Raw genomic sequence first — 134,416 nt, 5'->3', positions numbered from 1 at the left:
CAGCCTTGATCAATAGAACATATTTTCCTCTTTTCTTTTTTTTTCTTTTTTTTTTTTGGCCTTCTTGCCTTTACATCTCAGTGTCCAGTCCACCTACTCAGAAGACAGTTCCTCTGCTCTCTAAATGCACCGAGGACCAGTGACTCCCCAGGCATTCTCTAGGTTTTTAGTGCCAGCCTGGGACTGCTGAGGCATCCCTAGCGATGAGTAGCTACCAGGGACTCAATGTGAAGACAGTCACTGTTAGACTACCCAGACTGTACCCTGGAAGCCAAGCTAAGAAATGCCTCTTTAGTATGTACATACATGCTATCAGTTCTATTCCCCTAGAGAACCCCCACTAACAAGTATGAGAAGTGAGGCCATCCAAAGCTCATTGTTCCTAACGGATGCCTATGAGTCAAGTAGCACTTGGGACTGCGAAACAGACATGAGAGAAAAGTCTGATATCCCTCATTTCTGACGAGAAGGCTACCTGGGTCTGGTGAGTCTTCATTGGTAAGAAGGTGGCTTTCAGGAATGAGACATAGTGCTTCTTAGATGCTGACTTGGTATCTTCCGCCTCAGAGTGTAGAAGGAGCAGCAGGTTGCATCCTGCCACCTGGCTAGCTTTACCTGAAATAATTACACGGAAACTGTATTCATTTAAACACTGCTTGGCCCATTATATCCAGCCTCTTCTTGGCTAACTCTTATATCTTGCTTAACCCATTTCTAATAATCTGTATGGCACCATGAGGTGGTGGCTTACAGGGAAAGATTCAGCATGTCTAACCTGGCGGCTGGCTCCATGGCGTCTGACCAACTATGCTTTCTTTGTCCCAGCATTCTGTTCTGTCTACTCCACCTATCTAAATCCTGCCCTATCAAAAAGCCAAGGCAGTTTCTTTATTAACCAATGAGAGTAACACATAGATAGATGACCCTCCTCCATCATTTCCTCTTTTTCTGTTTAAACAAAAAGAAAGGCTTTCACTTTAACATAGTAAAATTACATATAACAAAACAGTTATCATGCAAGAATTACAGATACAATATTTATATCTATTTTATCTTTTATCATAACTAAGGAAAACTATAACTAACCATTCTTCAACTCCATCAAAGACTCCAGAAGGATATAATATTACTTAAGCAAACAAGAAATAAGCAACTTCCAAAACTCTAGAAATGACAGAGACATCTTGCTGCCTGGACAGTCACCCAAAGTTCCTCTGTACCGTTGGGGCATCCATCTTCAGCCTAGAGGCCCATAGTATCCAGCAGACATTTCCATGAAGCAGGAGATTCCAAAGACAGTTTAGTCACTATCTGCTGTGTCCTACAAATTGTCTTGCAGACTCTTTCATGAAGCAGGAACCCTGAAAGATCATCTCACCTTTAGGCAAGTTCAGCAGTCCTCTCTCTGCGGGTTCTTTGTGTACAGTTCATGCAACAGTCCAGGCAAGAGCAGTTTCTTGCCCAAATGGCTAACCAACTCCATAAAAAGCCTCTTTGATGCCCATCTTCTTCTTCTTCTTCTTCTTCTTTTTTTTGTTTGTTTGTTTGTTTTTCGAGACATGGTTTCTCTGTGGCTTTGGAGCCTGTCCTGGAACTAGCTCTGTAGACCAGGCTGGACTTGAACTCACAGAGATCCGCCTGCCTCTGCCTCCTGAGTGCTGGGATTAAAGGCATGCGCCACCATCGCCCAGCAAGCCCATCTTCTTCTTGAGGTAGATTGGTATTGTCAGTAGCAGACATGTCTCATTGTCATGAAAAGCCCTAAGTTATTAAAACATTTAAAATGCCATATTCTGTAGTCTTTGAAAGATATGAAGAATGCCTATCTTGTAGTCATGTTAGTTAGGTTTTCTAGATGTATAGTGATATAGGTATTCTTCAAATCTTTCACAGACCTTCAGAATATAGCATTTAAAATGTTTTAATAACTTAGGACTTTTCATGGCAATGAGACATGTCAGCTTCTGGCAGCACCAATTACTTTGAGAGGAAGATGGGCATCGAAGAGGCTCCTTAGCCATTTGGGCAAGAAACTGCTCTTGCCTGGACTGATTCACTAGACATGCAGTACCCACAGAGAGATAACTGCTGAACTTGTCTAAAGGTGAGATGATCCTTTGGGGTTCCTGCTTCATGAAAGGGTCCATGGTGGGGAGTATAGCAGAAGGTGAGAGCTCAGATCTTGAGACAATAACCACCAAGCAGCAAGAACTAACTGGGAATGGTATGGGCTTTTGAAACCTCAAAGACCATTCCCAGTGGCACACCTCTGCCATGCCATCTAATCCTTCCCAAACAGTTAAATATATAAGCCTATGAGGGCCGTTCTCATTTAAACCACCATATACAGCATTTTTCCAGTCAGACACAGTACTTGGGAGAAATCTGTTCATGAGATCTGTACCATCTAATATAGTTACCACTAGCCACCCATGACTGTTTAAATTGAAATTAATTCATATGAATGTAATTTTAAAATGTAGTTCTCACACTAGCCACATTTCAAGGTTCAATTGTGATGTGCAGCTACGAGTTATGGTATTGTACAGCACAGGCAGAGAACCTGTACATAATTTCAGCAATTCCTACCAGAGGGTGTCAGGCTAGATAGTAATATGCCTTCAAACAGTTTTGTTTATGCACACAGGTGTGAGTGAGTGGGTGTCCCTTGGGTGCAGGGGCTCTAGGAAACCAGGATATTGGGTCACATCCCCTAGAGCTGAAGGTAACATAGTTGTGGGCCACAGATAAAGGTAATGGCAACTGACCTTGGATTCCCTGCAAGAGCAGCAAACCCTCTCAACTGCTGAGCCATCTCTTTAGCCCCAGAAACATGGTCCTTGAGGAGATAAACCTTTGTCAAGGACACACTTCAACATGATTAATTAATCCTTTCAGGAAATAAGACAAGAGGAAGTTAAGTCTCTGACATCACGGAACTCGCCATTCGGTACTTTTCCCTTTCATGATTATGTCCTAACTAACTTCAGTAGATCTGCTGGAAGGGGGTGTTTGTTACATCTGAAGATCATCTACCACAGTGAAAGGTAAGAAAACCCCAGAAATGTCTTCACCACTATTCTCCAGGAAGTGGTCACACTCTTATTCTTGACATGAAATGAAAGTAGAGTTCACATTCTCACTGTACCTGTGAAGGTCATGGTTATTGTGCACACATGCTGACCCCAGTGCGAAGAGACAGAACAGTACCACACTTTACACCACACTTTACAATGAGAAAAAAAACCCAACTGTTAACTTGAGCCTTTTTTAGAATTTAGTACATAGTTTAGTATCTGACCATGTTACAGATTCCAGTGCAATCACGATTAAATCAAACTAAGTTACCTTTTACTGTTTGGAAATTTCCGCATAGCATTTTACGCTTAACCATCAGATCCATAGACTCTGGATCTCATGAAAATCAAGGAAGAAACAACTTTGCAATGACATATGGCAAAACCTCCTCAAGCGTCCAATTAAATGGCAAGAGACTGAGGGTCACCTTACACCTCACAGAGTGTGTTTATACAAGCATTCAAGATGATCATGTTAAATTTCAGAACAGACATAAGGATTGTCCTGCAGACAAAAGTAAAAATATAAGACTGTCAAAATCAAGTGAAACCATTTAGGATGAAAAATAACTTTCACGGTGTAGTGAATCCAGAGGTAGGTGTACTTATAGAATACTTCAAGCTTTTTCAATGTCATATTTGGTTTTGGTTATGTACAAGGTCTGCATCTAAACTTTCCTGCTGGCACCAGCAAGACTAAAAGACCTGGCTGCCATGCTTCACAGTCTAAGCAGAAAGGAGAGAAAGTTCTCTGATCTTTACATGCATGCTATGGAATGTGTATGTGTTTTTAAAAAAATAAATATCCCTAGTGGTTGCCAGGACATAATTATCTGCTATCATATTCAAGAATGACTGACTTAAGATGACTTCTTTTCCTTAAAATTTAGAAAACATGTCATATAAAGGAAGTCCAGGAGCCCTGGATGAAAGTGCACACCTGTAATCCCAGCACTCGGGAGCCTGAAGCAGGAGGATCAGGAGTTTAACACTAGTCTGGAGTCTATAACAAGACCCTGTGAGTGAGGGCAGGGAGAGAGAAAATGACAGAGAGAGAGAGAGAATGAATGAACCTCAGTGTACTTATGCTTGTATTAAATGCTGTTTTTAGACTGGTGAGATTCGTCTGTGGATAAACTCCTTGAGACCTGGACTTGGCCCTTCATAGCCCACATAAAGATAATTTAGAAACATGCATCTATAATTTCACATGTTCTCTTTGGCTGGGAGACAGAGACAAGAGAGTCCTGGGAATCTCAGGGGCCAGCTACCTGATGCATGAGTGAACAGCAAGACGGAGTCTGTCTCAAGGTAGAAGGTGAAGACTGACACCCAAGCTTGTCATTTGGCCTCCAGGGGTATGCTGTGTCATGTGTACGCCATCCCTGAACACAAACACAGCATAACACACAAAGAATATATAAACAGGATGCGGTTTCCACTTGGCCTTGTGATTTCCCACAAGCATTGTTCTACATTGCCTTTTTACTTTCCTAATTTCCATTGAGAATTTTATGAGCTTACCAAATATCTGGCTTATTTCATTAATTATACTCATATCATTATCTATTTGTGAGGCTACCAGTTTGGAAGTATTAAAATATAAGGCTTAAAGAAAACAGAAATCCTTTTATTTCTTTTGGTTATAACCAATTCAAAAGTCAATGTTCTAGGCTAGTTGTGTAGCTCAATGGTAAATGGTAGACTGCTTGTTGAACATAGACAAGGCCCTAGGTGTTATTTTTTTTTAAGATAAGGTGTGGGGAAGGCGGGTCCCACAAGGGGCCATGGTAGGTCACTGGAAACTTTGGTAGGGCTGTGGCAGGTAACCCAAGTAGTGGTGGGTCACTTTAGGCCTCCGGGGGTCAGCTGGTGGGAGACCACAGCCCATCAGAGACAGACAGATATGCCATGCAGAGAGAGCAAGAGAGTTTGGGTATAGAGTTTATTTAGTGGGTTATGGAAGGGAAAGGGAAGGGGAAGGGGAGAAGGAGAAGAGGGAGAGAGGCAGAGGGGGAGTGGGTATAGAGAGAGAAGGGGAGAGAGAAAGGCAGCAGCCACCTCTTCAGAAGAGGGAGGGAGGGAGGGAGGGAGGGAGGGAGGGAGGGAGGGAGGGAGGGAGGGAAGGAGGGCACTGGCAGGCTGGAGGAGGCTGGAAGATCCACTTATCCACTTGCCTAGGCAGAAAGGGAGGGTTGGAAGTAGGTGTGGCTTGTCTCTTAAAGGAACAGCGTACCCAGGTGATAGGCTGCCAGACCATAACATTCCCATCTCTTATAATAAAAAGGAGGAAAGTTAGGAACAACAGATTAAAGGAATTGGGATGGCGGTTTCTCAAGACTGCTTTCTGCTTATTTGTGGGCATTGACCTGGGGGCGGGACCTGAGAAAGCTTGGTGCTGGTCACATCCTGGGGTAGCTGGTCTCTTTACTCCTGTCCAGGGTTTGTGGTATGGAACTGTCCGGTGTCACTTGGACCTGGTAAGGTGGTGGCAGAACAGAGGACAAAGTTAAGTTTAGGAAGAAAAAATTTTTAGGGACCAGGGTATTGAGAAGGGTGTATCTGACCTGTTTAAGGTGGATCCTTCAATTCAGCTACCTGGAGCTCACAAGAATTCTTTGGGTTTGTGAAATCATAAGCTTGAAACAGCAGCATGTTTATATCAGAATGATTGTGACAGATATTTTTGCATAATGAAAAGCATGTTTAAGACTATGAAAGGCAGAGTGAGAGAGAAATTTGATAACTTGTATTTATCCTCACACCTTTATAACTTGCAGGCACACACCTTAATAACTTGTATTTGTATTTTACTGAAATTCATTCGGTGAAGATGTCCTTTTAAACTGACAAAACCTCAGCTGTCAAACTGTATCAGAGATCTTTGAGAAGGATAAAATTTTACTTGAGTTATTGGTTAAAAAACAACAAGGAACTTACTTGGTTGGCTATCTAGAGTCATTCTTTAGAGTTGGTTGGCTATCTAAAGTCATTCTTTAGAGTTGGTTGGCTATCTAGAGTCATTCTTTAGAGTTGGTTGGCTACCTAGAGCCACTCCTCAGGATCCTTCGTGATCGCTGAGGGTTGTATTTGCCTTTTGCTGTTTAGTGCAGGGCCTGACAGACTCCAGAAGATCCTGTGTCTAAGAAATCTGTAGGAAGACAAGCCTACCTTAACCTGAGCAGCTAGGCTGTTGATTCCAGCGATTCTGTTCATTGTCTGAAGATCTTCAGTTTAGACAAAAGACAGTTTTGCCAGTGGTCAGTGCTTGGCAGTTGATGAGGCTAATTGCGAATGGACGTTGTTCTGTGCCAATCTGTCTTCTGTCTTCTTTGGAGGAAGTAGAGTGTTGCTAGGAGCCAACCTGTCTCTGTTATGAAAAGTCTTTTAATAATTAAACATTTAAATGCCAAATTCCCCAATCTCTGAGCAGTTGTGGGCTGTTTATCGGGTCTTGACAAGTTATAACTACAGTATAGAATCTGCCTGGAGAGCTGGGTCATACGTAGGTGACAGAGCCCACACATGTGCACATAGGGCTTACATAGCTGCGTCATATGTAGGTGACATGACCATGTTGCACGTAGGTCACATAGGGCCTGAGAACCCTAGGTTGCTCTGTAATTTGCCTGAGCGTTTGTCAGTGCATGTGGGGCCCTGGAACACAGAAGTGCTGGCCACAGCGCTGTGTGACAAGAACTAGAACACTAGGTTCTATCCCCAGAACTGCAAAATTAAAAAAAAAAAAATCCAAAATTCTAACATACACCTCACCTCATCTTTTTTATACTTAGTAGAGTTTAAAAATAATTTTGACAACACGAGATTTTAAAATTTGACTAGTTCTAAATATACAGAATATTATTTTCTAAAGCCTCTTTAAGATTTTCAGATGAAGGAAATTTCTATAAATTTTGTTACTGAGCAAAATAAAAGTTGCCTGGCCATTAGTAAGGTCAAATAATAAGTTAGTATTTAATTTTCCTAATGTATTAATTCAGTGGAATTCCCTCTTTTAAGAGTTTCGGCAGAAATTGACTTTTTCCTGTGGGTCTCAGGGCATCCTGGCCACACATATGGGGCCCAGGCCACACAGCTGCCATGGCAGGTTTGATAGGCTAAAAAATAGGCCTGAATTTCTAGGTTTACTGATGACAGGCAGCCACTGGTTCCAGGAAAAGTGTTTAACAGACACCACCAAGGAGGGCCAGCATCTAAAGAGGAGTGCCTGACATTCCAACCATCAGATAAGATTAGATAAGATCACCAGATGTCCCTGAGCCCAGGACTCCCCTACTCCCCTTTTGCTAAGATACCACTAGACAAATGTCAGCCCAAACTCCTACCCTGCCTGGGCTGGGCACTCTCTGTTCTCAGCAGCTGAGTTGGGCAGACAGAGAGTCCAAGCTCAAGCTTGACTAAAGGCTCTTCTCATTTTTATGTATGGGATTTTGTCTCTGTGGTTGTCTTTTGGGGATCCCCATGACCTGGGCATACCATCCAATTTATTTGTGCACTTGTGCACATGTGAATGTGGAGTCCAGGGCAATCCAGGTATCATTCCTTAGGCATAGTTCATCTTTTGAAATTTGCTTTTGAGCAGGGTTTCTCACAGGCCTGCAGCTCACCATCTAGGCTAGGCTGGCTGGCTAGTGAGACCCAGGATCTGCCTCTTTCTCTTTTTTAAAATTTGTTTTTGTTATTTCCAGCACTGAGATTACAAGTATTCACCAGTTTGATAGTCTGAATGTAACTGGCACCATAAGCCCAGAGAGAATGGCACTTTTGGGAGGTGTGGCTTTGCTGGCATAGGTTTGGATTTGTTAAAGAAAGTGTGTTACTGTGGAGGCAGGCTTTGAGGTTTCATTTATGCTCAAGTCACACCTGGTGCCTCAGTTCACTTCCTGTTGCCTGCAAGATGTACAATTCTCAGCTACTTCTCTAGCACCACGTCAGCCTGCACACTGCCATGTCTCACCAAGATAATAATGGACTGAACCTTGCTACCCCATTAAATGTTTTCCTTTGAAAGAGTTGTGGTCATGGTGTCTCTGCACAGCAATAGAAACCCTAAGACAAGTACCATACATTTATTTTTTTCATGTGGTTTCTGGGGATCAAATTCAGGTCCTTGTTCTTGCAAGGCAAACCTTCTACCAACTGAGCTATTTCCTTGGCTCCTGTCAAGGTATTTTATAATGCAAACAAATGCCTGATAAATGAAATTCTTAGCTTGTTAGCAACACATCCAAGGCATAGTGTAAATAATAAGAGTGGAAGAGAAGAAATTATAGCTGCATACATTCCTCAGCACAGTAGCAGGGACGTCAACAATATTTAGGTAGGTTCTATGCCCTGAAATATGTGTGACTGCCTTGTTGATCAACAAACTGCATGGAAACACACATTCATTTTAAAATTTAAAAAAAAGTGTAATTAAAGCAGGGATTTTTTTTTTGCCTTTGTTCCTAGAATTAATGAACATGGTACTGATTTGTGAGGAAACTGAGGATGGGGAGCAGATGGGATTCTTGGCAGCCATTAGGCAAGCCTGACTGTTGGCAGTGGGAGCTACCTAGTGCTTTAGCCTACGGTGCTCAAAATACCTCAAGCAATTAAGAAAGTGTCACCTGGAGTCTGCCAGTGAGGAGACATCTTAACTACCTCCTCGGAAGCCAAGAATAGCTCTTTTATAACCTGTGAGGCCAGCCAGCCAGTTTGGGATTCACTTTCTGATTTGCTGATGTCAGTTTACAATGAATTTACAAGTTCCTCCTACAAACATTGCTCTTGTGAGCACAGTGCTGTTGCCTATGGTAGTGTGCAGACCAAAGAGCACATTCATAATTTGTTCATTCATTCACAAATTGTACTGAATGCAGATGCTGAGTACTTTAGCATGTGTATCACAAATTTTGTTTTGAAAGCAAGTTAGCATAGGGCTCTTTGTGAAAGCCCACAGCACTTCTTCCTGCCTTTCTCCTTTTATCATTTTCCTTTTATATTCTAGCCATTCTTACAATGGCCTAAAAGCCAATATATATGAATCCCTCTAAGTATCTGATATGACCTCTCCTCTCTTCTCTCTCCCACCACCTTCTGCCTTGACTACAGAGGTGAAGTGTAAAAGTCCCTTGTCTGGGAACAAAGTCCTTCAGAGAAAACCTAGAACACAGCCATTGTGTCAGAGCAGACCTAAAAGGATTCCCCAATACCTTTCTGAGACTCAACAACACACATGGCAATATGAGAATGATACTAGGGCATATGGAACTTTTTTAAATTCTTATTTGGCTCTTTGAGACAGTCGCATTATGTAACCCAGACTGGTCTTTATAATTATCACTACACCTTAAAGTTATAGTAATATAGTTTGAATTAATAACTTCAACCACAAATAATCTTATTTCTGTATACCTCTGCACTTAAATGTTTTGCTTCACTGCATATACATTGAGATGGCCTTATAATTACTTTAAAATTCTTTCTCTCATTTACAAATGAACTACATAATTATGACACTACCAGTTCTATATTTACCTGTACACTTACCTGTATTGAGTTCAGTATTTTAATCTGGTTTTGTATTGCTGTTTTAAGAACTCTTCTGAACTCTGTTGAGCATTCCTTGGAGGATAGGTTTAGTAGTGATACACTTTTACTTTTATCTGGGTAAATTTGAATTTCAACTTCATTTTTGAAGAGTTTTTCATTAAGAAATCAGATGATTATTTAATAGTACGTGCCTTGTACATAATGATGCGGTTTTTGTTGTTGTTGTTGTGTTTTGTGTTTTTTTGAGTCAGGGTTTCTCTGTGTGACCTTGGCTATCCTGGAATTCTATAGACCAGCAGGCCTTAAATTCAGAGATCTTCCTTTAGCTGCCTCCCCAGTGCTGAGATTAAGGGTATTCACCACCATGCCTGGCTACAATGGTTTAGTTTTCTCCTCATTATTTCGGTGACAGAATGTTATGTAACCCAGGCTGGACTCCCTATATTCTATGTAACAGAGAACGACTTTGAACTCCTCATCCTCATGTGTCCCCATGCTTTGTGAGGTCTAGGGATTGAGCATTCTGCCAACTAATTTGATAATCTCTTTGTAATTCTTTATTATGGCATGTCTTCTTGTTGGTGTTTTTCTTTTTTTTAGTTGGAGTTATTTGAACTTCCTATGTTTGCATATACACTCTTATCCTAAGAGATTATGGGGAGGTAGTCAACACTATTGAGTCACTGGGTTATTCAATTAAACAAAATCTGTTAGATGGATATCAAACGTGAACACTTCTGACTTTTCTATTCTCTAGCTTGTTATGATTTTAGCCAACCAGCATGGCTGGCACTTCCAGATTCCAGGGCCACGCATGTGCAGACAAGCCCTCAGGCAAAAATACCTAGCTGCCCCAGGGACCTTAAAAGGTCATGTGTGACCCATGTGCAGCATGGTTGCATCACCTACGTATGATGCAGCTACTAGGCCCTTGCTCCCATGCATGAGCACCGTCATCTGCATATGACATAGCTATGTTATCCCCCTGTGCGCATGTGTTAGGCACACATGAAGATGGACATGCCATCTTCAGCCCTTTTTGCACACTGACTTCCCCAGGCCTGTACACATCTTGCATGTTGCGTGCTTCCTTCTCACTCGCGCCAGGTAATTTCATTGGTGCTGTGAGACTCGAAGGCTTTTCTGCCCCTCTCCTGGGGTAGGGATCCGGAACCGGGTATTTTTTCCACAACAATGTGTTCCATCTGCCTGAATGCGACCTGTACACATACCACCGACTTCAATTGGTGAGTTTCCCTATTCTGGTCAGCTTAACTGTTTCTCCAAACCCAAGGAATTGACCATTGAGCTCCTGGCAATCTTCTGATGTTCTTAGAAATGGGGGGAAAGCCCCCAACCACAGCCATCACAGCTACGGCTGAGCCCTTCACTGACATCCATGCCTGGTTGCTTTTCATAACTAAAAACGTGGTCAGACAACCCAGGGTACTCTATTGTGCTAGCACTGCACATGCTGAGGAGTGTGTTTGCCTTGGGGCCCAGGGTCCCTCAGATTTTTCTTTTTCTTTTCTTTTGGGCCACTCATTAAGTGGTCCCTGCCATGAGAGACCTCTCTGGCTTCTGAGTCACCAGGACCAGAGCCAGTCAGGACACAACAGCCCTGTAGAGAAGAGATGTCTTCCTTCTTATAGGCTTTGCAGTGTTGCCATTTCACACCCTGCCGAAAGGAGATATCCTCCTATACGCCTTGTGGTGTCATTCTTGCGGGTTTTCACGGTTTCAGCTAAGGAAAACAAGACATTGAAGACTGTCAATCCACCCCACCATGCTCTTTAAAGGCCCCAAACCCCCAGAAATTGACCTACTTACAGATTCCCACACTTGTCCATCTTTGCTTGAAAAAACAGCCTCATTACCATTTAGATAACAATTTAAAGTGACTGCCTAATGGCGCCTTTGATCCCAATATTCTATGGGAGCTTTCTAACTACTGTCAGCACACAGGCAGATGGAGGGAATTTTTTTACATCCCAGCCTTTTACTAGCTAAGCTCTAAGTCTAAGCCCTCTGTCCTTGCAAATTGTTTACCTGCTCACATGTTCCTGGCTATGCCATCTGAGACGGAAGAACACTCCACTTCCACTCTGGACCCAGCCAACAAACCCCCACCTTTCTGCCCTCAGTAGGCAGCTACTTCTGCTTCTTCAGCGTCTGCTCTGGACCCCGCTAAGGAACCCACACCTTTTCAACCTCAACAGACAGATACTTCCACTTCTTCACTTCCCACTGGTTCGCTGCTTGCCTCACCACCTCTCTCCATTAGCACCTGCGTTGCTGCAGGCTCCACTGCCCTCTTCAGCTCTCTCTTTCTCCCCACTAACTACTCCATCAGCCCCACTGGATAATTCCCCCTTTTCAGTGCCAGGCTACAGCAGCTGCCTGGCTCTGGCACCCACCTTTACCCCTCCTTTCACATGCTCTCATGCTGCTATAGAACCCAACCCTGACTAAGCCAAGCCAGCTGCAGTTCTTCCGTTGTGACAGGTGGCCAGTATTGATGGGTTGGTTAGGATACACGTCCCTTCTCCCTTTCAAAACTCTCCCATACAGAACAAAAACTGGGGTCCTATACGTCTAATTCTAGCTCTTTCATAAAACAATTACAATATATTACCCAGTCTTGTAATCTCATCTTTCATGATATTTATATGATCCTATCTAATAACCTACTTCCTGAAGAGCACAGACTGGTTTGGGAGCAGGCTGACTACATGCAGATGAGGTTCACCAAACTCATGCAACACTCCCCCTCTCCCCCAGGGAGCAGAGGGACCAGTTTTTGACTTGCCTTCTGGCAGGTCTCCATAAGGCTGCCCTCAAGCTAGTAAACTATAATAAGCTCTCAGATGTCGTTCAGGACACGAAGGAAAATCCTTCTGCATTTTTGGAATTTAGTGCAATTTTCTGCACTAAAGCTCTGTTACAATATACTAATTTAGATCCAGAAACCATGGAAGGCAGACAGCTACTCATGACTCATTTTCTTCCCAGTGCTACCCCGACTTTAAGCCTAAACTTAAGATGTTTGGAGAAAGGCCCTTGACCCCACAGGCAGAAGTCTTAGAGTTGACTTTTAAGGTGTACCATACAAGGAATGACAAAGCCCACAATCACTGTCACATGCTAATCATGGCCCCCCAACTGGCTGAGGTGACAGACGGCCCCATCTATGCTGTCTGTGCTACTCCCTTGCCCCCCAGGGCTCAAGAACTGCCAGGCCCATATTTCAAATGTGGTAAAACTGGTCACTGGGCCTGAGCATGCCCTAATTCTCATCTTGGTCCTGTGAGACCTTGTCTAAAACGCCATAGAGAAGAACACTGGGTAGTCGATTGTCCTCGTGCACATCGTGGCATAGAGACATCAAACCCAGAAAATTCCCAAGTTGGCCTTCCAGTTCTAGCCATGGACAAGTGAGGCTTCCCGGACTCCTTTGACCCGACCACAACTGTCATCTATAATGGGAGCCACGGGTAAACTTCACAGTATCAGAGCGGCCCATCTCCTTTCTCTCGGACACAAGAGCCACATACTTGGTACTAAGGGAATTCTGGGGGCCTACCTCTCCTAGTTTCCCTATTGTCGGGAAACAATAAAGCCTTATCTACCTCAGCAGACCCCACCACTTGACTGTATTTTTAAGGGTATTTATCTCACTCATTCATTTTTAGTCATGCCAACCTGCCTGGTACCTCTTATGGGAAGAGATTTTTTTTTTTAGCAAAAGTAGGAGCTTCCATCTCATTTGTTCCTTCTCTTCACCTTACCCCAGATTTGCCTTCAGCTCCCCTCTTCCTCCTTCTACCCTCCCAACCTCCCAGCTCCAATGTGTCTTTTCCTCTACCAGCCTCTCAGGTAGACCCCCAAGTCTGGGACACCCCAAACCCCTCTGTGGCTAAACACTATTCCCCCATCATTATCCAATTACAAGATCCTACTAAGTACATTACCCAAGCTCAGTACCTCCTCTCTCTCCAGAGCCTTGGGGGACTTAAGCCTATTATCTCTGACCTTCTAAGAAAAAAGCTACTTCGCCCCACCTCTTCTCCCTTTAACACCCCTATACTTGCTCTTAAAAAACTTAACGGAACCAACTGCCTGGTTCAAAACCTCCGGCTCATTAACTCCACTGTGGTTCCTCTTCATTCTGTAGTGCCTAACCCTTACACACTTCTTTCCACTATCCCTCCAGGAATCTTCCACTTCTCAGTTCTAGATCTCAGGGATGCTTTTATTCTCTATTTCTCGAAGCTCTCAATCTCAAAATATCTTTGCCTTCACCTGGACTGACCCTGACACTCACCTCTCCATATAGCTCACCTGGCCTGTCCTCCCCCAGGGATTCCAGGACAGCCCGCATCTATTTGGTCAGGCTTTAGTTTCTGATCTACTCTCACTGTCTCTCTCTAAGTCTAAACTCATACAGTATGTGAATGATATCTTACTTTGCAGCCCATCCTTGGAGATTAGCAAAACTGGTACCTCCGCCTTTTTAAATTTCCTGTCCAAAAAGGGCTATAGAATCTCACCTTCTAAGATCCAACTATCTACCTCCCAGGCCATTTACTTGGGATTAACTATTACCCCAATCCAAAAAGCTATTACTCTAGATAGAAAAAAGCTAATTCAGTCCCTTGCAGCTCCTTCTACAAAAGAAGAGGTTTTATCGTTCCTAGGAATAGTTGGCTTCCTGCATTCCTGGATCCCCTCTTTCTCTCTCCTCCCGTACCTCTTATACAAGGCAGCTCTCAGCTCTCTGCATGAGCTCCTTCCCTATCCCATTACTAAACCCTTCCAGAGAATCCAGCAGGCCCTTATACAGGCTCCAGCTCTTCATCTCCCAGATTTAACTTGTCCTTTCTCCATGTAACAGAGGAGGGATATGCCCTTGGGGGTCCTAGGACATCATCTGGGACCTTCCTTTGCATCTGTAGCATACATGTCAAAGAAGTTGGATCTCACCACTCAGGGCTGGGTACCTTGCACACATGCTTTAGCAGCTGCTGAGCTTCTTATTAGTGAATCAAAGACACTAACTTTTGGGTTGCCCACCACTGTCTTCTCCACCACAATCAGTCCCATCTCTTAACTTACAAAGGCTTACAAACCTTACTCCCTTCCTGAGTTCTTTCCCTCCAGGTGGCACTAGTAGAAGATGCCACACTCACTTTTCAATGCTGCCCACCCCTTAATATCTCAAATCTCCTACCTCAACCTAACATTATTCCCCATCCCACTCCTGCACAGAGACCTTAAAGGATCTACTGCCCCACTCCTCACATATACAGGAGGGCAAACTGTCCCAGGCCACTTATAGCTGGTACACAGATGGCAGCTCCTTCTTATATGAGGGGACCCATAGAGCAGGCTATGCCATAGTGTCAGATACTGGGGTGGTGGAGGCAAGGCACTCCCTGCCCATACAACTAATCAGCAGGCTGAATTAATAGCCCTTACCCATATCTTCCAGTTAATCAAAGGGACAATGCCCCCATGTTGGGCGCCAAATGTTGCAGGGGGGCCCACTTGTTCGCCTCAGCCACCTAGCTAGCTTAGCCCTGAAATAATCCCACAGGAACTGTATTAATTAAATCACCTCTTGGCCTGTTAGCTCTACATTCTTACTGGCTAACTCTTACATATTAATTTAACTCATTTCTATTAATCTGTATATTGCCACATGGCAGTGGCTTACTGGGTAAATTCCCAGCGTCTGTCTTTGGTGGATTCACGGCATCTCCTTACTCTGCTTTCTTCCTCCCAGAATTCAGTTCTGTCTTCTCTACCTACCTAAATTCTGCCCTATCAGGCCAAGGCAGTTTCTTTATTCATTAACCAGTACAAGCAACACACAAAAAGGACTCCCACAACAATCTTTAAATGTTTACATTTAAATATGTAATATATGCCTTCCATATCCTCCTGTCCCATGCAGCTATCTGGAAGGAGTGTGGGCTTCTTACAACAATGAAAGGATCCATAACTAACTCAGGTTTCATTATGAACTTGTTAAAGGCCTCCCATCTCCCAAAAGCTATAGGAATTATTCACTGTTGGTCTCATCAGACCAACAGTTACATTATTTCCAAGTGAAATAATGGGGCTGACCAAGCAGCTAAAACAGCAGCATCCCAGGGCCCAAACCTACCTCATCACCTCAGGGGGTTAATATAGTACAGCCCAAATTCTTGCAGGCACCCCTGACACCCAGCAAATTTTGTCCTACCCACATCACCTTTTTCATCCTTTATAGCAAAGCTCTGCTTCATTTTATCAAGGTTCATCTCCAACCCACCCCCGAGGACTTAAGAGTTCTTAAAAGCTATCACTGCCTCTTGTAAAATCTGTCAAAAGTCAGATCCCAAGACCAAATACCATAGCTTCCCTTTTCCCACTCACCAGGCCAGGGGCTCCCTTCCAGGAACTGAATGGCAGCTTGATTTTACTCATATGCCCACAGTCAGACGAGTTAAATATCTCCTGCTCTTGCTGGACACCATGTCTGAGTGGATTGAAGCGTTCTGCACCACTAACAAGAGGGCCCAGATATTTTCCGATGTTGTTCTCTGAGAAATTATCCCATGGTTTGGAATCCCAACCTCTCTTCAGTCGGATAATGGCCCAGAGTTTACTCCCCAAATTTCTCAAACTTTGTCTAAGGCTCTTAACATTCCCCGGCATTTTCATATCCCATACCACCCTCAGTCTTCAGGAAAGGTAGGACGAACTACCCGTTCCTTAAAATATGTTTTTGTTAAGATGTCACAGGAATTTCACCTTGACTGGGTAAAACTTTTACCTCTGGCCCTTCTTAGGCTTAGGGCTCTCCCCAAAAGCCCCCTTTCCATCTTGTCCTTTGAATTCATGTATGGGCAGGCGGTTTTAACCCCCGGCCTCTCACCTAAAACCTCTTCCTTCTTGATCACCTGCTTACTCCATTGTTATCCCATCTTTGCTCCCTATTATGGGATTTTACCAACTACTCATTACCTCAACCATGTGCCAATCCATGCCACTGCCGATTAGAATAGGAGAGCAAGTACTATTTGCCCTCCAGACCAACATGCCTTAACCCTTTCCCCTAAATGACAAGGCCCCTTTAAAGTAATTCTTGTAACTCCCACAGCTGCCAAGGTTGAGGAACTCTCTCATTGGATCCACCTGTCTCATCTTAAAATTTTCACTCTTCCAGCTCAAGATACTCCCTGTATATGATAAGTTAAACAGGGTCCTGCTCCCTTAAGTTCCAGAGGACACCAAGGTTGGCCACTTTTTCGTCAGTTCCAGAAGAATAAGTCTCATCACCATACTCAATTCTCCTGCGCCCAAAACTCCATATATTCTCCCTCTTCCTCTTCTATCTGCTTTACCAACTTCTCTGTATCTCCAATGTCATAACTTAAATTTCCAGTTAACCGCTCATCTGTTATCACAGGGACCATCATTAAACATAGAGTCGGAGGTACAAGGACTGCTAAGAGCCCAGGTGGTAAGAAATAATAACGAGTTTGGGGACATTCGCAGCCCCAGACTTCAAAAACTCATAAAACAGACTTTAACGTAACAGGTTTATCACTGACTGTAGCGATGTCTCTTGGATGTTAAGGTAATGCCAAGATTTGCTTTAGGTAAAACATTGAGGGGCCTAATAATTCCCCTTTCTAATAATTTCCCCTTCTCTTCTTCCCTCCTCCCCATTGTCTTCTATTCCAACACTATACTATTATTACCATAAGCTTTTAATATGTCTAAAATTTCTTTTCAAACATTTTTTCATAAGCTCCAGGGAGCCAATTGGACCTATCTCAATGGACCAGACTTGCCCAGAATAAGTATCACTTAATTCTTCCCTTATCATTCCTGGTCTAGGGAACCCCTGGGAAATTCCCTCCTCCACCCCAACCTCCTGCCCCCATCTTCTATCTTAGGACTCTCCTCCCTCAATCTCTAAGATTTAATTTTTTTCCAGAAATAAATTTCTGCCTTTCTAGCATCTTGCGAGGTCCAAGCTGCAAGTCAGCCAGTTCCACAGAGCCCGAAAAACAAAAAGTAATCAGCCACCCCAGGATGTGGCCAAGCACTTCAACTATCCAATGTCCACAAAATCAGCAGGAAGCAGTCACAAGAGACCCTTACAATGCCCAATTCCCACCCACTAAAGAACCCCAAATTCCCCAAATATTGAGAATAAACCAAAGGATGGAATGTTATGATTTTAGTCAACCAGCATAGCTGGCACTTCCAGATTCCAGGGCCACGCATGTGCAGACAAGCCCTCAGGCAAAAATACCTAGCTGCCCCAGGGACCTTAAAAGGTCTTGTGTGACCCATGTGCGGCATGGTTGCATCACCTACATATGATGTAGCTATGTCATCCCCCTGTGTGCATGAGCTAGGCAGCCTTTAAAAGCTGGACATGCCATCTTCAGCCTTTCTGCACACTGACTTCCCCAGATCTGTACAGGTTTCCTCTAATAAACTCCTAAGTGGGCTTGTTGTGTGCTTCCTTCTCACTTGGGCCAGGTAATTTTATAGCTGATACTACTCATAAAGTTTGTTGGCACATCTGTAATTCTAGCTCAGCAACTTAAGACAGGAGCACTGCCATGAATTCAAGACCAGTCTGGGCACCGTACTGAGTTCTAGAATAACCTGGGTTAAAGAGAGTCCTTCTCTCAAAAACAAAAAAAGTTATTTATATTCAATCATTTCTATTCTTTCCTGAACACATAAACTTTAAAGTATCAATGGCTGGGCATGGTAGGATATGCCTGTACTGCCAGCACTTGGGAGGCTGAGACAGGACTGCAATGAGTTCCACATTAGACATGGCTTCACCGATAGTTTGAAATAACTAAAATAAATAGCTAATATAATTTCTTCTTAAATGGTTTTTAAGTGATGCAATTATCAGTGTCAACATTTTATAGAGGTATAATTTAAGGGAGTTTGAAAAAAACCTACCTCTAAGTTAAGCAACAGTATCAAAAGGAACTGATTGTCTATACTCTCATAGGATAACCAAAAGTGCAGGTATGCCAAAACTGACATTTCTAAGATACAAAATAGGCAAAATTCTTAAGAGTTTCATTTAAAAAAAAAAAGTTGTCTCTATTCCTCCTCTTTTCTGCTCCACAACCTAGACATTTTCTCAAGGTAGTTAATTTAGGGATAATTATAGGCCATCCACTCTCTACCCCTTCCCTTAGCACCACCATTCTCCACTGTCTATCTAGCCTATGTTCAGTAGTGTAAAAGTCAGTATTTTATATTTTGCCTAATTTTAGCTATTTTCAGAAGGATGAATCAGTCATGACCAGAAAATGAAATATCAAAAACTTACCGTGAAACACGGAAAAAAACCAAAACAACCAAAAGCAGGAACAAAGAGGAATTATGGTTAAAGCAGTGCAGTTTGGTATCCTCAGACTGTAAGCATCAGCAGCTCCTGAGATCTCACTAGAGATGTACATTCCTGGGCCCTGTGCAGGTGACTCAGACAGATGGCATAGGAGAGATGCTGGCATAAAATATTAAGATTCATGCAGGTTTTACATGACACATAAAAACAGGTACTACATAAGTAATTTATGGAACACGGACAGGTATTCACTACAAACTTTACAACTTTTGTGGATGCTCAGAAGTCCTGTACATACAGGTACTTGATACATGTTAAAAGTTTACATTGCAGATTGTAAGAAAAGTAGGTTTGGGGCTGGAGAGATGGTTTGGAGGTTATGAGAACTGACTACTCTTCCATGGGGCCTGGGTTCAATTCCCAGCATTTACATGGTGACTCACAATCATCTCTAACTATAGTTCTGTCTCAGTGGTCACTGCACACATGTGATACACAGGCATATATGCAGTCAAGACACCCATACACATAAATGTTTTAAAAACTAGTCTTATATAGTTGATTCAGAGAGACTATGTAGATGGATCTGCTTTTAAACACAACAGTCAGTGATAAATACAAGAGGAACTAAGGATCTATATGGTAAAGAAAAATTTATACCATTAACAAAAGTAAATATGGAAGAGCTTTGTGACTTGGGCATGAAGATTTTATTAAGAATAATGAAGCATAAATGAAGTTTCATCATATGCATGTTAAATCTTTAAAACCAAAAAAAAAACAAAACCCCAAGATAGTATCAACAATGGTGACTATATTGTGGACTGGGCACTGTTTGTAATATAAGAATATAGTAAGAAATTCAGGCACTGAGGTACAAACCCACAATTCCAACACTAGGAAATCTGTGGCAGTACTGAGAGCTCTAGCTGTATACTGAGTTTGAAGATTCCTGGGCTATATAGCAGAACTCTGTCTCAAGTACTCCTATGACAAAATTTAAGAAATTCATATTTAAAACCTGTAAGAAACTCCTGCAATTTTGTCTTTAAAACTTCAGAGAGGGAGAAAAAAAGTCAAAAAGGCCAAAAAGAGTAAGAAATTTCCAAAATGCTAAATCTTAATAGGCACCATGATGGGCAAAATCCCTACTGCCAACTTGGCTGGATTTAGAATGACCCCTAGGTGTGTCTTTGAGGATTCCAGAAGAGTTTAACTAGGGAGGGAAGATACAGTCCTGGGGGTGGGGCACCAGCCCACAGGGGAGGGTTCTGTATGGAATAGAAAGTATAAAGTAAGCGGAATGCCAGCATTCTGGAGTGCAGCAGCAATGTGACAGCCGGCCGCCTCAAATTCCAGCTGAGAATTTCTGCCAGGAGAGACTGGAATGCACCTCAACTGCAGAGCCAAAATAAGCCCTTAAGTGTTACAACCAGGAGAAGTAACTAATTAGGCATGCTCCAGAAGCAGAGGAACCGAGTTTAACAAACACAATACGATGTGTACGTGTTCATGTATGCAATGTGCACGCACTAGTTGTGGGTGGAGGCTGGTACTGGGTATCTTCTCAACAGCACTTCACCTTACATTTTTCATTTTTTGAGACAGGGTCTTTCACTGAACCCGAAGTTGAGATTCTGCTCCACTGGTTGGTCAGGTCTGTCTCCTCAGTGCTGGAATTATAGGCACGTGCTGCCACACTTGGGCTTTTTATGTGGGTCCTAGAGATCCAATCCTAGGCTTTCCTGTTTGTGTGGAAAGCACCTTCCAGACCGAGTATCCCCTAAGTCACTCACTGGCCATCCTGACTGGTACAATTGTCTACTAACTGGGCACCACATTTAAACAGTTACTACAAACAAGATGGCTCTGGTTTTGAAAACCTGTTGCACAGTAGTGGTAAGTTTTGAGTGTGGCCATTACTACAATTTAGTAAACAACAGAAACTAAAAGCGGTTTCTGTGTTTCTTCAAAAGATACGGATTATTATTCAAACTCTGTAATTCTGTTATACTAACAAAATTCTCACAAAGAGTAATTTTAAGCCCCACAAACCCCCAATATTCTGCAAGAAAACTTTGCATATTAGTTTAAGGACAAAATTTCACTATTTAATTTTTTTTTTTTTACTTTTACTCTATATCATACGCTATCCCAAACTTTGGCAACAAACTTTCTTATCCAATTTTCAAGAATACTCCAAAATTAACCAGGCGGTGGTGGCACACACCTTTAATCTCAGCATTCAGGAGGCAGAGGCAGGCAGATCTCTGTGAGTTCGAGGACAGCCTGGTTTACAGAGCTAGTTCCAGGACAGGCTCCAAAGCTACAGAGAAACCCTGTCTCGAAAAACCAAAATAAATAAATAAATACTCCAAAATGAAAAGGAACTACAGCTCAATAAAATGACAGCATATATAACATCTGTTGTACTCATAATAGTTCAACAGGAATATGCAGACTAATCAGTATAGAAGCCCTGATTCTGGGAAGCCTAATTTCCTTTGCAAAATTATAATCAACAATTCTGGTTTAAGGTAAGGCCACTAAGAACTGTGCAATTATATCTGTTTTACTTATTTCTAATTAAAAGTGGCTGTTAAAATGTGAAGTCAAGAAAGGGAGAGTGTGACTATCTTACAATGCCGCCATGAAGTAAGAACAAAGGGAACACCGAGACTTATATTAAAGAAGCGGTTTGTCATTCTTTGTTTTAGAGATTACAACACATACAAGTGAATTTTATCAAAATACAGCACATTTCTTCTACTATATTCATAAAAATCAATTCCTATGTAAATAGTACTGAAAAATCAACTAAAATGAGTTAAAATTTACAAAGAGTTGTTAAAGGGTTTCAATCAAAATTATGAAAACTATACAATACCCAATTGATAACAGCCTGAAAGAAGTGCAATCTCTGAGTTCAAATGTTTTAAAAGTGCTGACTCTTCTTAGTAGAATGGAAATGCTTCAACTCGCTCTGTAAAAATAATGCAGGTGCTGTTTTAGCTAGTCCGAGATTCTCAGCTAAGTCAAGGTTGAAGAAAAAAGCATATCACATTAAAAATACCCAAATTATGCATATCAGAAATTTAAAAATGAATTTGAGAAATGAATATTGCTCTAATAAAAGTTTTCAGACTAGCCTCAACTAAAAACAGTTGCTGGTCTCCTATGGCACTTTACTCTGGTCCAAATAACCATGCATGGCATTTGAATTTTATTTGATTACATAAAACAAAAGCAAATAAAATTAATGGATTGGATAAACAAAATTAATAACCTCTACCATCAAATATTTGTTACAGTAACTAGGAACAAAGGCAGTTGGTGGTAAAACACTATTACACTGTACACTTAGAAACCCTTTAAAGACTCTTAAGTGTGGAGTTCACATTTAACGTGATCTGGAGGAACAGCCCTTGACTTGAACTCTTCTACACTGGTAGGCCCCAGGGACCATCCCTTGCTCTACGGCTCTCCACAGCACTTCTCTATCACTGCGCAGTCTCACAGACTTGCTTTGGTTTCCTAGCTCCATGCGCACTCACTCCACAGTTCCTTTCACTTTACCAAGGCAACACCAGGCCAAACAAAATCAAGAGGCTTTCCTAAACCTTCTGACACTTCATATTACAGGCAACAGACACAATCTTAAAACTGGCCTTTTAGTTTAATTTGCTTCTTAAAACAAAAATTATAAATTAATTATGGAGTACTAATTATAAAAATTAGATTGCAAGTACCACCATTTGCTAAATAAAAAAAATATCAGAGAACTTCGTAGTATGGGAAATGTGTGGACATGCATCTACATTAGAGTTAAAAACTTCAGTAACTAAAAAAATTAAAAATTGAATCACCAGTAGCAAATGTATAATCAACAGCTATGACAAGAATCCATCTTGTAGAGCTCTTAAAATGCAATTATTGTCTTTTAAAAAGACATTATGTATTTTATTGCATTATTCTATTAATAAAAATACATTATCAGATAACTTTTTTTTTCACTGTTAGCCTCAGATTTTTATAGGAAATAATGTTTTATTCTGGCCTCGGAAAGTGAACCCACCAGCACCAACTTCATCTAGTCACTCTTCAGTATGCACATAGCAAAAGCCAACACTTCAAATCTCTTACCCACATGGAAAAAAGTAGTTCGGCAGAAAAAAACATTAATACCAGTTGGATAAAAATAAGGGCACAAAAGCTATGAGATAGATAGCTCTGCCATCTGTCTCTGGGCTACAATCAAGGCTAACTATTGCCTTGCATACAGTCAGTCATGTGTATGAAATCCAAAAATAAACCTACATTCTATACAAAAACAACATAATTTTGTTTTTGTAGCCTTGATTTGCTAAGTTTAAAAACCTAACAACAAATTTCATATGACATGAATTCAACAGTCTCTTTTTATCTTCTGTACAGTGGTTCTCTCCCTCTAACCACAAGCTCCATTATTATTTCAGTAATGTACAAGTTCCAAGCCAACTGTCTGAGTTCTTCTTTATATATAAAAATAAGCAAAATAGTCATTTCCCCTCCAAGTGTCTTCCAATAAATCTTGCTATCTTCCCCATTTGTTTTTTTTTCTTTTTCCTTTTTTCCTTCTTCTTCTTTTTTTTTTTTTTTTTTTGTCTATAGTACTTATGAAGAAACTTCTCGTACAATGATGAGTTCTACTGTGTTCTGGAAAGTTTTTAACAAGGACACTGCTTGTCCATGTTCAATGTTGATAAAACTGTAGCCATTAGCCTAGAAGAAAGAGGAAAAACAACTTTTAGAAAAAAAATCTCAGAAAAATATTTGTACTTCTAGTTGTAAATTTCTGACAGCCAGTTCATAACCTATTAGAAAAAAGAACCAGTCCAGCACTTTAAAACACACTAGCTGACGGGACAATTCCATCTGACTCCACGCTGGAAGCCATCGGCGCAGAAGGAGAAAACTGACCCCTACACTCATGAAGTGCAGCACAAGTGTGCTGTACACACATACACACAATTAAAGACACATACAGACTAACAATCCCTACATTCCACACTTAGCAGAAATAAAATCTCTATAGAAATAACCCAGGAACTTGTATTTTGTTCAGGTTATCAGATGCTTCTTTTAAAACAAATTTTATTTTATTAAGTTAGGTGTATGGATGTTTGCCTGCATGTGTGTCTGTGCCTGGTATTCAAGAAGGCCAGAAGAGGGTATTAGATGCCTTGGACTGGAGTTACAGATTGTTGTTTCCAGGAACCCACCTGGGTCCTCTGGAAGAACAGCAAGTACTCTTAACCACTGAGCCATCTCTTCAGACCGTCATATAATTCTAATACACTGTTCCAATGTTGGGAAGTACTTGTCAAGACAAGATCAGACAGGGTGTTTTATGTATGTGTTAAGGTAGATCCAGGCTTACCAAACTTCAAGGGTAACGGAAGGCAGTGTCTAGACTTATTATTCATTGGAGCCATTGGTTCAAGATCAGCAAACAGATTATATAAAAGATAGCTAGCATTTACTGAATTCTCACTCTGGACCAGACAGACATACATTTGAAATGTTTCATATGAATTAAATCCTTTCATTCTTAAAAAGAACACTATGGATTAAAAGTAATACTATAGACTCATCTTATTTCAGAAGACTGAAAACCCAGGAATGTCTGAACAGAAATAATAATTTCCTGCCATAAAACTGAAAGCATGGATTCCAATGTTATTCAGAAAAGTATATGTGTGAATATTTGTGTGGGGGTATTTATAGAGGAAAAATAATACTGTGGAATATTTGTTTGACTAGGCAAAGATGTTGTTACATTTGTTTATAACGCATTTGATCAACTATGTAAATGCGTGTTACATTTGTTTACGCTGTATTTGTTTAATTATGTATAGATGTATTGCTGTTTCACCTTGTCTGCTTAAAGCACCTGATTGGTCTAATAAAAGCTGAACAGTCAATAGCTAGGGAGTAGAGGGATAGGCAGGGCTAGCAGGCAGAGAGAATAAGTAGGAGGAGGAATCGAGGCTCCAGGGAGGAGAGAGAGAGAGAACAATGGAAAAAGAGGGAGACGCCCAGGACCAGCCATACAGAATGAAAGAAAGGTAAAAAGTCCCAAGACAAAACATGGATGAAGAGAAACAGGTTAGAATAAGTTATAAGAACTAGCAAGAAACAAATGTAAACTAAGGCTGATCATTCTTAACTAATCAATCTCTGTGTCATGATTTGAAGAGTTGGTTGGTGGCCCAAAAGAAAGCCTGTTACAAAATAAGAAAAAATGGATTACTAAAGATAGTGCGGCAAAGCATGATCACTTTTGTTACACAGTTCCTGTGAGTTTTCTGAGTTTGAAATTATTTAAAAGTCAAAACCATTAAAAATTTTATCATCATGAATTTGCATGTAATCCTTTAATCACTCCAATTTTAGTGTATGTGTTGCTGAAGTAGGCACTGAGCTAACATTATAAAGGGCTGGGCAGGAATTTGTTCTGACGTGGTATTTACTTTCAACTACTAAACTCTATAATGTCTCTATCATTTTTGGTTTGAAGGCTTCTTCGTATTATTATCTGAACTAACAGTAGTTCACGTATGAAGGAGGAAGCGGAGTATGCTTGCGAACTAAGAGACTGTCATACTGCGTGTACTTAGGTAAAATGAAGTTACTGAAGTAATAGAGAGAAGGAATGGAAATACCAAAATGTTTCTCAGATTTTAAAATTTTACTATCTGATATAATGACAACTAGCATTCAAGTAGATCCTCTTAAATTAGTAAAAACATTTCTAAACTTAAAATGATTTATCAATATATAAACATGACTTTCAAAAAGTAAAAATATTTTAAACCCTAAAACATTAGAAAGTACTGTAAAATATAATTATTGCAAAATGAAAGGAAATAAAAAAGGTTGACTTGATTACCTGAATAATTTTATCACCTGGCTGTAGTATTTTTGATGCTGGTCCTTCAGGCTGTACCCTTGTTACAAATATACCCTTTAATGAATAACCACAAAAAAATATTATTTAAGGCCAAACCACAAACTGAAAGCATGACTCAGGAGCAAGGGAAAACCTTTTCAATACCATGCAAATACTTGAACATGGTGGAAGCTGTCTCCTGACTTTTCAGAGGATACTCTGACAGGTCAACATAATTTCTCCCTCTAGTAATCCTGACTTTAGCAAAGAAATGAAATCACTTCTATGGACTTTTGCAGAAGCAGTACCAAAACTAAAAATCACTTGGTAATATCAACATTCATATTTCAGGTCAAATTCTTTACTTCTAACAACATGAAATAAGCAAATTTCAAAAAACAAAGATAATAAAGAAAAGAGATGAGAGATCCAGAAAATTTACATTAGATTTTTACTCAGTAAGTATGAGATTAATAAATGAGACACTATGAATGTTCAAGGTATTTTTTTTTTAAGAAAAAACTTACATCATCATCAGGTCTGAAAGGGTTTCCTCTACCCCCAACACCTCCTGATATGCTAAATCCAAGTTCTGGATCCTTTTCTACTTTTACTCGAATCTGATTTAATATGAAAATAAAGGAAATATCACTATACAAGAAAAATATACAATAATATTCATATTTAAATACTGGTGAATTAAGTTCAAGCAGATGAGGTGACACAACAACACAGAACACCATTATTCATGTTAATGAGTTAGTGAGGGAAAGGCACAGCGGAATTACAAAGTGTGGCTCCTAACATTACTTATGACTTCAGTCAATCAACTGACATTGGCTCTATTTTACTTTTTAGCCAGCCTGAATTTTTAACATCTACAGAACACATATGCACATTCCCAACAGTCTTCACTTACAGATTACTTAAATTATATGCTTACTGTCTTGTGCCATAAGGTACTTAACATTGAGAACTGGCTTTAGAACTCAACCCTTCATTCCCTATGTTTATAAGGTTCAGGGGAATTAGGACTGTAAGATCAGACTGACTAACAGCAGTTTTAATAAACTATTGTAAAATAAAAGGTATAGAAATGTTTTCTTTTCTTGAGACAGGCTCACTCTGGCTGTCCTGGAACCTGCTGTGTAGAACAGGTGGGCTTGAACTCACAGAGATCCTCCTGCCTCTGGGTCCTAAATGCTGGCTTGTTTTGTTACCACAGGGTCTCCTAACAGCCTAGGCTAGCCTGGATTGTCTGATGCATCCAAGCGAACCTTGAACACACTACTTTCCAGCCTCAGGCTTCAAGGTGCTGGTATAGCAGGTTATAGAAGCTAAAGTTCTGTTAAAGGATACTCCTGTTTACCACAGACTTGCTCAAAACAAAATGTGATCAATACCAAGGGTTTCAAGGTTATTACTTCATGAATAAACCATTAAGGTATAAGAAATTATGACCTATATGTTTTGAAGATCAAAACCTCAACATGGTCTGGAGACTATAGCTGAATTTTCTAATCTAAAAGCTCAGACTCTGCTATAGAATAGGACCACTCCAGTTTACTGGCCTACTATTTATAGTCTCAGAAGAAAATCTACCGGAGCACCATCAATCCATTTTGGACAAGCAGTTGCCTTAGAATTTAAAAAAACAAAAACAAACACACCTCCAACACTAAATCCTATGTTACATGATCATAAAGTCAAGCTAAAAACTACAAAGTCTAACACTTTAGAAAACTAAACTTTATAAACTTAAAATGTTAAGAACTACTGTTAAAATTCTATATGTATATTTTGCTATTAACCTATAGGAATATATGGAAAGTTTAATTTCATATTTCAAACAGTATTGATAATTCTTACCTCTTGCTTTGCCAGCTCATGGCCTTGTCTAGGAGAACAATGGGGATGTGTATATGGAGGCTGGTGGGCCACTTTCAGCATCAAATAATCAATGAGTTGTTCTCTAGAGGGATGCCTTGCCACAGATGCCTGAGGGGGATGATGTATTTGACTATAATTTGCCTGAGGCCTGAGAGGCTGGCCCATCTGTCCATTACTCAAAGGCATCTAAGAAAAACATGAATTATCTTTAAAATGACCAGTAATAATGTCTTATTACAAGTATTTGGACATTCTTCTTGGAGCAATACAAAAGCACTAGAGTTTTAATATTGTATACCATTAAATACTGAGTTACTCTCATTCTTCTAATTTCAAAACTTCCAAAAGAAAGTTATTAATATCTAGATATTAAACTTTCTTGAATATTTACTGATCGAATCTATCAGCAAACTTCTAAAAGAAGGCCTCGACCTATATTTTAAATTGCTTTTGTTATATATAAACCTACTGTTACACTTACCAATGTTAACGTAGGAAACAAGTATACTGGAAAACTTTAACTACTGATATACATAAAACAAATTTTTTATATACTAAAAAATTAAACTTAAGTTATCCTATTAGAAGGTTATCCTTTTCTCATACCAAATCATAACATACATACACAAAAGGTGAGTGTAGTTATGTTTTTCCTCAAGAAAAAAAAACTAATTGAGTGTAATTTTTTCTTAATTTGAATATATTTTAACTTTATTTCTTACTTTTCAGAAATAAAAGTTCAGCTATCTCTACAGAAATTAAGTGATTTATTCTTTATGCGTGCATGTATTATCAGTAATTTTCAAGCTCTCTAAATATTAATTCTATGGAATACTTAAAAACACAAGAGTTAAAACACTGATATTCTACCTTATTTACAACAAAATAAACCCACCACAAATTTTGTGAGATTATTAGTTTGCTAATAAACTAACTACCTTTAATAACCCCCATGTATTAGGAAACTGAACCTGAATTTTAGACTTAGGATTACATTTGTAGTGAATAGCTTATTTTATTCTACAAAGAATCTAGCTAAAGAAAGCCTGTTTCTGTTATTCATCATTTAAATTTCCCTGTAGGTAACTGAAAAGAATTTCTGTCCAAAGGACATTAGAAGAAAACTAAAATTTCCCTGAAAATTATCCAAACATAGAAGTTTGACAAAAGTTTCAGAATTGTATGCTGTGAACTTCTATCTTGTTAAAGACACAAAAAGGCTTGTTGTTTAGAAAGAATACATATATATATAGTATAGTTTCTTCTGACTATAGTCAGTACATGCATGCCATGGCATATGCGAAGGTCAGACTACTTTCAGGGGTCTGTTCTCTTTCCACCCTGGAGTTTCCAGAGATTGACTTCATGCTGTCAGACTCAAGACAGCTGCTGCCTTTATTCACTGAGCCATCTTTCTTGCTTCAACCTCCCTGACCTTGTAGCCCATGCTGGCCTCAAACTCTTGACTTTCCAGCCGTGGGTTTCAAGTGCTAGAACACAGACACTGCTATTAAATTGAGCCTCTCCTATTCTTAAAAGCTGCTGACACCTAGATATTCAGTTTTGTCTAAATCAGTATTAAACATAAGAAATATATTAAGCTATGTTTACTTAATTCCTCATGAAATAAAAAAAAGTGTTAAGAACTGAGCTGTAAGGTGCATGTTAAAAAAAATTGAATGACAGCTTTGAATAAAAGGAAAGGGATAAAATAAGTAAGCATGTATGAGCTTATATATCAGATGGCTGAATGCCTATTCTCCACAGCAACTTAAGAGTTGTAGATAATAAACGTGAGCCATAATTATTATATCAGTTACACTGGAGGCATGCAATTGGGTAAAACAAAAATAGCTGAGAGAGAACAAGAATGATCTCTGGCACTGCTACAAATAATTTATCTGTAAGGTTTTTCCTACAAAACACTAAAAAAGACAAAATGATCACCTCTTCTACTATATACAAGGTCTTTCAAGATGATTTCTAATTCTATCTAAAGATTTTCAAATGTTTTTAATTAACAGTAAAATATTCTAGAATGCACAGTTTAAGACAAAGTCATTGTCTAACTCTCCAAGTAGGTTTATTGTCAAGAATGCCAAAAAGTTCTTGATTCAAATGCTAAAATAAGCAGGTGGAACTATAGCAAAAAATGTAACTATAAATCGATTCTCTAGTGTGAAAAATCACGGAATAAACCAAGAAACAGCAGAGTCAAATTCTCTTGTATTTACGAATCATTTAAAATAATCTTACATAATGAAAGCAAGCCTTAATTTTCAAAGTACATATGAGATGTCAAACTAAAACACTGAAGACAGTAAGCTACAGACACTGCTTTGTTTACTGCTGTGAGCACCTACTTTCATCAAGCTGTCTGGAAGGTCTTTGTGACCAAGTGCACCTGACGAGTAGCTCTGCTCTCCTGAAATCAATCTATCATCTTGGCAAGAATCTCCTGGACTGGATGTCTGAGGATGCTTCAAATGAGGGAGGAAAAAGTAAACAAATAATATACTTTAAGATGTGAAACAAAACAATGAGATGCATGAAAGAAGCTTAAGAAACGCTGCTAGACTGGAGACACAGAAGACTCAACTCAGATACTATCATCATCACTGCCATCAGGTCTTTTAGCTTCCTTCAAAGGTACATGGCAAAACATTTGTTCCTGTAATGTGTAAAAAAATTTATAAGACAGACATTTTAAATCTTTGTAATATATATATATACCATTTTATGTTTTTTCCTTTTACTTTCATTTATACTTATAACTTAATATCTTTACTCAATAAGCATAGTGATTAAAGCTAGCTAATTCTCTCCAATTTTAGGAGCAACTAATAAATTATTGTAAAGCACTAACGAAGTGTTTTTCATTAAAAGAAAATGAACTGGTATTGCTTTGATCTCATGATACCACCAAGAACCCCCCTTGATTACAATGATGTGCAGTGCCCATAAATCCACCGTATAAAACTTGCTGGGCTGTAATTCTGTCATATTAACATTGGCTCAATACTTTAAAGGCACTGTTTTAAAGAAATGCTTTAACATTAACTAATTCATACCTACATATGCTAAATTATAGTTTAACTTAATGATAACCTTAAAGAAAAAAAGCTAAATGTCATTATCCCTGATTGTTTTTATAAATATGATGAGAATAAAACATCTCTATTCACCTTAAGTTAATTCTAAGCACACCTAATGTGGAAAATAAAGCACAGTATGTTTCACCATTGCTTTCACTCTATCAAAGCATGCCTAGCAGCAAAAAAAATTAAATTTTATATTGAAAAATAACTCAAAATACAATCCATTATAATGTACCATGGAACACATACAGTTTTAAGAATTTGTAATTTAATCTTAAAAAGTAATAGTTGCAACTGACATATCATGTCCAGTTAGTTGCCAGTTCAAAGCATGGCTTAGCATTTTCTGGTGTGAATTGATTTAATTTTGTCTACTAACAGTATGTATTTCAGTTTTCTTCTCTTTTTGTGATATACATTTAGAATATATAATCAACACAGCTCAAAGCTAGAAACTTATACTCAAGCCTGAATAGACAACTACACTTATGCATCATATGCAAAAGCATACTGTGAATGAAAAACTAAAATTCAAAGTCTGTATAGACTTTAAATCTAAGGAAAATAAGGACAAAATATTTTTGTAAAACAAATTTAGAAAGAACAGCTGTCTAGGTGACTATGAATGGCGAAGATTGCCGAGTTAACAAATCCACTCCGGGTATGCTGGAGTAAAAGGCTGACTCAGCAGTCATCAGCCTGTTTGTTCTTCTAAACTAAGAAGCTTGATGACCGCTGTTGGCTCACAGCAAAGACACCAAGTAAAGGCAGATGGCGGAGCACAGGGCAAGACCAGCTCAGAGCAGCCACAACAAACTGAATCCAGAAAACTGTTTCTGCTCTAGAACATAACAGACAACAGCCAGGGATGAAGGTGGAAGGGGTCTGGGGAACAAGTAAAGCACAGTATGTTTCACCATTGCTTTCACTCTATCAAAGCATGCCTAGCAGCAAAAAAAATTGTTTTCCAGAGCCTGGAACAATCAAGGAGTCAAAATGGAAATAAACTATGAGAAGGAATAAAAGAAGGTTGTAGAGAAGAAAGGTCATTCGGGGCAGAAGGGGAGATTTATTTAGAGGCTGTGAGTCCTTACCAAGCCGTGACACCCTTGTTTTTGTTCATTCTTGGCAGTCCTTATAACTGACTCTTAAACAATCACTAGATAATAATCTTTCTCCACTAATGACCATGATGAAATGTGTTCAATTAAGAGTTGGATTTTTCCTTTCTGCTATACTCTCACAACTTCTTCGGTCTCATGTTTAGTCATATTCAGTGAAATGGGATTAAACTCTGGTGCATATAGTGCTTTTTATTAGCTGATTCTTAGTTACTACGTTTACATAACACCTGGCTAAAATCATTAACTTATGACCAAAGAAATTAAAGACAGAAGTTGTAGATCTAAGCCATAAAAAACCCAGAAAATATAAAAGATTTCTAACTTTTAGAGAACCTTTTCCCCCAGAAATGTCAAAACACTTAAGATCTGAATGTTCTTGTGTGTGCAAAAAGTACTAGCCTACTATCGGTACTCACTCGAAAAATGTGCCCACCAGAACCTCTTCCGTCTGCAACACTCAGGGCAAGGCTGCCCTGGCTGCCATGCAGATCCCTAGAGCTGCCATAGTGAGAGCTGCTTACAGCAGCGAGAGTGGAATTAAAGGACCTTGACAGCATACTCTGAATAAAGAAAGGGTAGATTTACAGAAGATTAGTGTAGCATGCAAATTCCACAAGACGTGTTATGTACACAGATTTATTTACAAGTAACCCCACCCATACCACGAACAAGTATCATGCAACACTGAATTCAGAGCCAGAAAGAAACTGATACATACAGCTACATAACACATACATACATAAAAAACAGGTATAATCATGTTTAATCACATGCTTAAGAATCAAAGAAGTACAAACATATAGTTGCTTTTGTTTATTAGACACTACCATTTCCTTTATGTCTATTAGTATGTCTGAAACAGAAACTGAGCACACACCCAGGTATGTGTTTATTTATATAAAGTGAGCAAATTTTTCAACAGCAGATGAATTTACCAGCAACCAGTAATTCTAAGTCAAAGAAGTTTCTAAAGGATCTATTTAATTCTATGGGAATTCTACTATTAAATAATATCAACATTTAAACATATATGCTACAGCAAAATGTCATTGTGATAACCACCTGGTTACCAGTCATTTTCATTCTTTCAAAAACTTATTTTCCACATTTTGAAAAATATTTTAAATTGTACAATGTAACTTTTGAAAATATTTTATTATTTTTATTTATGTACATGTGTCTGTGCACACATGTATGTATGTCCAGTATATGAGTGCCCATGGAGACCAGAAGAGAGTTATCAGGTCACCTGGAGTTGGGGTTACAAAAGCTTGTGAGCCACCTTACATTAGGCGCTGGAAACAAAGGGGAGTCCTCTGTAGAGTGTCTGTCATTCTATAATCATCAAAACAATCCTAGAAAAGCTTTATGTTGACAAACATTTCCCATTCAAATAGATGGTTATTGCATTTTGGAGTTAGTGGTGGCTTAATAATAGTATCCTTCTATAGTTTGGGTTTTCATGAAGACCCTTGTATTTGACCCAAGAATTAAAGATGCACCTTAATAAATACACTTCTGATTTTCATCATTCCTAGACTTTCAATGTGGATGGGGCTTGATGGCTAAGATAGGGAAACCACATTTTAGGCAAAACCCGTTACTAAAATAGAGAAATGAAATAGCAAGCATTTACATATTACTCTTCAGAAATATATTCTCTTGGGCTGGAGAGATGGCTCAGAGGTTAAGAACACTGGCTGCTCTTCCAGAGGTCCTGAGTTCAATTCCCAGCAACCACATAGTGATTCACAACCATCTATAATGGGATCTGGTGCCCTCTTCTGGCAGAACACTGTATACTTAATAAATAAAATCTTTTTTTAAAAAAAAAGAAATATATTCTCTTGATTTTGAAGTTGGTAACTAATACCACAAAATAACAGACTTCCAAAAGAAAAAAAGATCTCTAAAGTTACTACTCCTTAGGTACTAGGCACTGTTGTTATCATGTAGAGAAGAAACAGGGCTGAGTACAAACCTCCGTGTTAGCCATGCCCTGGAAGAGTGCTGTTCAACCTTCCTAATGCTGCAACCATTTAGGATAGTTCCTCATGTTGTGGTGACTCCCAGCCATAAAAATATTTTCACTGCTACTTCGTAACTGTAATTTTGCTATTATAAATCATAATGTAAATATCTGATATGTAATCTCCTAGGGGTTGTAACCACAGGTTATCAGTGCCTATTATCTAACAATAACAAGTAAATGAGACAATGGCCACTTTGTATTAATATGGTTTAGAGTACTTTATATCTGATTTTTTATACAGGTAGGGATATCAGCAAATACTAGTATTAGTGATAATTCAACTCTGAAAGGAAATGGTTTGACTAGCCTTGGACTCACAGAGATCTACCTGCTTCTGCCTCCAGAGTCCTGGGGTTAAAGGTGTACCATCACCACCCAGCTTAATTCCTTTTCAAATTTTCTTTGTTAATTTACTTAAGTCAGTGGTAAGATCTTCAAAGTAAAATCTATTTTATGTGTTTGAATTCTTAGTACAGTTATTTTATGGATAAAGGAGAGGGTTATAACTAAAAGGTCATCAATGCATATGCTTCAATAAATTACTATGCAAAGCAAAAAATTCGAGTACCTCAAAAGGTAAGGGAAGCATTTTCCCATGCTGCCTCCTCCACCACCGTCAATTATGCATGTATGCATGTCCACATGCACAGTGCCAAGGAAGGAACGGGGTCCTTTAATATCTACCAATATCTTGAAGCAATTCTTTGAGTTTACAGTTTAAATCTTGCTGCTATTAAAGTAGCTAATTAGTAGCATCATTATGAAGTACTTGTATTGCCTATGCATGCTACCATTTCACACCTAATGAAAAACTGCCAGACTAAAGCATAAAGTAGTTTCTACAGTTAAAAATGTCAACTTTCAGAATCTTATATAGTACTTTTGGAACATTTCTGAACACAAGAAAATAAATTAAGTCTCTGTACTATAATAAAGGTTAGAAGTAATTTTATGCCCTATTATCACATCAAATTCAATTAACTCAAAACCAAGTAAGTTATATCTTGCCAAATCTCCACAGTGTCACAATGCTTTAAAAACTCCATTCTCAAATTTTTTAGAATTAAAAAACCACAAAGTTATGATCAAGTAAAGTTTTTAATTTTCTTTCTTTCACTCAGGACTAAAATATATTTTAGGTTAGTGAGGATAGGGTACCACCAAGCATTACCCCTGGGATCCCTGCAAGTTTTCCTCTGACTACCGTATCTGTGTGTTTGAATTCCTAGAACAGTTTTTATGGATAAATGTGTACACACACACACACACACACACACACACACACACACACACACACACACACACACACAATGTAACTTAAATGTTTTTTAAAATGACATTAAAGTATATTTCAAGTTGATTTCTACAGAATCCATAATCTTGGATACTGTATGAATCATCAATTCATGCTGAAGACACGTGCTTGGGAAACCCTAAAATGCCTCTTTCATCATTATCAATCGTCAGATCACAACCAAAAAAAAGGTTTCCTGTGATATTCACACAGAAAATTTCCTCCTGAATTTTTTAAAATTATTCTGTTTCTGCAATATAATATAGATTATCCTGGGCCAATTACTTAGCTGTTTTGACCCTCAATTTCCTTCATAAAATGTGGTGATATGAAGGAAGAAAGAAGGGGGTTGGGAGGTGGTCTTCCCCAGGGAAGAGCACACCAACTGGCTGTCCAGCACCAACAGTCCCGAAAACATACCTACAAGTAACATTATTATGAACTAAGAAGGTTCTGTTTATGAATAAACATGTGCATACATTATATGCATGCAATAATAAAATTAAAAAGAGGACTTGAATTTGAAAGAGGAATATATGGGAAGGTTTGAAGGGAGGAGCTGGAATGAAAAAATTATATATATACACACACACACATACATACACTTTTTTTTTATTTTGTTTATTTTTTGAGACAGGATTTCTCTGTAGCTTTTGAAGCCAGTCCTGGAACTAGCTCTGTAAACCAGGCTGGCCTCGAACTCATAGAGGTCCCGCCTGCCTTGGCCTCCAGAGTGCTGGGGTTAAAGGCCTGTGCCACCACCACCTAGCAATCTCAAAAAAAATGTGGTGATAAGAGTATCTTAAGGTTCTGTTTAAGTTTAGAACTATTTTACACTATGCTATCTTATGTAAAATTAACTGTTAGAATATTCTGTTTCTCCTAACTCAACCTACACACTATCAAATTATTTCAAAAATAAATAAATCCTTAATTTAGCCAAGGTGAATTGTCTCTCCCTATTCTCGGTATTCTTACCAGAGAAATACTGTTTGTTTCTGAGACAGGGTACCACGTAGTTCCAGGCAGACCTTGAATTACTATCTCTAAGGCACCTAGTGCTAAGATTACAGAGGTGCATAGCTGAGGAGAAAACTTTTCCTCTCTCCTTCTCCCTCCCTCCAATCAGCAATGAATTTGCATCCTGCCTTTAAATTTTCTTTCTTACAAGTGTTCTATTTCATAAATCCACTGATTAAATTGACTTTCAGAATACAACTATAAAACCACTGTCATATATTTTCTAAGAAACTGTGTATCAAATTTAAAAATACATAATTTATGCAATGGAAAGAAAAAAACGACAATGCACATTCAACAATGAGCGAAACGGTGCTTGCTTCCTATTTACTGAAGTCCAGATACTTCTCTATCAAACAGAATAGTGGGAGAATAAGCCACTTATGATGTAAACTATACCAAATAAAAACCTTCATCTGTACCAGCAATCCCTCCTTTATCTCTGATAATCCGGAATTCCCAATAGTCACCTATGCAAAGCACAAACTCTCAAGTTTTGTCCCTTATCCACAGTAACTAAGTACAGGAGTATTCAACTACAATCAAACTTTGAGGTCTCTTGAAATTCATTCCTGTATCTCCGTCCCATTAATAAACACTTCATTTGCTCTCATTTGCTCTGAAACAGCCTCTTTGACAACAACCTTTTCTTCTTCTTCTTCTTTTTTTTTGGGGGGGGGTTTTTTGAGACAGGGCTTCTCTGTAGTTTTGGAGCCTGTCCTGGAACTAGCTCTTGTAGACCAGGTTGGTCTCGAACTCACAGAGATCCGCCTGCCTCTGCCTCCTGAGTGCTGGGATTAAAGGCGTGTGCCACCACCGCCTGGCCAACAACCTTTTCTTCTAAAATCTACTTCTACATGTGCAACACAAGTTTATTATAAGCTGGAGCGATGTTCCTCATCTCAGCTGAAGAAATTTTCAAATTCCCAACAAAATGAACACAAATTCAAACAGCCTCAACAGTGTGTTAGAGTTATAGCAAACAGAAAAGATGAAGATGAAGTTAGCTACAGCTGACAGATGTTAGCTAAAAAATAAATTTAATACAATTGGCTATAAAGAAATATAATCATACTTTGCATCTTTCCAATAAATTAAGGAATTTATAAAGCAACAGACTACATATGTTCAGCTGTATTTAAAATATATTATAGCTTTAATAAATAGAGAAACAATAATTTTTAAAAGAAAACCTAGAGAGATATATAAAGCTGAGTCTTAATAACAAAAAATCTTTGGCTGGGAGTCGGAAGGGGAAATAAGATCTCTCTTTGTAGCCCAGGCTGGCTTCAAAACTCCTCCTGCAGACGGCTAAGTACTGCAGTTACAGGCCTATGATACCATGCCTGGCTTAAGGATTGTATTTTATATTTTTGGGCCACATAACAATGTATCCTTTCAAAAGACACAGATTTATAAATAAGGTTATGAGATGAACACAAGCATTAGTTATTATACCAACTTTTTACTCAACAACACTCAACTGAGTTGTTCAAGAACAACAGAATTGTAATCCAGCAAAGTAAAAAATAAATGCCATGCTGCCAGTCATCTATGTCAGTGAGGTTAGTTCATTTAATATAGACTGCAGAAAAGATTTGCATTTACAAATATATTCTTATTATCTTAGTAATTATACAGTAAACCGGTATTTTTCTTACAATATTTATACAATCATCATTGGTAGTAATCAGTTCAGAAAATGCTGAGCATGGCTGTGTATATATATTGTATCCAGTTTATGATACAAGCTAAAAGAGACACACAAGCATAAGGAGACTGCATGGCCATCAGAGACTTTGAGGAGTAAAAAAGCAGTTTGTACAATCACCTCACTTGTCCTGGCTTAAGTTTAAATATAGAACTCTGGTTCTAGCAACAGGAAAAAACACTTACATTGTAAGTAGATAGTAATTTGGACTGTGTTATTTCACTGATTAAAAACCATTTCTAAGGAAAATAAATAAATTCATAAAGAATTTAAAAAAAAACTCACGTTCAATTACCTTTTCTAACTTTTTGGCCTCAATATGTCGAAGTACTTGTTCTCGCCAGTCATGAGGAACTTTACTTTTTCCTGGAGGATCTAATAAAGAATGTTCAGAACCAACCCTTGCATTTGGTCTTTTTGAAGGACTAGTCCGTGAGTAATTGAAATCACTAACTGACATAGTTCTCTCTGGTATCTCATTAATAGAGGGACGGGCACTCTGAGGCCTTGAAGTATTTGGGCCATCAATGCTGTATGCTCGCGCAGAAAGCGGTCTCTGTGATCCTGACATCACTGGCGTCCTTCCCACTGAATGTAAGTCTCTGTATGACAAATAATCTCCTTCAGAAATTTGAGCACGCCTTGTAAGACCAGGATCACCAAGATTCATAGAAGCTGTTGAAGACACACTACTCTGTCGCTGAACTGCAGTCCGAGCTCCTGTTGCAATTAGCCGGTCATTTGGGGAGACAGCCCACATTTCTCCATGTCTGGCTGGAGCAAGTCTCTGGTGTAAATGGTATGCAGTATTGGCTCTGACATTGTTATGGTTAGAAAAATTCATATTGGCAGAATGCTTTGTGTAACTATGATTTTCGGCACTCTCTGATCTAGGAAGGCGCCGAGGAGGAAAACTGACAGGATCTAGTTGTGAATTTTGTTTAGGGTGCCACAAGGTGTCTTTGACTGCAGCACTGCCACTGTACTGGACGTTATACTGCGGAGGACCATACAGTTGAGGCGTAGACTGTGGGCCAGTTACTATGGGGCCTCTTATTATATTTGGATCTTCAGGGTTATGATTTGAATCAAATTTGAAAACCGCCTTTGTACCTGACATTAAATCAGAAGAGGAGGAAGAAGCAGTGAAGACCTGCAGTGGCTGGTCATACAGCAGTGTAGCAGACTTGCTCCTGACTATGTTCTTCCCATCCACGGAGGATGTCATTTTAACTGCTGCACTTGGTGGCTGAGGATCATCATCACTAAGAATGTCATAGATCTTTAAGCCTCCAGTCTCCATGTTAGTTATACTATGCGACTTCATGACAGACCCGACTGGACCGCTTCTTTGAGGAGAGAGATCTTCAGTGCTTTTAGAAACACCCATGTCAGCAGAAGAAGTAGAATTCTGGGGTTCTATCCTACCAGAAGACTGTGGGACTTCCTCAGGAAGACCATTTATTTTATTTATGGATTCCAAATTCGGATACTTATTTCCATTTTCTGTATGTTGAGCTTCACTTTTAGGATGAACACTTAAAAAGCTTGTTCCGAGCACTACATCTTGTGCCTTTGATCTTTCCGTGATTTCTGGCTGGCGTGTATCATTTGTCACAAGTTTATTAAGATTCATGTTGATACGGTCTAACTGGTGAGATTCATCAGATGTGGATTTTGAGTCATCTTTTTCAATCAGAACTAATCGTTCTTCAATATTCAAATCATACTCAGGCAACTTAAAATCCTTTTTATCATTAACTTTGAATTTTTCTTCTGGTGAATTGTTTAAAATATCTCCATTTTGTAAAAGACTATTAAAATTTTCATCTTCTTGCCTAAAATAAAAGAATTTTATGAGAAAGTAATAAAGACAAGTTTTCTTGGTAACAGAGTCATTAATAACTACTTGATCTGTAGATAACACACATTAAAAGAATTGATGGAGCTCCAGATAAAGACTTTAATTATAATATACAAGTATCAAAACATCACTATAACCTACTGATATGTACAAATTTTAAGTTTTTATATCAGTTAACATTAAAGTTAAATAAAAAATGTCAAGTAGTGGAGATTTTTATTAAGTGAGAGAAAAGTAAAACAGTTAAAAATCATCAATAATATCAAGATTAATACTGTGGAATAATCCTTTTGTGTACCATAAAGATTTGTCACTCAAATTGGTTTAATAAAAAGCTGACTGGCTGGTAGCCAAGCAGGAAATGCAGGCAGGACAACCAAACTAAAGATGCTGGGATGAAGTGGAGTCAGGGAAGATGCCAGCAGATGCAGATGAAGTAGGATGTGGCAGGATGTGCAGAAAATGAGGTAACAAGCCATGAGCCTCAAGACAGAGAATAAGGTAAGAAATATGGGTTAATTTAAAATGTAAGAGTTAGCTAGTAACAAGCCTGAGCAATTGGCCAAGCATTTATAATTAGTATTAAATCTATGTGTTAGTTATCTGGGAAGCAACTGCTGGGACACAGGAAAACTCCGCTTACAGATTAATTTTAATCAACATGTTCAATTTAACTTATTACAAAATAGATTACCAGGGCTAAGTCAAGAACAAGAATAGAATGGTATCTTCTGTCATTTCACAAATGTGCTAAAACTTTAAATGCTTCAAAGTGGGAAAGCTACATTGAGAGTCAGACAGTAACTTGAGTGATTAAGTAAATGGCATAGGACTATTTTACAAGTAAATTCTGAAGCTTTACATTAACGTCATTAATAATAAGTGGTTATTAAATCCAAATATATAAACAATTAAGTTAAATAAATAACCGTATAAACACCTAAGTTCAAAAAGGGATCAAAAGAGAAACTATATAACCATTACTCTGTAATATAATGTATTTGGCAAATATTTCATAAATGTGCCATTCTAAAACTATAGTCACTACTTTAAAACTACAGTTCATTATTAAAAAAGCATGTAAAAGGTACTGCTTTACTCCTTGCTTACCACCCTTACTTTGTTAGATATTTCTTACAATATTGAGGACAATATAAAACATCAAACAAGAGTATCTGAATGAACCCTTCAATGGCACCTCACTAGTATGATCCACATTTCCATGGTGGTCTGAATGAGAAATGCCTCACACAGGCTCATGTGTAGGGACACTTGGGTCTCTAGTTGATGATGCTGTGTGGGGGAACTTTTTAGAGCATGGGGCCTTGCTGAAAAAAGCAACACATTGCTAGGGACCAGCTTTAAGAACCTCATTTCCAATTTGCTCTCTCTTTCTAGCTATGGTTGGAGATGTGATTGATGTGGAATTTCCTTCTGTATAGGTATTGCTTTTACTGGTTAACGAAAAAAGCTCCTTTGACCTATGGCAGGGTAGAATATAGCCAGGCTGGAAGAGATACAGAGAGAAGGTTGAGTCAAGGAGACACCTCATAGCTGTTGAAAGAGGAAGACATTGCGACCGCGAGAACTTTTCCAGTAAGCCACAGCCTCATGGTGATACACAGATTAAAAGAAATGGATTAATTTAAGAAATAAGAGCCAGGTAGAAATACACCTAAGCTACTGGCCAACCAGTGTTGTAATTAATAAGAGTTTCTGTGTGATTATTCGGGTTTGGTCAGCCTGGAACAAAGGAGCAGTCTCTGTCTAAATGTGATCTCTCAGCTGCCTGCTGCCATGACTCTCCCACCATTAAAAACTCTCCTTTAGGAACCATAAACACAAACTCTTTTCCCCATACATCATGTTTGGTCAAGAAAAAGAAGCTAAAACAGAAGTTGGCACCAGGGAATGGGTTGTTGCTGTAAAGAATCTGACCAGGTTGTTTCTGGAGGAATGTGGAGGACTGTTGAAGGTCGTACTAAAAATTAAGCCGAGTTTACATTACAGTAGAAACCTGGAGACAGTAGCACTGAGAGTACTGAAGATGGGAGAGGTCCTGCTCAAGAGGTTTGAGGGAAGCAATAACTGTCTTAGCAATTGTGCTATAGGCCATTTGTTGATATGTTGGCAAAAAATTTGGCTGCCTTCTCTTTCCTAAGAACTTGCCTGATGCTTAAATAATAATAGCCAGCTGTGGCTATCTACTCCTTTTATTCCAGTACATGAAAGGCTGAGACAGGAGCATCTCTGTGAGTTCAAGGCTAGTCAGGGTTATGTGGTGAGACTCTGTCTAAAAACAAAACAAAAAGTAATGAACTAATTTCTTTGGGGCATGAAATTTCAATACAGTATAATGTAGAGTTTGGCATAGTTACTATCGATTACTCTTTATACAAGTCTATAATGAAAAACAGCAAGTAGAACAAAAGAAATGAAAAATGTAGTTTGGAGAGAATAAAACACTAGAAAACTTAATACTACAGCCAATGCAAGTGCTAGAAAAGGGATATGTTCTAGAGATATCACCATTAAGGACAGTGCCCTGCTCTGCACTAAAACAATGACAAGGGTGTCTTCAGTTTACAAAAGATGCTACTAATGTAGGGAGAATATCAAGGGCCCACTTGAGCTGTCAGTTTAACTTGTCAATGACATTTATGGGAAAATGTAAGAGTAAGGTGGATTCCTCCTATGTGGTTTCAGAGCCACTGAGGACAGGCAAAGTCCAGCAAGGAGGTTTTTTTTTTTTTTTTTTTTTGGTAGGAGTTGCTGAGAAAGGGCCATGAGAGGTTTAAAGGTTGGGAGGTCACAGTTAAAAGACTGTATTGAGTCTCAGAAGAGACTTCAAACTTTTGAACGGTGTTAAGACTTAAAAACCATGGCAACTTTTAATACAGACTTAAATGCATTGTACCTTATGATATGGCCATGATGGAACCTTGCTGGAGGGAGTAAATCACTTAGAGTGGACTTGAGGATTTACAGTCTCACCCCACTTCCAGTTTGCCCTCTTTACTTTCTTCATGTGGTTAGAGGTATATCTCTTAGCTTCCTACGTTAGCTGCCTGCTGCCATTTCTTCCTCACCATTATAAACTCTCCCTCTGGAACTGCAAGCCAAAATAAACTATCTCTTCCATAAGTTGCTTTGGTCATGGCATTTTATCATAGTAAGAGAAAGTAATTAACATGATTTATAAAGATAAAAATAACTTTCAATATAAATTTCTTTAAAGTGGCTGTTTATATATTCTAGCATCTAGAAATATTTGTTTGTTCATTTTACCTAGAAATTAAAAATCCACTATATTTTGTTGTTTCTTTCTCAACTAAAAAAAAAGCTATTCTAAAACAGAACTGTGCTAGGCAGTGGTGGTGCATACCTTTAATCCCAGCACTTGGGAGGCAGAGGCAGGTGGATCTCTGTGAGTTCCAGGACAGTCAGACTGTTACACAGAGAAACCTTGTCTACAAAAAAATCAAAACCAAAAAATCAGAATTGTAAGTAACTAATAATCAACAAGTTTCAAAATGGAAAGAAATATATTGCCTAAGCAATTTGTATAATATTTCTGAAAATGCTTATGTTTAGTCCTGTATTTATTTGTATTACTATTTCTATTTATTATACAAGTAAATAATATTATTAAAATGTTCACATACCTTATTTTGGAGTTACTACCAGTAGGAATTTGTTTCACTGGAGAACAGAGTGAGTTGTCTTGACTACTGTCAGTATTAAGAGAAACTGAGTCAGACATCCGAGATGGAGAAGAACAGTTGCTGTTATTCTGATTGCTATTGTGTGTGACTTCATCTGACAAAGAATCTGTATCCTTTGCATCATCTAAAACAACAACAAAATATTTAAGAGCAATAATAAATTCACTAAGAATTTATGGAAAGCTTTTGTATTGATTCCATGTACAAGGTGGTAAGCAGATAAGATAATCAGAGGCATTTCTGAAAATTAAATCCTAAATATATACAGAAATTCAAGAACTTTAAAGTTGTGGTATCATTTTATAATGCAATTAAATTTAAAGGTACTCAAGATTTGATTTAGCTTACTGATAAAATGATGGGTAGTTTTCAAAGCCTACCCATTCATTTTGGTGAATATTTTTCATTTTAAGAACTCATATATAATAAAACATACTTAATCATTTACAACCTTCCTACAGTTTATCTGGGTAAGAAATTATGTCCTATGCACATGGAATTTTTTCAATTTATTTTTATAATAAAATTGAGCAATGTAGTCAATACATAAACAAAATTAATGATTTTCAAAGGTCATCTCCCTCACTTTTTATGAATGTTTAAAGACTTATTTTTAATATGTATGTTTATATATGTATGTGCATTTGGGTGAAATGTCTACTGAAGTCAGAGGTATCACTTCCTCTGGAGTTGAGGTTACAAGTGAGCCACCCATTGTGAGTGCTGGGAACCAACATGGGTCTTCTGTATTTCTCCAACTTCAAAGAACTGCTTATAAAGTGGTAATCTCTTAATATGTGATGTGCCTGTTTATCTAACAATGAAAAAACAAGCAAACAAGTCAGTATTTACATTCCACTAAGGCAGAAGTGTAAAAAGCAGTTTTGAAAACAGTCCATAAAAAAAGCTCTTTTTGAAAAGCTCAATTCTAGGCAAATCAAGGAACTAGTATGCCCAGACGTAACTATAGTGCAGCATATGAATTAAAGGTATGTTTGTTGTTCTTATAAGCATGGCTCAAATGGTCTAGAAATCCCAACCTCAAGTTACTTGAGTCTTGGTTTCTTCATTTATAAAAACACCATTAGATTGCCTTTGAAGTTCTTTTTATAGGGCGATTATGACAACCAACTATTTAGCAAAGTAGTACCTAAGCAACTGGTAAACAAAGTACTCAATAGTTTCTAAGTATCATTATAAACCACCATGTAGTATCATTAGTACAGTGAAGGCAAAGGTCTGGACAGATATTTGGTAGAGATAATGCAAAGTTAATCAGGCACTAGTAGTAAAAGTTGTGTGACAAGATAGGTGTTTGCTACAACTTCATTTCTAAGAGTTTATTATTTTCTTACATAAGAATTAATACCATTCTGGAACAGATCAGACTAAAGTAATGTGAGCACCTAGCATATATCAGGTACTAGGCTATGTATTTTATGCATAATCTTTAACAGGCCTCATTGCAATTCAAATTTTTCATGTATTTATGAATAAAATTAAGCACACAAGGATAATGTATTTAGAACATAAGCAACAGAAATGGAATTGTAATCTGTAACTATATCCCTCTAATGCCCATGACCTTACAAACAAAGTCTGTGTGGGGGTAGGGAGGACCCACTAATATCTTCCTGTGAAAAGGAAATAACATTTTGGAACAGCAGTTTTTAAAATGTTTCAATAATTTGTCATTCAATAAAATTTACTCCCACATTTAGGTAATTTCTAGTCTTAATGCTTTACCCTTCAACATCTAACCTTTTTTGTTATTACTAAGTGCTACAACTTTGGGCTGGTTAATCGAGGTTTCAATTAATGGGGGCCGCATCTCCGCCATTTTCATTTCTTCATCAGAAGAAAGGTCTTCAGATTCCTAGTTTAAAAAAATGGGGGGGGGGATATAAAAATTTAATTTTGGACTTGAGTAAATACACCAGAAAAACATCACAGGGAAGACAAAGTATATAACTAAGAACATGTACAAAACAGCTTTTTAATGGCAATAGTTAATAAAAATCTGCATGACTTAATCTTTTCAAGTACAATAATAAAACTGCAGCAGTTATTAACAACATATTAAAATATTTACTCTATCATTTTGGAGCTATATTAATAGTTATTACATGCCAGAGCTATGTGAGGTTACAGGTAAATAAAAATGACGAAAACACAGTACTAGCTTTGAAAGATTCAATTTATAGAGAGTCCCTCAACAGAGTCTCTCCATAATTGTCAAGTCTAGTCTCTTCAGTATGTTTAGCTTCTAAGATATCTTCTAGGATAGACTGCTATCAATGTGAACTTAGAAATTCTCATTTATTTTGAAAATGTGATTGTCCATGTTTATTACAACCAAATACCACAGTTGTTCCAGATTACCTACTACTGAATAGTGTCAGCAAAGAAAATGACTTGCCAACAACTATTAACAGAGAGTTTAATATCATATAGTATATATGAAAACAGAATTCTTGCTGGCTAATTCATTCCTAGGCAGAAAAATGAAACTAAAGCAAATTCTTTACAAAACTTGTTCCCCTGAAAAAGAAAAAAAATACTTTATTTCTTCCTAAGTGCTATAAGAAAGGTGTGAATAGTGGAGATGGCTCAGCAAATAAGAGCTCTTGTTGTTCTTGCAAAGAACAAAGGTTTATTTTCCAACACCCACATAGAAGCTCCAGTTTTTGGCACACAAAAATGCTGTAATTTTAATGAAATAGCTTGCTAACCTCTATTAATATCTTTAAAGATGTGTTTATTTTTATTGTGTATGTATGAGTGTTTTGCCTGTTTGTATGTCTGTGTACCATGTGTGTACAATACCCACGGAGGCCAGAAGAGGGTGTTGGAGCCTCTGGGACTGGAGTTAAAAGATAACCAAAACCACCATGGAGTTCCAGAGCTAGGCATGGTAGTTCACACCTATAGACCTAGCATGAAAGAGGCTAATATAGGAAGAATACCACAAGTTATACCAACATGGGCTACACAGTGAGGTCTAGACCATCTGGGGCCACAAACTGAGATGTATGTAGTTCCAAAAAGGTTAGAGTTCCATATGTTTAGCAATCTCATCTACACCTAAGACATATATATATATATATATATATATATATATATATATATATATATATATATTCATTCAATAGAATACTATTCAGCAATTAGGAATAAGATGCAGTACTGAGAGATATCACAAAATGAAATTCAAGACAATTATGGTAAGTGAAAGAAAATATAAAAGACCAGTGAGATGGCTCAGTGGGCAGTAGGCAGTATTAAACAAAAACACAAAACAAAACATATTAAGTGTATGATTTTGTTTATACAAAATAGGCAAATCTATACAGGCAAAGTAGGTTTAACTGCTTAGAGTTGAGGGGGAAGCAAAGGTACAAAACATGAGATTTCTTTTTCTTTTGTGGTTGTCAAAAATATTCTGCAAGTAATTGTGGAATGCCTTTACAACATTGTAAACTGTTTAAGCTGCTGAATTATATACTTTGAAGTATTAAACTGCGTAGTTTTGAGATACCTCTCAATAAAGTCTTTTTAAAAGATCTATAGCTTTTACTTATTTAATATGAGAAATTATACATTCTTAGACACTAAACAATTCAATGATGAAAATTTACATAATGATTGAGTATAGCCATAACAGCCATTTTCTGTTCTGTTCTGTTTTTCCAGTGTTAGGGACGGAATCCAGTGCTGTGCGCAAGCTAGAACATTGCTCTACTACTGATCTACATCTTTAGCTTTTCATTTTGACACTACAGAAATAAAAGCAAGGTCTGGGGATGGAGTAAGATATCATGGACCTGTTATGGACAATGAACTTCAGTTTGATACTCATTACCACAAAAATAAATAAAAGCACTTGTAATTATTAATTTTATGTAACATATCATAATCTAATTTACCAACTAGTCATTTAATAACAAAAACAAAATTTTAAGCTTAAAGTGATGAGTGGTATTTTAGCAGTGTGAAATTTTTTAAGGATTGCAATATTTTCTGAATCATATTATGCTTCTAATGTTAACATCAATGAAATATTAAACTGGAAACTCTGATTATGCCAGAATGAAGTCATACCTCAAAAACATCATCATGGTTAATATGCTTCAGGTTCCCAGACACTTTCATATTTGCAGTCACTGGTAAATTTCCAGGACTGGTCTCAGCTTCAGGTTCACTCATCTTCTGTACAGAATTTATATACTTTTCTCTTTCATCAAGTTTGCTTTTCATTGTAGTACTTTCTGAAGTCTACATAAAAGATAAAGACCTCAGATTATATGTTTTGTGTTTATTTTTTTATTAAGTGTTATATAAAATTTAAGCAGTCAATCAACCTCCAATTCTAAATTAGTCCTAAAGAAACTGTTGCCATACAGTGATGCCACACATCTTTAATCCCTATAGTGTTATATTATTTGTGTTTTAATAAATAAAGTTTGCCTGAGATCAGAGGGCAAAGTAGCTAAACTAGTTAGCCGTACAGGTCAGGGAGCAAGGAGTACACACCTTTAATCCCAAGACTTGGGAGACAGAGGCAGACTGATTTCTCTGAGTTCAAGGCCACCCTGGGCTGCACTAGACCAAATCTGTCTAAAAGAGAAACAGAGCTCACACAAAGATTCCCGGCATTTAGGATCAATCTCAGCACTAGGGGAGGTGGAGACAAGAGCAATATGGCTGTGCAGAGGGAGGAATATAAAGGGGAGAAGACAGTAACTCAGTGGATTGGAGTCTGAGGTTGATGGAGAACATTGCAGGATCGTCCCTTTGTTTGTCTGAGCGTTGGTAGAGGTAAGAGCTCTCCAGTGGTTGACTGCTTTGCTTTTTTGATCTTCAGCTTGAACCCCAATATCTGTCTCTGGGTTTTATTATTTGTGCTACAAATGCCAGTACTCTGGAGGCAGAGTCAGGCAAACATCTGTGATTCTGAGGCCAGCCTGGTCTACAGAGTGAGTTCCAGGACAGTCAGGACTACACAAAGAAACCCTGTCTCAAAAAACAAAAACAAAACAAAACAACAACAACAACAAAAAAAAACCCCAAAAACCGAGGACATGTAAATTAAGACCTGAAGATAAAATGTCCATTTGGAAGGCAGATGGCCCAGGGTCATAAATCTTTTTGTCTGCTATGGAATGCACAGTGACTCTAATGACATGACAGATCTTTGATTTGCAGGTGGGTGGCACTGAGGAAAGTTCTGAAGCATTCCAAGGAAACGTCAATGTCTGCAATAACAACTGACTGAAAATCAGAATAAAGTGGATCAGGATCATCGAAGTAGGAGGCAAGAGTATTTCCAGAATGACTCTCTGACAATCATTATATCTTATTAAGTGTTCAGGTAACAACTTTTTAAAGGCTATCTTGACACTATCCTGATAAACTAGACATTCTGTAGCCAGAGAACTAGAAGACAAGCAACTGGGAAATTCAAAGGTTTACTTTAGGCATCTAAGAACAAAACTGTAAGTTAAGTAGTATAAAATTAAGATCAATTCTCTCAATTTTTAGGTAACTTCCAACACTTGACATCATTTCTTGGAGCTGAGTTTCTAACCTTCACACCCATATCCTTATTTACAACTTGCTGATCTTCATGTTTCATATCTCTCCCAGACTCCTCATTAGTCTCTTCATCTTTTAATCTATGTACAATGGTTTGAACAGTCTTGACCATATTCTTAAGCTCGTCTGGGTATGGTGTTGGATATCTCTTTAAGTTTCCCTCCTAGAAAAGTAAGAGAAATATGAAGTATTAGTATTTCTAACATCAATCTCAACTTATTATGTAAGAATCCACCAGAACTTCTGGACATCTGACTCATAGAATAGTGCAGACAGATAACAGAGTCACAAAATTCTGTTTTCTCTTTATATATATTATATTTATATCTAAATATAAAATATATATTTCTCTCTATCTATATATAAATATAATATATATATTTCAAATTCAGTTGTGTTTTTTTTTTCCTCTTTCTTTCTCCCAGTGCTGGGGATTAAACTCTGGGCTTTTACATGACAAGAACTCCACCAATGAGTTATATCTCTCCTCAAAATGTACTTTTAATGGAAATTTTGTACTGTTCTCAAATTTTTTCATAGGTGAAATATTTTGGTTTAGTAAGTGCTTTGAGGGTACGCAATGAATCCAATACTTGGAGGCAGAAATAGCATCATACAGGTACACAGCACATCTGAAGTAATGGCTGACAGACTTACCCTGGGGGGTGCCTCTCTTTCATCTTTGTCTTCATCACATTCAAATGCCACTTGGGCCCGTTGTTTCCTCTGTTCTTCCCACAGTGCAGGATTAAAACTTTCATTATCTGATATGAACATAACTATAGCAAAGTAGAAGAAAAATTTCTGTATTTTACAATAAACACAGAAACTATTACTTAGTCATAATCTGCATTATAAAAACAAGTCTGTGGCAGTTAAAACTGGTCCAGGATAAACAGTAACAAATTCCAGGGTTAAGAAACAGGCACTGGGCCGGGCGGTGGTGGCTCACGCCTTTAATCCCAGCACTCGGGAGGCAGAGGCAGGCGGATCTCTGTGAGTTCGAGACCAGCCTGGTCTACAAGAGCTAGTTCCAGGACAGGCTCCAAAACCACAGAGAAACCCTGTCTCAAAAAACCAAAAGAAACAGGCACTGGTTTTAAGATTTCTTTACCATAACCAATGCAACTTTAGTTACCCAGAAGCTGATCAGGCTTTTGTTACTAGAAGGAGTCATGACATAGCTTTTGTGTAGGACCCTAAAAATTTGTAGACATTAAAGCTACCACATCTTCCAATTCTGGAATTCTTTTTAACATTAACAGTCCAATAAGCATGGGAAGGTTAGTCCAATGGCAAAATAAAATATCTTGTTAAAAAATTAAAAAATTACTTCAGTGATGATTATTTCCTTGTATTAAACATTATATGCAATATAGATTTTACATTAAGTAATGTAAATATTTACATTAAGTAAATAAAATACGGTTTCTACACAAAAATGTAAAAAAATTTTAAATTTAATGTAAATCAAATCATTTTTACCCAATCAGATATAATATTAAATCTTCAAAGACTTATGTAAGTTTTCTGGAATGGCTTAAAATAATTAATTAAGTTAATTAGTTAATTAAAAGAATCAAGCTGGGTGTGGTACGTGCACCTTAAATCCCAGTACTTGGGAGGCAAAGGCAGGCAGATCTCTGGTCTACAAAGTAAGTTCCAGGACAGCCAGGGCTGTTACACTGAGAAACTCAACCAACCAACCAAAAAAATTCATTCAACAATTATGTAAAATGAGAAAAGATTGTTTTGAAAAATAAATTTAATAAAAAATACAAAAAACAATTAGACAAAAGTTATACATATAAAATGAAGTCAAGATTTTTGCCCATAAAAAAGGATTTGTATTCAGAACAAAAGAAATTATAGAATGGGGGAGTAAAAGCAAATATATGCCAACACACACACCACCCCAGCACAAACCACCAAAAACCAAAGAACTAACCCTGAAGAGTCTCAAGCACCCTAGTATGGCCATCTTAAATATGTGTGTTGAAACAACAGTAATACCAAAAATTCCAAATTATGACTTATTTAGATTTTCTTTTCCTTTGTGAATTACCTGTCCACACTAAAAATAAACAGGAACAATAGGAATGACATTGTGTGTGTGTGTGTGTGTGTGTGTAGTTTTATTTCTTGTTATGTGTTCCTACACAGGGCCTCCAGTTCCTTATGTAGCTGAGGAAGATCTTGACTTTCTGATTCTCCCATCTCCACTCCCCAAGTGCTGAGATTACAGGCTGAGGGCTTAATGCAGGGTTTCTTGTATGCTAGACAAGTATTCTACCACTGAGTTCCAATTCCAGACCACTGTGTGCTAGTTTTAAAACAGGATCTCATGATACAGCCTGTGCTGACCTCTCTAACTCTGAATCCCCTGCTCTGGTTTTCTGAGTGTTGAAATTATACATATGCTTTTATTCTCATGCCTTAGTTTGAGATTTTTATTTTAACTATTTTGGTGAGTTGTTTAGTATTTACTTAACAGACTATTTCTGATAAACTAATGTGGAATATGGTTCAAACTGTTGAAATCTCCATGGTATCATAAAAAGGTAAGAGATGTATGCTGTGGGACAATGGTCTTTTATCATGTCACTTATATTATTTTTAATAAAACACTGATTGGCCAGTAGCCAGGCAGGTAGTGGAGGCGATGAGAACAGGAGAATTCTGGGAAGAGGAAAGCTCAGTTCTGCAGTTGTCACCCAGACATAAAGGACGTAGATGAGAATGCCTCACTCATGAAAGGTACCAAGCCATGTGGCTAACGCAGACAAGAATTATGGGTTAAAAGGTAAGAATTAATTAACGAGAACCCTGAACTAATAGTCCAACCAGTTTATGATTTATGTAGACCCCTGTGTGTTTCTTTGGGACTGAACGACTGCGGGACCTAGTGAGACAGAAATCTCTGTCAACAGATATACTTCAGTAAAATGACTCCCTGAGTTCAATCTCAAGCACTAAATGAACCCACACGCCAGGTAGAGTAGCACTATGCCTTTAATCACAGCACTGACGAGGGAGAGGCATAATATTATATGTTCAAGTTCATCCTCACATACATGGTGGGTTGGAGGTCAACCAGGTCTACGGGAGACCCAGGTCCAGAAGACAAAGAGAGGCAATCAGAGCCAGGCAGTTTTTAACAGTCTACTTCCAGGATTCATGAAATTAACTCACTTAAGTTAGGTAGTAATCTTTAAAATTCTTTCTTGCCATTAGAGCATGTGCATGCATGCATGTGTGTATGTAGGCGATTTTCTGGGTTATTTTCCCCCTTCTACCTTTACATGGATTCTGAAGATAATTACCATGCTTGGTTGGCAAGTACTTTGACTCCTGAGTCATTGAGAGTCCTTCGGTAGCACCTGCAATCACCAGCCAGCCTCCAAATGCTTAAGAGTTAAAGCAATTTTATACAAGAATCCCAGAGTTTGTAATTCTGACCACGGCTCTCACTCTCAATAGCTACTGGTTAATTACGTTTTTTAGTATTTTGAATAAATTCCTTACCTTTCTAGCTTCAGGGTACCAGGCAATATGATTTCCTACTCTTACTTTACAGTCTCACAAATCTGAATGTTGAGGCGAATTCATTCAACACTCCTGTATCTGACTACAGATTGTTTTCAAGATTTGCTATATCCTGAGTAATGGGAATGTCTGATGATGCCACCCTACTGTGTAATCTTAGTTGCTAGATATCTTCAATGCCAAAGTTAATCTTCAAATCAGATAAGGGATTCATAACCATAGTCATACTCAAAACATTCCCACTTCTGTCACTGTACCCTCCTGCTAAATATTAAGTCACGCCCTGATTGTTGCAAATGCTCACATTTTTAGCCATCTTTCTTTTCCAACATGCAAAACCACTCTAGGTTTTACTTCCTTCTTTAATGATGTTTTCCATTTCATGATACCCTATCACTTCCTTCAAATGTCCTTTCTGAACCACCAGAAGCTAATTTCTTTCACATTACTGTTACCCTTCATGTCACTATTGGGGTGGGGGGGGGGATAAAAACTCTCAGAGAGGTACTCCAGATTGATATTACCCCACCAGGCTGTTTTCCGAGTTCTCTATATTTCATAATATAATATGTACCTAAATAATAGAATAGAGGTAAGTTTAAAAACAATCATACATTCCCTTCTCCCTGCTTAAGTCTAATTCCACTAGGCCAGACATGGTAGTACACACCTTTAATCCCAGCACTCAGGAGGCAGATGTAGGTGATTCTCTTTGAATTTAAAGAATTCTAGGTCAGTCATGGCTACAAAGTGAAACATTTTCTCCAAAAAAACACTAATTCCTCAACCTAGACTGACATTCTCATTCCTAGTCTTTCAAATTCTCTCATCATTATACACCTTTCGATTCTGAAAGGCAAATGGTTTTACTTAGCTCTAATAGCACCTGTCTCGCAGGATGACAAAACCAGATTAAATTTAGTTTAACAAAGTGAACACAATTCCTCTCAAGCTGGCATAAAGCTACAACTGAACAGTAATATTCATCATATGAGTTATCTGTTTCTTAGAGGTACTGAGATAAAGAAAAACATTTCCTGGAAGTTCAAAGGTTCATCATCCTCTTGATAACACTACTGTAATTTTTTCTCTTAGTTTTATTAATTACATGAGAATATGATGGAATATACATGAAGGTTGGAGAATAAGAGAATCAGTTATCTCCTTCCATCAAGTGAATTACAGGGATCAAACTTAAGTCATCAGACTTGGTGGTAAGCTCTTTTACCTGCTGATCCCACTTTCCAGCCCCAAACACTACAGTTTCTAATTTGAGATGTGAGTACATTATATTCATGTATACCTATGGTAAGGTACTTTAAGGGGCAAATGAACTCCAAGGAAATCTAAGAGTTTTCTGATTAATTAATGCATTACAAATTTCCAGACTCTAGCTCCCTCTACCTTAAAACAAATCCCAAAATTATGACAGCATAATTCTTTCTATCAGAATCTGAACAGCACTTCCTTATTTAAACAATCATCCTTTAAAAGAAGAAATCATAATAGGAAGTCAGCTAAAATAGGGGCTGGATAAAAAAGGCCAGGCTAATTTGAATCATGAAAATAGGAAACAGTAAAGTAAGAGGTCAAGGCATATCTATTTGTGGTTAAAACATTCACAGTTTACACAACTTAGAGAAGGGGTTAGCAAAAACACTTCTAAAAAATGATCAGAGAGTAAATACTCTAAACTCTATGAACTAGAAGCAACTAATGACATAGTATATATGTTGGAAGACGGCTGTAAAATTGAGAAGTTACAGGTATAAGATATTTAACTTGTTTCAAAGTCATTCGAACTGATGATTTTTAAGGGCCGATTTAATGAAAAGATTGGAAATGACTAAACAGATTAAAAATTTAACTCATCTAACTTGTTTCTATCATGTGACAAAGAGAACACTATCATCTTTGTAAGAAGAGAGACTTGCTTTGATAAGATTATTGTTTCATAGGTATTTTCTGTAACGCTTATTTAGGAACAGCAAAGGCTATTCAGACTTTCTGTTGAAATCCAAGTTAGGCTTTTGATATGCAAAATATAAATAAATTCATTGAAAGTTCTATAATTAAAGCTGTAAGAATAAACTTAAAAGATACATCTCTTTTCTACTTCTAACTTCATTTATCAAAATTATAAAATGTAGAACTGTTTCCATAATGAACTAGTGTACTTATTTTTAAACTGTTAGACTGACACATTGCTAAATGTTGTGTTGACTACTTTCATGTCAACTTGCCATAAGGTAGTCATTTAAGAGGGAACCTCATTAAAAAAATGCCCCATCAGATATGTCTATGCTGCATTTTCTTGGTTGATAACTGGTGTAAGAGTTACCAAGCTCACTGTGGGCAGTTCCACTCCTGGGCTGGCGGTCCTGGATGTTATAAAAAAATAATCTGAGCAAGCCATCAGGAGCAAGCCAGTAAGCAACATTCCTCTACAGCCTCTGCTTTAGGTCCTGTCTTGAGTTCCTGACTTGAATTTCATCCAGTGCTGAAATAAACCCTTCTCTTGCCAAAAGTTGCTTTTGGTCATAGTGCTTTACAGTATGAACTCCAAAACACATGTAAATAAAAATTCAGCATGTTAAAAATGAAGTTTGGCCAGGCAGTTGTGTCTCATGCCTTTAATTCCAGCACTGGGGAGGCAGAGGCAGATGGATCAAGGCTAGCATGGTCTACAGAGCTAGTTCTAAGAAAGTCAGGGCTACACAGAAAACCCTGTTTCAAAAAAACAAAAACAGAAATTAAGTTTAAATGGATGTACAACACTGGGGTATAGCCCACTAGTACAGTGCTTGCTTACCATTTGTAAGGTCCTAGGTTCAATTACCAAAACCATAAAACAGACAGAAAAGGTAAATGGGCAAATACTACTTATGGTACTAATAGAACAGTACAGAAAATGATACCAAATATTTGAACATGTCAACAAAACATTTGTTTGCTTGCTTTTATTCATCAGAACTCATCTCAACTTTTTCATTTTTCCTGATCTCTGAAGATTTATGAAAATAGGAAATAGCACTAAGTATGAATCTGAATATGAAATATCTCCCACAGGTTCACATTTGAAGAGTTGGTTTTACTATTCTAAGAGTATTCTATTCTAGTTAGTCGTACTATTCTAAAAGTCTGTGGAAACCTTAGGGCTGGGCTTGTGCTGGAGGAAACATGCCTCTAAGGGTAATACCAGGTCCCCAACCTCTTCTTCTTCTGCTCTGGATCTCCTCCACCTTCTTACTAGGATGAAATGAGAGCTCAAAAGATACATCTTTCTTTCCTTGTTTCTCCTCTTCTATAATTGTGACAATGTAAAGCTTGACTGACACAGTAAGAAGGTGTGAGAGTCCTGTAGCTACTACCTGCTATGCAATGTGATCAAGTAATTGTCCTTTTCGTAGTAAAGAATGCTAGTATAGTACTTAAAACATTTGTAAAGAAAGACAGGAAATGATTTCTTAGTTCAGAGAAGAGAACATTTTAATGTTCTATTCATAAACTAACACACTATTTCAGTAAACACCATATAATGAAATATTTCTGTTGCTAGCACTCAAGTATAGACTGGAAGCTGGTTTAAATGGAACTGCTAAATTCATTTAAAAATGAAAAAATGGAAACTCACTCACTTAACTTACCATGGTTTATTTTATTTTTATGTTATGTGTGTGTGCTTTTTACCTGCATGTATCTCTGTGTGCTACATGCATGCATGGGGCCCATAGAGTCCAGAAGAGAGAACCATATACCCTAGAACTGGAGTTGCAGACAATTATAAGCTGTCAAGTGGGTGCTAAAATTAGGAATCTGGGCCCTCTAGAAGAATAGAAATGCTCTTAACCACTGAGCTACTTCTCCAGCCTTCTAATTATCATTAAGACTAACAATGAATTTACACTTTTTTTTTTTAACATTTTATATTGAGTTACTTTCTAAGTAACTTCGGACCATAGATATGCTTACTGTCTTCAGAAAGATTAATACATATATAAAAAGACATTTAAGTGTAATTTTAAAAATGTTACACACACAGAGAACACAACAAAATATATTAAAAATAATTTGGTCCTCTGTCTTCACACAATAATCCCCAAGTACACACTAGCGGCCAGAATATATTCTCTCTTGCTTGGCAAAACCTAGAAAGTAACTTAGTAGTGACTAGATAGTAGCTTCACAGATGACCTTGATCTAGTGTGTGGACTCCAAGGGTATTATATACAATAGAACAAACCATGTCCGGGTTGAATACTTCTAATCACACAATGCTTCACAAGCATTCCTAACATTTAGTCAAGTGTGATTTGAAGTAAGGAGTGCTACAATTGATAACATTATCGGTGTTACATAAATAAAGAAAGCACACAATACATTCCCACACCTCTATATTCAACTTATAATGTTACTTATCCACCTATTTCCTGAAAACTTTCTGATCAATATTCTAAATTCCAATAAAGTAATAAAAAGTTTTGGAGCTAAAACTTCTCTTGGCACTTAAAAAGAAGGGGAGGAAGTCTTTAATTCCTACCTTCTTCAGTCCTTGGTTGCTGAGGGAACATGTAGTTAGTAAGCACCATTTTCTGAGTCTCTGAATCAGTTTCTTTTTGAAGAGGTATCAGAGGTTTGGACTAGGGAAAGAAAACAAATGGTTAATTTTTAATAAACATTTAATTTTCAATAAAAGAAAATACACATCTAATAATCCCTACAAATAACCATCCACCAATTTTACAAACTATCAAGGTACAGGTTACAAAAAAAAATTTGTATATATACAAAAGAACACTTTTGAGCATTCATTTGAAACCACATAGAAATCTAGAAAATAAAATTTTAATAAAAAGCAAATTCAATATGTATTATTTATCACTGAAACAATTATAAAATATTTCAACATGCCAAGAATACCTATAGCCTATAAATTACTTACTACACAGAGATTTTACTAAAAAGGTTATAAAACATTTTCCATTATATGTTATTTTGCTGTCTCTAGTATATCCCTTTGTAAAACGCTTAAGGAAAAAACCATTTAGAAGGTTTAAATTAGTTATCTAAACATTTATTCCAGTTAGCTGCTAAACAGACAGTGCTTAAAAGTAATCAGTAAGTTGAACACTGCTTCTCTTCTATCTCCATCAATGGCACCAACAAGACACTTGGTGGAGCCACCAGGTATTTTAGACTTCATTCTTTTCTTAGTATCTTTCTTCTAATCGGTTAACAAATAGTATCAATATCTGTTCTAATACAACTAACTCTTATTTTTAATATACTCCCCTAAAATTCTACCATTAAGAGCCTTAAATAACTCCAAGTAGGTAGGAATTACCCAGTCTTCTGTATTATCTTTCAGTTTATTCTCCAAATAAACTCTTGTGAAAACCTGATTCTATTCTGAAGTCTTACTTCCAAATTTTAAAAATTTTGTGACTTCCACCTAGTTAAAAACTACACTGTCCTATAGTCTCAAATATTCTGACCAATTTACTTGACTTCCTCAAATAATGGAAGTGGTAAGCCTACTCTTTCCTAAAAATCTGCTTCCTTGAAATCTCAAAGACAGGCTGATTCTTCACTCACACTGTTTTTGACAAGAAGGACAGAGACGACGGTATTAACACTGCTCTGAGAGCTGACCCTGGTCTATCGTCAAATGTAAAAGCCAGTCCTGCACACATCATCCTGGTTTCTAAATTCAATCTCCGTATTATCCACCAATCTCCTCAACCCCAGGCAGAGCATAGTTAATTAAAATATTTCAAAATATTCCAAAATCTGAAAACACTGAGCACTGACATGGTTGTCCTAAGTAGAACAGAACACATTTGATGTCAAGAGAAAGTTTATGCTAAAAAAAAAAAACCTAAAAATTAATTTTTAAATGCTACATAAATTATTTTTCATATATGTAAGTAATATATGAAACATCAATAAAGTTTATAGTTAGACTTTTATTCCTATCTTATTTTTTAATTGTGAATATTTAAAAAAAATCTGTGAGGTAGAGGCAAGTGAATCTATGTGAATTTGAGGTCAAAATGGTCTACAGAGAGAGTTTCAGGATAGCCAGGGCTACAAAGTGAAACCTTGTCTTAAAAAAACCAAAACAACAACAATAAAAAGAAAATTCAAAAATCTCCAAAATATCTTATCCCAAGTATATCAGATATGGGATACTCAATCTGCGTTCCCTTTTCTTATATTAAATATTTCCACAGTCAAAGGTAATTCAACAGATATAAACTATAAAGAACATAGATAAACTTTTTGGTCCAAGCATTTCTTAGTGTGTAAAGAAGCAACCCCTTTAAATGGCAGTATCAAAATTATCTAGGACATTTGTAAAAACCAATTTCCCTAAAAATATTCTGCTATTATCCTTTAAACAACCCACTACATAGATCAAAATTGGCATATTTTAAAATGGGTGAATTGAATGGCATATGAATTATACTTCATAAAATTTATAACCACGGCTACTTATGGAGTACCTGGGCAGAGACAAGAATTAGTTTACTGAGCTTTTCCCATACCCTGAATGTCTAACTACTGCTCTTTAATTCCATTTAATTTTAGACACTCCTTCAGTTCTCCAGCTATAAAAACTCAAGATGTCACCTGTTGGCATTCTTTCTCTGGAACCTAAAATCACTCATTCATCAAATACTTACTAACATATTTTATATCAAAGCACTAACACAAGACAGAGCAAAACAAGCATGAACACTGAATTCTCGAGTCTGCAGTTGATAAGGTGTAGGGTACTAGAGAGCATAGGGGCATTCACTTACTGCTGTCTCAGACAAACAGGACAGCATTTCTGAGAGGTTTAAGGTGAGGAGAGGAAAAGAATAGGGCAAAGAATGCTCTGAATGCCTCTATGCTCAAAATTGCTGAGAGAACAGATTTTCATGTGCACTCAAAAAGAAGTGACAATGGTAGTAAGTCATATAAAAAGTTAGGTAGAACTGAGTCTGATTTCCAATCTCTTTATTTTTATGGGTTTGAAAACTCGCTAAAATACAACAAAATCACTTATATATCTATATCTGTGTTAAACACTGGTTCTAAATATGGTAAGATATTTCTTCATATATACAAAAATGCATCTTTACATGTGAACAAAGGTATAACTGCTCTTACGTGGCACTATATAAATTAAAGGGTATAATTACATAACACAATTGGAAGTCCAGCCAAATACTAGTTCAGAATACTCACCTGATTATCTGAGAGCCACATAGCAGTCAACTGTTGTAGCTTTGTAAAGCTAAAAGGCAAATTCTTTAATCTGATTGGAAAAAGACAAACAAAAATTACACTTAAAAATGAGAATATTTCAAATGACTAAGAGATTACATTAGAAGTACAGCTCAGTGGTCCCGTGCTTACCTAGCATGGACCCTATCTTCCTACCTCCTAGTACCACAAAAAATAATTAAAATGAAAACATAAGTCATCTGAACAATGCTGTATACTGGCATATGCAGTTAACATAAAAAAGTAAAGTCAAATGTACACTTTTATATAGGAGAAAAGACAAAAGCATTATCTAGTTTTAAAACACAATTCTCTATAACTGGTTTAATTCAAAAGATAAAAGGATAATCAGGTCAATAGTAAAAATTAAAACAAAAACAAAAAAGAGTATATGCACTAGCCCCAAAGGCGGCTGTATTTCCTGATGATTGTCAACAATCTAAGACTTGAAAAGCCATCTCTAGCGTTAGTATAAGACTTCTAGATTATTTGACAATTTATTTTAGGACAGGCACATTAACCTGTCCAATATGAGCATCTATACTTTATTTATTTATAAATAATAGTTTTTATGGTTTATTTAACTTTTATTTTATGTGCATTGGTTTGAAGGTGTCAGATCCCCTGCAACTGGATCTTCAGACAGTTGTGAGCTGCCATGTGGGTGCTGGGAACTGAACCCCATCCTCTGGAAGAGCAATCAGTACTCTTAACCACTGAGCCATCTCTCCAGCCCCCGCAACTATACTTTTAAATGAAAGAATGAACAAATTTTATCTGATGCTACTTATTATTCTGTGAATGTTATGGTTCATTTTGAGCCACTATAATTATACAATCTTTATTGTAAATTAAAAATAAACAAATCCGTTAAAAAAATAACAACTGTCCATGCCGTAAAGTAAGGTAAGGCCACCCTGAGTACTCACTCTCTCACCAAACTGTTGTAGTTTCTGTATTTAGAGAGAACTAATGCTGTAAGAACACTGTGCTGCTCCACATTTTAGTGAGCTATTACTATTTCAAAATGATAATACGTAAAATAAAGAAAGTGATACACTTATTAGAGTAGTAAATTAAAATAAGATTCCATTTAAAATAATATTTTTACTTTATCCTTGCTATCTTAAACCTAACTAGCTGTCTGTGCATACCTTTGAAGACAGAGTTTAAAGAGTTGGTGCTCTCACTTGGAAAAAAAATTATGAGAAGAAACAAACTTTACTACAGAGGCAGAGGTTCTTCTTAAATAAACTGTAGCTGTTAGGACATTTTTGACAAGTCAGTCAGAATACTGTACTTAAAGTTCTACTTTACAAACTATGTGAGCCTGAAATTTCTCCTACATAAGAGAGAAACCTACTATGCTATTACAAAAGGATTATGTTTGTATTTTGTAAAGTGTTACAAGATAAAAAACATTCTGTTGTGGATTAATGCTCTTGTACACTATAAAGATTTGTCACTCATACTGGTTTAATAAAATGCTGATTGGCCAGTAGCCAGGTAGGAAGTATAGGTGAGACAACCAGACTAAGAGAATTCTGGGAAGAGGAAAGGCAGAGAGTCAGTCATCATCCAGATGTAGAGGAGTCAAGATGAGAATGCCTTACTGAGAAAAGGTACCAAGCCACATGGCTAAACACAGACAAGACTTATGGGTTAATTTAAGTTGTAAGAGCTAGTTAATAATAAGCCTGAGCTAATAGGCCAAACCATTTACAATTAATATAAGCCTCTGTGAGTTTATTTGGGACTAAATGGCCGTGAGATTGGGCGGGACTGAAACTTCCATCTATAACTTTCTGCAACTATTATTTAAACAACCTTAGTCTTTCACTCCAGCAATCACTACTCCAGTCTGGGAATCCAGAGCAATCAATCTGCTCTGCAATTTGGTTTTTGTGGCCCAAACTGTATGAATGAATCTCTGCCTAGAAAAACATAAGCAAAGATTAGATTAAAAAATTGCTTTGTTCAGCAGCAGTACAAAGGTGAATTTAAGATTACAGGAATTAAAAGGTTATATAATAATGAAAGAATAAAGGTTGTATAATTATGTTGGTTCAAAGTAAACCATGACAATCACAGTAACATCAGGTAGTTTGCTCATTTTTTCAATTGAAAAAATTTAAATATATATAAAATGAAATAAACACCAGCTAGAATAGTATATTTCATATCAAACTTTAACTTCAATGTAGTCTATAAGCCAACAGAAGATTACAAACCTGTTATCACTTAAATTAATGACTTTTAATTTTTGCATATCACCCATTTCCTCTGGAAGTGTCTCTAGTTTATTAGAATGGAGAAACAGCACAGTTATGTTTTTCCAGTTTCCAATCTGAAAGAGAAACAAACTGGAGATCACAAACCTGGCCTATAGGTCAATAAACAAAACTGTATTACTATATCTGAAAGTGGTGAAAAATAATCCTTGCATTTACAAAAGTATTACTTTTGTAGTAACTAACTTCTCTCTCTCCCTCTCCCTCTCCCTCTCCCTCTCCCTCTCCCTCTCCCTCTCCCTCTCCCTCTCCCTCTCCCTCTCCCTCTCCCTCTCCCTCTCCCTCTCCCTCTCCCTCTCTCTCTCTCTCTCTCTCTCTCTCTTTGATTTTTCAAGACAGGGTTTCTATGTAGTTCTGGTTGTCCTGAAACTCACTCTCTAGACCAGGCTGACCTCGAAATCAGAGATATGCCTGCCTCTTTAATCCCCAGTGCTGGGATTAAAGGCATGCATCACCACCACCCAGTTTTAACTACTCTCTTTAAATTATTAACTTTAAGAAGAAAAGTGTTTAGGAACAGCTTCAAAGTTGCATAGCCTGTTATTATTCAGAATATAAATTGATTAATAAACTATTTTAGAAAGAAAATAAAACATACTTAAAGAATATGTTTAAAAGAAGACAAAAATCTGACATAAATGTAAAATACTATACCTCTGGGGGTAACTGTTGTAAGTAATTGTGATCTGCAGCAAATGTTCTTATGTTTGTGAGCTGTCCAACTGATGAAGGCAAAGCTTCAATTTCATTGAAACTGCAATCCAGTTCTTCTATAGACCTTAGACTACAATTATAAATGAAAACACATTGTTTTTAAAATCTACACTATACCCAATATTTAAGAACTCGTCAACATGAAATCAGCAAATGAAATTTGGTAAAGCTAAACTTTATCAACAATAAATGAGTATATTTTTATTACTATTATATAATAACAAAACTGTATGCAAATTACTTATTTTGAATGTTTGTGGAATCTGCTTTGATGTTCTTTATGTAAATAAAATGCATGCAGAGACACAAGCTGAGTTAATAACAGCACTTTCTTTGTCTACACATTCACACACAACTCACCCTCCTATTGAGTCTGGTAGATACATTAACTGGTTTTCATCTATTTTAAGAGTTGTGACATTTTTCAATGAACCTATTGAGAAGAAGTAATAAATCATTTTCAGCTTAAATTATAAAACAAATTCATCAATAATCATGGTGAAACACATTGGATTTTACAACATTTAGAAGACGTTACCAATAAAAACCTACTTACAAAAGACACTACACCCTATCATCACCCACTCTTACTCGCCCAATATTTCTATTTTCACCCACCTCACCTGTGTGTTATGTGTCTACATGTGTGTGCGTGTGCAGGTGTATGAACATGCTTATGAAAGCCCGAGGTAAACTTTGGTGTCCTTACACAGGAACCATCCTCATTTTATCATACTAGGACCTGGGGCTCATCTATTAGGTTAGGCTGGCAGGCTAGGAAACTCCAGGGATCTGCCTCCTCAATGCTGGGAACAGAAGTGCACACACCACTAAGGCTAGCTTTTAATGTTAGTGTTTGGAATCAAACTTAAGTCCTTATAATTGGCAGGCAAGTCTTTTACTGACTATCTCTCCAGCCCCCACTGTACTGTTTAACTTACTACTCAACCCCCAAGTAAAATACAAGCTTTCTAAGAAGACAGACATTTTGTCTCCAGTGTCCACTTCTGTATCCTTGTTCTAAAAACAAAGTCATGACATAAAGAATTAACCACAATCTGTTAAATTAATAAAAACACAGCAGTATGAATTGTCACTACATAACAAAATAGTATGTAAATAACTATATTTCAACTCAAAAATCAAAAGTACTTATTAGATTAGAATAGAATTCTAAAATGTAAAATGTGTCTTAACTTTAAAACTGGTGTAATTCAACTGAGAAATATGATAATTTAGTTTTTCTATTATATCACCTTGAAGATTTAAGCATTGAGACTTTCATCCAAGTGACCTATCTACCTCATACTTTATCAAACAACTTCAAAATAGACTGAGCATGAATTGTATATATACCATAAATTTTTTAAAAGCCTCCTGTTTTCTTATCAATCAATCAATCAATCAATCAATCGTAAAGTAAGGGAAAACAGTTTCCAAATAAGGGATGGGGATCCCAGAAGATGAGTAGGCTAGCTTCTTTGTCAAGAATTTATTAAAGTTATAAAAACAGAATTTCCTTAGAATAAATATAAGTAGTAACAAAAGTAGTAAACTGTACAATGGAGCACATCAGGGAAAGTTCAAGTAATATATGTAAGTGGTGGTACAATAAAACATTAATAGAAAGATTTTGAGTTTCTATGAAAGATTTGAGTAAAAAGAAGTCTTTAATAATTAAAAAGAAATTGTTTTGAAAACAATACAGACCAATGGTCTCAGGCAGCTGCTGAAGGGAGTTACTTGATAAGAGGAGGTCTTGGAGGTTCTCACATGTTGAAATTCCTTCTTCAACCATTTCAATATTATTTTTAGAAACATCCAAATATGTGAGCTGTCTCAAACTACCAATAAACTGTAGGTAAAGGACAGAAAATGCCATTATTATATCAAGTAATTTTGTTTTGTTTGTTTTAAGGCCTGTGTCTCTGTGTAGCCCTGGCTTTTCTGGAACTTGAATTTACAGATCTGCCTGTTCTGCCTCCTGAGTGCTGCTGGGATTAAAACGTACACCACTATGGCCAGGATCAAATAACTTTTAAAATTTAAGTAATAAGCACAATACCAAGTTTTAATTAATAACTAAATGTGAATGTTTTCTCAATCACCAGACATATTTAATAATAAAGATGTGGAATAATTTTATTCAAGTAGAATGATAGTTTTCTTAGGTAAACATTGATCACCTCCTATGAAATGGCAATTCTCTTATGTCTTCTCTAGATATGGAAGCATACCATTTCTCAGGTGATAAAACAGAAATCATTTTAGTTTAACTATTTCTGGAAAGACTGAATTTAGTATAACTGACTGGTACTAACAGAATGCATATGTTCTCAGTAGTAAAAGGACTATTTTTAATACAATTTGTTATGGACGTTTTTAGATGTGTGCATGGTTTTTACAATTTGTTTCAAACTTTTGCTTAATAAAAAATTAAGTAAAAATTCACCATTTAAATGACTAAACAACTTTTAAATGTGCATTTCAAATACTCAAAAAGAGAGACAGTAATAAATGGAAAGCTACTAAAATTTTCATATACATACCCCTGGAATAAAAGTCAGTCTATTACCATCCATCCAAAACTCTTTCAATCCACTTAGTTGTTCAAGTACTTCAGGCTGTTTGGACAGAATCAGAAGAATTCAATTAATTTACATGACTATCTACATCTGGCTGAAAAAGCCCAGGAATTGCCAAGATATTCTTTAATCAAAACATTAAAGGAGAGAGGAGAGGGAAGCACCACAAGGGGTGTGCTTCTGTATAGCACCATTGTTACCACTGGGAAAACCAAATTCCACAAAGGTAGAAAGATTTGTGAAAGTTCTGGATTACCCAATTGGGTCAAGTATTTACACAGTTAATAATAATAAGAAGAAGAAAACTAAAATAGGACCCATTGTTTAAAAGTATGTGATAAAAATATTCTTGTTCATTATTAATAGATATACATAGCCTTTTAGAAAATCTTAGGAAAAAAGCTCAAAAGTAAAAAGGCAATATATGATTTCCTCTGTGTGTGCATGTGTGTGCACGTGCATGTGTGTGCATATGCATGTGCATGTGTGTGCGTGCGTGTGCATGTGAGTGTGCATGTGCACCAGGAGACACGTGCATGTGTGCATAAAGGATCCCCGAGCTGCAGCTACAGGTGTCTGTAAGCTGCCCAATGTGGGTGCTGGGAACCACACACCAGTCCTTTGATTGAAAGAGGAACATAACAAGAGTATATTTTTTTTAATTTATTTATTTATTAAAGATTTCTGTCTCTTCCCCGCCACCGCCTCCCATTTCCCTCCCTCTCCCCCAGTTAAGTTCCCCTCCCCCTCAGCCCGAAAAGCAATCAGGGTTCCCTGTCCTGTGGGAAGTCCAAGGAACCCCCACCTCCATCCAGTTCTAGTAAGGTGAGCATCCAAACTGCCTAGGCTCCCACAAAGCCAGTAGGATCAGAAACCCATTGCCATTGTTCTTGAGTTCTCAGTAGTCCTCATTGTCCGCTATGTTCAGAGAGTCCGGTTTTATCCCAGGCTACAAGAGTATATTATTATGTGAACTAGTAGGAAACTGTATAGTGGGAAATTACATTGGTGCTGAAAGGCTAAACTCACAAACCCCCTTATATTGCTGTGAACCTTGGTATTCAGGTAAACATGCTTTTGGGCACTGGCCATTGGAGCTAAAGGTTGGAATGTCTTCTTGAAGTTGTTACTTCTCTCATTCTAAAGAGTCATGGCAATCAATAAGTACACAATTGCAAAGGGTACTACATACCCACTCACCACAGCAAGTCACATATTCAGATCTATTATTAATAAGTATAGGCAAGACATATAGGCATAACTTGAATTAAGAGAAACTTCCTTTTATTCTTTATAAGTCTTTATCATTGCAACCCAGTAGTAAGTTTTATGGGTTGGCTTTGTTTTGGAGACATACTGGAGGCCCTTTATAACAGGGATGACTTTAAATAGATCCTCCTTGACGCCATCTCCCAAATGGTGGGATTACAAGCATACATCACCTAGCCTGTCTTTCTACTATTAAGTTTGTTGTTGTGATGGGTTTTTTTGTTTTTCAAGACAGGGTTTCTTTGTAGCTTTAGATGCTGTCCTGGACTTGCTCTGTAGACCAGAGTGGGCACAAACTCACAGAGATCAGCCTGCCTCTGCCTTCCGAGTGCTAGGATAAAGGTATACGCTGCCACCACCTGGCTTTTATTTTTCCCCATGTGTGATATTAATACAGATCAAAATGGGTAAGAAAAAAGATGATTTTTGAAAGCTAATAGGATTCACAAAACTAGTAAAACAAGATTCACACTACTTATATTAAAGTTAATACATTAAAAAATAAAAGATAAGGTCATATAGGGTAACTTAGGAAGCAAAATATGTACTTTTTCTCAATAAGTAAAACTCTGCAAATACAGTGAAATCCATCAAAAACCATCTTAAATTAGAACATGAAGAAGTTGGATGGAGAGATGAGTCAGTGGTTAAGAGTACTGGCAGCTATTTCAGTGGACTTGAGTTTGATTTCCGGAACATGCTGGCTCAAACTGTCTGTAATTCCAGTTCAAGGGACCTAGCATTCTCTTTCAACTTCCTCAGGCACCAGGCATGCAAACGGTAGACAAGTCACACATGAAGGCAAAACACCCATATATATAATTAAAAATTTCAATAAATTTTTCAAAAATGATATGCAAAAGGACTTTAGAAAAGGTTATAAGGTCAAATTCCACAGTATCATACTGACTACAGTTGAAATGGGCAACAGAAATTTTTATTCTTAACATTACCATTTGAAAGATGCCCTAATTTTGAACAACAGACTTGCAATCAAAAATTTTAAATGTGAGTTTAGTTAATGAATATTTCTTTAAACCCATGTGGGCTTACTTTCTGAGAACTTACTTAGATACAAATCTGCAGGCTTACTCCACTCCTTATAAATCCAGTACCACAGTTCACTCAGAACACAAAGAACAAATTCAACTAGCAGACCTCAATGCAAACTTAAAAACAATTTCCTATTTTGTCTAGCCATTTCCAGATTTCCCTTGGGTTAACTTTTCTCATGGACAGGAAAGTTCAGGTTAAGAATTTTCTTTAAAAGCATGTGTAGTTTCTCCTAATCTTAATTTTGCATCATGCCCCTGAACAAATGCAAGACTAAAGACTGGTGTGATGGGTGAGGACTTACCACTTCTGTGAATTCATTACTTCCCAGGTCCAGTCTTTCCAGCTGGGTCAGTCTATTCATGGTTCTATTGACAAAGGAGTAACAAAGAATTAACGACGCAAAATCATAAATTACATAGCACTTTCAAATCTCATAGTTTAGAACATACTTATATCATGTGCAGACTTTTCAACATACTATTTCCAAAGAAAAAAGGTTTTTTTTTTTAATTTCTACAAAAGATAAGCTGTCAATTCGTCGCTTTAATTTCAGGTTTTCATAGAATAAGATATCATATAATTAGACTATCTGGCAGGTGCATAATCATTACCACCACATTTTCAAGAAGTCTTTTTTTTTTCTGGGCTGCTTATACATTTGTAAAACTTAAAGACAACTGTAACTCTAAAAAGTAATTTTCAAATGTTAAATTGTTCCTCACATGCTCAAGCCAAATCAATACAATTCAAAGTAAGAGTTTGTTAAGAATTAAAGTAGAATTAGATATTAAGTTTATTAAAGCAATATGGGTTGTAGAGATGGCACAGTTGTTACAAGCACTTATTCATCACGCAGGACACTTTAGGGTCAATTCCCAGAACCCACAGCCATGCACAATTGCAGTTCCAGGGGATTCAATCAATGCTCTCTTCTGAGCACCACAGGCTCATGTGGGTGCAGGCAAAACACTCACATAAAGTGAGTAAATCGAGCAAGAAAAAAATTTAAGTTAAAGCAGTAATATATCATGTTCAATCGCCCCCCAATGTCAATACTTCTCTATAAGAAAAAAAAATCAAAAAGGAAAGGGGAGCTGGTTCAGAGAACCCACAGTCTATTCCCTGCACCCACGTGGTAGCTCACAACCATACCTAACTCCAGTTCCAGGGGAATCTGGCCTGCTGCTTTCCTGACCTCTGGAGGCACCAGGCACATATAGGCAAAAAAACCACTCATACACATAAAATAAATAAATCTAAAACAAAATAGACTAAAAAAAACAGATTCTGAAATGAAAAAATTATGCTGCAATTTTATTTCTTCTTCTACAATATCTTTTATACAAAATTAATTGTGAATTCATTCAAATGTGTATTTATGCTCTTGAATTGCTTAGAGGTAATATTTTTTTATATACACTGAGGCACTATCAACTATACAGAAAAGAAAAGCCTGTGTTACTCACACATTAAGACTTCATAGCATTAAGGCAAAATAATACAATTATATCAAATTACCATTAGTATAATATATTCAAACATCATACTGGAAATGAAAACTTAAAAAAACAAAGGAACTTAAAAATACTGTGAAAGATTATGGAATTTTATCTTCTCTGAATGTTCAAATGTGTAAAAATAAAAAGTAAAATTCAGTTAAAATATTTTTCAGCTTTTCAGTAAAAGAATATACATCATACTCTAATGGAACAATTTTATGGGCCTAAATTGAATATAGCTACTTTTTTCCAGTCAATACATTTTAAACATAACATTCCTTAATTCTTAACGTTCTTTAATTTAATAAAAAACAACACCTCTTTAATTCATTTCACAACACCTATCTTTATCAAAATCACCTTAATGTAAGATTTACTGAGGTCCTATCTGCTGGACTACAGTTCTATTTCCCTCATTCATGTTGACCTTTGTCTATAAAGTGATGGAGGAAGGTCACTGGCTAATAAAGGAACTGCCCTGGCCCATTTCATTGGTTAGGACATAGGTAGGTGGAGTAAACAGAAGAGAATGCCAGGAGGAAGAGGAAGTGAGGTCAGACTCGACAGCTCTGCTCTCGGGAGCAGACGCCTCAGGAGAGACGCCATGCTCCAGGCTCCTGGGCAGACACATGCGATGAAGCTCTGAACTAGAATCTTCCTGGTAAGACCGGTGCTCACAGATTGTTAGAGATGGGTTGATTGGGATATCAGAATTAGCCAGTAAGGGCTAGAGCTAAGGGCCAAGCAGTGTTTAAAAGAATACAGTGTCCGTGTAATTATTTCAGGGCAAAAGCTAGCTGGGCAGGCGGCTGGGGTGTTGGGGACGCAGCCCCGCCGCTCCACATTACTACAATAAAGCCTATAAGTTCTAGTTTCCTTCATAAATCAGACAAAGAAATTCCAGGGTTTTTATCAAATGTATAAAATCGCATGCTCTGTTGCTATCTTCAAACTACTGTGCAGGTGGGGATCTGAGAAAAGAGGGGTGCTGGGAAGAGACACCTGAAAAACACAGACCAAGTCCTGTTCCGACACTGTCAAACTGACAAGATGACGGAAATTTACTTGTGGCATCAGGATACATAATAAACAGGAGGGCTATTTGAAGAAAATAAACCTACTACTTTCATTTCAGGGTACAAAAACAAAAAGCAGAGCATTGGGAAAGCTCCACTACAGACACTGTCCTAAAACACTGACAAAAGGAGGAAACCCACTGCAAGTAATCTCCACTTAATTCTGTTGCTATTAGCAACTTTGGATCTATTTGTATACTTCAGAGGCCACAGGAAAAAAATGAATACTAGAATAAGAACATGTCTGCTAATTCAAGGAAAACTTAGACTGCCCTTCAAAATTTGTCAGTGCCCTTCAGACTCCTTTATGCAATATTAAGTTTCACCTAACTGTATATATAAAACAAGTTTTCATCACAAAAAGTTGAGTCTGCAGGAAGACTCAGTGGGTGAGGACACTTGCTGCCAAGTTGACAACCTGAGTTCTACTCCCAGGGCCCAGCTGCCAAAGGAGGACTGGCTCCCTCTCACTCTGCACACATAGTTTTTTCCTTTCTTTTTCAGGGTTTCTCTGTGTAGCCCTGACTGTCCTGACACTCTGTAGACCAGGCTGACCTCAAACTCACTACTACTACTGGGCACTGAGATTAAAGGCATGTGCCACCACATCCAACACTTTAAAATTTAAAGCCTGGTTACATAATCTAAATGTACATGAATATCTTAATAGTAAAACTATTTATATCCTATAAAGTTACAAACGTTTTAATCATATAGCTTAAAAATAAAAAAATATATATTTACAAATTCATTTATACAACTTGACTGAATTTCTAAAGAGTTAAAATTCAAATGGTCCATTAGGTATCAGATGGTCCACAGGCTACAGATTGCATCTTCTATGTCCCCTATAGGCTATATGTTGTAGGCTTGGTCCCTAGCATGTAGTATACTCAGAAATATGCTTTAGAAAGGGGTGTAGTGGAAGTCAGACTGGGTGAGGAGGCAAAGAAGAGGTCATAAGGACCCTCTGTTCCACTCATGTTTTTCTCTTTAATTCTAAATTGTCACAAGGTGAGCACCTTGCACTCCTCATCAAAGTGTGTTGCTTCTCCACAAAAGCCAAAAAGCCAGGGATCAACAAACATTATGACTAAAATAAACCCTAAAAAGTTGTATCACAGGAATAAGATTGCTCAGCAGGTAGACACTTGCCACGAAGCCTGACGACTTGAGATTGATTTGCATAGCCCACGTGGTGGAAGAAAAGAACAGCCTCTAGTAAGCTGTCCTCTGACTTCCACAATCAATGGCATGAAGGAACACAAGAATGAGCGCATGCGTGCACATACACAGATGAGAGAGAGAGACAGAGAGAGACAAAGAATGCATGAACAATAAGTAGAAACAGCATAACTGCTTTCTGTCAAAGTGTTTGGGTGGGAAGTGCTATATTATTACTTTTCTCATTACTGTGATATAACATTTGAATAAAGCAAAACAGTTTTTATCAGGCATTTTGTCACAGTGACAGCTAGCTTTTGCCATCAGCTATTACAATTTTTATCTAGCTTTTTTACGTTTCTTCTTACCCAGTAAAACTTTGAACTAGGCCAGGACCAAATCAGTAATATATCCCATAAAATCATAATATAAATAATTCTCTAATTTACATTTATTTGCACTACCACAAACTTCATTCACATAATAAAACCAGCCACTAGGCTTAGCACAGTCACTTTAAGGTTTATTAAGATTTATTTATTTATTTATTTATTTATTATACATACAGTGTTCTTCCTGCATGTATACCTACAAGTCAGAAGAGGGCACCAGATCTCATTACAGATGGCTGTGAGCCAACATGTGGGTGCTGGGAATTGAATTCAGGACCTCTGGAAAAGTAGCCAGGGTTCTTCACTGCTGAGCCATCTCTCCAGCCCTAGCAAAGTCATGGTCTCTGTCCTCAAAGACATATAATCATGTAGGGGTAGGGATATGTATGCATGATGCATACATGTTAACCAGAGAAGGGTATAATAGAAATAAAGATACATTAAAATTTTTTAAAAAGGAAAAGAAAAAGCAACCAGAGAAAATTTAATAACTGTGGATGTGTTCCACTGAAATTTTATTTCTAAATATGAACTGTGTATCATATTTAACCACATAGACTAACTAATAAACTATATAGCGATGCATTCAAGGTTCTATATTCAGTAAATGGCCAACAACTACAGTCGATTTTGAATCAGAACTTCTGTCTTTTAAATACTCTTATATTACTATTTGCTCTTATGAAGCCCCTTTTTCTTGATGTCAGCTTACATTAGAGAACCAATCACTCATTTATAGATTTACAACAGACTATAAAACCATACAATAAAGTTCTGTAGTTACAAAATGTCACATGAAGATCTCACAAACCACTCTGAATGATGTGTAAGTATGAACTCTTGAACAGAATCTCTCGTCTGAGATTCAAATTTTCTTACTCGATATTTTCACTGCTGTGTCACATATAAATAAGATTGTGGCTCAAAGAAGGATAAAATCAGTGTTATAATACTACCATACTGAAAACCAACAAATTTATATATTTTTATATTTAATACTAAGAATTGTATTAAAACATGTCTTTCAAAATAATGTATGTTCATATTTTAAGAAAATTTGCTTTATGACCTAAAGATTAAAAACTCTAATTGGATTTTAAAAGAGCAGCATACTGACTTACTTAGGCAACATTTTCAACTGATTTTCTCTAAGTTCTAGTATCTGGAGTTTAGTTAATCTGTAAAACAAAGAATAAAGCAAGACAAAAGAATCAAATAAAAGGAATTGCATTACCATTTGTCATATTCTAAAGTAAAGCAGCATCAACTATACAGTTACTACATGTAATGGTAAATGTGAAAGAAGAAAAATAATTTTAATAGAGCTAGGCACGGAGGTGCAGCCTTTAATTCCAGCACTCTAGAGGCAGAAGCTGGATCTCTATGAGTTCAAGGCCAGCATGATCTACATAGAAAGTTCTAGGGCAGTTGGGGTTATACAGTAAGATTTTGATTAAAACAAAACAGACTGCTCCTCAAAATCAAGAAAGTAAAAAAAATAAGCACAATTTAAAAAACATTTTTGTTTTTGATTACTGTATGTGCATTCTGTGTTTGTGTGTGTGTTCGTGTGCCACAGCACACTTTCAAAGGTCAAAGAAAAACTCTATGCAGTCAGTTCCTTCTTTCCACTTTTATATAGGTGCCAGGGGTTCAGCTCAGGACACAGGATGTGCACAGCAAGTGCCTAACCTGCTGAGCCTTCTCACTGGCAAACAGCTAAGCCACTTTAATACATCTTCAAAGGAACAAAGTGCTTATTCCTAATTTTTCAATCCTGGAACAAATTCTGTGTCTTTTCAGAAAATACCTACAAAACTGCTTACCACTCCAGGATTATAGGACAATAATACACATCTATATGAATAAGAGAACATTAAGAACCATGAAGGAAAAACACTCGACAGTTGAGGGTGGGTACAGAAAGATGAAAGAGACCTCAGAAAAAGATTCCCTTTTCTTAAAAACTTTTGATTTCTAAAGAGAAAACTGCTAAACTGTTAAGTCACTTTAGAGTTTCATAAATACTAACAAAGCATTCAGAATCTCAAATATAGAGGCATTGCTCCCATTAAAAACATCTGTTTTTGCCAGTTTTAAGAACATTTATTCTGTTTAAATTTGCATTTACTATTTATTTGGGATAGTAAACCCAAGTAGAAATAATTCAAAGGAACTACAAGAATTGCAACATTTGGAAATAATTACGAAAGAAAGGTTTATGAAATGAGTGTTAGTAAAGTACTTTGCAGTTGTGAATTTTACAGAAGCTAACAATATAAATAAATATCTTTAGAATGTAATTTACCTGCCAAAATTAGCTGGTAAGAATTCGAGGAAAGCATCATTCAGATATAACTGGGTCAGGTTTAGCAGCTGAGAAAACCCATCAGGAAGCCTATGTAAGATGTAAAAGGATTAAATTAAGTACGTATTTAAAATGTCAGTTTCTTGCCAAAAACTTCACTCAGAATTGGTATAATAAAGAAAGTTACCTCTTCACTTTTATTAGTGACTTTTACATTAAGCTTTCCTTTTCTAACAACTTACCTAGTAAACTAGTAACTGCATGTTTTTTTTTTACAAAGGAAGATAAAATTTGTCTTAGTATCATAAAATGTGCACAAAATAGTACATTTAGAATGAGCCAAAAACACAGAATGAAGAATATAACTATGAATCATCAGGTACCTTTCAAATCTATCTCATCCAGCATAAACTAAAAGGACTATATAAAGAATTCCTAAATACTAATAATGTAGCAAGATGAATGATTCTTTGTTTTGAGAATTGGTCCTGTAGGATGTAAAGCTATAAACCTTGATGCTACAGTTAGAAGCCAGCAGCATCAGTATACACACACATACACACACACACAATCACATGCCCACTGTGAAGACCAAAATCTCCAAGGATGCCATGTGTTTCCTAGTATTAAAGAGCCAACAGTTAAGAACCACTAGGTTTGTATTATTTTCAGTTTCAAGTTTTGGCCTATGAATGACTAAGGCTGTAGAGCTTTATAATGAGCACAGGAGAAACTGAAGCCGTGAATGACAGATTAAGGCCAGATAAGAATACATGTTCTTTATACTTCTATTACATACGTTCTGAATAAGTTACTGATGTACACCTTGATGCTAGAAAAAATATTTTCAAATGAGTATCTATTTCATCTTTAAATATTTGTACTGGATTGTGACAAGCATAAAATCCATGTTGCAAGACGTATCAGACTCTGACCTGTTTATTTTTCCTTTACTCACAACATTCCACCATCTTCAATACCAAGTAAGGCAGCTCTATTTTTGGTGAAACTTACCATGGAATGAGTATTCTGGTTATACTAGGCTGTGCTTCATTCTATTTACCTTTAGCATCACTAACATTACAATTTTGCAAAATTTAACAGCTCTGGTACAAAAAAGAAAACTGTTTACAAACTTTACTATCATAAAAGAACACATAACCTCAGGTACATGTTGTAACCAATCACTTGTATTTTTCTTCAGTTTTCTTTTAGTTTGTTTTGAAAGTGCCCCATCTGATTGTATGATATATGCATATATTAGGGCACTTTTTACTTTGATTATAAGACCTAGAACACTCACATTCTTTCTTTTGGATCTCAAATTTATACCTGTAGTATACACATTAGAAAGACTATTAGAAGGTATCTAAAACTGAATCTTCATGGGGCTGGACAAGTTTAAGAACACTGGCTGCTCTTCCAGAGAATTCAGCTTTTATTCCCAAAACACAAAGGTGGCTCAAAACTATGTTACTTCAGTTCCAGGGGATTGAAGGCCCTCTTCTGGCCTCCTCATATACCCAGGCACATAATAGATACATGGTACATAGACCATGCAGGCGAAACACTTTTGCATACACTCATATTCTCTCCCCACCCCCTTTCTCTCTCTCTCTCTCTCTCTCTCTCTCTCTCTCTCTCTCTCTCTCTCTCTCTCTCTCACACACACACACACACACACACACTGGGGGGGGAGCACATATGGTACATAGACATACAATCAGGTAAATACACACACACGCACACACACACACATACCTGCACCAAACAAACAAAACCCTGACTCTCTGTATAACTAAGATTGATCCAATTTTTCTTCAAGTGTCTAAAGAAACAATCTACATTCTACTACTTACTGCTCTGCAATTGTTTAGAGTCAAGAAAGCAGTTTATAATTTAACTGAAAGACTTACTTAGAAATAGGGTTTACACTGGCCTCCACAACTGTCAAAACTTTACAATTTTTAATATTTTCTGGAAATTCTTGGATTCCTAGAAAACAAACAACCAAATTAATAGGATATATTACAGATATGTCAGTCTTGGGGAAGAGAGGAATTACAAAGGCCAAAATAATAATAATAAAGACATTGTGGAGATTCAGAAACTAATTACCAACTAACCAAGAACTCAAGAAACTGACACATCAATGCAAATCAGGCCACTTTCACCACAATTTGTCTAACTCCCTTTTAATTTTCTTTCATTTGCCTCTCTATAGCTGCTAAATACTTTGATTAGTTTTTCTGCCTTTTCTTAGCACTTCTGGAAATCAGTATCTTTCCTACGAACTAGTTAATGATAAAAGATACAAAAGGCAAAACATTTAACATCCTATTTTTTCCTCAGGGAAAAAGAAAACAGCTTTTAAAATGGAGGGTTCCAGACTGGGCTGGTCCCCTATGTGTATAAAAGGAACAGAGCTGCAAACAAACCTGCAGGAAGAAAGGATGGAAAATATACCCTAAAATGTGCCCTAAGGCAGTAGTGCTGCCCACCTCTAATATAAACCTTTTCCCATACCTTCCCATGTTATCACTTCCCTTTTCTTCGAACCTTCTTACTTCACAGTGAAACACTTACAATGTAACTATTTAAGGGCCACAGTGATTTCTGTACACTATCATGTTTCAAGAGACCTACTGGGCATTTTGGTTTCTACATGTTCTTCAGACCAGTGAAGTAAAGGATTTTTTTTTTAATTTCCAATCTGTTATTTACCTGTATATTTGCAATATACCTTTAAATTACTGTGATGTCAAATGATATAGATATGAATAATTTGCATTAGTATAGATTTTGCTTTATTGATAGAGATTTACGGTCAATTTTGTTATATGTATAAATGTTTCTGATGTAACTTTTACTTGATAACTGTTTTGTTATATGTAATTTTGCTATGTTAAGGTTAAAGCCTTCCTTTTTTTGTTTAAACAGAAAAAGGGGAAGTGATGTGGGAGTGTCATATATCAATCTGTTGATTTCATTGGCTAAGCAATAAAGGAACTGCCTCGGCCCATTTCATTGGTTAGAAGATAGGTGGGAGGAGTAGACAGAACAGAATGCCAGGAGGAAGAGGAAGTGAGGTCAGACTCCACAGCTCTGCTCTCCGGAGCAGACGCAAGAGAGACGCCATGCTACCTGCTCCAGGGAAGATGCACGCTATGAAGCTCCGACCCAGGATGGACTTAGGCTAGAATCTTCCCGGTAAGCGCACCTAGGGGCGCTACACAGATGATTAGAAATGGGCCAGAGCAGTGTTTAAAAGAATACAGTGTCCGTGTAATTATTTGGGGCATAAGCCGAGCCGGGCAGGCGGCTGGGGTGTTTGGGGACGTAGCCCCGCCGCCGCCCCTTATTCCAACAAATAATGCCCAGACGTGTGGCTAACTAAACCCACTTAGAAAACCTGAGAAGGCTTAAAAATAAGGGAGAGAGCATTTAACACAGATTTTTGCTGTTTGTTGGTGGCGTGCTGTAGAGAGATTTCCTGATTCGGCAACAGCAGCAGAAAAAACACTGTGTCATTTCAAAGAGTGGCTTCCTGGGGCTGTGCCGCCAGTGCAAACTCTGGCTTTATGTTTGTGTTCCCGCTTGGGATCGGAAGGAGAGTGCTCTGAGACCGTGCGAAAGCTCCCTGCCTGCTCCTGGGAAGAAGGCAGAATCAGGCTTAGGCAGGCGGAAGAGCATGGCGGATTCCTGCCGCCATACAGAGACGTGTTTTCAGACTGCACAGTGCTCTGCGTGTCAGATTTGGATGTAACTTGGATGAAAAGAATTTCTGTGCTACACGCTCAGTCTCAGAATTAAAGTGCTGAGTGCCGCTCCTACCTGGTAGCCCCAAGAGGCTTCCTGACTCAGCTTTAGCTGCAAAACCCTGCGGCTCATTAAGAGGTCCTGCCACAAAACACTTAAACAGTGTTGATGAAAAGCTGAACACACGCTTTTCGGTTTTCAGCCGTAGCAGGAAAAAGGCTGTGCCATTTAAAAATGCCGGCTTTCTGGGCCATCCTGCCAGGGCAAACTCTGACTGAGGCAGGAGGGCCGGCTACCAAGAGAGGACTTGAGTGTTGTCTGTTGTAGCTTGCTGGCTGGCAGGGACCTTGAAATGCTATAAACACAGCTACAGCCAGTACCTCAGCCAAGAGGCTGAAAAGCTAAGGAATGGACTGGATCTAGCTGGCAAAGCCACGCCTTTAGTCCTACTGATATTGCTTGGTAAATTAAAGGCTCTTGTGGTCAGAAAAAGACAGAGATACAGTAAAGAGAACGTCAAAGACAAAGAAAAATTTTAAATGATTTACAGTGTTAAAATATATGCAGACTAAAAGTTAAAATTCTTAAAGTAAACCTCTGTGACTTCAAGGTGTGGTAGCACACGCCTTTAATCCCAGTGCCTAGAAGGCAGAGACGAACAGATCTCTGTGAGTTCAAGGTGTAGTAGCAAACACCTTTAATCCCAATGCCTGGGAGGCAGAGACAGGCGGATCTCTGAGAGTTCAAAGACAGCCTGGTCTACAGATATATGCTCAAAAAGCAAAAAGTTAACCTAGGCATGTCACAGCTTAGATGCTTAAGCGCCTAGTGATTTAAAGGCATAAATTCAAAAGTGCTCCTGGATAGTAAAAAATTGCAGATTCACAATAGGACAGATTCAGACCACTAAATGAGTCATACTGTTGGATGAATGTACGTAGGCTTGAGAGAGAGAAGAAAAAGAATATAAAGAATAAAGTTAATGGTTTAAAAAGAAAAAAGTAAAAGTAAAGTCTTTAAAGAGACAGAGTACAGATAGTTATAGATATAAATAAAAATAAGCCGCGTAAAAATGAAAAATTCACAAAGAGTCTGGATTATGTACATTGTGTTTTCTTTAAAATTTTTGACTGTGAAGGAGCTAAGTACAGAGAGACATTTCATTATATGGGCTGCCCAGTGGAACCAGAACGGATATCATGAGGGTATGATTTCAGAATTTGGATCTAAGGATATGATACTTTGGAAAAGAGATTCTTCTTTTGTTTTCACAGAGGATGAGACTCTATGGATTTCTTCTATTCCAATTTGGTATGATGGACCACGTCCTCCTGAAGGGTTGCTGTGAACATCTTCAGAAAATTGCTTCGCTCAACTGCCAACTGAGATGAAACTAGCACACAGGTTATACCATTAAAGACCTAATTAACGACGCCCCCATTCAGCAGGAAGCAGTTTGGAGAGAAAAAACTGCGCCCATGTTCCCAAATATAGTTTATAAATGTTCTTTTACATTTAAAGGGGGATATGATATAGATATGAATAATTTGCATTAGTATAGATTTTGCTTTATTGATAGAGATTTACGGTCAATTTTGTTATATGTATAAATGTTTCTGATGTAACTTTTACTTGATAACTGTTTTGTTATATGTAATTTTGCTATGTTAAGGTTAAAGCCTTCCTTTTTTTGTTTAAACAGAAAAAGGGAAAGTGATGTGGGAGTGTCATATATCAATCTGTTGATTTCATTGGCTAAGCAATAAAGGAACTGCCTCGGCCCATTTCATTGGTTAGAAGATAGGTGGGAGGAGTAGACAGAACAGAATGCCAGGAGGAAGAGGAAGTGAGGTCAGACTCCACAGCTCTGCTCTCCGGAGCAGACGCAAGAGAGACGCCATGCTACCTGCTCCAGGGAAGATGCACGCTATGAAGCTCCGACCCAGGATGGACTTAGGCTAGAATCTTCCCGGTAAGCGCACCTAGGGGCGCTACACAGATGATTAGAAATGGGCCAGAGCAGTGTTTAAAAGAATACAGTGTCCGTGTAATTATTTGGGGCATAAGCCGAGCCGGGCAGGCGGCTGGGGTGTTTGGGGACGCAGCCCCACCGCCGCCCCTATTACTACAGTCAAATTTTAGTTTCACTAATTTATCATACCAAAATTATAGGAACAAATAATTGGTGACTGGCAGCAGACTACAGATCAATTTTAATTACTTGCATCATTAGAATTACTGTTCTAAATGAAAACTAATTAGAAACTTTTGAAAAGCATATTCTGAATGAATTTTATATAGTCTCCATTATCATAATAATCCAATAGGGTTGTCACTTTAAGGTTATTTATGATCATATCAATTTCATCACAAGATCTGTAAAAAAACAGTACAAAACAAACAACAAACTTACTGTAACACTAAGTGTGGAGTTCTACATGATAAAATGAATGATGAAAATCCACAACTAGCATACTATTTTGGTCAAAACTCACCAATGAATTGGGTGTGGTAAGATGTGTGCTTAACATATGCAACGTTGTCCTGGGTTTAATCCCCAGCATCATCAAAGAAAAAAATCACCAATAGATGCCAAAATTAGTAGGTAAAAGTATAGTATAGTGAAAAAGATTCCCCAACAAGATCCTTGATAGAGTAACGAAGAGTAACTGAATCTGATGAGCACCTCCTAAATGACATGTTTTGGACTTATTAGCAGTTATCAGTTAGCCTCATCATGTGGCAACTGAGAAAAGAATGCAAAGGCATACACCTTGAATTTAATGATGGGAAGCATCAAAGAAAAAACAAAACTCACATTAAGAGAACTTTAAAGAAATGCCAGTATAATAAAAAAATTATCAGGAAGAAACGGAAGTCCGAGAAACTAGGAAGAGGAATCTGTCTTAAGAGACCTGACTAAAGGTAACACATGAAAGTAACAAATTCCAATATGGATGCTGAGAATATACATTGCTGATAAGAGCACATAGCCAACTATAGAAAACGTGGTTGTTCCTCAAAATGTTACATACAGTATTATAAATGACCCAGAAGTTCCACTACTAGGTATATATGTAAGAGCATGTAAAACATATGTTCAAATTAGATGTTATACATGAATGCTCATACTATGTAGAAGAGCCCAGATGTCCATCAATAATAAATGAATGTATAAGCATAATGAACATAATATAGTATGTTCACACTATAGAATATCAAAATATGGTACAACAAGGATGAATACTGAAAATATGCTAAGAGAAGGAAGCTGGATACAAAAGGTCATATAGTTTTATTTATTTGAAAAACCAACAATAAACAAATCTTTACAGAAACAAAGCAGATAAGAGGTTATCTGGTGTTTGCAGTTACTTCCTCCAAATTGAAATTTAAAATTAAGGTTCACAGACTTAGAAGGCTCATCAAACTTTAGAAGAATCACAACCTCTCCCCAAGATTATATATAAATAGTAAACAATCTAGGAAAGAAGAGACTCCAATGGAGCTTCACTCTAAGTTCAGCAGAAGCCAGGTGACAAATCATGGGCTGTCACCAGTTTTTTGCTGAAACAGCTGCCCTTCTGGGTAAGCAATCCAAGTAAACTCACTGGCTCAGAACACTAGACCTTGGAATAATTTCTTTGGTCTGTCTTGGGTACACTATCTGAGGTGAGAAAAAAATGTTCACCCACATCTCCATAGGAAAAAGTCACACAACATGAGAGCTTGGGAGATGCTAGGAAAGAGACAGGAATTCTTTATAGACTGATGAAAATATTCTATATAGGTACTGATAATGGTGGAAGAAAATTTAAAATGTGCTAAATTCTACCAAATTGTATAATGTAAGAGATCTTTTAACCTTCAAAACTTTATCTATAATTCCTATCCTTGTCTGAATGTTATATTAACACTTTTTTAAAAACTAGGCTTTGTTCAAGTACCTCAAATTCAAAAATGTGTTTACTTTATTATTCAGCAAACATGTTCCAAATACAAAGTGGAAGACATGAACTACAAATACTAGGACTTTATCAAAATTTAAATTTGGTAAGTGGGCTGGGGAGATGGCTCAGTCAGTCAAGTGCTTGCGGGACAAGAATGAGGTTGTGTGAATCTGGATCTCCAGCACTTGTGCAGAAAAGCTGAGCATGGAACCACAGCTTTTTTCTGTCATCCCAGCTCTGGGTAGGAAAGTGGGGGAAGAAAGAAACCAAGGGCTTGATATATAGCTATTTTAGCCAAATCAATCAGTTCCAGGTTCACTTAAAGGCCTTGTCTCAAAGAAGTAAGGTGGGAGCAGTTGAGAAAGATACCTGACTTCAACCTACGACTTCCACATGAGCACACATGTACAAAGACAGACAAGACAAGACAAGACAAGACAAGACAAGACAAGACAAGACAAGACAAGACAGGTAAGCAAGCAGGCCGGCACACACACACTCACTTGCACATGCACACAGGCATGCGCACACATCAATGTAGTAAAGAAAATGATTTTTCATACTGGTTACTTCCTACCCTAGTAAAGTTCTTTTTATCTATTGTCCTTTTTCTTACTCTTGCAGATCTTGTTAGGTACAATCAGGCCTCATTCTTTGGGCTTTTCCTTTAAAGTTATGACCTTAGTGAATGCACCTAATCTTTGTCCTGACATATCACCCATATGGTGACAACTTTCAAATGTATTCCTCTAGAACTGTTTTTATAACTTACAAATATAATCTTATAAATAACTGGACGAGATGTTGGTATCTCAAACAAGAAAGCAAGCAAGCAATTAAAAAAAAGTCCAAGTTACTGAGATAACTAATCTAGAAAATGGGGGGGGGGGTCTTTGTCAGCTGTATTTCAGACAAGTGTTTAATATCTAGAATATATAAAGAATTGCAAAAGTTAAACACATACACACATATATACAAACCTGCAATCAGAAAGGTAAGTAGTCAATGAGCTGAACACTTCTCATAGAAAACATGAATGGTCAAAGAAACATACATTACAACTACTTTGAGATCTACCTCATTCCAGTCAGAATGACTACAGTCAGGAAAAATAAATGTGGGGGAGGGTATGGGGAAAAAGGAATAATAAATTTATTCACTGATACAGTCACTACAGAAATCAGTGTAGAGGCTTCTCCAAACACTAAAAACAGAACTACCATACAACCAGCTATACACTCCACGGCATATACCTAAAGGGCTATATCATACTCAGAGATACTTATTTATCACCGATAAGTTAACAATAGAAAGGAAACAAAATCAGCCCAGATGTCCACCAGCAAATGGATGAATGGATAATGACAACATAGGATATAAACCAAAGATATTTTATTCAGCCACACATATACACACAGAAAAAAATGAAGTTAGGAAATCTACAGGAAACGGGAAGAACTAAAAGCATTGAGTGATGTAACTCAGGCTCAGAAGGACAAACACCATCTGTTCTCTTGCATATTTGAATACCAGCTTTAATTTTTATTTTACGTGTGTGGGTGCGTCTTTCCCCTGTATGTTTATGTGTACACCACATGCATGCCTAGTGTCTAGAGACCAAAGGAGAGCATCAGATTTCCTGAGAACAGTTGTTAAAGCAGTTGTGAGCACTGACGACCCAGGTCCTCTGGAAGAGCACCCAGTGCTTTTAAGAGATAAGATTCTCTCCAGTCCAAAATGGGCCAGGCTGGCCTCTGACTAGTGAGCCTCCTGCTTCCTTCTCTTTCGCATATTCAATTAGAGTGAGTTGCTACAACCCGCCAAGTCCTAGGTTCTAGTTGTAAAACCTGTGCATCTAGGAGGAAGTAAATATCACCATTGGGCAAGAAACTAAAAAGAGGCCCTTGCCTGGGAAGGGGAGGAGACAACAGAATATGGAATATTAATGTGGAAGGGGGAATACTGTGGCAATAGAATACAAGCGGGGAAAAGGAGGGGCAATAAGATGAAAGAATATCTTGAACGCAGGAGGATCAACCAAAACAAAAGAATGTATGAAAATATTACAAGGAAATCTGGTATTTAGTAATTTAATTGAAAACTATTCCTGAGTTGCCCCTTGAAATTGCAATTGCAGTGCCTACCAATTCCTCCATCTCAGCTGGCTACAATTTTGTCTTTCTAGTTGCAAGATAAAATCAACGAGGTCATTTGTAACTCTCTTCTCACATGCACATGCAGCAATCCATCATCAAACACTGATTCGACCTTCAAGGATATCCACAGTCAGCCACACCCATCTCTACCACTATCATCTCCACAGACTAAAACTGTGTTGAATTGGCTGGTTTCCACCCGTGTACTCACAAACTTCATACACATAGCTAAACCTAAATATCAATGTTCATACAGATGCCCACAAGGCCTACATTATCTGCTTCTACAAATCCCAACCTCTGCTTTTATATCTAATATAATCGATTAGCTTAGTACTCTGTTTTTACTACCCTGTCCCTGGGTTTATCACACATGCTAAGGACACTAAAACATTATAGATGTTCGTACACTAGCTATTTTCTCTTTCTGGTGCACTTACTTCAGATATGTACATGGCAAACTTCCTTACTTTTTCAAGACATTCCCAAAAAGGTTTACCTTCAAAGTATGAGTATTATCTAGTCTGAAGCAGAAAATAAAGACAGGGAAAATTAAAGGGACAAAGAAACCCCAAAGTCATCAAAATGACAAACATCCCTTCACAATGACTTTATTCAGATGATAGTAACTTCTGCTTTGCTATGGTCTGACATTCCTATAGACAAGATTTAAGATAACCAGTCCAGAGTCAAAAGTTCCAACAAAATTAAGAAACTTTGCTGTAATGGTTATCTACATAGTCAATATTTCTTTTATAAAGACAGAATATTAAAATACCTATGAATCATGCTTACGGCCTAAACATGTATAACCAAGTTTGTCCTTTCACAGCTCTAAACCTAAAAAGAAATTTGTAATCTCACAAGAAACTCTATGGGCTGAAAAGATGGCTCAGCGGTTGAGAACACTGGCTGTTCTTCCACAGGTCCTGAGTTCAATTCCCAGCAACCATATGGTGGCTCATAGCCACCTACAGTAAAGGTCTGGTACCCTCTTCTGGCCTGGAGGCATACATGCTGACCAATGTTGTAGGAAGCCGCTTGTTTGTTCCTGGTTGATCAGCCCCAACATAACCACACAAAATCTGTATTAATTAAATCATTGCTTGGCCTATCAGCTCTAGCTTCTTACTAGCTAGCTCTTACATCTAAAATTAACCCATTTCCATTATTTTATATTTTACTACAATGTTAGTGGCCTACAGGCAAGGTTCCACCTGGCAATTCGTGTCTTTCCCCTCTGGCAGCTACATGGCGTCTCCCTGACTCCACCTTCTTTTTCCCAGCATTCAGTTTAGTGTCTGTGCTCCACCCACCCACCAGGAGGAAGGGAGGGAGGGAGAGAGAGAAAGAGAGAGAGACAGACAGACAGCGCACACGAGAGTGAGCTGGGTGGGCCATGGGTTTACTCTGGGTACCCAAAAGGTCACACCCCAACCTGGTCCAGCCTCTTAAAGGTTATTGGCTGAAGGAGGTTCCCCATTACCTCCCCCTTTTGTCTAAATAAGAGAGTTCCAAACCTAAATATCAAATATAAAATTAGAATTACAACCAGCATAAACAATATAAAGCAAGAAGATATGCTAAAAAATGTTTTAATAAACATTCAATCCTAAAGAGTCTAAATCTTGCATTGGAAGTGGCTTCGCTAGATCATAAGAGGAAGGTAACTACAACTATTTAATCTTCAACTCCACTGATGGCCTGGGAAGGGAAATAGATTTAGGCAGGAAGTACAATTCAGCAGCTTCCAAATGTGCAATATATGACAGAGACATAGGGTATTAAAAAATTATTCTAATGAGAGTCATTCTTTTTTGTAATTATAAAACATATGTTCATTTAAAAATTTTTAAGAGCTCATTTTTTTCTTCTCTCCCTACCTCTCTGAAAGATTTTAAAATTTAAAATGTTATCTTCTATACTAGGTATAGAAAGCTAAACAAAATTATTCCTTATTTGTTAATAATTCATTATTCAGTAATCTGAGCATGCCTCATTAGTAGAATATGGAAGGAAAATCTTTCAAATACAAAAAAAAATAACATCTTTTAATAACTTTTTAAAAAGTCACACAGATTAAGGATAGTTCTATTTCTTTTTTAAAAAATATTTATTTATTTATTATGTATATAATATGTGTGTATGTCTACAGGCCAGAAGAGGGCACCAGACCTCATTACAGATGGTTAATGGGCCACCATGTGGTTGCCAGGAATTGAACTCAGGACCTTTGGAAAAGCAGGCAATGTTCTTAACCACTGAGCCATCTCTCCAGCCCCGATAGTTCTATTTCTCCACATAATAAAGACCTAATATAAATTCACAACTAACATCATGTTCAACAACTAAAAGTTCAAAGCTTTCCTTCTACAATAAGGAACAAGGAAAAAAAATCACTACTGTCACTACACCTATTCAGCACCACAGAATGCTTCATTCAAATGTCAACCACACAAGCAACAGCTATCTATAACACTGCAGTTGAAACCTAGTCTCAAATGCTGCAGTAGTCTCCAGTGTCCACGTACAATACATTTATTCATGCATATGTGGTGATACTGGTGTAAACAAACCTGTTCTGTCAGTTATAAACACTATATAATGCTAGTTTAACGTCACTGGTTTGTATATTTACTGTTATATACTGTTACTTGTTGTAATAATTTTAAAGAATACTTGTTATAATTTGTGCCTTACATATTTCCTAAGGTTTTACTGACAACTTCTAACGTTGTTAGGAAATAGTGGGACCCTCAGATAGGTAGGGTTTTCTAAAAGAAAGTCAGGTAGTATGGCCACGGTTTAAAGAAAAAAATGTAACAGCAGTCTTCCATTCTCTGTCTGCTTGCTGTCTCCCATAGGATGATGGGACCCCAACACATGTCCCTGCTCTGATGCACTGTGCCACCAGCCAAGAGCAATGAGGCGAAACCATATATATCTCAAACTGCAAAACTGCTGTGAGTCAACAACAATCTTTGCTCTTTGTAACATTATTTTCTTGGGTATCTTGTCAGCAGTGAAAGAGCACAGAGCTCTTCCTACTTATTAAGGAAACATTTACTGTAGTACAATCCAAGTTGCATTCTCATGCACCCTACGCCTACTATTGCTTATTACATCAAGACCATATAAGCTACCAGAATGGCAGATAACTCTAAGGGTGCAGCAGGAGCACTCATATCTTGGTGGTATGGACTCTCTCATTAGACTTAAGACCTACACAACAAGAGGAAAATCATCCCTGATAATGGAAAACCGGACAACTATCCAGGGCTAGTTAAGTTATGGATCTTGAAGGAACCTACACCTGGTTAAATAAACCAGCCTAATCTAAAACTACACTCTAAATATTTATAGGTAAGCAAAGTCCTCACCCCTCATAAAGACAAAGAACTAAAGGGATCAGGTGTGGTAGCAGAGCACTTGGGAGGCAAAGGCAGGCAGACCTCACTGAGTCTGGTCACAGTGACCAGTCTGGTCTACACAATGAGTTCTAGGACAGCCAGGGCTATGTAAAATGACCCTTTCTCAACACCACCTCTCACAACACACATATACAAAAAAGTAGGCAACTAAGGAATATGGAGAATGGGAGAAATAGTCTTCCCCAGGGAAGAGCACACCAAATTGGTTATCCAATACTAAATGATCAGTCCTGAAGTTATATAAATACAAATAACACATAGGCTGATAAAGTATGTATTTATATTTAGGTAAGAACAATTAAGAAAAAGAAGCCATGAATTTGAGAGGGGGAGAGTTACATGGTAAGAAGCAGGGGTTGGAAAATTATATAATTTCAAAATATAAAAGATGATTTTAATGCTGGGCGGTGGTGGCGCACGCCTTTAATCCCAGCACTTGGGAGGCAGAGGCAGGCAGATCTCTGTGAGTTCGAGACCAGCCTGGTCTACAAGAGCTAGTTCCAGGACAGGCTCCAAAACCACATAGAAACTCTGCCTCGAAAAACCAAAAAAAAAAATAAAGATGATTTTTAAAAGACCATATTCTATAATGTTTACCAAAACACAATTATCTGTGATGTATTTCTCAGAGAAACTTGTAAATATATGGTTATTAAGTTATGCATAGCTGTATTAAGTCCTAACCAGAGTAATTAGGCAACAGAAAGAAATGAAAAGGATCAACATTAAAATGGAACATAGAGAAGTCAGTCATACTTTTATATGCTAACAATAATCTATCCACATTTTTTCTTTTAAAGCAAAATTCTATTTATAATCGCTAACAGCAAAAAAGGAACTACACTGAAAACAACAAAGCTCTGATGAAAGAAGCTAGAACTGTAAATAAATGGAAAGAAAGATTCTCCATGTTTCCAGATTAGAAGGAACAAAACTGTTAAAATATCCAAATCACCCAGTGTCCTGTTGATCCAATGCACTATCAAAATTCTAATGACATTTTTCACAAAAACAGAAGAAAATAATCCTAACAGGGAATCACAAAAGACTCCAAATCAAATATGATCTTCAATAAAAAGAACAAAGCTATGGACCTCAGCTCATTTAATTTCAAAATTCACTTACAAGCTCTAACAATGAAAGAATACGGTACCAGTATAATAGAAAAATGCCAATGAACAGAACAGAGGGCCAAATATGTATAATCAATTGATTTCAACAATGCTACCAAGAACACATCTGTTGTAAGATATTTGATTACACCATGTAAAGACATGTCACTGTGATTGGTTTAATAAAAAGCTAAACAGCCAATAGGAGGTATAGCACAAACTTCTGGACAGAGAGAGCTCTAGGAAGAAGAAAGTCGCCAGTCAGATCAGAATAATCAGGATAGGTATAATGGAGATGAGGTAACAAGTGTGTGGAAGAATGTAGATTTAAAAATACGGGTTAATTTAAGTAATAAGACCTAGTTAAAAAACAATCTTAAGCTAAGGTGGAGCTTTCATAATTAATGTCTTCATATTGTTTTCTGTGTGCTGGTAGCTCAAAGAAAAATCTGCCTACACACATCACAAGGAAAGGGGGGTCTCTTCAGTGGAACTAGGGAAAGCAGATGTCACTGTGTAGACCAAAGGATTCTAAGTATGAGACCAGATACTGTAAAACTACCTCTTAAGAAGAAGCTGCTACAGGTGCTGGGGAGATGGTTCAGTGGTGCTCTTCCAGAGGACCTGGGTTCAATTCCCAGAACCCACATGACAGCATACAACTGCTGTAACTCCAGTTCCAGAGGATCTGACCCTCACACAGGCATATAGCTGGCCAAACACCAATGGACATAAATAAAAATAAATTAAAAAAAAAAAGTAGGGCAATGGTGGTATATGCCTTTAATCCTAGCATTTGGGAGGCTGAGACAGGCAGATACTTGTGAGTTTGAGGCCAGCCTAGTCTACAGATAAAGTTCCAGGAGAGGCACCAAAGCTACAGAGAAACTCTGTCTTGAAAAACAAAACAAAACAAGGATGAGGAAGAGGAGGAGGAGAAGGAGGAGGAGGAGGAGGAGGAGGAGGAGGAGGAGGAGGAGGAGGAGGAGGAGGAGGAGGAGGAGGAGGAAGAGGAGGAGGAGAAGGAGGAGGAGGAGGAAGAGGAGGAAGAGGAGGAGGAAGAGGAGGAGGAAGAGGAGGAGGAGGGAGGAGAAGCCTCCAATACAATGGTTTTCTAAAAATATGATACCAAAAAGATAGCAAATACAAAAATAAACAGTTTACATAAAACTAGAAAGCTATGCACACCCAAACAAGTCAGGGATATAGTTGTCTGAGTGGGAGAAAATGTTTGTAAGCCATACAATTTCTGACAAAAAAAGAAAGGTCTGCACGTCTGTACTCACTGCAGTATTATTCCCAATAGCTAACATGTGGACTTAACCAAAGCTTCCATAAATAAATGACTCAATAAAGAAAAAAACTATATATATGTATGTATAGTGAAACACTCTACAGTCATTAAAAAAGGAGACCTAGTCATCTGCAACAGGATGGATGAACCTAAAGGACACCAGGTTAAGTAAAAGAAATCATGAATTAAAACATGAACATCCTGAGTTCTCCAATACTGAATATTAAATGGGCAAGCTCACAGAAACAGAAAGTCAAATGGTGGTCAGCAGAAAGCAGGGTGAGGGGGTAGGGTGATTAAGATGTTGATCCAAGTAAAAACTTTCAGTTAGGAGGAATACATTTGAGAGGGTCATTGCACAACATGGTCTATAATAATATATTTAAAATCTGCTTATTTTCCAGCTGTTTTGAGGTATCTCTGATTTTATATCGATAAACAATTCTAAACTGAAAATATGACATTAAATTTTATTGTATTTGACATAAAGCAGGTAACAACTTTTGAATGGGAAAAATCTTACTATATTTATGTAAAATAGATTCTAGATGAATCTAATATATTACAATATACTTTTAAACATTTGGAAAACAGAAATCCTACCAATGAAATATGTCTCAAAGGACAAGAATCTGGAAGACTTACCATTTTTGCTGACATCCAGTTCCCTGAGATTAATAAGGTTTGCAATGGATGCTGGTAATGTTGTTAAATCATTGTCTGGCAAACTTAGTTTATGTAGAGACTGACAGTTAAAAAGTTGCTAGGGAAAAAAAGAGAGAGGATTTCGATTATCTTTTATATTTCTTTAGTTATTTCATGGACTAATTTATATGATAAATATCCATATTAAAGCTGAATGAGTTAGGCCTATATTAACACTAAGAAAGGCTTCACACTGTTCTTACTACGTTATTGTAAATCTGAATAAACTTGAATCACTTAAAATGATTTATACTTCTAGCCTCCATCCAGTGAGAACCAGTATATAAAATATATGTCTATATTCTTTGTTGAAGCTATCAAATAGTAAGTGGTCATTACAAACTGTAAGCTTGTCTTTCAAACAACCTTATTCCAAAAAGAAAGCCATACTGAAGAGCATCCCTTGAAAACCATCGAAGTATTAGGTCTGTGGTAGGTATGTGTTCAGTTACTTGCACTGTTACAGTCAGCATCTCTCTTATACATGCCTCCGCACTGAGGTCCTAATTCATGACTAACCTAGGTTTTCCATATTCTGTCAGAGAACTAGTCATGGCAAGTAACAGAATTATTGGAGAACACAGTCATGATGAACAGTAAATTACAAAGTACACTACAATTACAGTGTAGGTGTGAGTCACAATCAGGTAACTGGCAACATTTAACATTTTTCCACAGCTATTAAAGACTTCACAAAATTATCAAGAATAAACTGGGCTTAGTGGCTCAAGCCTTTAATCCCCAGATCTGGGAAGCAGAGACCATAGCTAGAAAGCTGAGACAGGAGGGTTGCAGTGAAGTTTGAAGCTAGACTAACTTACATATTAGTTACATAATAAAATTTATAAAAAATAATTACCTAGGATAGCATTGGCCTTCCAATGCTTTTAGTACTGGTCATCACGATTAAAAGCCTTTGTATACCGACATCCAGGATGTTCACAAACACACAAATCTCTAAACCAACTATTTCATGAAACAAGGTTTATAAGCAATATGCTTTATTTTCTGTTATGTTACAGTTAGGGTTGCTGGATTAAATACAGGATACCCAATTAAATTTGAATTTCAGATAATTTTTTTAGTATAACTATATCTTACATACGGCATGCTTATACTAATTATTTTTTGTTCATCCAAAATTCTTATTTAAATAAGTCTTCTGTAACTTTATTTTCTAAATCTCATAGCCAAAATTATAGTCTATTTTTCAGAATTCTGATAACACATATTAAATTATTCTTTGGTGGCTGTGGCTGGCTAGTTTTGAAACAAGGTCTCACTATACACATGACCCAGGCCAAGGCAGAACCCACTGTGTAGCTCAAATTGACCTTGAACTGGAGATCATTCTCCTTTAGGGACCACCATGCTCAGCTCTAATCCATTTTTAAAGCCACCAATTTCAAGACTCCATTTACAGCTTCAAAGGGCATGGTGATGCACACCTTTAACCAAAGGCCTTGGAAGGCAGGAGGAGGTATTGCAAGAGCTGCTTGTTTGTTTCCTGGCGGCCGCCCAGCTGCCCAGACCCCCAAAATAATCACACAGAAACTATATTATTTAAACCATTGCTTGGCCCAATAGCTCTAGCTTCTTATTTGCTAACTCTTACATCTTAATTTAACCCATCTCCGTTAATCTGTGCATCACCACAAGGTCGTGGCCTACCAACAAAGTTTCAGCACATCTTATCTGTCTCTGGCAGTGGCTCCGTGGCTTCTTCCTGACTCCTCCTTCTTCCTCCCAGCATTCAGTTTAGCTTTCCCTGCCTAATTAAGTTCTGCCCTGCTATAAGTCCACAACAGTTTCTTTATTCATTAATGGTAATCACAGCATACAGAAGGAATCCCACATCAAGCAGGGAGCTCTCTAAGAGCTGAGGACCATCTATCTAGTCTACAAGGTGAGACCCTGTCTTGAAACAAACGAACAGAAAACAGCCATTCAGATGGCCCCTAAGAAACTATTTAAAGCTACTGCAGTTTTTTCATAAAACATGAAAACAAATACAGGTAATAAGAGAAAAATAAGTAAGTACCTACTAAAAAAATTAATAAAATGGTAACGTAAAAAAGAACTTTACATCAATCTTTTCCCACCAGATGTTATGAGATTTCAAAAATGCATGTTCTCTAAATCAATTCCAGACAAAATGAAGGAACACAGAACCCCACCTCTAAAAACTTATACAACCATAATAGCATGATGTGGTAGCTGAAATAACAACTAGCCCCAATTATAACACTGCATATAAAGGGTTTATAGAATTTACAATAAGTAAAATTTCAGTTTTTTTGAATAGTAAAATCTAATGGCTCCAGAAACTGTATTGATGCATTATCTATTTTGATGGTTATAATATGCTTCAATTAAAATAGAATAAAGTTATTAACACGAGTACCTAAACAACTTGAACAGAGGTAAAATCTGTATCATTTTGAATTGTGCTTACAGTAGGACTAAACCAGTGAATGGAAACACATATGTACAACAATATAAGAATGTAAACATCTATGGAGACATTATCTAATATAATTATTAACAGTATTAGCACACCTTGGGAAGCTCTTCAATCTGATTAGCATCTAAATAGAGCTCCTCCAAAGTTTTCTCAAAGGTAAAAATCTCTTTGGGAACTTGTTCCAAGCTGCAATGAGAATAATCTAGAGTAGTAACCGTCTCTTCTTCTCCTCGTAGACAGCGACATGGCACCAACCGCACGAACAAACTTCGTTTTGTAGTCATTTTTAAAAGCTGCAACAAGTAGATAAAAACAAGTCAATTTATATACAATGTAAAAGTTTTTCCAACAAATTACCATCCATATAGCTCAACTCAATATGCCACAGACAAAATACTTCCTCATCATCATACACACCCAATGGAGCCTATTTAAGATTGCTTTAGTATCTATATTTATATTATCTACTGGACTTCAAATTAAACTTAAGCACTCCAGTACTTTACAAAACAATCCAAGAAGTAATCATTCATATTTTTATAAAACCGTGCTTTGTAAACTCTGCTTAACTCTCAAAAACAACAATAAAAGATTTCTCTTTCATTTCTGGCTCTAAGAGTTGTTTCTTAGAGAAGAATTGACTATATGTATTTCTGAATAGGAAATGACTACATGGAAATTTTCGGGTCTTCTTAACCACCCATTAGGAATCGAGCCCCATTTAACTTTCCTATGTATGGTGGTTTGAAAGAAATAGCCTCCAAAGGGAGTGGTACTCATGTGGGAAGTCCTTCTATATATATGTTGCTTTTATTGGTTAATGAATAAAGCTTTTCAGCCAGTGGCTAGCAGAAGAGCACCAGGCAAGAAAACTAAACTGAATGCTGGGAGAAAGAAGGTGGAAATGAAGAAAAGCCACATAGCTGCTGTTGGAACCTTGCTGGTAGGCCACAAGCCTCGTGGTAAAAATGTAAAATAGAAATGGGTTAATTTAAGATGTAAGAGCTAGTTAGCAATACGCTTAAGCTATTGGCCCAATAGTATTGCAAATAATATAGTTTCTGAGTGATTATTTTGTGATCTGGGCAGCCAGGAACAAACAAGTGGCTTCCTATCACGGTACCATTAGGAGGTGTGGCCTTGTTGGAGGAAGAGTGTCACTGTGGGGGCAGGCTTTGAGGTCTCTCACCACAATTGCCAGCAGGCTGCCATGGTCCCCATCATGATAATGGACTGAACCTCTGAAACTGTAAGTGAGCCACCCAATTTTTAATAGAGTTGCTATGTTCATGATGTCTCTTCACAGCACTGAAAACCCTAATTAAGACACTATGATTCTCCTACATGAAAATTCCTATCTACTTCAATTATAATTTTGTTTCAATCAAATACTAGCCTATAGTTTTTAGAAGAGTTTAAAGATTATAAATTTTTTAAGATTACATGTGAGTAAACTCACTTCAAATACAGTCTTTCAGTTAACAGAAAGCTGGTTTTGAATTAGTAAAAATTCACAAAGTCAATTTTATTAAGGATTTGTGTATAAATTCCAACTAAGCAAACATTAAACTAGCAGAGTAATAGTTTAATATAAAGAGAATGACTGCCAATTGGTAAGTAATTCTTTGTATAAAAATGCAATACTTGCACAGAATCAACACTTTTAACTAGCACCAAATCTGAGTTAAAGTCATTAAGACTTCAGGTACAAAATATAAAAATAAAAACTCAGCAAGAAAGACAAATACCTTAAAATTTTTAACTACTGAAAATCGATGAGTTAAAATGTCAATGTTTAAATAAAGACATAATCAGCATTATTTTTTCTTTGACTCAGGATCCAATATGGTTCTGCAAAGCACTACTCTAGTGGTTCTACTCCCCACTTTATGATACTTGAACGTCTGACAACAGGCAGGGTAAGCACTCCCCTTATACTCGTTCCCACACTATGACTTTACTAAATCATCAGGTACCAGGCTAAAATTATTTGGATAAAGTATCTAAATATTTTCTGTATTACAATTTCCTAGGGAATGTCCTTTGTTTCCATAGAGAAATAGAGTTTAAACTAGGAAACAACAGCCAAAAATTAAAGGAAGATCTTTAAGGCAGTAATTAGTTTTTCTCTTTTAGAACTACACAGACTTACAGATTTTTGTAAAAGCAAATATACATTTGAACTAGATCCTCAAAATCCAATATCAATAGGTCTACTTAAAAATCTTTTTAAGAAAATCTAGTCAGTCAAGCATCAGATGGTTTCACCTAAGGCTGAAGGTTCAGTGCAATGATAAAGTGCTTGCTGACCAGCCATGTAAGGCTCACCCTGGTTTAGAACCCCAGCACCACACACCCACAAGGTTTACATCTAAACTCTTTGTCTAAAAAGAAATATAAAAAATGAAGCATACTGAATTCTAAGTAACAATTCTATGTCTAAAGAGATGTAAATTTTTACCAACAGAAATAACAGTTCATTCAATAAAGAATTTAACTGCTAAAGGGATTAAACACTGATGTGGGATATCCTTCTGTATATATGTTGCTTTTATTGGTTGAATATGAATAAAGCTGTTTTGGCCAATGGCTTAGCAGAGTAAAGCCGGGCAGGAAGTCAGATCAGAGATATAGAGAGAGTAGGTGGAGTCAAGCAGATGCCAGTCAGTCCCTGAGAAAAAAAGACATGTAGAAAATGACTAACACCATGGCCACATAGCAATGCATAGACTAATAGAAATGGGTTAATTTAAGATGGAAGAGATAGCTAGGAATATGCTTAAGTCATTGGTCAAACAGTATTATAATTAATATAGCTTCTTTGTGATTATTTGGGTTCAGGCAGCTAGCTGGAAAGCAAAAGTCCAGACTTTGTTTACAAAATAACACACAACATGGGGTTAACACTGGGTGAAAGGGGAGAAAGAGAAGTAGAATGGTTCATCTGCTGTGGCAAGAGGTAGAACAGATGAAGCAAAGGTGATGGATGAGGAGCAGGATATTATGGGTAGCCAGCTTGCCACCTGGGGCCATGGTATATAGTTCAGGCCTGTGCTGCTGCCAAGGGCCTTATGTGGATCATGGCCCTACTGCAGCTGGAGTCTATGTTGACATTCGTGACCCATGTTGCCACCAAAGGCCACAAGGACGCCCAGTGTCTGGGCTACCATCTGTGGTTATACAGGTGTCAGAGGGCCAGGCCACCAGAGTCCTTACTAATCTTGAATGGTCTGCCCTGCCACACTGTGCTATGGTGACATCCAGGACCAAACTGAAGCTGAGGGCCATGTCTGAGTCCATGGTACTGCTGTAGTCAGGATCTGAGCTGATGTCCTTGGCTCCTGTTACAAGCAAAGGCCATGGAGATGCCAGGGGTCTGTTCTGTCTCTTGAGGCCATGTTGGTGTCTAAGAGTCATGCTGCAGATGTGCCATGCTGATCTTGAGTGGCCTGCACTCCCTCCAGGGCCCTTAATAATGTTCGGGCCTGAGCTGCTACCAAAGGCCATGTCTGGGTCTGGGTCCCTACACCAGTTGGGTCTGTATTGATGTCCATGGCTTCAGTTGCCACTGAAGGCCTTGAAGCAGACCAGTGACTCACTGCAATGAACATTTGAAAGTAAAGCTGAAAGAACAAAAATATATTGTGTGACACACTGCGACTCCCAATGCCACTAAAATGAATAAAAAGATGTTGGATAGGCAAGAAAGACAGAGAACCAAAGTGAGTTTGTTTGTTTTGAAATTTTTAAAAACTTTCTTGGGTGGTGGGGAAATGCTGCAAGGGTAAAGGGCAAATATGGAGAGACTAGAAAATAAGTGGAATGATGTGTAATTCCCACAGAATCAATAAAGAAATTATATTAAATTAAAAAAAATTGAATCCTCAAAATCGATAAAAGATTTCTCATTTAAATTGATATTGAGTCAGGCCATTTAAGAACCTGCTATCTGGGGCTGGAGAGATGGCTCAGAGGTTAAGAGCATTGCCTGCTCTTCCAAAGGTCCTGAGTTCAATTCCCAGCAACCACATGGTGGCTCACAACCATCTATAATGAGGTCTGGTGACCTCTTCTGGCCTTCAGGCATATATATAGACAGAATATTGTATACATAATAAATAAATAAATAAATATTTTAAAAAAAAAGAACCTGCTATCTGTTCTATCCAGTATGGTAGCCAGTAGATACATGTGCCATTTAAACTTAATATTAAATCAAATAAAATCTAAAATCTATTACTTTATTCCATTTTAGTTCAAACGCTCAAATTCCACATCATATGAGGGATACCAAAGTGAATGAAGCCACTTCTACCATGACAGAAACGTCAACTGCACAGAGCCACTGCAGTGACTCAACCACGACTCTCACCAACTACATGTTGACAAATACATCTGGACATACAATCTGACAGTGTGTAAGAACTTGAATGATATGACTTAAAATAAATTTATGTTCCAGAAACCATTCCAGAGTTAGGAACATAATAAATGAATGGCATGAAATGTTATTACCTGATATGTGTTAATCTGAAAGCATATTTATTTTGGATATGATGTAGGTCACTTGAGGTACAGGGTAATTTATAGATTAAAGTAATTGTTAAATTGAATGTCCCCAAGATTTTCCTTCATAGAGCAAATAAATAAAAAATTATAGCAGGAAAATTAGTTCAGAAAAGTAAGTATAATGTGTGCTTTGCTCCAGGAAGCTACAGAGTGCACATTCAAAGGAAACTCTTGTGCATGAAAGCTACAAAGAGAGCAATTCAAACATCAGATTAAATTCAGACCTTTTTTTCTGTCTGTCTTTTTTGTTTTGTTTGAGACAAGGCCTCATTCTGCCTCAGGCTGGCCTCTTGGAGTCAAGTGAGCATCCAGTCTTAGATGTTAAGATTATGCCGAACAGTGGTGGCACATGCCTTTAATCCCAGCACTCGTGAAGCAAAGGCGGACAGATCTCTGTGAGTTCGAGGTCAGCCTGGACCATAGAGTGAGTTCCAGGACAGGCACCAAAGCTACAGTGAAACCCTGTCTCGAGAAAACAAACAAGCATAGACATAAGAACTTAAGATTACAAGCATTTGCCATTATGTCAGACTCTTAGTCCTCAAACAGAACTGAGTGAGCACAAAGCCAATATCACAAATGGGTCTGAATTCTACATAGGTCTACAGATAAGACAGTATAGAATGAAAGTTACTAACCAATTTAAAAGAAAAACTAAAGAGACTTTAATCCTTGAGAGAAAGGTATAAACGGAAAGCAAAATTACCTAATGCAATAATAATACAAGGCATAATGCATAAGACAAGACAGTTACCCTCAAGGAAGACAACCAAACCAGACTGAATAGAAGTGATGCACAATTAAATTGATGGACTGCTAATGAGAATTTTAGGTAAAGCTACTACATAAACCAGAGGTGACTTTGGAGTTAAGAATCTTCCTCCCCCCTTCCCCCAAGACTGGGTTTCTCTGTAGCTTTGGAGCCTGTCCTGGAACTAGCTCTTGTAGACCAGGCTGGCCTCGAACTCACAGAGATCCACCTGCCTCTGCCTCCTGAGTGCTGATATTAAAGGCGTGCGCCACAACCACCAGGTTTGGAGTTAAGAATCTTCTAATCATAAATGAAGAAAAGTAGTTAACCCAGAAAAGGAGAATATGAAACTGACAACTTTCTAACAAAAACTAAATCTAGCCAAACACGATGGTTCATGCCTTTAACACCAGCACTTGGGAAGTAGATCTCTTTGATGCCAACCTGGTTTCCATATTGAGTTCCAAGCCAGCCAGAGCTTGATAGGTGAAGGAGGCGGGGGGAGGCGGGAAGGGACGGAAAGAGAATCAAATCAAACAAAAAAGAAATTCTACTTACCACTGGGTTGAATTTATCTCCCTGATGTTTCTTAATTGAGCCAACATTCTATAAAAAGCAAAAAAAAAAAACCAAAATTAATAAAAATATATTTTTATAGCTAAGAACCATCTTTCCTAATTCTTAATTTACAACAAAAGCCAAACTGAAATTTTAAAATGCTGACCACCATAAACTGACAACACATCAGCTGTAGTGGACTCGGCAGCCTTCCCAGATACGTAACCACATTGGGCCAATAGTTCTCACTTTTTACTGACAGGATACCTAGTATTCCAAGACCAAAACAGGCCATCATTCAATTAACCAGCTTTGGCCAGCAAAAACGAACTCCCAGAACACAAGTGGGCTACTACTGGTACACACTGAGTGACCATATCTAAGTATGTCTCCTATCTTGACTCTTCTCTTGCTTCCTGGGATTTTATAAAACACAAGATATATGGAGGGGGGACTTGGGGAAACAGGAGGATCGGGATAAAGGAAGGTTGGATAGGGGAGCACGGAACCACAATTCTTAGTTAAGGGACCCACTTTAGGGTGGGCAGGAGAATTGACCCTAGAGGGGCTCCCAGGTGCCCAAGCTGAGGTCCCCAGTTAGTTCCTTGGGCAGCTGAGGATAGGGAACCTGAAATGACCCTCTCCTAGTGCAATACTGACGAATATCTTGCATATCATCCTAGAACTTTCATCTGGCGATGGATGGAGATAGAGACAGAGACCCACACTGGAGCAATGGACTGAGCTCCCAAGGTCCCAATGAGGAGCAGAAGGAGGGAGAACATGAGCAAAGAAGTCGGGACCACGAGGGGTGCACCCACCCACTGAGACAGTGGAGCTGATCTACTGGGAGCTCACCAAGGCCAGCTGAACTATTACCAAAAAAGCATGGGATAAAACTGGACTCTCTGAACATGACGAACAATGAGGGCTGATGAGACGCCAAAGACAATGGCACGCAGTTTTGATCCTACGCAATCTGTTGGCTTGGTGGGAGCCTAGCCAGTTTGGATGTTCACCTTCCTAGATATGGACGGAGGGGGGAGGACCTAGGACTTACCACAGGGCAGGGAACCCTGACTGCTCTTTGGTCTGGAGAGAGAGGGGGAGAGGAGTGGGGGGAAGAGGAGAGGGGTGGGAGGAGGGGGAGAAGAGTGGGAGGAGGGGGAGAAGAGTGGGAGGAGGGGGAGGGAAAGGGGAGGCTGGGAGGAGGTGGAAATTTGTTTTTTTTTCTCTTTCTTTATTCTTCTTTTATCAATAAAAAAAATCACATAAAAAAAAACACAAGATATCCTGCTCTCATGATACAAGAAAACAACTATTTTCTTCTCTCAAGCCTACTGCTCTGGTTTTCTTTTACAGCTCAAATACTATTCCTAGAACTCACTAATTGTTTTTATTGGATGAAACTTAATACATCCAGGAACTTTTATTATACAGATATAGTTAAATTTATTTGCAGAAACTGTGCTTCAAAATCTAAGTCTTTGATTTGCAGCTATTGTATAAGAAACTGTATAAGACTAAATAAGACTGCTGCTTTTATATCCATAAATCTAGACATATAAAACAAAATCTCCCAAACAGCATCAAATGTGCAAGTGATTTAAGGAACAAGGAACAAAAGGAGGTTTTCACTGGTAGATTTTTAAAACCAATGGTTATACCTGTCCAGGCTGCTTACACTTCTAGGACCACTGGCAGTCATCTTACTTTTGGTCCCTGCATTTTAACCTGTTGCCAAGCTTGTATCTTCTAGAGCTAAGAGTTACAGTTCAGGTGATGCTTAGACAAGGCTTCATTCCCAGCTGGAGGAAGTTCCCATCTCAACAGCCTTCTGGACCAGGCAACAAAGACGTATGTACCAAGACTGCTACTGCTTCTTAAAAACACACGGGCATATCTGTATGCACAAATTTGCTTATTTCTAAGGAAATGGCTAGTTTCTTAAATAAAATTGTTCATATATTTGTAAACTGTTGAGAGCCTTCATCTATCAAAATAAATGCCCAGGTAATATGCATGCCTAGGTGACATAGCACATGCCTAATCCTAGTACTCAGGAAGAGTCAGATCTCTGTGAGTTCAACGTTTGAAGCCAGTGTTTGGTCTACATAGTGAGTTCCAGATCAGTCACAGCTACAGTGTACAATAACCTTGTCTCAAAAAACCAAAACAAAGCAAATATTTTTTCACTAAAATGTCATTTGAGCTTACTAAAAAATAACAATTTTTTTCCATGCAAATAAATTCCAATCACCAACTATATTTCAATTTAGCAGACTTCAGGTTCTATGCAATGAGTACTGCTAATAGCTTAAAGAATGATCCTACTGCATGTTCTGGCTTTGTGGGAGCCTAATCTGTTTGGATGCTCACCTTCCTAGACCTGGACGGAGGGGGGAGGACCTTGGACTTCCCACAGGGCAGGGAACCCTGACTGCTCTTTGGACAGGAGAGGAAGGGGGACGGGGCGTGGGGGAGGGAGAGGGAAATGGGAGAAGGTGGAAATTCTTAGTAATAATAAAAAAGTCTCAATGGAAGAGAAAGCAGCATAACCATTTAAAGACATCGGACCTTCTCAGGCAGAACATCTCTTGTAGGAAGCTCTTCAAGCATTACAGGGGCTTTTTAAAGAAACTGAAAAATTGCCAGGCTATCAGTTTTCTTCCTCAAATAACTAAAATAAACTTACTAGGACTAACTTGCAAAAAAAAAAAAAAGAATTTATTACTGCTCTTAAGAATCCCCACTATTCAGCACACTAATGTTAAGTGGGTTGAGCGTTCTAGACTAAAAGAGGTGGACACAGAAAGAGGGCATAAGTAAAATCAATGACGTATACAATATTCAGTGACTTTGTGGCTAAACAACAGTTTTAGTCCTTCATTTTCCTACTCTTGAATCATCACATAATGACTAGAGTTGCAAAAATCATCTTAGTACCAGAAGTAAATGAATAAAAGAATTAAAGTCTGTTCATAAATAAGTCTTATCAAATATCAAGTAGAAAGACAAAATGAAATGAGTAGCTAAACCAATACCATTTCTAGATTTCTCAGTATGTCCTGAAACTAATCTATTTGCTTAAACAACTGTCAGACACCAAATGCAGCAAAAGATGATTAAGTAACACAATCTAAATCCCCAACACTGCATGTTTTCTTTCATCTACAGAATCTAGAATTAAAAAACCCACAAAAGTACAGAGGTAAGTCAAGTATGATGATTTAAACCTGTAATCCCCAAATTCAGAAGGAAGAAAGATGAATCCCAAATTCAATTCCATCCTGGTCTACATAGCAAGTTCCAGGCCGTCAGCTATAACCACAGAACAAAACATTCTCAAATAAATAAAGCGGGGTGGGGGAATGGCTTTATGGGTATAAGACTTTGCAGCAAGAGCCTGATTGGGAGTTCAGAGCCCTAGAATCCACATAAAGAACATGCAGCAGCACACGCATCTATACTATTCTCACCATGGGGGAGACCGGAGACAGAAGTGGAATATTCCCAGAAGCTCCCCACCCAGCTAGTCTGCATAAGCGGCCACAAGGAGACCCTATTTTCAAACAAGGCAGAAAGACAAGGAGGACCAACACACAAGGTTGTCTTCTGATCTCTGCCATGTGCACACAACCACACACACACACACACACAAGAAGGGAGACTATGTAAGAACAGGAAGATGACCAGAGAGAGTAGGAAGTAGGACCGAAGAATCAATCAAAAAAATTTTAATGCAAACAAAAAAAGAAAAAAGACCAACAGAAGATATCCATAGTATGTTCTCTAATTATACAATTGCTCTAATCAAATAAAGCTATTTAATCTCTGTGCAAATGGTTTAGGTATGAATTATTTAACCTTCATATATTGCATGCCACTGACATACAATACCTTTATGTATAAGCTAATCAAGATGGGTTGGGCAGTGTGGCACATACTTTAAAGCACTCAGGAGGCAGGTGCAGGCAGATCTCTATGAGTTTTGAGGGCAGCCTGATCTACAAAGGGAGTTCCAGGACAAACTACGAAAAGCTACAGAGAAACCCTGTCTTGAAAAACAGACAAACAAAAAAAGATAGTAACTAAATCTTATCATTCAGTGTTTGTCCAGATGTGGCAGTATAAGCTGTTAGAATGGAGCATGCTGTAACCTAAAATGGCAAAGATCACATCGGTCCTTGTATATAAGAGAGATGAGGTATTTGTATTTAAAAAGTTGGGCCTAAAGTACCTTAGAGATACACGAATATGACCCAAAGCTGATAACCAGATATAGGTATTCAGAGATATAAGGAAAAGACTCATGCTAAAGATATAAATTTGTAAGACATTTACTTATAGTTATTCCTTAAAACAGCAAAAAATGAGATGAGATCATCAGGAGTATGAGGATAGACAGAAAAGAGGGTCAATAACTGAGTTCCACAACACTGTGATACTATACAGGTCAAGAAAAAGAACCAGCCAAGGACTCTGAAGTATGGTCAACTCGGGTAGGACAACACTGCATTCCAGGGATGGTGTGGGACAAATGTCTATATTCTGTCAATTATATTTTAAATAAATGCTGATTGGCTAGTAGCCAGGCAGGAAGTATAGGCGGGACAACCAGACAGGAAGTAGAGGGGGGTGAATGAGAACAAAATTCTGGGAAGAAGAAAGCTCTTTCGGCAGTTGTGACCCTGCCACAGAAGAAGCAAGATGTGACTGCCTCACTGAAAATGGTACCAAGCCATGTGGCTAACAGAGACAAGAATAATGGGTTAATATAAGTTATAAGAGTTAATAAGAAGCCTGAGCTAAGGGCCAATCAGTTTATAACTAATGTAGACCTCTGTGTGATTTTCTTTGGGACTTAATGATTGCAGAAACCGGGTAGGGCAGAAACCCTGACAACACAGGCAAAAATGTGATTGCGTAAAAGCAAAATGAAAAATGTTTCAAGGTAGATGGAATAACAAAATCTGTCAAAAACATCAATCTCTGAGTATCTCAACAAAATCACTTTTACTGGAAAAATAAATGTTGGGGGAGGCATTTAAGAAAGAAGAGAAGGTGGTAGCCCTAGTTCAGGGGTAGAGCATCTGCTAGCCCGCATAAAGCCCTATGTTCAATGACCAACACCAAAGAAGAAGAAAGGGGGCAAAACTGAAAATTCAAAACACAACCAGGCAGTTTTACTTAAAACAGGATTATTTAAAAAAAAAAAGGCCAGTTAGCAAAACAAAATATGAATCAAAAGATACACAGTGAGTTGGAGGCAAAGAAGAAAAATCTAGTTAAAGAACATAAATTAGTGGTACAATGAGTGTCATTGTGTCATTTTCAAATATATACATGCTCTGGACAAGAGAAGCCAATTATAAACTTTTTTTTAAGAAAGAAAAAGACCTTTTTGATTTATTTTTTATTAAGTATATGCAGTGTATGCCTGAGTAAGTTTATGTGTGCCATGTACATGCAGATGCCCATGGATGCAAGAGAGGGTTGGATCCCCCAAGAACTGGAGTCATATGTGCTTGTGAGTTGCCCCATGTGTGTGCTATAAACAGAACCCAGTCCTCTGCAAAAGCACTTTTAATTAATTTTTTATTTTAATTATTGAGCCACCTCTCCAACCCATTATAAACTTTATAAATAGGATATGGATAGCTATCCATAAATTGCACTAGCAAAGCCTCTGCCATTAAAAGTTACTAAAGAAAAAGAGGAGGGGGGAAATCACAACAAAATAAACCCTTGGCGAAACCTTGTAACTAGCTAGCTAAAATTCACCCAGAGTGGGAAATGCATATTGCTCAAAGACAGAGCTTGCTTTGCATTCATGAGGCCCTGGGCTCAATCTCCAGGTCCTCTGGAAGAATGGCTAGTGCTCTTACCCCACTAAGCCATCCTTCTGGTCCTAAGTCCATTATTTTTTTTCTGGATCTACTTTTTGTACCTGTGATTTACATTTTTTGTTTTTTAGGTTTTTCTTGATATTAGTAACCAATGCTCTTTTGTATCTTCCTATAGCCTAATTAGAAGTCAAAATCTCCATATAGATTTTTAGTTACAAATGAAACAGTTCAATTTACAGAAAAAAATACTCTAATGGGAGAAATACTATCTGGCTTACTCTGACAAGAAGAATCTGTGGAATTCTCCACCTCAATTTAGGAGGATTGATATTCTTTAAGGCACAAAAGACCTTCCAATTACTTTCCAAAGTCTTTCATTCTACAATTACAATACTGACTATCTCAAAGCAAATTAGCTACTAAAAGGTTGTGACAGAGCATTCTACAAGCCTAAAGCGGGCTGGAGAGATGGCTCAGAGGTTAAGAGCATTGCCTACTCTTCCAAAGGTCTTGAGTTCAATTCCCACATGGTGGCTCACAACCATCTGTAATGAGGTCTAGTGCCCTCTTCTGGCCTTCAGGCACACATGCAGAAAGAATATTGTATACATAATAAATAAACATTTAAAAAAAAAAGAACTACAAGCCTAAAGTATAAATGGGAGTAAACAGCTCAAACTTGGGGAGGAGAAACAGTACACCTGCTCCTATCAAAGCTGACTGAGTTTTCAGCATCCAGTTGACAACAACTAGACAGAGAGACATTTTATTCAATGTTATCGCAAATGTGTATTCACAAAGTAAATGCTTTACCATGGGAAAGATGTTTAATCATGGCCTTTTCCTACAGTCTTGACATGAGCTTATTCTCCATAAATAAGAATCCTGCAGCAGGATTCTTTATGTAAATGCCTTCAATTTTCTTTACTTTCTAGTGTTTAAATCTATGCCAAAGTGATGTAGGATTCCCCTCTGTATGCTGTGAATATGACTGGTTAATAAAGAAACTGGCTTGAGCCTATGGCAGGATGGAGCAGAGGTGGGCAGGGAAGACAGAACTGAATACTGGGAGAAAGAACAGCAGAATAGAGAGAAGTCATGGAGCCATTGCCAGAGACAGATGTCCTGAAACTCTGCTGGTAGGCCATGACCTCGTGGTGATGCACAAATTAATGGAGATGGGTTAAGATGTAAGAGTTAACAAATAAGAAGCCAGAGCTAATGGGCCAAGCAGTGATTTAAATAATATGATTTCTGTGTGTTTAGGTTCTAGGTGGCAGGGACAAACAAGTGGCCTCCTCCCAACACCAAGGTAATTCTTAATCTTCTTTGTTTCTGTTAGTAACCTGTAAGAACTGTTTTCACTTCTAAGATTCATCAAACATGATTTAGGAAGAGTCAATGAGAATAAAACCAGATGACTATATTAAAATCATGAGCAATGTTAAGACTATCATCCCAGCGATAACTGGAAGTACTTTTAAAGAGAGCCAGGAGAATTAGCTCAGGTGCAGATCTTAGGCTCAGCATTCATAAGACCTTGGATTATGGATTTGTGCTTCAGTACCATATTTAAATTAGCAGATTAAATTGTAATTGACAAAAAGAGTTTGATCATATGCAACATAAACAAGACATATTTTCCCTTCCATCTTAAAAAAGAATCTCTTTGGGCTGGAGAGATGGCTCAGAGGTTAAGAGCATTGCCTGCTCTTCCAAAGGTCCTGAGTTCAATTCCCAGCAACCACATGGTGGCTCACAACCATCTGTAAAGGGGTCTGTGCCCTCTTCTGGCCTGCAGGCATATACAGACAGAATATTGTATACATAATAAATAAATAAATATTTTTTTTAAAAAAAGAATCTCTTTCAAAAACAACTCTGTTACGTTATCCTGCTCCCCTTTACAACAAAATCCCTCAAGGAGTTGTCTACATTTACTATCTTCATTTACTCTTTCTGTCATACTTTTTTTTTTTAATTTTATTTTTTTAAAAGGATATGTGCATGTACGTATGTATATGTGCCATGTGTGTCTGCATGCCTGCAGAGGCCAGAGAGGCCCAAAGAGGGTATCAGATTTCCTGTAGCCTGAATTACAGGCAGCTGTGAGACATTCAATGTGGGTGCTGGGAACTGAACTTGCATCCTTTAGAACAGCAGTAAGCACTCTGCCATTGAGCCATCTCCCCACTCTCTAGTCCCCAGTTGTTTGTTTTTGTTTTTCCCAAGACAAGGCTTCTCTGTGTAACAGTCTTAGCAGTCCTGGAACTAACTCTTGTAAATCAGGCTGGCCTCAAACTCACAGATATCATCCACCTGTCTCTGGCTCCTGAGTGCTAGAATTAAAGGTGTGCACCATTGCCACTCAATTGTTCTTAATCCAACCTCAATCACATTTTGTCATATCATTTCTATTAAAACTATCCACACATCCTAGTTCTGTTACTACACCTGAGCATGCCAAAGTCTCCTTTGCTTGTTGACTGATCCTCTTTAAAATCAACCTCTTAACACATAACACAAATCTTATTTCTCTTTTACATATATTCAAACCTGGCCAGAAAATAGCTCAATTTCAAGGTTTGGATTGTTTATTTTCTAAATACTAAGTTGTAACATTATCGGGGCCTGCTTGTTGGGGTTTTCTGTCCTGCCTGGTACCCCACAGCCAGCAAGCCCCAAAGAAAATCACACAGAGATCTCTATAAGTTATAAAGCTGATTGGCCCATTAGGTCAGGCTACTCATTAGCTTTGTAGCAAGTTGTAACATTATCGGGGCCTGCTTGTTGGGGTTTTCTGTCCTGCCTGGTACCCCACAGCCAGCAAGCCCCAAAGAAAATCACACAGAGATCTCTATAAGTTATAAAGCTGATTGGCCCATTAGGTCAGGCTACTCATTAGCTTTGTAGCTTATGTTAACCCATTATTCTGATCTATGTTAGCCATGTGGCTCAGTACCTTTTTCAGTGAGCAGATCACATCCTGCCACTTCGGTGGTCTGGGCAGGAGTGGGAGAAATCAACTTCCTCCTTCCCAGAATTCTCCTGTTTTCATTGTATCATTTCTACTTCCTGTCTGGTTTTACCACCTGTACTACCAGCCTGGCCAATCAGCGTTTATTTAAAACATGATTGACATAATACAGACAATTCTCCCGTACCACTAAGTACTCATGAAGCTATGAAAAATTTGTAGGTTGTTTTTTGTTGTTGTTGTTTTTGTTTTTGCTTTTCAAGATAGGGTTTCTCTGTAGCTTTTTTTGGGGGGGGCTGTTCTGGAATTAGTTCTTGTAAACCAGGCTGGCCTAGAACTCACAGAGATCTGCCTGCCTCTGCTTTCTGAGTGCTGGGATTAAAGGCCTGCACCACCACCACCCAGCTTTTTTTTTTTTTTAGGTTTTAACTCTAATGAAATTATAAATGTTTGGAGACAAATATGTTTAACACGACTTAACAATAATTCAGTGTTGCCACATCAGAATATCATATTACTCCATTAATACGCACAACCGTAAGTTTTTGTGTACCAGTCAAAAGTAATTTAATTGAAAAAATAACCTAATAAATACAAGTGAATGCTGTCTTTGTTTGGGTTTCAACTTGTCCTTCAAATTGGCTAAAACTAGAACATGTAAAGATTGGTGTTTGAGAAATCAGTTGGCAGAACAAGAAAAGTAAGGCAGGAATAGAGTAAATCCCAATACAAGGAATCATATATTATCAAAGTCTTCCATATGATGGAACAGGGGCTTGTTCCCCTTAAACCTGCATAGAAAAACACAAGGCTACTCTGAACTCTCTATCTATAGAATGAGAAGCTTTTATCTACTGCTCTTCTCAGTGGGGGGAGACAGGAGCAGAACTGCTTCTATGGACTTTAACTCTTCCTTACTATCATCTCCTTGCTTTCTAATCCAGGCTTCCCACAGCAAAGTCACTGAGGCCAAAAAAAAAAAAAAGAAAAAGAAAAAAAGGCCTGTTTGAGACAGCAAGTCCAGCCTCAGGTAAGCTTGATTTCTCATAGTATCAATTCCCATGACTGAGTCAAGGGTGAACTAAGAGAATATAATGCAGTCCACAAGCAATGACGGTTGCACTAAAGTGAGTCCTTTTCTAAACTCAAACTTGCACATTTAACTCTCCACCCAACAGCCCCATTTAATAAGGGGACTAAAATGATTAAGAGAAAGAATACTAGGCACAGGCTCAGGTATTTGGGAAACAGAAGCAGGAAGAACCCAAGTTCAAGACCAGCCTGGGCTACAAAACAAGTATGGGATCAAGATGTAAGTTAGCAGTACTGTCTAAAGCAAAAATTTTAAAAAGATCCAGAAACCTAGCTTAGAGCACTTGCCTAAAATGTGTGAAGCCCTACATTCAATTCCCAGTGCTGCTGGAAAGAGAAAAGAAGGGAAGAGAGAAGGGAATGAAAGAGGAGGAAAGAGGGGAGAAAAGAATAAACTGGATGAATGGTTCCCAGATCCATTGTAGAACTACATAGCAGCAACACTGTGGCCGACTAGAGAAGCTAATCAACCATCTTCTCTCTCCATAACATGTGAAGAACAAAGGACAGCTCCTGTGGAAGAAACTGCACAGAATCAGAACACTCTCACTGAAGAAAAATATAAGACAAGATGCACCTGAATTCCTGAATACTTTCTAATTATTAGTTCTAATTCCTTCCTAAAACTAACTGCTTTCTAGACCTTGAGTGCTCACAAGACCAACTATGTCCTTCATATAATCCCTTTTTTTCTAGTTTCTGCTTATTTGATAAAAAGGGGGGGGGGTCAGTTACATTGATAGCTTTATACCCAAGCTTTTGAATTTAAAATTGGAAAAAAAATTTCAAATACATGAAAAATTTAATATAAAAAGCATCAATTACTTTTTAAACTACTGTCTCTATTCTTCCATCCACACTGAAAGACTCAACACCCTTAGCTCTATACCAGAACCCATGTAAATGCCAAGTGGGTGTAGTAGCCTGCTTTTAATTTCAATTCTAAGAAAGTACAAACAGGAGATCCCTGTTTAGCCAAGCCTTATTGTTCAGCTCAATGAATAAGATGGGAAATGATCAAGTTAAACCTAAAGATGTCCTATATGTGTCTATGAACCTATATGCATCAACATACATATGAATGCAAATACATCACACATCACACATTCCACACAAATAAGCAAAACAATCAGTAAAGGAGTTAGAGCTCTGGCCCAGCAGTTTAAGAGTGCCTGCTGTACAATCATGAGAACCAGAGTTTAGACCCTCTCACATAGGTATCAAGCTGGGTGTTCCCTGAACGCCAGTAACACCAGCTCTTGGAGTGAAGAACAAAGACAGAAGAACTATTGTGGCTTTTGGACTTCCATTTTAGTCAAGAAAACATGAGCTCCAGTTCAGGGGAAAACCCTGCTTCAAAGGAACAGGCAGAGAGTGACAGAAGACATTAAATGTGTAAAAATTTCTCAGAAAATTCGGAATCAATCTACCTCAAGACCCAGCAATACCACTCTTGGGCATATACCCAAGGGATGCTCAATCATATCACAAGGACATTTGTTCAACTATATTCATAGCAGCATTTTTCATAATAACCAGAACCTGGAAACAACTTAGATGCCCCTCTACTGAAGAATAGGTAAGAAAAATGTGGTACATTTACACAATGGAGTACTACTTAGTGATTAAAAAAAATGACACCTTAAAATTTGCAAGCAAATGCACAGAACTAGAAAAAAACTTACTGAGTGAGGTAACCCAGACCCAGAAAGACAAATATGTATATGTATATATTCACTCATAAATGTCCCTTAAATATAAAACAAAGAATAACCAGCCTACAGCCCACAACCCCAGAGAACCTAGACAAAGAAGATCCTAAGAGAGAAATACATGGATCTGTCTACAAAGGAGAAAAAGACAAGATCTCCTAAATAAATTAATATCATGGGGGACAGGGGGAGGAGGGAAGTGTGAAAGGGGAAAGGAAGGAAGGGGAGTGGGTAAAAATGTATAGCTCGATTAAAAACAATAAATTATAAAAAAATAAGATGGAGAACTGCTGTGGGACAATGATCGTACACCCTGTAAATATTTATCAACTGTATTGCTTTAATAAAACACTGATTGGCCAGTAGCCAGGCAGGAAGTATAGGCAGTGCAATCAGGCACAAAGTAGAGGCAGGGCAACGAGAACAGAATTCTGAGAAGAGAAAAGACTCAGTCTAAGGTCGTTACCCAGACACAGAAGAAGCAAGGTAAGAATACTGATAAAAGGTACCAAGGCGTGTGGCTGACACAGACAAGAACTGTGGGTTAATGTAGGATGTAAGAGTTAATAAAAAGTCAGAGCTAATAGGCCAACCAGTTTATGATTAATGTAGACCTCTGTGTATTTCTTTGGGACTGAACAACTGCAGGACCGGACAGGACAGAAACCTCTGTCAACAGAGAACAATAGAGGAAGATATCTAAACCAAAGTTTGCTTTCACATGTGCATAATAGGGTACACACCTGGACACACACATACACCACATGCATGCTTACAAACACAAAAAGAACTGTTTTAGGCTGTCCTTTACTGAATCACAATAATTTTAGTATTAATCCGAAGGATTATATTTTTACAGTCTTCTAAAACGGGCTCTTTAACATCCCCCCACAACCCGGAGTGTGTAGTAAATCCAATAGCACACCAGCGGAGGCAGAGAATAACTTTCAGAGCTGGTTCTCTCTTTATCATGGACTCCAAAAAATCAAACTCGGGTCATCAAGCTCCCATAGCAAGGGCTTCTATCTGCTGAACCATCTTACTGGCCCTGAAATAGTTTTTTATGTGCACTGACTGTCATTACTAAAAAACTTTATTAACTTAGTAGTATTAACATAGGAATCTCAGAAGTGGGAAGCAATTGAGTACATGGAAGTTGCCATCACGTCTACAGTTTAATCAAAAGCTTTAAAAATATTTTTGCATGAAATTCTTATTTTAAAAAAAGAAATATGTTATTTTACAGGTGAATATTGTTTATGCTAAACTGTATTTACAAACAAACAACAAAATTTCAAAGCAGATATATTTGATTTTATTTATAAATGATTTGCATTTTTTGGTGAAACTTTTTCAAAAAAGATAAAAGTAGTAATGTGGCAAATAAGAGATCTCTTATGATTCAAGTCATTTTGCCAATTCAGTATTGTTTATCTTCTGAATATCAGTATGAATTGTTTTTGAAGAAAATTATAGAATTCGACAAAAATTACTAAAATAGAGATTAAGAATACAGTCAGGAGTACAGCACTCACCTGGAATGCACGAGCCCCTAGTTAAATCAGCTAATATAAACTCTTAAAATGGGGGAAATGACTTATGGTATTAAAACTAAAACTATGAATATGAAACACCTGCATTTATAAAATGCTTCCATATAAATATACCTTCATGCATTATGCCACATTAAAGTTATGGAAGCCTAAGCAGAATCAAAGTAAGCAAGTGTACAGCTTCCTCTGCCATACTGCTTCAGTTCTAACATTTGCTTCAAGTTGTCCACAGACTGTCCATAATAGAAACACACAAATACATCTGTAAACTGTATTTTAAACTCTGAAGCTTTACAAATGAACATGACATTTTTTTCTAGTAGTTTAATTTCTCCATTCTTCCAGTAAGATTCTCCAAGTAGTAATTAACTCAGAAACAAGATTTATGCTCTAATCAAACAAATTTTATATAAAATAGTGAGAAGTCACTGATTTTTCATTCAAATGGAAAAATCAGTTGAGTTTCTTCAATATCATTTTTATATATTATGCATTTACAAAATAACTGTTCTTCCAACCACATGACTTTATTATTTTTTAAAGATTTATTTATAATGTATACAATGTTCTGCCTGCACATATGCCTGCAGGCCAGAAGAGGACACTAGATCTCATTACAGATGGTTGTGAGCCATCGTGTGGTTGCTGGGAATCGAACTCAGGAACTCTGGAAGAGAAGCCAGGGCTCTTAACCTTTGAGGCACCTCTCCAGTTCCCCCACATGACTTTAAAACTCAGACATCACCATTCATCTGCATTACCTCTCCTGATACCAAATTGGCTGGTTGTTCTCAATGTTTTTTTTTTTTTTTTTTTTTTTTTTTTTTTTTTTTTTGGTTTTTCGAGACAGGGTTTCTCTGTGGCTTTGGAGACTGTCCTGGAACTAGCTCTGTAGACCAGGCTGGTCTCGAACTCACAGAGATCCGCCTGCCTCTGCCTCCCGAGTGCTGGGATTAAAGGCGTGCGCCACCACCAATGTTGACATGTACCCCTTGGCTCAGAGGATAAGGAGAAATTGCTGCCCTGCAGATTTTAGCTCTCAGCACTGCCATCTGGTGGCTCTGTGGGCACCTGCACTCACGTGTGCACAAAGCTCTACACCAGTGCTTCTCGATCCTTTGGGATCAAATGACCCTTTCATAGGAGTCACCTAAGACCATCAGACATTTACATGTCAGTTCAGAACAGTAGGAAAATAACAATTACTAAGTAGCAATGAAAATAATTTTGTGGTGGAGGGGCATCACAACATGCAGAACTGTATTAAAGGGTTGCAACATTAGCAAAATTGAGAACCACTGCTCTACACAGACAAACACACACACAAAAATTTCTCAAATTTTAAAGTGCCCTCCCCAGCAAAGATACCTAAAACTCATCTTCACACAGTCTCTAACGCAAATGGAAAAGAACAATTCCTTACAGAATAAGGAACAAACACAGCAAACACCACATCTGAAAGTGGTTCTCACAGATATGATAGTAAATGGATTAGTCAGAGGCCTGACTAATTGATGTCCTGTAATGAAGGAGTCAATACAATGGTCATATTTGGAGTGGGTAGATTGTTTTGCTTTTTGCACAATATTTTAATAAGCTGTAAATATCCAGTAAATTAAGAGATGAAGATTTGTTTTGTTTTAAAATTTTAATTTATCAAAATTTTTGTCACCAAATCTTATAAACAGCAATGTCTACCTGTAGTTTGACAATACAACATACCTGTGTCAGTCTACATGTGTAGCAAGTACATTGCCTGAAACACCTGATTGATCTAATAAAGAGCTAGGCAGGACAGAGAAAAAGGTGGTGCTACCAGGCAGAAAAAATAAACAGAAAAACAGAGAGGAACAGCAAGAGAAAAGGAAGGAGAGGGAGATTCCAGGCACACAGCTGGCAACGAAGCAAGAACTAAAGAAAGGTATACAGAAATAGAGAAAGATAAAAACCCAGAGTCAAAAGGTAGATGGGATAATTTAAGCAAAGAAAAGCTGTCTAGAAACAAGCCAAACTAAGACTAGGCAGTAGCAGACCCCCTCCCCCCCCACACACACACACAAAGAAGAGCCAAAAGAGAAAAGAATGGAAAAAAAAAACAACAACAAAGGCTGGCCTCCAGTTCACAGAGATCCTCCTGCCTCCCGAGCGCTGGGATAAAAGGCTTATGCCAGCATTGCCTAGCTGAACTCAAAGTTCTTAGTTATGACTGTACATTAGAATCCAATGCCTAAGCCATCACCTAAACAAATTAGATCAGAATCTCTGGCAAGCAGGACCTAGACATGTACATATTTTTGTTTCATTTTTTTAAATTCTTACTATATTCATTTATTTATTGGTGGAAGAAGACATGCAATGACACACAAACTCATGTTGCCAGGCTTGGTTGCAAATGTCTTTATCTACCGAGTCATTTCACCTTCCTTTTTTGGGGGGCAAAATGTCTATACAATGAAATGAACACATTTTAAATGTATATACAATTATACTGGGGTTTCAGGACATTTTCATTACCCAAAACCTTTCCATAAATCCTCTATCCAGTTAACATCCCTACTATCCAGAGGCAATCATTCTTTACATCTAATGTTAGAGCTGGAGTCTACCATTTCGTAGTAAATAGAATCATACAATATTATACTCTTGTGTCTGGCTTCTTTCATTAAACAATGTTTTTGAAATTCATCTATGTTTAGTCAATAATTCGCTCTTTTTAACTGCAGAGTGGCATCTCCTTCAATTTGTTTATCTATCTTTTAATTAAATATTTGAATTCAGTCACTTAGGAACTATACAAGCTGCTCCCAACATATTTTAAATGCATGTTTTCAGTTCTCTTGGGCAGATGGGAGTGGAACTGCTTACTTCAGGTATTTTAAATTTCAGAAGGAGTGGGCATCAAAATTTTCAAATTCTCTACAGAATACTAATATGCACCTTTAAAATACTTAATGACAGCTGGGAGGTGGTGGCCCATGCCTTTTATCCCAGCACTTGGGAGGCAGATGGATCTCTGGGATCTCTGAGCTCAAGGCTAGCTTGGTCTACAGAGTAAGTTCCAGAACAGGAAGGGCTACACAGAGAAACTGTGTCTAGACACCCCACCCCACCCCCAAAAAACTTAATGACATTTTCTAAATGTGATCATAGAAAAGTATATGGTTGCAACAATAATACTGCTATCTACTCTATGTTCTAGTTAGGAGAACAGGTCACTTCCCCCACCCTTAACCTTCTAAGTGGTTTGGAAGATTAAACTACCTATGATTTTCATTTCAAATAAAGTATCTTAGTCAATTTTCCATCACAACCAAATGTCTAATATTGGTACTTTTTAATGAAAAATAATTTACTTAGCTCAAAGGTAGGACTTCCTGATATGTGTGTCCGTGTGTGAGAGAGAGACAAACAAAGACAGAAGAGACCCACTATGTAGTTGAGAAGCAGACAAAGGCAGAAATTCTCACTACATAGTCTAGATAGTCGTTATTTGCAATCTTCCTGTCTCGGCCTCTTGGATGTTGAGAGTAGAGGAATAAACTACCACCACATATGGCTCTGTGCTTAGAGTTTTCAACGCTGAAATCCAAGTGATAGGATAAAGTAAGTAGAAAAGATATAAATAAATAGATTCACAAATCCAAATTTCATCTATGGTGAAATGTCATCCAAAATTTTAACACAGGAGAAGTATCACAAGGCATGAAACAGCGTACGTAGATCACACAGTCATGATGAAATCTCCATTTTCTGGGCTGGAAAGGGGTTCAGCAGATAAAGGTACTTGAGGCCAATGCTGATGATGAACTGAGTTCAATCCCCAGAACCAGCATGGTCAAAGCAGAGAACACAGCTCCCACTGATTGTCCTTTGACCTTCACATACACTCATTAGTACACAAACACACATAAAAAAGATACAATCACACACATACATGAAAAACAATAAAAATACTTAACTAGACAGTCAATGTAGTGTAACCCTGCAGCAATGATCTGCGTTGGATTTCCAGAACCCACATAAAAAGCCAGACATGGTAGCACATGCTTATGTTCTCAGCCATAGGGAAGCAGATGGGGGCCATGGAGCTTATGGCCAGCCAGTTTAGCCATATCAAAGAGCCACAGGTCCCAGTAAGAGACCTTGTTTCAGCAAACTGAAGGAAAGCTTGGACATGAACAGCCTATTTCAAAAGAACCAAAACAAAACACAACACAATACCTCAAGACTCGGTAACATACAGATCAAACAAATTTTAAAAGTTTAAACTAACTACATTTGATTTGCTAACATATTTTTTTTTTGATTAGTGATATAAACCTTCCTGGCTATGCCATTGTCTCTTTTACATGCAAACTACTTTAAATCAGAAGTACGGTTACATACTGGGCAAACTTTTATGAAGGAAGTATCTCCAAAGTATCCAAACATCTTTTCCTTAATATCTATTTGATGTCTTGATATTTATATTAACATATGTCTTAACACTTAGTTCTCTCTAGGAGATCCAACTTAGTTTAGTTGGCCCAATTTCCCTCAAAGTGGGCTGCTTCTAACAAGTGATTATAGAAAGGAAAAAAATAATCTCACAATGAAGAAACTTGACAGATACTATCTTAACCAAGTGATCAAAGTTACATTATGGTAAGATTGTGTATCTTTCTTAATATGTCAAGAGCACTTCCCTTGTAAAATTCCTAAAACCTCATTCTAATGAGGGAGCTCCCTCCTTGAGATCAGAGACCTCAATTTAGGATCACTAAAAAAAATACTTAGGCAGAATGAACACACACACACACAAGGTCAAGAAAAAACAATGAAACAATGAAAGACTGATTTGGGCTTTCGAGGCAGGGTTTCTCTGTGCAGCCATTAAAAACTAAATGCTACCATGGAACTGTAATTCTGCCATATAGTACCACTAAGGTAAACAGAATAAAAAGCACACACACAGGTCCTCACCGCAAAACTTCTTTACCAGCACTCGGGAGGCAGAGGTAGGCGGATCTCTGTGAGTTCGAGGCCAGCCTGGTCTACAAGAGCTAGTTCCAGGACAGGCACCAAAGCTACAGAGAAACCCTGTCTCAATAAACCAAAAAAAAAAAAAAAAATAGTTCTTGTCTCCAGGTTTCTACCATGAGTTCCTGATCTGCCTTCCCTTCATAATGGACTACAACTGTAAGCTGAAATAAACCCTTTTTTCCCAATTGGCTTTTGACCATAATGTTTTATCACAGCAATAGAAAGCAAACCAAGACATGAATGTTTCCAGAGGGGTAAGAGTCTATCACGGCAGAAGGCATGAAAACAGACAGCAGGCATGGTGGCAGGAGTAGAAAACTGAGAACTCACATCCTCAACCACACTACCACTCAACGAGTGAACTACAAGTGGAATGAGGCTTTTAATTTCAAATTTTATCACCAGTGACACACTGCCTCCCCAAACAGTGCCACCAAACTGGGGACCAAACGTTCACATGCACAAGACTGGGGAGGAGGGTGCATTCTCACTCAAAACGCTATCAGGTTTCTCATGCCTGGTATTGGGGTTCTTGTTAGATAGTCTATGGTCCTGGGAGGGAGCAGTGTCAGCCCAAACAGCATAACTTCATTTAAGACATAAACACTTATATGTATTTTTAATAACTTCAGGTAAGTATAGGATATGATTAGTTATATCTTTTTCAAACATCCTTAGTGTTGTCTGTCCCTCCTCCCCTTTTTTCTTTTGTATTGATCTCCCTCCCTCCCCCCTTATCCTTCCTAACGCCCACCCCAGCCCATTTTCCCATTTCCTCCTTCATACAATTTGTGTTCTATTATTCCCCTCTCTAGCATCAACCATTATCTCCCATGATCTCTTTTTACTTTCCTGGTTTCTGTGATTACTCCAGGTTCTGTATTCACATCTGAAAGTTTGGAGCTAAGAACTGCAGATGAGAAAACATGTAGCATTTGTCTTTCTGGGTCTGGGTTACCTTGTAACTGAAAAGTTTCTTTCCTGCCTGCCAGTTCCTGAATAACCACTCTGAGGCATAATATTAATTACAAACTGTTTAGCCAATTAGTTTAGGCTTATTATTAGCTAGCTCTTACAACTTAAATTAACCCATTTCTATTCATTTATATTTTACCACGATGCTCATGGCTTGTTACCTCACATCTTTCTTCTTCGGCAGTTGCTGGCATCTCCCAGACTCCACCTTCCTTCTTCCTCTATCTCTGCTAGAGTTTCCCACCTGGCTCTATTCTGCCTGGCTATTGGCCAAGTCAGCTTTTTTATTAACCAATGTTAATAAGACATACTCAAGGTATATAAAGATATCCCACATCACTATCTCACTAGATATAATATTTCTAGTTCCACACATTTACAAGTAAATTTCATTTTATTTTTACAGATAAGTTGCAGTCCGTTGTGTATATGTACCAGTTTTATTATCTATTCGTTAGTTGATGGACACAGGTAGTTTCCATTTCCTAGCTATTTTGAATACAGTGACAATGAATATGGCTATCAAGTATCTGTGGAGTAGAGTATGGAGTCGTTTGGGCATATGGCAATCAGTGGTATATAACTGGGCCATATGGTAGATTTATTTTTAGCTTGAGAATTCTCCACACTTGATTTTCAGATTGGCAGCACCAGTATGCAATCCCACTGACAGTAAATGAGGGTTCCCCCTTTCCCCAAACCCTTGCCCACCTTGGTTGATTTTTTTTTTTAATCATAGCTATTCTGACCTAGGTAAGATGAAATCTAACTTATTTTGTTTGTATTTCCCTAATTGTCATGGCCATGGAGGAACATTGCTTACTGCCTTGCTCAGTTTGTTTGTTTGTCTGGTGGGTTTTTTTTTTTTTTGAGACACGGTTTCTCTGTGTGACAGTCTTGACTGTCCTGAACTCACTCTGTAGACCAGGCTAGCCTCAAACTCTCAGAAGTCAACCTGCCTCTGCCTTGGAGTGCTGGAATTAAAGGCATGTACCACAACCACCCAGCAGTTTGCTTTTTTATATAACCCAGAACTACCTGCCCAAGGGTAGCACTACCCACAGTGGATTGGACCCTCCAACATCACTCTTTAATCAAAAAAAAAAAAAAATGTACCCACAGACTTGCCTAAAGGTAATTTGATGGAGGCATATTCTTCAATGAGGTTTCATCTTCCCAAATGACCCTTGTTTGTGTCAAACTGACAACAACAACAGCAACAACTAACCAGCACAAACCATAAACCTGAATAATCTCTTCTATAAATTACCTTTGTCATGATCAAGAAAATTCTAGTATCAGGCTTAATGTAGATAAACCCTAAAGATATTATACTAAAATACATATCATATAATCAAAAATAATACAGACAAAAAGGAAAATGGTAGTTGTCAGGGACTCGGTGAGCATAAAGTTACTTTTAATAAGATGTTTCAATTTTATAAAACAAAGAATACCAGAGATAGCTGATGGAGGTATGTATGCTACAATATATGCATAAGACTAAAACTGTATGCTCTAAAATGATGAAGCCAGAAGTGGTGGTGAACACCTGTAATCTCAGCACTAGAGAGGTGGAGGCAGGAAAACCAGGAATTCAAAGTCAGCCCTCAGCCCTTAGATACACAGCAAGTCCAAAGATAGGCTCAGCTATATGAGACTCCTTTAGTACCTTCACTCATGTGGCTAGCAGTCAATCTTAACAAAGTATTCCTTTCTAATCTGACTATTGCTTGAATAAAGTTTCCTTTCTACCTTTGGGGGAAAAGGAAAATCAAAGTGAATTTTATGTGTATTTTACCACAATCAGTAAACTAAAGAGAAAAATCCCAGGGGTGGGAGGCTCTGTAAATATTGGGAAGATGTGTCAATGGCAACTACGGTACTTGAGTTGAACTAAGTCAAAATTATCTAGAAGTTGACAGCAGTTGTAGATAAAAATCTGGGTTTTCATTGTAAAATACTGGGCCATAAACCTGAAATCTCAGCACTCAGGATCATGAGTCCAGTTTCAGCTACGTAGTGAGACTGTTTTGATAACTGATTATTTTTAAATGGATCTTTCACTTGATCTGTAATCATTTTCCTATTTCTCAGAAATAAAATGTTTAATTTCAACTTTCCAGACAAAAACTACCGAATGTTTATGATTTTATTTCTTCAAAACTACAAGTAATTTCACATTAGTAATACATTATTCACATGTAAGAGTCAGTAAAAGACAACTGGATCTCAGATAAAATAACTGTCTTAGATCCTCACTGTCATCCCTAATACCAAAGCTGCCATTTCTTTCATGTTAGTCACATCACCGATATATTATTGCTAGTCTTAGCAATAATGATAGACCAAAGTCATTATACATTCCTCAACAATAATATAACATACAGATCAAAGTTTAAAATAAACAATGAACTCAAGTTAGTAACAATATATCAGATTAGCTTACCAAGTGCAAGGAATGTGCCACAAGAATACAAGAAATGGAAACATGACATGGTATTTCAGTTGATAGCAATTTTTTTTGTAAACCAGAAACTACACAGAGAGCTTATGTGTATTTGGAAAAACAAAAATCTGAAATCATGTTAGAGAACTGCATACTGCTTTAAAACAAACTTCTCTGTGGAACTTACTGGCTCAAATATTAATACTAACATTTCTTGTAAAGTGAACTGTGTTCTAGCTATTTCTAAAATTTAAAAACTATAATAATGGCATTTGCCAAAAAGGAAAAAGTATATTAATCCAGAATTCCCTGACTTAAGTGAACTCCAACATTTCTTCTCTAATATTAATTTAATCTTTAGGAAATAGTACTATTCTAAAGAAATCAGATTTGTCAAACATACTTAAAGAAATGCTAATATAAGGGTGAAAGCAGTAAAGTTGGGAAAACTGGATTTGTATTTCCAATCTTACTTTATGTTACTGATAAACTAAACTATCTTCAGACCTTCATTCCTCAACTGAGCTAACAGTTTCCTTTTTTGTTAACCAAAAGAAATAGGAGTTCAAGGAAAATGTCTGTAGACAGTGGTGTGGTTTTTTGATTGTTTTTCGGGAGAAAAAGAATCAGTACAGAAGCAGTGCTCAAGAGGTTCTCAGATGACTGAAGAATTCTTCAAACACAAAGACACAGAAAGGACCAACTCTGATTAAAAGAATCAACACGAGAACCTTTTTTTCTCTATATATTCAGAGTTTACTAAGTTCCCTTTTGCTTCTTATTTTCACAGCTGAAGATGCTGCAGAAAGCAAGTGTGAAACAGTTCAACGGAAGCCCCCAGGCACCAATAAAATCTTCCTCTGGGGGTTTGCAGATATATAGCCCAGTTGGTAATACCGGACAGCCAGGACTATACCCAGAAAACCTATCTTGAAAGAAAAAAACAAAACAAAACTGATAAGACTAGAAACAATTTCCATAGCTAAAAACAATGGTAAAGAAAATGACTACAGATGTTTGCCAAGGGATGGGTTCATAGGCTCAGCAAGTAGCACTTGCTGCAAAGCCAGAGCCCACATGGTAAGAGAGCATCAACTCTCACAAACTGTCCTCTGCCTTTCATTGTGTACCTGAATGCCCCTGCCCCGCCCCCCCACACTAGTAATAGTAAAATTTCTAAGTTAAAAAAAAAAAAAAACAAAGTTTGCTTGTTTGCTCTTTGCCTTAAAAAAAAGATGACTAGTATGATCTCTGGTTTAGAAATGGCTTTCTCTTACCTACGACATATGAAACAGTATCTACTATGTATAGCCCCCTCCTAATACACAGTACACCAAGACAATAAACCACATTTCATGAAGTCCCCAGAGATCACAGGGCATCTAAAGTCCATGAGATATTTTCAGGATGCTTGATTGGGCCTTTTCTTAAAACCTGAAAGTAGATCTACTCGCATAAGGCTACCTTTTTTGTTTGTTTATTTGCTTTCTGTTTTTCTTTCGAGACAGGGGTTCCCTTGTGTAACAGTCCTAGCTGTCCTGGAACTTCCTTTGTAGACCAGGCTGGCCTCAAACTCACAAGAGATTGCCTGTGTCTACCTCCCAAGTTCTGGGATTAAGGGCGTGTACCACTACCACCTGGTCACATAAAGCTATCTTAGTATGCTCCTCAAATCATGTCCAAAATCTCCAAGAATAGGAAAGTCCAACCTATTAATTCTAGGGCAGATGATAGAGTGACAAAAAAAGAGATTCATGTTTAGATTACAAGTTTCTTACATAGATCCCAATGTAAACACCTCCACTCCAAAGTTTAGAATAGACCTGTGGTTTGAAACCCAAGGCCATCAGGATCGTGTAGGTGTATGCTTCAAATTCTGGGGTGGTATAAACAATAGAATTTCAACATGGTACAAGAGGATCTAGGGTAAAGTTCCAGGAGTGAGAGAGAGTACTTGCTCTGCAAGCATGTGTGTTCATATCCCCAGCACTGAGGGTGGAGCCAGCCAGATGCTACCAGCTCCCTTGCTAGCCAGCCTAGTCAAAGAAGGTGGATTTCCAGCTCATAAAGAGATCCCATCTCAAGCCAATAAGGTGGAGAGACACTGGACTTCCTGACCTGGCTTCCCCCAACAAACTCAAATGCCTGCACCCATTAACAACCCTCCCCAAAAAGGCATAGATGTATCAAAATCACTTTCTCTATAGGGAACTAGTCTAAGAGTAACAGCTAAAGTACCAAATTCAGATTGGATACAGCTTAGAAAGATCACTTAACCTAGTATGTCCAAGGCCTATAGGGACTCCCAGTTCAGAGTGCCATTTTAAAACAGTCTGCCTTAATTCATTCTCCTCCCCTTCCACCCTCGCTACCCGCACACACACAAAGAAGAAAAACTACTTTTCACTGTCAGAGATGTTATAAATACTGAACAAAGGTAGACAGACAAAGAATGAGAACTTTTAGTGATAAAAGTTCTGTAATTCACTGCTGAGGAGGGAGGACGTGGAGGAACCTGCGGAAATACTGCTTCAGAGTTCAAAACTAGCCTGAGCAATGTAGTAAGACATTTTTTGAAATACAAAGCAAAAAAGAGAACTAGAGATACAAGTAGAGGTTCAAGTCCAATCCCCAGTAAAGCAAAAGAAAATGTAAAAAATAACTAAAAAATCTGTTTGTGTAAATTAGAGCTAGCGTTATTGTAAACTTGTAGTCTCGCATAAATACAAATATGAGTCCATAAAAAGATTCCCTTGCACTGTAAACTGGAAGGCCTGGGGCAGCAGCATTTTAAGAGCAATAAATACAAGTACCCAGACACTGGTGAGTCTGGAGAGATGTCTCAATAATCAAAAGCACTTGCAACACAAATCCTGAGGACTGGAGTTCAGATTCCAGTACCCACAGATTAAGTCAGGTATCCTGCACAAGCCTGTGAGCCCATCCTAGGGGACGGAGATGGGAGGCTTGCTAGATTCCAACCTAGAGAAAGAAAAGAACCATGAGCTTCAGATTCAGGAAGAAAACTGCCTCAAAAGAATTGCCAGGTGGAGAATGATATGAAACCCAATGTAATAACTAAATATGAAAAATATCAGGCAACTGAAAATGACGGAATATTCTGATGCCATGAGAACACAAAAAAACTGTAAATCTCTGATAAGGATGCTGAAAAGCTAATCATAACAATCTAATTATGAAATCCAGGGTAAAACCAAATATGAAAACTATTAGACAATTGAAAATGAAGTAATATTCTATGAAACAATGAGGCCTGTAGTTTTCAACTGTATCCGTGCCTTGAAAGAAATTGTTCCACATTTAGGAGCAGAGTGACAAGCAATTGTAACATATAAAGACAACTAATAGGGTTTAGAAGGTCATGTTCGTGTTACATTATAACTATGACAATCATGTGATCATGTGACATATCCTTCTTTATAAGAAATAAACATGGAAGTATTTCAGAGCAACAGGGCATCAGATGGGTAATTTACTGTCAAACAGGTTAAAGAACAAATAGATTCAACTTTTATGTCTTGTCATTGCCTGTAATCACAACACTCAGGAGATAAATCAGGAGTTTAGGGTCATCTTTGGCTACAGAGTGAGTTTGAGGTCAGTCTGGACTACATAAGACCCTATCTCTCTTTCCCTCACACACACACACACACACACACCCAAAAAAACCTCAAATAAGAAAGCTTTCAAGAAGTCTGTGGCCATTTTAAAAACCTGGAAAGAATATACCAACAAGGCAATCTGCAGCTACCAAGGATTGGCGAGGAAAGGTGACATCAAATGCAGGTTACCCAGTTCTATGGCCTACAGTTTCAGTTACCTGAAGGCATCCATAGTCTAAACTATTTGACAGAAAATTCCAGAAATAAACAATTCTAAGTAAAAGCTTATACTATTCCTTTCCAGTACATCCATACTGTATATACTCCCTACCTGTCAACCACTTAATAGCCATTTAGGGTATCAGATACAGGGCTTGTGTTCACATAAAGCTTATTTTTACTCAATGGACCAAAAAGTAAATAGGCTATTAAATAGGCTAATAAGCAGAAGAAAAGCCAGTTCCTTTTCAGTAAAAAGTACAAATTCTCAATAATAAAGGGAAAAAATCATGCTGAAATTGCTAAAAATCCACATTAAGAATCAGTCCATCTTCTGGCCAGGTGTAGTGGTACACACCTATAATCCCAAGCACTTTTAGAGGCAGGAGGATCATAGTTCAAGGCCAACCTCAGTCACACAGTTCATGGCCTAAGCTACAGGAGACCCTGTCTCCAAATCAACAACAGGACTCTTCTTTCTATCTGTGAAACTGTACAGAAATTTACAGTAGTTTGCTATCCCACCTTAAACAGCAAAGGTTATAGCTACTGTAGCTGGGGCTACAGCTATATGGTAGACTACCTGTCTAGCAGGTTGGGTCCCTCAAAATCAGTTTTTACCACTTAAAAAAATTAAAACTAAAAAAAAAAGTTACAACTACAGTATGTAGCAAGCGCTTAGTTAAGACAGAAAGGGCATACAATTATAGGGTTTGGTACCATCAGTGGCTATAAGCATTTGAACCTTTTATAGCCAAAGGATAAACAAGTACTGTTATTACTATACATATGAGGGGTAGATGTTAAAAACAAGCAGAAAATATCTCCACAATTACTAAATTTTCTTAGCAAGAAGGACTGGAAGAATTGTGACTGAGCAGTTGGTCAACTTGTAAACAAACTATAGTAGAACGTGCTGAAGCTCCAACATAGCTATCTGTACTGTGGGAAAACTGACAAGCCAGCAGGATTCTGAAAATAGGAGGCATCTCCTGAAGGGCAGGAAACACCTGTACCAAGAAGCCAAGAGATCCACACACATCCTAAAGCTAAACACATTAGTACAACACACCTCTTCTAAGCAATTACCAAAGCAAGAACAAGTATTCACTTGGGTTGGGAAAAATATGCTTAAATGACCAGTAAGGTACACAGTAGGCCATTAATAAAAACTTTACCCACTACCAAAAAGTAAAATACAGTATTTGAAGAAAACCCAAGAGCATTAACAGATCTACCAGGTACAATAAGATCAAACTTCAAATAAGATACAGAAACAATTAAGAAATATCTCAGAGAATCTTAATTACATGTAGACCAAAATACAACTGAAAAATAAAAACCAACTTCTGGGGGTGGGAGGAGTTCTTAGAAACTGTATTGCAAAAAACAAATTATTAAGAACTGAAAACCAATGAGTGAGCTGAAAGAGTAAGTCTCAAGATTCTCCCATAACTCAAAGAGTCCCCATAAGTATCCCCATAAGAATGTTTGAAAACAGCCCTCCCTTTTCTAGAAATGTATATAAGGAGTGGATTTCCTTTATATATTTCAATCAAAACAACATACTACAACAGATGAAAGAAAGTGATGTTTGAGATTTGAACTCATTTCCATTAAGTCCAACATAAGTAACCTGCAAACCTGCAAAAAAAAATCCTTCTTTTTATTATCGCCAGTCCTCCAAATCCCTAGGTTCAACCATGTTGAAAATTCTTGGGGAAAATTGCAGTACTTCACACTGTTCGCCTAGTATTTCCCCAAGATTTAGTATACAAGTCATCTGAAGCTGCTTTAAGATGTCTCAGCAGATGTGCTTAGGCCACAACTACTAAGCCGTTATAAAAAAGGGACCAAAATAGTCGTGGCGAAAATGGAACAATTCACCATGGATACCATGTCACAACTGTATTTGTTCTGGAAAATCATTACATTTTTTGCTCAAACAATGTTAGTATGCAATGGCTTGCTATTATTTTTAAATTTTGTTTTAATTTCTAACAGAACAGTAACCAACAGCTGGCACAAACCCAAACACTTAGGGGGTTCTCAATGTATAGAAGTATTGGTGATTCTAAATTCAAAACACCATATAACCTTAGGACCATTATGATTTCTCATAATCAAACCACATCACAACAAATGACTCCTCCAACCTGCAAATGAAATGTAAAGAAGGCATTCTGTCCCAAAATAAGTGGTTCAGGCTACTAATTGGTCTCTGAAATAACAAGATTCAATGTATGGCTGTTTCGCTTTACAACATATAAAAGTGATATACACTCAACAGAAACTACTTAAAATGATCATTTATTCAACCAGGGATGATATTTCTTAGGAGCCAAATAAATAAATAAATGTGCCCTACAGTGACCTGGGTTGCCAGAGTTTTTTGATACAGGTACTCAATAAATTACATGAGATACTAAACACTGTTTTAAGCTAAGCTTTGTGTTAGATGATTGTGCCCAACTGAAGGATTTAGTAAGTGTTCTGAGCATGGGTAAGGTAGTCTAGGCTAAGCCATAATACTCAGTAGGTGTGGTGTACTGAATGCATTCTTGATTAGTTTCAGCTATCAGCATGCAAACCCATCACAAGTTCAGGAACATCTTTACTTTCCAAGTTATTTAATCTTCTTTCCATTTTCCCACTCTCTCACTGTAATACTCATTAGTCATAATTTCATGGTGCTGTCAATGTGCCTTTCTCAATTCTTCTAGCACAACAAAAAGAAATAGCTTACTATGCACAAAAATCTAAATAAGAGTGTCCCTATAAATAAACTTCACAGGCTTTATTATACCTATTTTTATTATGCACCTGCCATTTTGTTGTTTTCTAGGGTTTTTAAAAACATAATATATATTCTTAAATTCATAGATACATATCAGTAGAGCTTTATTTTACGTTTATTTTCTAATGTTATTTTCTATTCTCTTACATACTATCATTAATAAGGTATGCCAAGGCCTTCATTCAATGCAACAAAATTGGAAGTGACAAAAATAATGTGTGACAGAATACCAATGCAATTATGGATCAAGACACAAGAATATATACAACCTGAAAAAACTACCTGCAGAGGCACACGGGTAGAAAAAGAGAACTTTCAGAACTGCATAAAAACAAAGCAGTGTGCTAACAGGCACCGAAACACTTCCGTGTACATGGAGTTGGAATGCAAACACCAAATTAAACAAATTGACCAAATCATCAATTTTTCTGTTTCATGTTTCAAACACTTTGAGGAGCAATATGCATGGACTAAGGACTTTTGGGAAAGAGGAAAGGCAAAAAATAAAATAAAATAAATAACTAAATAATTAGTAAACATGAAAAAAGAGGATAAACAAGTAACATTAATTAAAGAAAAATTTAAAAACTAAAGAAATTAGAAGAGAAAGTTGAATAACAGCAAGTTTTAAAATTAGGAAACCAGGGCTGGAGAGATGGCTCAGAGGTTAAGAGCACTGACTGCTCTTCTGGAGGTCCTGAGTTCAATTCCCAGCAACCACATGGTGGCTCACAACCATCTGTAATGAGATCTGGTGCCCTCTTCTGCCCTGCAGGCATACATGGAGGCAGAACACTGTGTACATAATAAATAAATAAATCTTTAAAATAAAATAAAATTAGGAAACCAAACACTGAGAGAGAAGATAAAATGTAAACTGAGAAATGGGAGTTATTTATTCAGAGTAAATAACAAAAGGTACCGAGGGAAGAGAAACTATAAAATGAAGGGGGAAACAATTTCCCTAGCTAATTCAGAAGTAGATATGATAGAATACAGCTCATATATACATGTTCTACAACAAAAGCAGTGTGCATTCAAGAACTAATCTACTATGAACAGTTACGGAAGTGTAACACTGCTGTCAAGAAAGAAAAGGAAAGCCATCCTGTGTGGCTGTGGTTTCAACAACAATCAAAACATCACAAATGGATGAATAAGATGGAGTCAAGATTAAAATGCAGGTATATTTAAAGGAGACTGAAGAAACAGCAATTATAAAGAAATGTATTTGATCTCCAACACCATTCAAATTCTGTATAAGCCTAAATGCTTTGTAAATATTGCGAGTATCTATTTCTACAACAAAAAGAAGCTTAAACTCTAAAATCATATTATCAATAAACAATTATTTCAAATAATGCCAAATACATAATTTTCTGAAAATTTAAAGTATGCTCCTTGGCAGATATTGTTCATCATGAATTTTTTTAAATTAAAAAAAAAGTCAAAAAACATAAAAAGGTCTAACACAACCAAATTTCACTGATTTATTACCAATGATAAAGGTAAAATGCCTCTAGAGTAGTCACTTGGCTAAGAAAGAGTACACAATAAAAACTGTTTCCATTCTTGAACCTCGCTAAGCATTTTATACATGACGTTCAAAAAGCTTGTTCTTAAATGCCAAGGAAACGTAATAATACAAAATCAGGAGGAGCTTTGAAAGCCCAAGATTACTTTCATTAACAAGCCTCTCTAAGCAAGACAGGCAAACACACTGGGAAGTACTTTGTTTCACAATTTAATCCAGTAGGGGAACCTCCCTCAAACAATGCTGAAAACACATAAAATTTGAGACCACTGAGAAAGACTTCAAATCACTGTCTTTTAAAAAAGAAATCTCTCTTCAAACCTTTGTTGCATTTTAAACAAGACTTCAAAAATATTTGGTTTGAGAAGAGTATAAAACCTAAAATTCATTAGCTAATTTGGTGCTAAATTTACCTTTCAGTAAAATGCAAAATAAATGTCTTGTTGAGGAAAAAGAGGGAACCAAAGGTGAACAAAGGTGGAACGCCTCATTTTTAAAATGTCAAAACCTAAATATATTACTCTCTCTAAAAAAGAAAAACAAAGTCCTTCTTGAGTGGGTGGGGGCGCTAAGCAGCATAGTCCAGTGTTGTCATCTGCATCCAGAAGTAACGCAGTGCCTGTCATCTCTGCAAAGGGTTTCTCTCTAGACTTGCTCTATTAAGGCACTGCTGCTCTGAAGCCAAGCAGAAGCCATAAAAGGAAACCGAAGTTCAATGTCATTTATTTTGTTCCCCTTTCATATGCTAAAGAATAACCTCTTTTGCTGCCTAATTATACGTCCCCAAATCATAAAGTCCGCCAGTTATGCACTTTAAATTCCTTCATAAAGCAGTCGGACTTTTAATAGGAATAACTTGATGGCTCACAAATTTTACCAATAAAATAAAAATGGAAACAAAAACTCCAGAGACCAGGTCCTAATAACAAAACAATATAAATACTGGAATGATTCTCTTTTTGAAATGTACTTCATAAATGCGATACAGCCAAGAACAAGCTGTGAACTAATTTGATCCTGATCTTTAAAACCTACCTTTCCTCTCTCAACTAAAAAAAGTCAACTCTTTTTCCTCGGGTTTCTGGTAATTATTTCGGTAGCATCTGATTAAACATCAATTTAAGCTTAAGCTACATCTACCTATAATTAATATTTACTTTTTAAACACAGTATTTTCTGTCACCTCCCTTTACTATAAAAGCACGGGGGGGGGGGGACTAAACTTAAAAAGGCACGCAGTTGAAACACGACTAGGGGTAAAGACAGCAGATTTACTGCAGCCAAAACTAGTTTCCCCCACGAAGCCGACCCCCATTGGTTCAGAGGCGTTCCTAAGTCTGACTGGTGGAATGTCGGCCATGCTTCACGAGTTCCTGCTCGCACAGTTCGTACCTATTCACTTAGTAGGCAGAAGCAAACAAAAACAGATGGGCCAGCGCGAGAATCTGAGAGTCACACAACAGCAGACAGCGCCGCTCTGTCCCACAATGTGCCTCCCCCGAGGATCTGAAGCGTTTTCTTTCTTTTCCCTTCCTACGTCCCTACTCGGAACTGCACCCAAGTCCTGACCAATCAACCACTTGCAGGTGTTTGGGGTTTTGCTTTGTTTTTGTAGCCATATCCTCCTGTCTTTACCCGTAATCTTCACGACCTCGTTCTGCTTCCTAGAACACCAGTTTCAAGAAAAATCTAGCAGCTCCTTGTCTCCAATCAAGTAGCCAAACAAGCACTGTACGCTACAGACTGAAAAGAGCACATTACTTACGACTTAGCCTAAGCTGTCCGGAGAAGCCAACCAAGAACGGCAGACAGATGGGTTCTAAAGTCCAAAGAACCCCAGGAGCCCTAACAAAACGGGCTCCACGTAGGATTAACGCCAGGGCCAAAACAATCGGCACCAACATAAACAAATGTGGCAGCCATCTCGGTAAGAGCGAATCCGTCTCTCCCGGCAGAGACTTAACTTTCTTCCGAAACCAAAGTTGCCGGGCTCAGCGATTTACTACACGTTGTATACGTCCCGGAACACTAAAAACTTGTGCACCTTCGGCCGAACAAAGGCACTCTTTCTTCCGATGGCTGCAAACTTTCCGTCCCACAGCATTCTTACAAGCCCATCTCAGAAAGAAAGGAATCCAGACGGTAAACCGGGCAAAACAAAAACCCAAACATACATCAGTTCCTACTACTCAGCGCCTAAAATACCAAACCACTCCGACACGAGAGCAAGAAGAGGCAACTCGGGCAAAGCGAAGCCGACTAAAAGTATCGTTTCCGGCCCACGAACTTGGCGGCTGCTTGACGCTCTTCATAAGAAAAAAAAATATTTATTTATTTTTACCTCTCGGGGTGTCTCAGGGCAGCCGTCCCGAGGCTCGGCTTGACATGATTTCCTGCCCTTCCTCCGCGGCTCGGGGCCCCGCCGAGGCTCCCGTGAGGGCGAGGCGGATGTGGAGCTGCCTCCCGCAGCAGTGCGGCTGCTCCGGTGGGGGCTGGGGTGCGCGCTGGCTTCCTGCTCGCCACTTGTGTCAGGAGTTTCCCGGCCCCGACTGGGTCCTCCGCCGAAGGGAAAAACTTTTCACTCGTGACACCACCCGGAATTGCCGTGCGAAACTCACTTCCTGCCTGGGTGAAAAGCAGGATCCAGCTCGGTGCCCCGGGAACCCGGAACCCCGGGGCGGCGCGCCTCCGAGGGGGAGGGAGGGGACGGCGCCCGCCCCGAAGCCGCGGGACCACGCGCGGCTCACGGGGGCGAGGACGCGGAGCTCGGCCGGGCCTGGGCCGCGCTAGGCCGCCGCCCCCACAGCCGCGCCGCGCGGGTATTGTCTCTAGTGCGCCGGCCGCGCCCTGCGCCCGCCCGCCCGGAGCCGGAGCCGACCGGCCGCGCAGGCAGGCTCCGAGGCGGCCGTCCGTCCGTCGGGCTGTCCGTCCGTCCGGCACGGCCTCTGCGCCCTCGCCTTCCCGCCGCCGTCCTCCTCGCGGCCGCAGTGGCGCCGTCGCCTCCGGGTCTCCTCCTCAGGAGCTCGCGGGCCCGCGCTGAGGACCGAGGCTGCGTCGCGCGCCGCCGCGCCACCTTTCAGTCGAGCGGAGACGGACGGGAGAGGGGAGGCGAGGCCGAGCAGAGAAAAAGAGGAGGCGGACCCGGGCTGGCCCGGGGTGGAGGGAGTTTCTGCCTCACAGGCCGCGGCGGCAACAGCGCCACCGCCCCGGCGGCTGGGGGGCCGAGGCTGCGAGGCGGCGGCGGCGGGGGCGGGGCGGCCTCCCGCGGGGGCGCCCCAACCGCCCACAGCCGGGCGAAGGCCGGCGCGAGCCAGTCAGCGCGCGCGGGGTCGACGCGGCCGACGTCGGCGGCGGGGGGCGCGCGGCGGGAGGCCCACCCCCAACCCGACCGGCCAGGCCTGGCCCCCGCCCCGGGCTCCTCGCGACCCCGCGAGGCCTCTGCCACCCCGGCCGATCGAGTTTCTTTGTACGGCCCTAATTGGTGCAAAGAGGTTGTTCGGGTGCAGCCCCGATTTGCAGGCGGCAGGTATCTCTTTTCAGCCGCGGCTCTCCGACAGCCTCTAATGGCACGCTCAGGTTGCAGGAAACCACCTCCGCTGCTCGCTGCAGCTTCTTCCCACGCCGGGCCGAGCTGGCTGCCAGCGGCTGGGGCCCCTCCGAGGAGACAAAGCTGGTGCTGGAATGGGGGGTGGGAGGGGATCGTGGCCCGCGAAATTGCCTCAAGACGGTGCCTTTGTTAGGGGAAACATTGGATGCGCTCCGAACGCGGCGCACAGCCTACCAGCCCCTACGCTTTTTGGGCTTGCAAGTCGTTCAGTCGCGCTGGCCCTGGTAGTTCTGCCTGGCAGGGTTTGCGTTTATTGCAGAGAGAGACTTAAGCATTCTGTCAACACATATGGCTTCGAAAGCTTCAACCATAACATTGCCGTTTTTACAGTTACTGCTTTAAGTATGTTAGCAGACAGAACATCCTTGTTTTACCCGAGGGAATGGAATAGATTCTGGGCAAACCATCGTCCACCCCCACTCTGCCGTATTAACTATGCACAGGGTTGGTAATTAGCCTCTGGGTCCCTCAAGCCACTGGTTCAGTTCTTCCGTCTGTAGCCCAGAGATAATTATTCATCACCAAGTTTGAATAAAAAGCTGTATGCTTTACAGATGAGTTTTGGCTCGCGTCCAGAGGAAAGAGTTCGCGAAGTCCACCCAAGGATTCTTTACTAAAGTGAGTTCTACGCCAAAGACAAATACTTGGAATAACTCCAAAGATATTCAAGTCATTTTGAATCGAAGTGGAAGCATTTTAACTACACCCAAAACTGCTAGAATTAGCACAGGCAGGCGTTAGTTTCGGCATGGAGCAGAAGGTGAAGATGGACGGCGATACTGGGGCTTCATTGCTGCCTATGAGAACGTTCACTGGCAACTCTGAGCATGGTACCGAGGTATCTTTTTTACACTAATATGGCTCTTAACTATTGTATATTTAAACAGTGTATTCGTACAGACTGTTTCAACCGACATGAGAAAGTTTTGTTTTACTCCACTTTGGAAGCAGGTCAGGAGTTTGATCAGGACTCAGTGCAGAGGCTGCGATCAAAGAGCGTTGCTCTCCTAAAGCATTCTGGATAGAGCAGCTTCCATCCGGTGAGAACTCTGGGATTCCAGTACAGCAGCCTGTGGGTTCCCTAGCTCACACTTACCCTGGGCTTAATCCCCAGCACCATTGAGGAGAGGGTAGTACAATGGATTGAACCTACTTGCAGCCTGAATAACCCATCTCTAGGTTAAAACTTGCCCTGGTGCTAACCTTTTTTTATTTTAACTCCTACTGGGAACCATTCTGACTACCACTCCATCTAACAGTTGCTCTAACTCACCTGAAATTCTGTCCTTAGCATTTATCCCCTTAGGGCTTATTTCTCTAGAGCAAAGCCATAATCCCGGGAAAGGTAATATTTTAAGCCTTAATAGTCATTTATACCTAATTCATCAGATTGTTCTCTAAAGCAGCTTTTGGAGGAAGGAGAAAATAAGGACAGCATATGTTGATGCTGAGTAAGTACAGGACAATGAATCTCACTACTGAGAACAGTATAAGGGAGAGTAGAGGAACAGGGCAATAAAATGAGTTCATCATTGTTATCCATCACTGTTTAGTTCATGAACAGCACACACAGAAATAGCCGAACCTTTGCCTGGACTTTCTTACACGCATGCCTGTACTGTGCTTGACTGATGCGTTGCCTTTGAAAACCCTTTTACAAGACCTTGAACGATGGACTGAGCTTTTCTTTCATTTATCGTTAAATGGGAAACAAAATCCCACCTTCAGCAAGACGGCCTTAATGTGACTCGCTAGTGACACACTGGCCTCTAGGACCACCTTCAA

The 134,416-nt window shown here is 38.1% G+C and overlaps 1 protein-coding gene across 6 annotated transcripts; it reads right to left on the bottom strand.

Moving 5' to 3' along the window:
* Nucleotides 1-21,694: 21,694 nt before the first annotated feature.
* Erbin (erbb2 interacting protein) lies at nucleotides 21,695-131,752 on the bottom strand. 6 transcript variants are annotated; one of them, XM_075976152.1, is made up of 27 exons: nucleotides 131,366-131,752; nucleotides 99,223-99,270; nucleotides 93,440-93,637; nucleotides 90,821-90,938; nucleotides 76,390-76,468; nucleotides 74,474-74,563; nucleotides 73,287-73,343; nucleotides 68,336-68,399; nucleotides 65,674-65,748; nucleotides 64,835-64,979; nucleotides 63,485-63,557; nucleotides 63,065-63,194; nucleotides 62,351-62,466; nucleotides 60,081-60,150; nucleotides 57,385-57,484; nucleotides 49,956-50,077; nucleotides 49,291-49,461; nucleotides 47,805-47,978; nucleotides 45,465-45,579; nucleotides 43,644-43,827; nucleotides 38,410-39,952; nucleotides 32,474-32,617; nucleotides 30,199-30,315; nucleotides 27,815-28,021; nucleotides 26,473-26,565; nucleotides 25,946-26,020; nucleotides 21,695-23,775 (listed from the first exon to the last, which is right to left on the bottom strand). In XM_075976152.1, exons 3-27 carry the CDS (start codon nucleotides 93,626-93,628, stop codon nucleotides 23,668-23,670), a joined length of 4,359 nt encoding a protein of 1,452 aa, XP_075832267.1. In that variant the 5' UTR covers nucleotides 93,629-93,637; nucleotides 99,223-99,270; nucleotides 131,366-131,752; the 3' UTR covers nucleotides 21,695-23,667. The 6 variants fall into 6 exon arrangements, with proteins under 6 accessions (XP_075832267.1, XP_075832268.1, XP_075832269.1 ...); XM_075976153.1 differs by lacking the exon at nucleotides 131,366-131,752 and adding an exon at nucleotides 130,790-131,123; XM_075976154.1 differs by lacking the exon at nucleotides 30,199-30,315.
* Nucleotides 131,753-134,416: the final 2,664 nt, after the last annotated feature.

The sequence above is a fragment of the Microtus pennsylvanicus genome, chromosome 6 (genome assembly GCF_037038515.1).
Source record: "Microtus pennsylvanicus isolate mMicPen1 chromosome 6, mMicPen1.hap1, whole genome shotgun sequence".
Lineage (NCBI taxonomy): Eukaryota > Metazoa > Chordata > Mammalia > Rodentia > Cricetidae > Microtus > Microtus pennsylvanicus.
This window is presented reverse-complemented; position numbering and strand designations above follow the sequence as displayed.

Excerpts from the sequence above, each read along its gene's own strand:
- Erbin (XM_075976152.1), bottom strand. The coding sequence starts at position 93,628 with ATGACTACAAAACGAAGTTTGTTCGTGCGGTTGGTGCCATGTCGCTGT. Across the intron at positions 43,828-45,464 it reads ACTTAGTAATAACAAAAAAG|ATGATGCAAAGGATACAGAT; the intron begins GTTAGATGTTGA and ends TTGTTGTTTTAG. Across the intron at positions 39,953-43,643 it reads GGTAGTAACTCCAAAATAAG|GCAAGAAGATGAAAATTTTA; the intron begins GTATGTGAACAT and ends CTTTTATTTTAG.